The 121896-nt window shown below is 40.3% G+C and overlaps 4 protein-coding genes and 1 long non-coding RNA gene across 7 annotated transcripts in view; 3 read left to right on the top strand and 2 right to left on the bottom strand.

Annotated features, from left to right (window-relative positions):
• Window positions 1–15910: 15910 nt before the first annotated feature.
• On the top strand, window positions 15911–21935 carry LOC125879491 (uncharacterized). Its single transcript, XR_007447947.1, has 5 exons — window positions 15911–16067; window positions 16456–16610; window positions 19487–19589; window positions 21386–21528; window positions 21748–21935. It is a non-coding gene; the product is annotated as an uncharacterized LOC125879491 (long non-coding RNA).
• On the bottom strand, window positions 20018–22093 carry calca (calcitonin/calcitonin-related polypeptide, alpha). 2 transcript variants are annotated; one of them, XM_049561401.1, is made up of 4 exons: window positions 22040–22093; window positions 21407–21498; window positions 20945–21070; window positions 20018–20380 (listed from the first exon to the last, which is right to left on the bottom strand). In XM_049561401.1, exons 2-4 carry the CDS (start codon window positions 21484–21486, stop codon window positions 20203–20205), a joined length of 384 nt encoding a protein of 127 aa, XP_049417358.1. In that variant the 5' UTR covers window positions 21487–21498; window positions 22040–22093; the 3' UTR covers window positions 20018–20202. The 2 variants fall into 2 exon arrangements, with proteins under 2 accessions (XP_049417358.1, XP_049417350.1); XM_049561393.1 differs by having other exon boundaries at window positions 20022–20380; window positions 20945–21073.
• A 12788-nt stretch (window positions 22094–34881) lies between these two features.
• Window positions 34882–41150, top strand: LOC125901428 (vitamin D 25-hydroxylase). The gene is made up of 5 exons (XM_049597143.1): window positions 34882–35187; window positions 35751–35892; window positions 35988–36620; window positions 36757–37086; window positions 37709–41150. The coding sequence occupies exons 1-5, from the start codon at window positions 34951–34953 to the stop codon at window positions 37924–37926; spliced, it is 1560 nt and encodes a 519-aa protein (XP_049453100.1). The 5' UTR covers window positions 34882–34950; the 3' UTR covers window positions 37927–41150.
• Window positions 41151–41798: 648 nt separating this feature from the next.
• Window positions 41799–103861, bottom strand: pde3b (phosphodiesterase 3B). 2 transcript variants are annotated; one of them, XM_049597121.1, is made up of 16 exons: window positions 102859–103861; window positions 56847–56897; window positions 55343–55591; window positions 54713–54864; window positions 53256–53356; window positions 52918–53149; window positions 52713–52804; window positions 51464–51627; window positions 51152–51286; window positions 50703–50814; window positions 50458–50571; window positions 49535–49734; window positions 47617–47820; window positions 47205–47366; window positions 44832–45084; window positions 41799–44740 (listed from the first exon to the last, which is right to left on the bottom strand). In XM_049597121.1, exons 1-16 carry the CDS (start codon window positions 103744–103746, stop codon window positions 44514–44516), a joined length of 3336 nt encoding a protein of 1111 aa, XP_049453078.1. In that variant the 5' UTR covers window positions 103747–103861; the 3' UTR covers window positions 41799–44513. The 2 variants fall into 2 exon arrangements, with proteins under 2 accessions (XP_049453078.1, XP_049453088.1); XM_049597131.1 differs by having other exon boundaries at window positions 51464–51624.
• Window positions 103862–111080: 7219 nt separating this feature from the next.
• copb1 (COPI coat complex subunit beta 1) overlaps window positions 111081–121896 on the top strand; it is an 11876-nt gene continuing 1060 nt past the window's right edge. The window contains exons 1-20 of the mRNA XM_049602529.1: window positions 111081–111212; window positions 114515–114667; window positions 115188–115417; window positions 115747–115916; window positions 116005–116119; window positions 116222–116314; window positions 116426–116563; window positions 116710–116829; window positions 117061–117168; window positions 117280–117426; window positions 117572–117717; window positions 118128–118224; window positions 118334–118494; window positions 118601–118721; window positions 118838–119065; window positions 119453–119632; window positions 120159–120303; window positions 120401–120520; window positions 120621–120766; window positions 120977–121066. Coding sequence (XP_049458486.1) covers window positions 114577–114667; window positions 115188–115417; window positions 115747–115916; window positions 116005–116119; window positions 116222–116314; window positions 116426–116563; window positions 116710–116829; window positions 117061–117168; window positions 117280–117426; window positions 117572–117717; window positions 118128–118224; window positions 118334–118494; window positions 118601–118721; window positions 118838–119065; window positions 119453–119632; window positions 120159–120303; window positions 120401–120520; window positions 120621–120766; window positions 120977–121066 — 2646 coding nt within the window. The 5' untranslated portion in view covers window positions 111081–111212; window positions 114515–114576. The remainder of the gene's footprint in view (window positions 111213–114514; window positions 114668–115187; window positions 115418–115746; window positions 115917–116004; window positions 116120–116221; window positions 116315–116425; window positions 116564–116709; window positions 116830–117060; window positions 117169–117279; window positions 117427–117571; window positions 117718–118127; window positions 118225–118333; window positions 118495–118600; window positions 118722–118837; window positions 119066–119452; window positions 119633–120158; window positions 120304–120400; window positions 120521–120620; window positions 120767–120976; window positions 121067–121896) is intronic.

The following is a 121896-nucleotide window of genomic DNA, read 5'->3' as shown; positions in this document are numbered from 1 at the left end:
TCCCACTGATGGTACTGCCACGCCTTTGTAGGATACGAGTGCTTTAACTTAGATGTAAATCAAGAGATGATAATGGCGATGCCTCTAACCCTTTTTACTGCCCTTGTTTCCCATTTGAAAAATGATAATACAACAGGGAGACGCTTATTTAGAATTGTACCACAGTCATGTAAAAATTAGAAGTTTATTTGCCTTAAAACATTTATAATGCACAGTATCCCCAGAGATTCTTCCCCAAATGAGTAAATAAATACCATTGTAATGCAGTGCAGCCCTGCCCCCGATTTGAGGCAAATCCCCTATTAGGAGTATAAATCTGCAAGGCTTTGTGGGTAATTAGCGAACATGCTCGGGAATGTTAGCAGGGCTTGGCAGGTGCGTTTGATCAGTGGCAAGAGGCAAAATCACTGTTGACAGAGAGAGATGGCAGGAGGATGGAGATAGGAGGGCAAGTGGGTGGGGGAGCGAGAAGTGTGAGGGCTGGGGGGCAGGTTTTACTAAACCTCTCTTTTTTTAATTTACCACAGACACGCTCTACAAAGACGAAGTGGTGCCTTTATATGAGATAATTTACTGGACGCCTGAAAGAAATCAAGTTATTTGTAGTGCTATGTCCGATTTCTATGTGACAGACCTCAAAGAAATGTCATATATTGTAATGATCGACTAATGAGATGATGATGATAAAGCCCCATCTAATTTAAAAATATAAAACATAGGGTTTGGGTAAAATGAGTCCGACCTAAAAGGATCTGGGCTTTAGAACACAAAGCAGTCGTCTTTTTCATAATGAGAATTTCTTGAAAGCCCTGTGAAAGCTATTAAAATACCCCCCATTTTAATATTCATGATCACCTCATCATTTGATTTTGTTCTGTCCTAAGATTATAGTTTTACTAAATTGTAAAGGTGATGTGTATCAGATATATACAATGCAAATAAAATGCACTCTAATGACTCCTCTTAAATACGTCTTATGCTGCTGAATTATTAATATTATTGTGTGTGGGTTACCATGGGTTCAATGAGGCCTAATTAGAGGAGATACACTAAAGCTAATTTGCAGATGCCAGAAGCATAGTTTATATATAAGAGCTAATATTTGAAAGTCAAATTTAAGTTGAAAAGGCCTGTAATAACTGTTAATTAACTCTGGTTTTGTTTTTTCTTTTGACAAACTTGAATTGAGTACAATATTCACAGGGCTAGTGCTTCGCACTTCTGACCACAAAGATACATTTCAAAGCTTTTAATTATTCGTTTGATGTGGGTATTCTCTGTAGATTAGATATTATTTTAAGATCTCTTTGTTCAAAAATTCATTTTTATTATCGCTGCATGAAATGCATGGCAATTCCCCACATAACTAACCATTGGTGCAATTTACATCTTCGATCGAGTTCATATTCCTGATAATTTATACAGACTATGCACCTCCCCTGTGATCGCTTGCAGGGTTTGACTCTTCTGCAGCTCCCTTGCATTTACAGAATCAGCTTCACACTGATGAAAATGGAAAGTGAAACTTTAATGAACAGGACTTTTAATGAACAGGACTTGACTGTCACAATAATAAAGACTTTGAAACAACACTGAGGCCAGTTCAACAAGCAAGCCGACAGCAGCACCAGTGTAGTGACATCAAACCAATTAAGACTGACGATAAATATTAACAGGAGTGGGTATTAACAGAACATGACTGGGAAGCCGAGCTGTAAACAAGTGCTGGATGGCTGATCATTAAAACTGTGTCACACAGTGCTGCGCAGCAATGGAGAGATGGAGATTGTAACACTAGAGCGGGTCTTTCTTTGGAGCTGAATGAAGCATCAAGTAGATTACCTTAAACAGAATAGAAACTAATTCATACTGTAGGTAGCATACACACCATCGAGTCATGACACAATTTATCATTGCAATGGAGTAATCACTGGTCTCAATGAATCAGTTTTGGGGAATTTCTACACTATGAGGAAAGTATTAGTATTTGCATGAATGTCCACAAGAAAACAAAATCAAAGGTGAAATGTCACAAAAAAAAAAAACAGTGTCTTTGAAATGAAAAATGACAATCCATCCCAATCTTCATGACATTGTGGCAACATCCCAAAGAAACATCACATAAATAACTGTGTATATTAGATACAACACTTTCTTTAATAACTGTGTGTACATGCACGCACATACCCACACACCTAAAGAGAATCATGTGATTTCAATGGCTACTTCAAGGAAGTAGACCAAAACTGCAAAGCTTGAGCGTAGTGACAAAAATTCAGCTTCACACCAAATATTGAAAGCATTATCCAGACAGGGCAGGCTTAATGAAAGCATTATCAAGGTGCATTATGGGAGATAGGATCCAATGTAAAATTGGAAAGCAACTTTTTCCACCAATCTTAACCGGTAGACTAAAGCTGTGCAGTATGAGTATGTCTTTTTTTTAATTCTAGTGTTCAACATCACGGGTGCACCAGAAAATAGGTTAGTAAACAGTAGAGAGCAGCATGAAGGCCAGTGAAAATATTATGTTGGTTACTTGTTTTTTACAACTGTTATGTCTTTGGTCTCTCTCTCAAACTCGGTGCCAACTAATTTTGAAAGATGTTTAAGCGCTGCTTGGACAGAGACAAACGGTATTTTGTGGCAGCGCGTCATTGTATCGCGCCGGAAAAGGGGTGAGAATTAGAGCATTCACCTGGTTGTCATATTTCTATCACTTCTAATTGGAGCAGACCTAAGCTGGAGCTGATAACACCCATGACTATTGTAGAGTCGTTTGTCCCACGAGTGAATGCCAACTGTAGCCTTTCATATTAAATACTACTGGGAATCACCAGAGGCCCCACAATACGATACTATCACGATACATAAGTCACAATACAATATTATTGCCATTTAAACACGTTGTGATATATTGAGTATTGCAATAAAATATAGTGTGATATATTGCAATGTATTACCTTTTTTCAGTGGCAAATTATGTCCCCAAAGGAAAACTTTGTCAACATCAACAGTTTTACTGAATAAAATAGTCCGTTCATCTCACTTCAATTAAAAATATTTTTCAATAGAAGAAGGAGTGAACATCCAACGTCAGAGTTAATTACTAACGAGCAGAACCTTACGGCCGGGCTCCACTGGCTGCAAACGTAACAGCCGGGTTCCACCAGCTGCAAAAGTAAGCGTCCCGTCAGCGTAGCGTCGCGGCGTATTCATTTGGGCTCCACTGACTGCGTGGAAGCGACACATAGAGAAGCCAGCGGGGTTGTTTACCGTTTGCTGAGCCATGAAATGTTAAAGCATTTTCCACCTAAGTTATTACATATATTTGAGTTATCTACAAGTTTACTGTAGTGATTGTCATCTTCTCGCTTTCAAATGTCCGCCACAGACATTTACACAATGTCACGGATAAACATGGGTAAATGCATGAAAAAAAATCATCATATATCACCTCTGATAATGGTTTATTCATTTAAAAACACATTGTGCTCGTTTAGCACACTATTTCATGTAGTTTTTATCTGCTGGAGGGTCGCGTAGGGCAGCATAGCGCGACAAAAATAGAAGAGCCACGTAAAATAGAGAGTTGTCGCGCGACAGGCGGTGGTTGTCGCGCCGCTCCCGTTGCAGCCACTGTAATTGATTAACGGGGGCTAGCTGCTACGGGACTCACGCTGCAGTTAACACTACTAACAGCGTGAGTTAATGTCTCTGCACATGTTGAGCTTCCAGCTATGTTAATACAGACACAGGCTAATATAACATGATGAGTTAGAGTTGTTCGAACCACTTTTGGACTTCTTTGCCCACATATTTGTACCGAGAGGTGTTTGGATCCGTTCTGCTACTACGTCTGCTTCTTGTTCTTCTTCTTCTGGTGAACCAGGTGTGTTAAGTGCGTCTTTACGATGCATACTGCCACCTATTGCACTGGAATTGTAACGACAAGCTACATTCACAGACAGTGAGTCCCATTATAATGTGTTTATGAGCGAGGTCGAACAGGTAGCACCAAAAGCATAAAAATCTATATGTGGCAGAGATAATTTATTCGTGGCGCACCGCCACAGATAAATGAATGTATGGGAAACACTGTGTTGGGTGTTCGTTGTCTTTTTGTGTAGTGGTAAAGTCAGTGAAGATTTAAGATAGTTAAGCTATTGCTGGGTTCTTTTAATTTTACACCCCAAACAGAATCAAAATATGGAAAAGTTAATTAAAAAAATCTGATGAGCACTGTCCCAGCTCTTCACTGTTGCCTTTGTTGACTATGGATGTATAGTTTGGTGTTGTATTACTGTAAATGTGCTGACATCAAAAATGTCATAATTTTTCTTTATCACAATCCATTTTGCATTGAGAATTAAACCTATCTATTTATGCCTGGCTCAGTGGGTTACCATTTTCTACTATGAATATCATGACCTTTTGGAACAGAAAAGGCCTCATCAGACTCCCATCCCATCACTGGTACAACAGTGAGCTCTCCATTACTTTAATATGGTTTAAAAGAACAGTTAAAACAGTCTGACTGCCTATAAACCAGATAAGCGTTACAATAACAAAATCTGCCTGCATCTGAACCAAAGTTAAGCCCACTTCCTTCAACTATACAAAGGCTGAAAATGGGAAACTTTGAGTACTGGTGGATGTCACAGTTGCTAATAAATAGGCAGGATTAACGCATACCTTTTAATATTCGCGCTGCTTAATGGGCTGACAGTGTTGAATTATCTATAGGTCTCAGTGATTCAAAAAGGACCATCAAACCCAAACTTGAGAGCAGTGTCTTGTAATTGAATAATACATTACATGTGGCAATTATTTCTGTTAGAAGCAGACTGAGAAATCAATAACCAAGGGATCAAATCAAGGACTGTGAAGCTCTTGTTTCTATTCCCCTTGTGACCAATTACATCACCACAGTTTAAACACCTGCAGTGTCACAGCTCACTGTGACACTTTCTTGCACACTCTCGCACTCTCTGTCTCTCTCTCTCTCACACACACGTACACACACACACACACACACACACACACACAAATTGTGTTAGACAGATGCTGAAGACTTTGATAAGAGAAAGGTGCTTATATTAAGATCTCATTTGAATGTGTGCTGATAGACTAATAACCAATTTTAAGATTTTAACGCTCCGAAATCTTGTCTGGAGGATTATTGCACTATTGTGTGCTAAATGAGCTGCGCATCAAGACGTAATTGTAAATATGGAATGATGGGAGAGTAATGCATCTTTGTTGAGATAATATGCACTCATTGCACAGCCTGACCTGGAGTTATAAATTATGCACCAGTTTTTAGCTCCAGGCAGTATCCTCCCATGACATATGTGGTGCTGATTAAGAGAGAGTGAAATGGGCCTGTTTTAATGAACATATCCCATTACACAAAAGGCATAGCTCCAGTATATCACTTAGAACACACAGGTGACAATGAACCTCTGACCACCCTGCGGTCTGTTGGTATTGGTGAATACAATTTGCTTTTATCTGAAATATTCACAGCTCCTAAAAAGGCTGATATCAGGTCTCATTAAATGTTGATGCTCTGGGTGAGTAAAGAGAATACTGGCTACATCAAAGGCCTTGTTATGTCCAGTGAATACTAACTAATCCTGAGCTTCTCTTCAGGAGCATCTAAAGCCCTGTAAGACCAGCAGTGTCTCGTTCGCTGCTGGGACCCTGCCTGGTCCTTACAGTTCCAACGGGCGGCTTCTAAATATCACAAGGAAGACGAGGGAGAAAACGCAGATTGAGTGAAGATGATTTTTTTATTTTTCTGTAATTACCGGCTCTAGCATGTGCGGCCTTGTGTTTCATCTGCCCTTTGTGATGCTTGGTGCACTGACATGCTTCCTCTCATCTGAGAATGGATCATCAAAACTGAAACAGTCAATACCATACAACACTCATAGGCTCACCCGAGCAATAATAGCCTGGAGTCAAAGGATACGTGTTCCACGCTTGATTGATTATTAGTCCCATTTGTATTATTTTGTTTGTTTGAGGGAGACAGAGTGAGAGTGTGTGTGTGTGTGAGTGTGTGTGTGTGTGTGTGTGTGTGTGTGTGTGTGTGCAAGCAAATGTTACCAACAAAGCAAGATGTTTCTTTTAAAGTGTGATGCCTTTTACTTATTTCACTGAAGAACATTACTTATCCAAAATTGCCTTTTATTATCAAAAAAGGCAGCGAACTTTGCCCAAGGCGCAACAGTCAACATAACACAACTGAGGCCATCAAAACATTGTGTGGGAAAACAGAACCAGCAAAAACACCCGAGATATTAATAGCTGAATAGGCCTCATTACGGAAAGTTAGTGTCCACAGTCATAACAGGGTAGTGAAATGCTATGGTGGGCACTCATAAACCTTGGCAAAAAAGAAACACAGCGTTCATGAAATAAAAATCACGGGCAGAAGTGCAGATCCACGTTACTCTGCTGTGGAGAGGGAGAGTGCAGTGCTGGAGCAAGTTTTACAGAAGGTTAAAACATCCACAGGCTAGTTGAATGAAGACATGCACAACCAAAGGACTTAACATCAAAAGAACCTGTGTTTTCAGCTATTCTCTGTGGTGGGCTTGCTTTGCATATTTCATGGCAGTGGATTTCATATCTATGCCCACCTTTCTATTGATATGTGCAAAGCCCTTTCTGTCTTTCAATTAAAATGTCTTTTCTTGCCAAATGTAATCGGTTGTTTTGATTTGGAGTTCAGTCTCAATTGTTGTTCTGCACTGTAGCAGGGAGCCATGCTAACAAGTGGAAGCCTTCACCCCTGCGCAGCTCTTCCCCTAAAGTGAAGAGCAAGAATAAGAACACAACGTTTGTTTTTCGGCACATAAAAGCCTCCAGGTGACCTATGGTTCCAGCCAGACCTTTAAAGAAATGGAGGACAATCAAAAGGACAAATGTGACGGGCCTCCTGTGTGAGGTACAAGATGAATGCGAAACAGCGCGTCGGTTCTGTGATGTCTTTGACCTGATAGTTCAAAGCTGCTCCTGGACTCTGGACCCCCGTTCAGTGTGTGAGCACCTCAGACAAAGGCTTTGTTCATAATAAAGTAAATCCACCACATTGTTCCTTTGAGCTGAACACAACCAGTTCAACAGGGAGGACGCTTTCCTGACCTGAGAGAAGCATCAATGTGCCTACAAACACATCACACACATGCAGACACATCTTAAAATCTTGAAGAAATTCTCTTTTTCATCGATTTTAGAACCATGTGCTTGATGTTCCCTTTCAAAGTTACACAATTCAACTCCTCCAGTCTCTTTTTCTGATACACAAATGTATTATTATTATTACACGTGGCAGGACTCTCATTAAGAAATCCATACTGAGCCATCCTGGTCAAACACACCTTGGTACACATGTTACCTATGCTTTTCATTATACATACTGTTCTCCACAAGTGTAGCCTTGTAACGTGGCGCATAATGCACCTCTGTTTCACAGGGACAGGTTATGCAGTGGCAAGGCACAAGGCAGCGTGCTGTCGAGCTACAGGACACAACTCTCCTCCCCCCCCCTCACTCTGGTATTAGGAGGCATGGGGAGGTGCTCCAGCCCGCGGTCATAGTTAACCATGGCAAAGCAGCAAAGACTGCCTGCTATGGTACCTCCATTCCTCCTGAGACACAAGGGTGAGCGGGGCTTTGAAGTTAAAAGTGTGGCTGGGAGACAATATGAGCAGCGTGTGAGCATCTATCTGTGGCGTGTGATATAAGGGCAAAGGTGGGACGTGTGATGGTGTCCTCCGAACTGCACAATAGTTGTGAAAGAAGGAATTCTCTGTGTAGGGTGACCATGAGGTTACAGTTTACAGCTGCATCATAGGAATTGGACTGCAAAGGCTGGCTATGGAGTTTGTAGGTCAAACAGTCCAGGCTTTACATACAAGGTTGTGTTTCTGTAGTCTAAGACAACCACTTAGGAACACATGCCAGTAATTACAAAGATTTTTAATTGTTAAATCACGCATACAACAGCATTCTTTTTGTGTATGCAAAATAGAGTAAAGCAGATTAATGTGAGGTCTGTATGTGTCCATGTATAATGATGATAATAGTGTCAGAAACTTTTTCCAAGACTAGGAATAATGAGACATTTAAGTGCACATTAATACTGTCCATCACTTCCATGATTTAATTTTTTATTTCACATTTTGAAGCTTGATAAAAAGTAATAAAATCCATAACGACAAGTAGCAAAATGCTGGCTCATGTCCATAATTCAACTGTCAACAGCATAATAATTCATTAAGCTATTTACAAATCTGTAAATTATTTAAAATGACGCATATTTTTCTGTTTCCTGAGTCTTGATTCTCCAAATGTTTGATAGCCACTGAACTGTGTATAAAAGGAGTCTGTACATCAAAATGAGCTGCGAGCAATACTATAGCCAGTTGTGCTGTAAGATTATGAATGCAGCTTCTATATATGCATGTATGATCAGAAGACACATAAGACGAGATGAACGCCATAGCATAACAGCTATTTCATTATCTCGCAAGGTCCCATGGCGCTGCCCTAATGAGAAATCCAACAATTAGGACTGCATGTTGTATGTGTCTCCTTTAGAGAGTATCGGACAGGCATCTTTATCAAGCACAGTATTTTATAAATCCCTCTGTCATTTACAATTAAACAGATCAGTAGCTGCGTGCATGCATATATGAATAGAGGGCCCGCTTTACATTTCAGAGTACGCACGGGGCATTCCTACAGTATGCCTACAAAGGGGCCTTCAGAGAAAACGAGAGGGAGAGAGGCGAGGTCTGCAAGGAGCTAAATCTTTGACAGAGCACAACGCAGGCTGTGCAATGTCTGTTTAATGTTGACTAGAAATATCTGCTTCACATGGTAAATAAGCCTTAGTGAAAGTGACCGAAAGGGCTGTGACGGCTTGCGTTTGGTAACCACGGTGCCAAGGAAGCTGTAGTTAAACAGAGAAGCGAAGGCCTCTTACTCTCAAGTATGATAAGAATAACAGCATTCATGATGATTTTTCTTAAACTCGATCAATAGCGCTGCCACAATGCATTAAGTCGATATTAAAAAGGACAGTGAATTGACTTCTTGACATTATTCTGATTTAGCTGTCAAAATTGCTAAAATAATTAGTGTAATAAAACTAAGGTGGAGTGGTTAACATTATCGACAACCTGGCTGCATATACACATCAGTGCATAGCACATGGAGATATTGACATACTCACAGACACAGGCCAGCTCTGGAGTAATAGAGAAACCTGATCACTTTGGATGAGACAACATACTGCCATTTAGTGTTCAATACGTTCATTGTGGACACTGAGACACCATCAATTATCCCCACCTCATACACAAATTAATTTAGTTATCGCCACACTATAAAACATTCCGTGAATTTTCTCTTGCTGGAATAATTTGTTTGATTAGACGGATTTACAACTGGAGAGGAAAGGCCTCTACATTAATTATGTACTGCATAAATCTGGCACAGAAGAAAAGAAAACAGCAAAACAGTTTTTTAGTGGACTTCATAAATAGAAAATTGATTAACGGAGTAGTGGCGTTGTATGGCTCTTTGCTGCCATCTTGAGTATCTGAAAAGACATTACACCACTTAAGATACAACGTTTTACTTTTCTTTTTAATAAATCAATAGAGCCATAAGTTTTTATGAAGTTTGTGGCATTTGCTTCTGGTATGCACTCAGGCTGATGGTCAGCAGGATGTATAATAAGCAATTATGAGAGTAACATTTACATTAAAGTAGAGACTAGTAAATGTTAATGTATGATAAACCTTGACAGATCTTGGACAGCCTATACTCCTTTCACCACATGTTAAAATCCTATTTTTTCCCTTTGCGTAATTAAAAAATTGATTTCATTTCAGAAGTCAAAATCTCGCAGTTACGATTTCTCTAATATCATTTTGATAATTAAGTGAATCAATGTTTAGTTCTGAGTAAAAATCTGTAGTATCCCAAGCCAACTGCTTTTGGAAAATAGGTTGTGCCAAAGTCAGTATTGTTATTTCTGTGTGCAAATTAGATATCTTCTGCTGCTATGTATTCATTTATTTATTTATTTTTACCAACTGATCATATGTGGCACAAAAGTTCTCCTTATTAGCTACAATTTGTCCACATGAATGCGGCTGCCCCTCCAAACTGTTTCTGTCTCCTCAACCTACAGATTTTTATAGTTACTCATAATTTTAGTAACTTATAAAAAGCTGAACATTAAATATACATAGTTTCACTAAGAGCTCTGAAAGGATTAAGATTAAATAAGCAGATTTTGAAGCTGGATTCAGACGGGATAAAATGCAAGAAGCCCAACCCAGATTTAAGGTGTTTGCCCCTGCGTCTTATGCATACTGTGTGATTAATGTTAAATGTTTTTTTAAATAATTATTGTGGTCCCTAATTTTAGTAAAGACAGAAATTTACAGTGCTCCAAAAAAGTAAATATGAGAGTAGAGCCCTGCTGGTTTTTATCTTTGTCTTTGAATTTAATGCTATGCACAAAGTTCATCTTGAAATCTTGCCTTTGCGAAAAGCCAAATGGAGGGTATCTAGATCAAATACAAAAGTTTCATTATCACTGACATGTAGGAAGCCAAATTAGGCCCTGAAATTACATTAAATTAAACCCAGCAGACTTGGGTGCAGTGTTCACCGTAGCGCATTATGAATATAATATGAAAGCGTTGTATTATTGAAAAGGCTCTTCAAGTCGGCAGAATGTGTTTTTGAGAACTGAGAATCCTTATTGGTGTCGAGACCGCATTAGCATAGACAGCCTCACTGAGAGAATGAACGGTTTAAATCAGCACAATGTGTCAATGATTACTGTATGGACAGTTACACTGGTGTTTAAAAAGAAAAAAAAAAAAACAAAAACAAATATGCGTAAAGGTTCAAGGAACAAGGTTGAAAACAAACTGGTAGTGGAGTAAATTAGGGCCAATGGAAATCTGTATTCTTATGATATCTAACTATACCCACCTTGATGCAGGTGAAAACAACAATTTAGTATCAATCAAAGCTGCAAGATATACAAAAAAAACCCATCATACTGTGATTCGACGGATATTGTGATTGTGATATGAGGCACGATTTTAGTCAAAATAGTAATTTTTGCATTTCATTTTACAAACAAACAAACAAACAAACAAACAATGGTGATGTAATTTTTGCTGGAGTCTCTACCACACAAGCATGCTCTAGAATATGATTTGTAGACTTGGGCATCTCTGTAGCACCACAATGTTTCATATATAATGGTATGATGCATTCATTCATTTTCTGTAGCCGCCTATCCAGTTGGGGGTTGTGGGGGGGCCAGCTGACATTGAGCGAATGAGGATACACCCTGGACAGGTCACCAGACTATCGCAGGGCTGACACATAGAGACAGACAACCACTTATGCTCACATTTACAATTTAGGGTCACCAATTAACCTAACCTGCATGTCTCTGGATTGTAGAAGGAAGCCGGAGAAGCCCCACGCAGGGAGGGCATGCAAACCAGGAACCCTCTAACCACTGCACCACACCTTTATAAAATAAAAATAAAAATTGCTGCCCCTGCGATTTGGATATTGCTCTTGCCCATATTGCCAATTCGGTAATATCTTGATTAAATGTTTAGCCATAGTAGGAATGTTTACATCTAACATCTGTTAAATACTGTGTTAACATACATTATTTTATATCTCAGCATTAGCCTTAAGGTAAGACAGATCTAGGTATGAGTGTATTGGCTGATGCTCAATTAACAGTGGTAATTCTTTACATAAAGAGTGTTGTTTTGTCCTTTGGCAAAGCAGAACTGATTCCCAGTACCATAACAGAGCACAAGCACAGGGACAGGAACATTACTCCCTCTGTTGGTGGACACCATGCAGGTTAACATCAGTATGTTGGAAGCTGCTGTTGTAAACTTAATTTTTTCTTCTTACCAATGACCAATTGCCATCACTGGCACTGTTTGTGTTCAAATACAGTTATCTTGACTTTCAGGCAATGGCACTGACAATACAAAAAATGACCTTCTCTCACTAGACCAACTCAAACGATCTTTACTCTCTTATCTCTGACAATTCTTTATGTAACCCACATGCAACACAACACATCTTTGCATGCTATCACATCTTTAGCCACAGGGTGGCACTGGAGCGCAAAGAGAAACAGAGTGGGTTTTCATGCACTTGCACCTCTTTTAACAACTTGTGCATTTGGCCACACATTTCCCCGAGGTTTGAAATTCACTTCCATTCTGTTATAAATGCAGAAACACTACATACATTACACATTACGAGAAATTAAATGGAAATATTCAAATGGCTTAGTTTAGCCATATTTAACATGTGAAGTGATGGAAAGTGGTGAGTGCATTTTTGAAACGAGAGGGATTCAAATTTGAAGACTGGACTGGCAGAATAAATCCGGGTGAAGAGAACGAATGAGTAGAGCTTGCCAGTTCCTCACATAGGTGCCCTTGAGCAAGGCTCTTAAACACCATATCCTCCAGTGGAGCTGTTTACTGACAATAAGGCAAGACTGCTGGTAGCTTCCAGGAGTGAATGTTGGTTAAGTGTGAAACAGGATGTCTGCATCTGATTTTTTCATAAAGGATAAGAGGTACATTATTGAGATGGGCTGTTTGGACATTTTGGAGAAGCATCAATCAAAAATAGAACTGCATGAGAAAAGTCAGCATCTGATACGAACATTCATTGGACAGTTGCTTGTCACCATATTCCACTTTAATCATTCTGGCGATGTACTGCATTAGGACCTGCTGTTGCCTTTTCTCCCTGTGATGGAAGCTAAATAGAAAAGTTTTGTACAAAACACCCACAGAAAGTCTGTGCTCCTGTGCTTAACAAGAAAAGTAAGACATTGTCACTCTGACTGACTCACAGTTTGTCATCCAGATGGTGATGAGGCGAAAGTGACAGATGCTCGTCCCCAGACGCTCAAGAGATCTGGCATCTCCAACAGCTCCTCTGAGGCTCTGAACTAACTCTAACAGCAGCCCTCGTCTCCTTCATTAGCTCCGTTTGGGAGTTTGCACATGGCTACTCACATCTAAGAGTAGCCCCATTCTCATCTGTCTAATCAACTGAGATATGTGTTGTTGGTCAACACTCAGGGGAGAGAGCTGCAAATTTCATACACACCCTTCTTTTGAATGAGTTTCAGCCACCACAGACATGATAAAGTTTGTTTTTCAACATTCACAACTTCTTTTAGACTGGACATAAAAAGTATGTTAGAGTTACTGTTATGTCCATTCTTTGTTGAACTTAAAACATATTTTGTATAGTATAGGTACATTTCTTATAGGACAAGTGCACAGATATTTATAATTGCTAAAATCTTAATCTTGGTGTTTACCAAGTAAGTTTAAAGAAGGAAACTGCAAAAACAAAGGCTCCAAAAATAGCAGAAACTAAGCTATATACTGAAACCTAAGATCTGTATCTACCAGGCCTGACACAGGTCTGCAGATAGACGATACTGTCTGTCGTTGGGACTAAATACTCCACACCGTCATATTGTCCAGCTGACACACAAGACATTTTTAAAATGGCTACCAGATGTCTAAACCTCCAAACTATACGAACATGTCAGAAGTCAAACTGTCAGGCACTTGCAAAATGACTACAAATACTACGGTTTGTGGCCAAACTTTCAAGTCTGATGTGAAAATCCTATGTTGGTAAATACAGATCCAACTAACATCTACACTAGTGAGTTTATATGACTTCTCTATAGGGATCCTAACAAGTCATTTAGGTGTCTCATCATCTCGACAACCCTCTTTACCATTTCTCCACAGTTTGGGTCAACATCTGATTTAGAAACAAACAGAAACTAATGTCCATTTTTTTTTTACATCGCTACAATTAACACAACACAATGTATTTGTTCATGACATAATAATCCAAGTTTAAAAAAGCATATTCTCCCCAAAGAGACAAAGTCAAACTACTACTATAACAAGCATGTCAATTAGGAAAGACTAGCAGCCGTGAAGCTCAGGGTCTGTTACACAGGAACCCTAGAGAAATAGTGACAGCACTCGAGGGGGCTGTTAGGCCTGTAACACCATAGTTCCTGGGGACATCCTTTGCTCCGCCGAAAAAGGTCAGACTGACTGTTACTATAACAGAACATTTGCAAAAGTGGAGGACCCAACATCCGACAGCTGTTGCTAAGAAAAGGAAAAACTCTTTACATATTTATTTCACAGGCTGTTTATGATACACTTACATGGCCGCAAACTCAGTCAAAGTTGTTAAACCACTTAGTGACCAACTATTCATATGTTAAACCTACACAGTTTAGCTGGCTTCTCAAATCAGTAACCAATGTGACAACATAGTTTGATGTTATCCTTATTTCTTTTTTAAAGCTGAGTTAAGCACTAATCTGTAAGACACTAGAAACTCAATTTACAATGACTTGCAGTTTACATGTACCCTCACTGGCCACTTTATTACATACACCTTGCTAGTACCGGGTACCTTTTGCCTTCAAAACTGCCTTAATACTTGATGGCATAGATTCAACAAGGTGCTGGAAACATTCTTCAAAGATTTTGGTCCATACTGACATGCTGCTGGAAATAGCCATCAGAAGATGAGTAAACTGTGGTCATAAAGGGATGGACACGGTCAGCAACAATACTCAGGTAGGCTGTGGTGATTAAACAATGCTCAGTTGGTACTAAGGGGCCCAAAGTGTGCCAAGAAAATATCCCCCACACCATTACACCACCACCAGCCTGAACGATCGATATAAGGCAGGATGGATTCATGCTTTCATGTTGTTTACACCAAATTCTGACCCCACCATCTGAATGTGGCAGCAGAAATCCAGACTCATTAGACCAGACAACATTTTTCCAATCTTCTATTGTCCACTTTTGGTGAGCCTGTGTGAATTGTAGCCTCAGTTTCCTGTTGTTAGCTGACAGGAGTGGCACCAGGTGTGGTCTTACTGCTGTAGCCTGCTTCAATGTTCAACATGTTGCTCATTCAGAGATGGTCTTCAGCATAACTTGGTTGTAACGAGTGGTTATTTGAGTTACTGGTGCCTTTCTATCATCTTGAACCAGTCTGGCCATTCTCCTCTGACCTCTGGCATCAACAAGGCATTTTCACCCAGAGAACTGTCACTCGCTGGATATTTTCTCTTTTCCAAACCATCCTCTGTAAACACTAGAGATGGCTGTGCATTAAAAAATCCCAGTAGATCAGCAGTTTCTGAAATACTCAGACCAGCCACCAACAACCATGCCGTTCAATGTCACTTAAATCACCCTACTTCCCCATTGTGATGCTCAGTTTGAACTTCAGCAGGTCGTCTTGACCATGTCTACATGACTAAATTCATTGAGGTTGCTGCCACATCATTGGCTGATTAGCTATATGTCTTAACACGCAATTGTGTACCTAATAAAGTGGCTCGTGTGTGTGTATTTGTAGGCTACTTAGCACAGATACCATCCCCTCCTTGCATTAGGGAATGTGGCAATGCATGATTTTACTTAACAACCAGCAACATCAGCAATGCACTGATTGTTGGAAGTGCAAAATGGGAAATATCAATGCGATCCCAGTTGAAGGAAGAGGCTCAGGTAAACAGGATGAGCTGATGACCCTCCACAGTCAGCCATTAGCCTCATGAGCTCAACATCATAAAACACACCTTTAAAGTTTAGCCTGTCCATCAACGTTGATAAACAATGCCAAGACGTTGCAAACGCCACATACAGGGCCAAGCTAACAAACCAGCAATAACAACATGTTTTATAGCAAAGCAATGTCTAAAACAAATAAACAAATAAGGTTACTTACTTCGAGTTGAAGCACCACTTCCTCAGGTCAGGTGAACTCTTGAGCTGTGGCCAGACTGCCCTGCACCTTCTCCGGCGTCTCCATAGTAACCTCTGCGCTCTCCATCGTCTCCACGCAGTTTGCCGTTGCTCCGGTAAAAGTGCGCCATTCCTCTGATAGTCGCAGCCGTTGTAAGTTCATTATTGATAACTTTATAACTGTTAAGGTTAGGCAAACTTTGTGTCCATAGCTGTCATCGCTGAAAACCACGGCAAGCCACTTTTTTTCCTTGTCCAAGGAAATTAACGTTGTCTCTCTGTAGACAAACTGCCAACTTAGCTAGCATTAGCATAGCACCTAGCTAGCTTAGCTGTCCGGTGATAGCGGCATGCTAACGTACTCCCTCTCGGTTTAAAGCGTCAGGCGTTGGTGTACCGTTGTTTCTTTGCTATTCACGACAATTTCGGGGGACTTGGTTGCATTTTTGTCCACTGAGCCATTTCTAATTTATTACCACTGTAAAAACAAAAAATAAGTGTGACCACTGTATCACCAATTAAATTATTTTCTTTGCCACAGACTGCCTGGGTAACACAATAGAGGAAAACACTCGCTGGGCCTGATCTTTCCTAATTGGGGCAACACAGACCCAACGTCCCGCCCCCTATCCAATCAAGCCTCAGTTACAGTTAAAGGGGAGCTCCGCTATTTTTCACTACCACACCTGTTTACAGGTAAGCTACTCCAGTGTACTGCATATGTGGAAAAAATGGCATAAAGCTTTATTGGGCTCCAGAAAGCACTGTGTGAAATCTGATAAATGGCCTTAAGTGACATCACTTGAGTAACTGTTGGTTGGGATTGAGGTTTGAACACTAGTTTGGAAAGTGGTGGATCTTTTTGAAAGTAGTTTGCCTTCACTTTATCAAATACTTTTTCTTTTTCTTTTTTTAACAAATATTTGACTAATGTTAAATTAGCATTTTCTAAAATGTCCCTGCATGGCTCCAGAACTTGTTGCTGGTACTGTCTGCATCTGTTTCATTACTAACTACCAGACTAAGCTAAATTTGCTGCTTCAACAACTGTGTTGAATATACCCCCAGAACAAAAGAGGATTGTGCTTGTCATCAGTGGTACATCTTCCATCACCTACCGACAAAGAGCAATATGATACCCCCGATACTGTATCACAATAATACCACATTGTCCTGTATTACAAAATAAAATGCACTGCCTCTTACTGAATCAATACAGGACAGGGTTTTTCCCATATTTTCATGCACCCACTGCTCTAACTTGGGGTGACGTAAGAAATATTAACACCAAAAGAGTTTGAAGAGCAGAGAAGTACCAAATCAGAATTTGCGTAACAAAAAGACACCTAGAATGACAGGTCTGTCACTCACCGTAAGTACATGATTTCTGTCTCTCCCTGTCTGACTGCATTGTCAACCTACATTAGAAAATTGCCCTTTATAAATTAAATTCAGCAGGATACCATGTATTATATGTTGAGTAATCTAGGTTTAGAATGTGTTATTGATATACTGTAGGCTACCTCTTTCATAACATAAAATTAATGCCTAATGTCATTTATTTTACTACCACTTTATATTACTAATGTTACTGAAGTCAGCTGCTAAATTCAGCATTATGTTGAGATGACATAAATTTGTCAGCTATCAGAGATTTTATCACATCTCTCTTGGTGTATTAGACAGAGTTGTTGGAAATGTTATTGAGTAGGCCTGGATTATGGCTATAATAACATTTTTTAAATAATTTTACAAAAATATGCAAAGATTCATATTCAGTTTGGTGGATTTGCAAAAAACACACCTCCCCATCTGGATATACCCATAAAAAATCCTGTATTACAGGGTGTCCAATAGGCCAGTGGGTAGAGCACGTGTCCCGTGTACACAGATACTGTCCTTGCTGAGGCCTTGCAGAGGCCGTGGGTTCCCTTCAAGCTCACTGCCCTTTGCTGTATGTCAACCCCTGTCTGTCTCCCCCTTTCACTGCTGGTCTGTCCTATCTGATAGAAGCATAAAAGGCCAGAAAATTAATCTTTAAAAAAATTACTATATCACAACATTTATATCAGTATCATAGTATAAAGTTGCATTTACCTTAAGCAACTTCCTGCCAAGATGCCCAAAGATAGTATGGTTAAGGTTGCCGTATTGTTCCATGGTGCATGATTGTTGAGTCTTCTAGTATGGAATTTTTGTAAAATAACACCCAGCCCTTCTACTTTTGTCAGTAAGAAGCTCTAGAAACGGCACTGAACCATTTCCAATAGTATGAAACAACATAAAAACGTTGCAAGAACATATATAGTGATGTGATGCTGCATGAGAAGCTAAACATTCCCCTCATTTAAGGCATTTATTCTTGAGAGGCTCCATATCCAGTGACAGTAACATATTATAACCACTGGAGGGCAAAATGAGCTAGGTGTAGAAAAATAAAACACATGGGTTCAAATGTCTGTGATATGCATATCATTGTATCTTGTAACAAAAAATATCAATTAACAAAAATGTTTTTATTTCAGAAATATTCTTTCAAGATGGTCCAATTATGTATTTGTAGGGAATTCAGTATGTCCTCTCTAATTCCATGAAAATGTGAATGTCATGTATGGTTTGATGTTGCTTTGTTTTTCATACCGCATAACGTGAACCTGAAATGAATAGATAGTGCTGCTGGAAATCTCAGTGTGGTTTACAGCTCATATCACCCAGTCAAACAAAAGCACAGTAAGACACGAAAGCCTAATGTAGCTAAAATACAATTTATTCCTGCTTTCATTTCACGATTATTACAATATTCAGAATCATAAGTACATTTTTCACACTTGCATTGTGCACTACAATGAAATCTAATGACATGTTTTACAACAAGGCACAAGACAGCCACAGTTGTTGAAGGTTTTGTTGGTAGTGTAGACATTCAGTATGAGACTTCCAGTTCAACACACTGTATACTGCAGATACAGTCACAACCCAAGACAGAGAGGAAATCCTTTCTCATCCCTCTTAGCAAAAGATAATATCTTCTCAGTTACCTTTCCATGATGACAATGACACCAATGCTAGTTATTTCTCTGTTTTAAGTACAGATTAACAGTGATAACTTTGTGGTGGTAGTCTGACAGCAAGAGATCAGTCCATGTTTTTGGTGAATATTTTATGCTCTTGTTTCCAGGTGATGGCAGGTAGATGATGATGGAGTTTTGTCACTCAAAGGAGGCACTTGGTCCTAGAGAGCCAAAGAGAGGATAGAAAACAGAGAAATTAGTTCAACTTCTAAAAAGATTCATATTCAGAATATTTTTTTTGTGCAACATTTGGCTTTATTTCATACCAATTTGACAATAGTATGTTTTAAAGTTTCCTTTGATGGATGTGTAAAAGTGTGTAAAAGACTACCATGCACTTATGTAACACCAAAAATCTAAAATCCAAGTATATTTTGTGTTTAAAAGAATTCAAGTAAGAGGCCTTTTTACTGACTGTAAGTCTGTTTGGCTCTCCTGTACTTACATAGTAAGCTTCAGTGAGCACTAACATACCATGTATCTGCTTGTGTGCTCACACAGGGCCGTGCCGCTTCCGTCTGCCAAACGCCTGGGCACCCACGTTGGTGGGAACGAAGTTGCTGTGTCCCAGTCCTCCTGACCGACTCAGGAAGTCAGCCAGACGGTGGGTTACACAGGTGGCTGTGTTGCATGCCCGCTTCTGTGCTGTTGTATTACTTTTAACAATGGAGAAGAAAGTGAACACAATTTATTATTATACTCAAGATTAGGTCAGAAATCTTCATGATAGACATTAAACAGTATGATGTAGCTTCATCAGCAACAAATTAATCACCATGGAAGTACGTAGAGGAAAATATTGCAATAATAGTGTGTGTACAGTCATGCTTACCCTTTTCTCCTTTTATTTATTAATTCAGTGAGTATTGTATGTTTTCAATCTCAAATAAAAAACAGCTTTCATGTCGAAGATGAAGTTATTAAACTAGAAACATCGTCACTATGAAGTGAAAAATCACATCAGAAAGGTTTTTAAGTTGTGTCTGTATTTTATTGCACAAAACTGTCAAAGTAACATCACTTCTATAACTAACTAAGTTTTCAAGTCTCTATTAATATCTAAAGTCTGCCAGGGGGGAAATTAAAGCAAGGACGTTTCTGTGAAGTTAGTCAGGAAGATAGGATCCACATGCATCAGCAGTCTTGTGAGTGGAGAGAGCCGGGCGAACAAGCAAAAGTTAACTCAGACAGACGGGATGGGCTAGAAAGGGAGAGTTTCAGTTGTATGAGTTGATGTAGCTTTCAAATTGCTCAGATAGACTTCGCTTCTTGCCGGGCGTCCCTGCTCCCACGTCGGTGCGGGGATAGGTTTGTAGTTTGTGAATGTCCTGGGAGAGTTTGCCCAGCACACACGTGCTTAAGCCGGTGCAGCGCTTAGACATGGGTCTATCCAAGCTGTTAGAGACGGAGACAAACATGCAGAAACAGGCTTACAGTAACCGTGGCATGCAGATAAATGTTAATAACTACATGCATGATGTTTTTCTAAAATGTCATGCGTTAAATGAATGCTTCTAATGCATGCTAACATATCCAACAGGCATACAAAGTTATTATAATTAAGTTGTCATGCTATTGTTCAATGTCATTCTCTGTAGTAACGTCTATCATGCATGTTCTCTCATGTTCTGCGATGTCATGATATCATGCACTCCTCAGTTTTCTGACCAAGGACACTGTCTTGCAGGCACATCATTCAATACTGATTAAATAGATGGATGAATGAATGAATAAGAGCAGTCCATGCATTGTGGGATTATGACAGAGAGCAGATGTTACAATAAGTTCACTAAATACCTTAATAATTACTAAACACCAACAAGTCGGAGCTGTTGGGCTCATAAATAAAAGTGTTATATGGTGCTGAACTGGTGGCGGATTAGGTAAATAAATTGATTATTTATTATAGACAAGGTGAACTATACTATGATGATACATAAAAATATTAAAAAAGTATACCTGTTTCCATCAGCTGTTTGTTGGTCTTGCTCATCTGAAGTTATCTGCATGAACTCCTTAATAGCTCTGAGTAACCTCTGGGCGTCATCATTGGATAGTGTGACTCCATCTGACTCCATCTTACTACTTCTGAAAATGCACATTTAATTAGACAGATCTCTGTGGTTCTGGTTCCACATCAGTGCTGGTTTAAAAGCTGTGTAACTCGTCCACATAAATACAACAGTTGTTCTTTTTAAAACACAAAGTTAAATGGCATTTTTAATATATATAAGCATGCAAACTGATCTTAAGAATTTTGAGGAAATTCAATTTATAAAAACTATTTGATTAGCTGTGATAAACAAGGAAATTATTCTGCAGAAATATTCTTAAACATATCAAAAGATATCAGACACAGTGACAATGTTTTTACAAAGCATTTTTTTTGTACACTTTTAGGAATAATGTCACAACTCTCACCTGGAAGGAGCTGCCTGCGAGACATACATCTGACAGATGATCAGCGCAGAGGCAAAAAGGAGAGTCCAGAGTTTCAGCATTATTCTGATTCCCTGTGGAAAACACATACAATACCAAACAAGGTAAAGAAAATTGTTGCAAAGAGAAGTTTTTTAAAGGATTTTGTGTGATCTGTGTCTGCAATATTTCACTCCATTAAACGTGTTTTGTTTAGTACAGGATTTCTCATCTACTGCATACATTCACAGGTATATGAATCCTCTCTCTCTCTCTCTCTCTCTCTCTCTCTCTCTCTCTCTCTCTCTCTGTCCCTCTCTGTGACTCCCTCACTGTTAGAGCAGGTGAAGTTGCAGAGGCAGATAGAAGAGTTATTAGTGATATAGTGACACTGGAGGCTTTGCCAGCAGCTCTGTCCATTAGCTGAATTAGCTGTAGCCTTACATAGATAGTATAACGTCATCACACCAACAAAGCTGCATCTCCCTTCTTATAGCAACCAGTATCCACCAGTGGCTATCCAGTCCACTCAGTTCCCACCTTCTCCCAAAAACATATCATCATATCTGCTATTTAGTATCAACAGTATAATTTGCACAATTAACTTAGCTAAAGCAGTCTTTTATCTATACTCACTGTAAGATGATAGATCTTCTGGTGATGGAGAATCAAATGACAGCCTCACTTGTGAATCTGCTGAGCACTCCCCACAGTGCAGGGTTTTTATATATGTTCCCCGAAGGTTCCTATATTAAGTGAGTGAGCACTTGATCATAGTCTATTGGCCAGTCAGATGTTTTACCTCAAACTGTTGGCCAATCAGAAGTCCTACGTCACTTACAGCAAGCCAATGGAAGAGCTTGCACACAAATGACATCAATGTATAGTCATTACTGTGGTTAATTCACAAAATGCTGCCAGGTATTTGAATCAGTCCAGTCAGGAGCATCATTTGTAGTTGTCATTCTTTAAGCAGGGTGAGTAGGAAACCATTGAGAAAGGAAAATCTCACTGTTATAGTCAGTGTCTCTTGTTCTTGAGGACTAATATGCTATGTGCATGTGGACCAGCCAACTGTAAATCCCCTGATACATACAGTGTGTATAATTATAATGGTCAGAAAATTTAAAGATGCACTATGCAGCAGTGAAGTGGAGGGTATATGCAGGTATATGGGGTACACCCACCTCTTTTTCTGGCACTTAATAGTATACCCACCTATGAGCCAAAAAGCCATTTGAAAATATAGGATAGTATACCCACTTTCTCCCTGGTACCCTTCCCACCTATCAAGCAGTACACCCACCTCATCATCTACCACTACACCACTGCTATGCAGGGCTTTCCTAAAAAACAATGTATAGACTCATACAGAAATTAACTCTCAAATATCAATTATGACCCACTAGAAGTGTGTGGCGATGTCTGTATCTGCAGAGACTCTCCTTCTGCCTGTATGCTCCAAGCGGCAACCTCCGGCGCTGTAAAAGGAAGCCGACGTCAAGTTCTGTGATGGCCACTTGAGGCTGGCTCCAGAAGCCAGTCAGTTCCCACACAACTGCATGTTGAAATGCCCAGATTTACAGCAGAAATAAATACATTTACAGCCTGGTTCAAAAATGGTTTAATTTCCCCCTTCATGACAAATGTACAGTGGATGCATTTTTGTATAACTCACCTGTTTGAATTTTATTAAGGGTTAAAGTTACACATTATTAAGGATGGGCCACTTTGACTGACAGGCTATCTGTGAGGAGTCACTACAGTCTGTGAGTCAGATCCACTCCTGGCTCCACAGCTTCACCCTCTCATCCATATATGGTCACTTCTGGCTCCACAAACCAAGATGGCAACAGCTGAAATGCCGAACTTGTGGCTTTAGAACGAGAGGCCACAAACCAATAGGTGACTTCATAGTAGCTACATCCATTATTTTATACAGTCTGTGGTATATTCTTATTTTTTTCTCATTTTCTGTGTTCGGGACCTTTAAGGGCATGTAACCCACTGCTCTCAGGTGAGGTGGGGAGTTTATATAAAGGTAGCGACCACAGCCAAATGAGAGGGGAATCTGGGGTTGGCTTTTACTTTCACATGCACTGGTGAGCGTGTTTACAAATGGTTATCAACAATCCTGCATAGTATACCTTTAAACATAATTCACCAGTGCCTCTGTTATTAAAATATTTCAATATGATTTTTAATGTGGTGTGATTTCATCTTTAAGTAGTTAGGATGACCAGGGCTAAGGCCAATGAGAGACATGGCTTCCAAAGGTGTGCAATACCTACTTTCACCCATAAAGAGTGGACAAAAAATTGGCAGTACCACAAGATTTCATTACATTTACAAAGATACAAGTGAGTCATATTTCAGTACATATTACCAGATAGCAATGTGTTAAACTAACAAAAAGGGGGAAAAAAAATTGACAGCCTTTATTGCAGTCACTCACTCACGTTGCATTTTTAGTGTGGTAAGAGGAACAGGGTCAAAGGCCAAGTGCAGACAAAGTTTGCCATGGACAAACAGCTGTTACTACAAGAGACACTTCACAGAAAGTTGCTTAATAACACAAAACAACAGCCTCAAATAATCCAGAACTGAATCAACAATAGTGTTACTATAAAATACAGTGGTGGAAAAAAGTTTTCGGACACCCTTAAAATTTTACACAATCTCAAATGTTATCATGAAATATTTGTGGAAAAATCTTTTTTGTGTTTCAAAAGGTGTGGCTGCATTAGACAGATACAAACAAATACAAATTATATTTTTTTGTTTATTGTTTACAAGAAAAACTAACAAAACTAAATTCTTGACAGTTTCAATATGTCAGTTCTCAACATTGTCGGTATCAAAGTCAACAAATAACAGAGAATGTGTTCAAAACTGAACAAAAAATAAATAAACCATCACATCATCAAATTAATATTTAGTAGTCCTGCCATTGGCACGTAGTAGAGCTCTAATCCTGGCTGGCATGTTTCCCACGAGCCTTTCACACTGTTGAGGGGTAATCTTGTCCCATTCTTCTTGAATTACTGCTTTTAATTCTTCTAAATTCTTTGGTTTATGCTTTGAAACAGACCTTTTGATAATCCACCACAGATTTTCAATGGGGCTCATGTCCGGGGATTGAGCTGGCCACTCTAAGACCTGGATACTGTGCTCCTGCAGCCAAGTTCTGCTGGCCTTGGATGTGTGGCAAGGGGCATTATCTTGTTGAAACATCCAGTTTTTACCTCGACGGAACAGTGCACGCGCAGAAGGGAGCACATGGGTTTCGAGAATGGTACAATACTTGGTAGAGTTCAATGTGCCATCACAGACAGTGAGATGACCAACACCAGCAGCACTCATGCATCCCCAAACCATGATACTGCCTCCACCATGCTTGACAGTAGGTACTGTACGTGCTGGAGATAATGCTTCACCTGGCCTTCTCATGCACCTCACATTAGTAGGAGGAAGATAAAGCTGGAAACTGGACTCATCTGACCACAAAATCTTCTTCCAATTCCTGGCTGTCCAGTTCTTGTGTGCCTGGGCCCAACGATGGCTAACCTCTGTCTCTCATTGATCAGGGGCTTCTTGATAGCCTTGTAGGACCTTAAGCCATGATCTAAAAGTCGGCCACGTACAGTGCGGGTGGAACACTGGACACCAGTTTGGTTTGACCACTGCTGCTGAAGCTCCTGTGATGTCATTCAGTGGTTTTGCCTGCACGTGCGGATCAGGATGCGGTCATTTCTTGCTGAAGAAACCCTTGGACGCCCAGATCTTGGTTTGTCTTCCAAGCTGTTGGTTCGTCTGTATTTCTGCAGAGTGTATCCAACTGCTGAAGGACTGCATCTGCACTTCCTGGCTATCTGGCGGCAGCTGTACCCTTCCTGGCTGAGAATCTTTATCTTCAGGCGTGTTTCCTGCGTTAGGTTCCTTGTTTTAGCCATTTTTGTGTCTGAAGAACTTTCAAATGTGCTGGCTTTATGTAGACACAAAGCTTGGCAACAAAAATTGTGTCTTTTAATAAAAAGAAAGATCTTCATCACTGGTACCAAAATGACCCTATACTCAAAATTTCTTATGTGTTTTTATGGAACCAATCAATTTTAAGTTTTTAATGGCTTTTTTAGGATTTATTTAGTATTTTGGCTGTGACTGTGCTAAAAGAAATTGCACTTGAAGACCTAAAAGTAATTCTTAATGCAATATTTCACAAATGCATGGGGTGTCCGAAAACTTTTTTCCACCACTGTATGTTTGTCAGTATGCCATCAGGTCCAGTTGTACCCTGCTGCTCCCTCACGTTTCTATATAATACTGCCTCACTAAACACTGAGGAACAATTTTAAGTGTAATCAAAATTGTAATTTAGTAATTTTTAAAGTAATTTTTAAGTAATTTTAAGTCCCGCCCCAGACACAGGCTGGCCAATCATAATGTAGCATCAGGCCGGCTCAGACCAGGGTCCAACAACAACACAGCTGTGTTCCACTGACTCTAATGCAATCATTTAAGATTTCCTTCATTTTCAGGCTGGTTTTGTGGATTTGGAGCTAAATGTTGTGCCTGGGGCACGTCATGTATTAATGATACTCGTTACCTGGAGAGGTTGGAAAAATGATATACGTTATTCTTTTCTGTTCCAAAACCAAAATCAAATCCCAAAAAGTGTAGGGTTAGCTAGCTAGTTACTGAAGATATAGCCTACTGAATGAAAAAAGACCAAGCCTGCTGTATAGGAACCAGTCAAGGGAAGCAGGGAAAGTTTGCTGATATTCATCCAGCTGTGGGTCATTGCATTGTGCGCAGATTAAAGTTGTTTGACTTCCCCTGGAGATATCTGCCTATCCAGTGGCAAATTGGGCAAAGCCATAAACCATTCATCTGCACACACTGCGATGCTGCACAGCTGGTTTGATATCAGCAAAGTTTCCCTTTATATTCATTGTCTTCTGTGGCGATCACCAGTGATGTGGTGGTTCACTTTTTCACTGTGATCTGTAGCCTATAGTTGAGCTTTATCTTCTAACTATCTTTGTCTTTTAAATCTGTTGTTGCTGCTGAGTCAGTTTGACATCCTGGATATATCCTTCAGTCTGTAGACCCCTCTGTCTGCTTCTCTCTGGAATCACTACTATGTGATAATATTTCTTCAGGGAGTGCAGTTAGTTACAGTGTGGCCTCCATGCTTACTCCCACAGCTTGTCGGACCATCATAAAGGGGTGGGGCTTAGCAAAAGGTCAATTGGTGGCAATTTCTGAAGTGTACAGAATACAAAGTAGATTTGATCTTCCTATGCTTCTGCAAGAAGTTTTATCCCTGACTTAACCTAAAGAACCATTTTCATCCTGCTCATTATATACGGTTGGATAAAATAATGCCTTTCTTGTTTGGGAATAGCATCACAGTGAGGTGTCCTTGGACAAACTAAACTTTCCCACAGAATTCAGTAGTGTCCGTCCGGTTTCTCCAAGCTAATTACTGGCCACTTGGTCTCAGGCCAGCTTGTAATTCCCCTTATGTAACAATATTGGATGATGTGTCATAAAGCACCCTGCCTCCCAGTTAGATTTTGCATCACAAGGAAACTCATTAGCGTGAATGAGCCTTTTAGTACTATTGAGCAGACCTGCAGGCTCTATACCAGAGGCACTAAATTAGTCCTCAGCAGCTCCACATGATGCCAGAAACTGCTCATGGAAGACTAAAGACTTTTGAGCAAGAGTTCCCAGCTAATACACACACAATGATTATTGTCTTGATGTCTCTTCTTCCATGACAAGTGACACCTTTAACAAGTCAACAGCCTCTCTACACCAGTCTGTGTAAAAGTAAATACTCTCCACACTGTTTAGCAGTCAATCTGCTCGCAGGCCTTTATTCACCGCCGCCTGCTCTGACCAGGGAGCTGAGGCAGAGAAATTACATTCCAAGGGGAAAAGTGTATTGTCAAGAATGCAATTATCTCACACTGTTCACATTCCCTAATGTTAGCCATGAATTGGCCTGGAAAATTAATTGCAACACAGGAGAGCATTCATGACAGAGAGGACAGTATTATGCTCAGTGCAGTGCTCATCAGTGACAGTCTCAGCTGAGTCAGTGTGAATGTCTCCTCTCTCAAAAAGAAGCAGCACCATTATTGGCTGAGAATAAAAAGACAGTTTCCCACACAGCTCTCTCATATCAACACCTTGCATTATTGGAATAGGCAGCAAGAGTCAATAATCAGCCTGACTGACCCCACAGTCATATATTAAATATTAAAGTTAGCACGTGAGGATTGTGGAAATTTAAGAGTTGAATGGATCATTGTAAGGTGAAATGTACATCAGTCCTGTGCAAAGTTTTTTCCCCCTTCTGAGGCTTCAAGCGCGTGTTGAATCTAAAAGGGCAAGCTGACTGAACAGAAGCCATTAGCACCTGCAGAGGGGACCTTGAATAAGTCTTGACATTACAGGCAATTATCAGGTCAGCTAGAGTTTAAAAAAAAAATGCTCCTTGTCCAAGACTGGACAGATCCTTAATAAAAATGGAAGTGAAACCTAGAGAATTTGTATTAGGAGATAACGTCCTCTTTTTGTAAAACTTAATGTGTTGGGAAAGGATAAGTCTAAGCAGGCAGAGACATAGTGCAGTTTCACATAAAAATGAGTACCAACATTGCACTGTGCTACCCTCTCTGCATGAATACCGTAGCATGGACACTCAACTCACCACAACGTAACAGATTCATGTGGGACCAAAAACGTATAGAACTGGAAATGTGGCTCCATTTGCACTCCTGTAAGCTTTTGACATGAAGGTTGTAAGACAGAATTGCATCTTTTCCACGATATGAGGACACAGGTTCTAAAACCCTGCAATCCTGACAGAGGCAGTGGTTTATAGACACAAATAGGATAGTTGTTCTGGGGATGAGTAATCTGGTCCGGTCCTAAAGGAGCAAGCTTTTAAGAGTGAGAACAGAATAATTGTCATAGGATGGTGCTGGCAGCTGGATGACCTCTGAATCTACACCGGTATCAAAAGAATGGAGAAAGCAGGCGAACGTCCAGTTAGTTAAAAGTTTAGTATGAAGGATTATTGGCATCTAGTGATGCAGTCACAGAACTGAAACTTCTCCTGTGTGCCAAGCATGTAAGAGAACTATGGTGGCCAGTGTGAAAACACGAACGGCCATATTAGAGCCAGTGTTTGATTTGTCTGTCCTGGGATACTGTAGAACAACATGGTGGACTCCATGAGGGGAATGATGAGAAAAAAGTGACCTCTAATGGATGTGAAGTACCTAAAAAAGGTTTACTGATCACTTTCTGTACTTCCAACAGAACGTTAAGTTACAGTTGAGGTTCATGGAATTATAAACATGAAGTGAAGTATCCATTAGCAAAGAGACTTACACCTGTTGCTCTCCATTAGAAAGTTGAACAAATCTAACCTAACATTTAAACACCTGGCCAGTAGTTGCAGAGGGATTACGAGACCTCTTGATCTTCCTGCCTCTGCCATTATGTTGTTGGAAAGAAGAGGTTCTGGACAGCATTAGTATTACCAGGGAAGGTTGGAAATTAGATTTTCCCCATGCACTTGATAATTCCAGTCATCCGGATGGTAAATAATTTACTGTACAGCTGCAGTAGTCAAGGGACCCACCCAACTGAACATGCCACACATGCCCCATAGTATAGCAAAGCAGGAAGAACTCTCTGCAAATGGCTTTATAATGTAAAGACAGATGCTGTTGTACCACACATGCGGTAACTGCATATATTGATCAGGACAGGATTAAATTAACCCCAGGATACTGTCAGGTTGGGGATATGATAGTATATACTGTACACCGTAGGACAGTCCATACCCTTTCTATGGCAGTAGCTATTTTTTTAATACTTTTGGCATAGGTCATTGTGAAATAAAAACACTTTGGATCTTTGCATCAGTGTGATAAAATACCTTATTTTTGGGGGTATTTGTTTTACTTGCAACTGACGTTAAAAGAAGAATGGTAAAAATAGATGCAACAGAGGCCAAGATATCCTGACTTTCAGTCCTTGTAGGTCAAGCTCCAAAAACTCAGGATCCTACATTTCCATCCATTCAATCCATTTTATGCCACTTATCCAACATTTTCTGGCTCCTAACAGGATTATCTTGAGGCGTTTCCAAGCTACATGACTTGTCCAGCATGTTCTGGATCTGTCCTCGGGTTCTCCTACCAGTTGGACATTCCAGGAAAACCACCAAAGGAGGTGCCCAGGAGGATTCTGATTAGATGCCGAAACCACATAAACTGGCTCTTTTCGTCACAAAGAAGCATCCAAGCTCCCTCCACATGTCTGAACTTTTGACCCTGTCTCTAAGGGTGAGCCCAGACACCCTCCAGAGCTGATTGTAGCTACGATTTTTCATTCATTCAGACACACCCAAAGTTCGGCTATGGGTGAGGGCTGGAACATAGATCAGCTGGTAAACTGAAAGCTTTGCTCAGCTCACTCTTCACCACCATGGTCTGTACAAAACCAGCATTGCTGCTGACGCTGAGATACAGGTCCCTGAGATACTGCGATGCCAGGCGGCAGCACACCTAGACCCTCACCTTTGCCTTTTAACGTTGTAACGTTAATGCTAGCAGCAGTAACATTAGCAGACTTGGTGCACAAACTGCTGCTCTCTGCGTAATCTTCACTGCTGAGTCATATTCGCGTTCTCATTTCAAAAGCCTGAAAAATGCTCAGCTGTTTTCGTTTGCTCATTTCGAACTACTTTTGTTTGCTAACACACAAGATAAGTAACACAGTATTGCTAGCATCACAATTTAGCACCAGAAATGTTTATCATACACTGACCTCCGGCCCTTGACACATGCACCAATCATTGGCATCCAAATGTATTTGCATCATAGTAAGTGGACACAGCCAAAAAGTGCATCTCAGGCACATTCATCACAATTGTATTTTCATGATATGAAGATAAATCTTTTTTTTTTTTTTTTAAATGTATGCACAGTGCGTATGGGATTATGGCTGCTGGCACTCCTCTTTGTGCATACCAACCTGTATCCAAGTCTTTCCTAATGTCTAAAAGTAAGTGTGTTTCTCCTTCCGCCCAGATATGTGGGCTTTTTTTCTGGGCATGCATCTCTACCCCAGCCCTGCAAACTGGTGGTTTGTACAACGCAAAGAGCTGAGTGTCAACAAGCAAGAAGCCCCAACTGAGATGCGTATTCTGAATGTGCTGTATATGCATCCTAACAATGCTCCTAAAACCCGAATAATACCATCAAATCCCATGTCTTCATCACAAAAATGCTACATTCGGAAAAAGGCCTAATTTGTATTATCCACTGGAATATGATGTTTACATGACTGTATCAAATTCTGCATATTGTCATATTAGTGTGCATGTAAACATGGTTAATGTAACATTATACACATGACAAAAAATGACGAAAAGCAGAATGGGTCCGCTTTAATCCAGCCACTGACAGTGAAAAGATGTTTATTTGATTAAATCTGACAGATGTGTTTAACACTTCCAGGATAGCTTTTGAGTCTGTGGAGCTGGCAGGAAGCAATGAAGTAATTTGCAAGAATGTCCTCATTAGGTAGCCCTAACAAATCTGAATGATTGGGAGAGGTCTGTAGAGGCCATTTGAGGCATCACAGGGAAAAAAAAAAAAAAAGCTTACCAGCTGCCTCAGCAGGAAGGAACGGCTGGATAAACAACTTCATGTCTAATGAGAAGCCAGTCATGATGAAGTGATCACACAGCAAAGTGAGGAGCATGGTTTTACAAAAGTGCAAATAGTTTATAGTTTAAAACCCCATTAATGAAATGAGATTTACCTGTGTTACCCCCTGTAAGCTCTGTCCATTCTCCACTTCCGTCTACACCATAAAGGAAAACTGTTTAGGCAAAAAATAAATGAATGAATAAACAATTGTAGAGTGAGTTAAAAGGATTATGTTAAAAATTGGTAGATGTGTTTTTTAACAGTCATGTTTTTATTTGGCTACAACCTCAATACTGTCCTGCAGTCTTAAGAATCTACACTCATTTTTAAAACATCCACACACAGTCTTGTGCTGACTTCAGGTTTTAGCCACTAAGCTTGAAAAAAATCTCACACAACTATGCAAGTTTGGAATGTTGTGCCTGCCTTAACCTTTGACCTCTAAACTTAGTGCATGACCTAACCTTTAGGTGTTTGGGTGAAGGAAACTGAGCAGCTTACTGGGGCAAAGTTTATTTGCTTCATGACAAAACAGAGTTACACAAAAACGTGCTTACTCCTTAGTTACCTCAGTGAATGGATTGGATTTTTAAAAACTATCTTCCTGCATTTGATGCGTCCCTCTCCAAGATTTGTTTGATCATTTTGTGAGTATATTTTTATATATTTTTGCTGATTTGGGGTCCGATGAATTTTTCAGTAATGTGTGTGTTCACTCTGTTTCCATGTTGTTTTTTCCAAAAGTTGTTGGTATGAATTAAAGCTGCATGGGCAGGATTGCCAGCGGGCCCATTTATATAAGGAGTTGAATGAGATGTCAAGTAATAACAGAAATTAGGGGGCAGCACACCATAAAAGTCACACACTCACACTGCAGTTCATCAAACCCTCTATTAAACTTGTAAAAATGCCAAGGCATTACAGTTACAATGTTCTTCTAAAATATTGTTTGGCTCACAGTGGAAACCAGCACTCTGATCCATGAGCACATGCACATGCAGTCATTGACATCAGACAGTTTTTGTCAGTATGAATTAAATTGGGCAGGATTGGCAACAGGCCAGTTTCTTTAAGAAGGGGTGAAACTGATGTCAAGGAATAATAGGAAAAAAATGTAACAAGACAAGAAAGTGGGCGAACGTGCAGTGAGAATGATACAGAAAACAAAAATAGACTATGAAATTGTTGTGCTCACTAACTTATAATCACATTTTCATTCTGCTTCTGTTAAATTGTCAGTACTTCCTTGTCTTAATTCATCTGCATATATTGAAAAAGAAAAGCTGTTTGTGGCAGTGGTTCATTTTGTGTTATGTTTAAACCCTTCAAGGATCCTTCAAGCACTTATATTTTGTTAATGATATAGGCAGAGGTTAATTCATTTGCTTAGACTGCACAAAATGTAGTGCTATGATGTTGGATGTTACAGGTACTGTGATAAATAGAAATGCTGATTCCACTGTTCTGATTGTCTGAAAAAGTTTTACTCACTTTATGCTTATGCTTGAGTGTTCTTTATACTATGAAAGTTTTCCTAGAATTACATTTTTTTGAAAATCACAATTTATCACCTTGCTTACAGTATCATAATATATCACGATATATTGAATCGTAACCCCTTTATCATGATACGTATTGTATTGCCAAAATTCTAGCCAATACACAGCCCTATTCACATTTTTTTCTCTCAGTGTTTGTTGGATCACTTAGAAATTGTCAATTAATTCAGGAACACAATAATTACAAGCTGAAAAAACGTTGCAGCGTTGTATAGTATTGTTTTCACTTCGTGGGTCTGTGTGTGTCGCCATGGCAAAATGTGGTCCTGGTGACACCAACTGTAGCGGAATCTACAACAGAAGCTGTTTTTTTGCCAGGTGTTAATATGTCTGTCTGTCTATCAGTGGGCAGCACGCTGATGCAGTGGTTAGCATTGTTGCCTCACAGCAAGAGGGTTCCTGGCTCTAACCCTGTGCAGAGTTTGCATGTTTTCCCTGTGTCAGTGTGGGTTTTCTCTGGGTACCCCGGCTTCCTCCCACAGTCCAAAGACAAGGTTAATTGATAGGTGTGAACGAGAGTGTGAATGGTTATCTGTCTCTATGTGTCAGCCCTGTGATAGTCTGGCAACCTTTCCAGGGTGTATTCCGCCTCTCGTCCAATGACAGCTGGGATAGGCTCCAGCCCCCCGCAACCCCCAATAGGATAAGTGGTTACGAAAATACATGAATGTGCAGGTTTTGTCAACACAAAAGCGTCACAACCCTGCAAGATGCAGTCACAAAACTTTACAGGTGTGTAATTGAGATTAAAATATAGGTCAAGTTGATGATAGGTGTGGGACAGAAGTAGGAGGGTAGGAAATAGGGAAGGGGCCATTTTTCAACTATTGTCCCTCTAACTTTATGCCACTTTATGCCCCTGGCCCACACGTGTTTTAAGTCACATGTTGCAGATCGCTGTATTAGTCTGAAGTGATCTCCCACATTGTGACAATTCTGCTGACAGGCTCCTCTAGCCTCTTCTGCAGAACCATGGTGGGTGGAGTCGGGTTATCAGGGAGGCTCTGCTCACCTGGGCAGTGACCCCGTGCGACACTTGCTCTGACTGCCTGTGACCTTATCAGCAGTCAGTCTGCCTCCCCGCAGACTGGCTCCCACCACCTTTGGTTTGTGTGCTTATCTGGTTTATCTTTAGCTCACCAGTTCTGAAAATTAGCTTAGACAGTTTATCTAAAAGATAACCTGACCTGCAGCTGCAGTAGTCACTTTGACCACGATTGAGATTCAGCACATTCAGCTGAAATTACAATTACATTTGACACTTTAGTCATTGCTACTTAGTGTAAAAAAAATGAAGATTTAACTAAGTTAATTAACCATCTCACTGACCCTCTTAAACCTTCCAATACTTTGTTTCTTTTCCATTTTTTATATACCAATCCAGTAAAAAATACCAACAAACCTTGATTGCTTTCATCATGAGAATTATATTTATTTTGACAAAGCATCTTTTTTATCATTGCATGTGAGTGCTTTTGCTTTGCTTAAACAGCTGAACCCCACACTGGAGATCTTAAACATTACCCTATCTACTTTAATTTTAACTGTCCTGTAATTCCAAGTCTTTGGGGGGGCAAAGATTATTTTTAGGGTCCTAGAATCACATTTCACTCATTTCAAAATTCTCCAAACCTGTTGTTGAGCTGCAGCAGCAGCATGTTCCTCTCACCTCCCTACTGAGAAAGCTGCTTCCAGACTGTGTGAGCATGTTTTGTCTGTTTTCCTTGAAACAATGGGTTGCTCTGTGCCCATCTGTTTAATACACCCCCAGCTTCCCCCTCCGTAATATGATATATTGAAATCATATTTAGGCCTATATAATTTTCTGATGTCAATTAGGCTACTGCTCGTGCAAGTGTTATTTATGCATCTAAGAGCTGCTCTGCACGTTTGTTTCAGCCAACAACTTTCATGTCTCAGAGTTTTTACAACTTTAATAATGGGCTTTGATGAAGTGCAGAGAGACTTTGTGAGTTTGGTGTGTTGCCCCCTCTGTAGATTCATTAAAAGCAGCCAAAAATCTCCACCCAATAAGCACCAAAAAAATGATCCGGGTTATTGATCAAGAGCAGAACAAAGTTCACACACAGTTGACTCTCTTTTTTTCTGGCCAATCTTAGCCTTAGAGGCGGGGGATAGAAAATGTGCAAGATGATACATATGTGCTTCAGTTCCTCTGAGGAGAAGCCGAAGTCAGCAGAAGTGGGTTAGCAGTGAGAGAGAGACTTTTTTTTGTGTGGGAAAGATGGTTTCAATTAAATCGCCGTCTCTGGTGCCGGTGTCCTGCGCGCAGGCTCTGCTCGGTGTGGGCTGCTTGGCTTTCGCCCTCCTCGCCTTCCTGCTGGTTCGCCAGCTCGTCAAGCAGAGACGACCCCCAGGCTTTCCTCCTGGTCCTTCTCCCATCCCTGTGATAGGAAACATCATGTCTCTGGCCACCGAGCCGCACGTCTTCCTCAAGAAGCAGAGCGAAGTTCATGGACAGGTAAATGACTCGGGCTCAGCCTGCAACGCTTTTTTTTTCATATAAACTGCAGCTTTTTAATCGAGTGCACTGCAAACTGCAGTGCATGAACTTATGAAAGAGGTTTCACACTTACATGACACACACATGCACATGCACGCACACGCGCGCGCACACACACTGGGAACGTGTTATGAAAGGAACAAAAGAGGCTCGCCCTAACATTTGGCTGTCTGCAGCATCTGGGCTCCCCTAAATTAAAGCCTCCTGCCAAAAAAAATACAGACTTGCTTTTGGTGGCACATTTTGCTTTTTAAAGTTGTGCAGAGCTTGATGTGCCTGTAAAATGAGAGAGAACCTTAAAAGAGGGTCATTCACTCAAGCAATCAAGTTCAACTCATCCTCAGTTTTCTGCATGAAAGCACATTTTGGAGACTATTGCCTATTAAGAGGAGCAAAATGTTTCAGCATGCCTTCAATTGTGGTATAAAGCTCACATTCCTTGACAGGCATTCATGTGCATGAATGTGTGTGCAAAAAAAATTGCACAGTTCAGTGCTCATGTTGTAATTTGTACCATGCAGATCTTCAGTCTCGATCTGGGAGGCATCTTGACAGTGGTCTTAAACGGATATGACTGTGTCAGGGAGTGCCTTTACCATCAGAGCGAGGTGTTTGCTGATCGTCCATCGCTGCCTTTATTCAAGAAAATGACCAAAATGGGTGGTAAGATGATTAATTACAAGATTGTAAAGCATGCAACAGTTGCTGAATAACTGAACTTGACTTGATAAATGATAAAACTCTTGTGTTTTCCAAAGGACTCCTCAATTGTAAATATGGCAAAGGCTGGATTGAACACCGGAAACTGGCTTGCAACTCTTTCCGTTACTTTGGCAGTGGACAGAGGCTGTTTGAGAGGAAGATCTCAGAGGAGTGCATGTTCTTTGTGGATGCCATAGATGAGCACAAGGGAAAGCCCTTCAACCCCAAACACCTGGTGACCAACGCTGTGTCCAACATCACCAACCTCATCATCTTCGGACAGCGTTTCACTTACGACGACCGCAACTTCCAGCACATGATCGAAATATTCAGTGAGAACGTGGAGTTAGCAGTGAGCGGCTGGGCCCTCCTCTACAACGCCTTCCCCTGGATTGAGTATGTGCCCTTTGGGAAACACCAGAAGCTGTTCCACAATGCTGCTGAGGTGTATGACTTCTTACTGCAGGTGATAAAGGGTTTCTCACAGGGCAGGGTGCCACAGGCACCTCGCCACTATGTGGATGCCTATTTGGATGAGTTGGAGCAGAACGCGGGTTCCCCCAGCTCCTCTTTTTCCTACGAGAACCTCATCTACTCAGTGGGAGAGCTCATCATTGCCGGCACAGAGACCACAACTAACACACTGCGCTGGGCCATGCTGTACATGGCTCTCTACCCAAACATACAAGGTCAGTTATAGTCAAAGCATCATCACAGTATGAGAACATTTTACTTCTTATGTGAGATTTGATACTCTAAATTTAATGATTATATAGTGTTCTGCATGAATAAATGCATGATGGTGTCTGTTTTTTCCCTGCAAAGAGAGGGTGCACAGGGAGATCGACAGCGTGCTGTACAACGGGAGGGCTCCCACTCTGGAGGACAAACAGAAGATGCCATACGTGGAAGCTGTCCTGCACGAAGTCCTTCGCTTCTGCAACATTGTCCCACTTGGTATTTTCCGTGCCACCTCCCAGGACGCAAAAGTCAAGGGTTACACGATTCCCAAAGGCACCATGGTGATCACGAACCTCTACTCTGTGCACTTCGATGAGAAGTACTGGATCGACCCGGGGGTGTTCTCACCACAGAGGTTTCTGGACAGCAATGGCAACTTTGTGAGGCGTGAGGCCTTCCTGCCATTCTCCCTGGGTTAGTCTCTTTACGTTTAACGTACTTAATGAAAATAATTGTGGCTGTGAGACATATATCAAACTTAAAAATCTAGAGAATTGACTTGATTGCTTTGGGTTCTTAGATTAGTGAAACTGGCACGTAATTACATAGTCAGATGCTGCCAAGCCATCAACACAAACAGAAAACTCAACCAACACCTAGTACCAACAACTAACCCCTTTAGATTATCTGCATACATACATCATATTTACATAGAAAACAAAGCCATCTTTGGATTTTAAGGAGAAGTACCATTTTAATTTTCCATATAATCCATTTTGATCTCAGTTTACTGGTGGTAGCATCCATAATATCCTTAAATTCAAAACAAATGTGTGTACAAATTAGATGATAAATGTGTGTGCTTCAGCTGTAGCATATGATTTTCATTTTGGTTAAGTTCCTGTTCTCATAAACTATCAATCACAGGACATTTCCACAGAGCATACAGAAGAGCTCCCACAATCCTCAGTTAAACCCGTTTTTCCTCATCTGTAGCCTTTTTGTGTTTCTGAGGACTTGAATGAATCAGCCAGATGTTGTCCCTGTGTGTGTATGAGAGAATCTAAATTAAATATTTTTTCTTTTTTCTTTTCAGGGAGGCGTTGCTGCCTGGGCGAGCAGCTGGCCAGGATGGAGATGTTCCTCTTTTTCACCACTTTGCTACAGAGGTTTCATCTTCAGTTCCCCCCAGGAGCCGTTCCCACCGTCACTCCCAAACTGGGCATGACCTTACAGCCCAAACCGTACTCCATCTGTGCCGTCCGCAGGCAGCAGAGAAGTCCCTGCTTTGGAGACACTCCTTATCACAAGTAGGCGAGCAGGAATTTATTACAGCTTGTTCAAGTGTTCAAGCCAGAATTTTACTATTTTGCACAGCAATGCAATCACATGATACAGGTGCATAAGAGTGCATCACTCTTGATTGTAGCGTCATAGTTTTTCCAAAGGACTTTAAGTGACAAAAGAAGCTCTCTGCATGTGGACACGTGTTCCAGTTTATTCAGTTACTATCGTTTACTTTTACTGAGCAATATGCATGTTTGCACAATACTTTTATGCAGCAGGGGAGGTGTCAAAGACTTGGTGCTGAAAGGACATTCTGGGAACACTCGGGTGGCTATTGATTTAGTTCTCAGTAGTTCAGAGTTGCGCGGAGCCCAGAAAATGAAATGTCTGTGAACCTTGGTGCGGTGGGATGGGTTACGTCTACGTCAATGATTGATAGGAAGTACAGCTATGGTGGTTCATAGCCCTGCCTACTCAGGACAGCTTCAGGTCAGACAAATGACGCCACTAATTTGGACGTGTGGGGCGAAATAGGGCTTTCCAAGAAGGTTCTGGACGCTGTGTGTTGGAGCTGGATGTGGGCCAAGATTTACATCATCTGGACTGACTCTGCCGCCTCCTCCAGGGATAGCGCTTTGTGGAAAATGTGTCTCTCAGAAGACAAATGCAACCCTGGTGGATTTCTAGAAACTGACTATGCAACACTGATTTCTGCTAAATGGTGCTTATCAGTACTAACACAGTACTGCTTTTATGTGTAAGGTTAAAGTTTGTCCTTTTTTTGCAATACTGGTGATATGAGTTTTTTTGTGTATTCATAAAGTATTTCTTATATTTAAAACTTGCCCTGTCATCTTTTAGATGCTGCTGAATCACTAAACCTGAACTCTGAAATGTGTAAAGATGTCATATTTATTACTTCCACACATTTGTACCCAGAATGTCTCATCCAGTACTTGCAGAATAATTCCAATAGGATACAGCTTTTTGATTCTGTGTCTCAAGTCTCAGGACACCAAACGTTAGTTATCACAAGCTGTAAAACCTGTGTGCTCAGAAAGGTAAAAATCAGCTGTGTCACTCATGTTCTGAGTTTACCTCCCCCACCTTTGCACTGGGAAGTGCAATGGGAATTCAATACATGATGTGCTTTATCTTCTTTTTGTGTCCACATGGGGGCAGAGCAACAAGCTGTAAGCACACTGACATAGAATAACCATGATATGGCCATGGTGTTAACAAATAGTGGCCTATTCACACATTGGGGCGACACAGAAAACAGCATCCATTTGGAGTCATGTTTAAGGTGACCTGGTGAAGTTTGATAATCACTCTCATTTTATCTCAGTTTACCAATTAACCTGAGGGGAATATCTGGGACCGGCTACCCAAAACACCTTAAGTTAGGATTTTCCTCAAAATAACATTGGTTGCACAAAACACCCTTAAACCTTTCTTTACATGTTCACATAAGTATTCAAGGCTTTCTCCTTTTCTTAGTCCTATACTTAAGGGATCCCTAAACCATTGCACAAAAGTCTTCAGCAACTAAAGTAAGGCAACTAGGTTCTACTAAAGTTCTGCAACTAGGAGAAGCCAATAGATTTGCTTTTGATTTTACACTGTGGATTTGACTGAATTAATTTTCATCACAGGTTTCCTCCCACAATCACAAATAAACCAAATAAACCCATGCTAATAATCTCTTTGAATGCAGTAGATGCCTTATTGTTATTCCTTAACTAAGAAAACATAGGGACGACAGATGGAAATTAGCCATGAGCTACAATCTGGCATATTTACATGTACTACTGTACTATGTTTATTAATATGTACTGTCCCTACCTTAAATAAATAAATTGTAATTGTAACTATAATATTAAGGGAATCTGTGCAACATCCTTAAATAAGTCCCTCGGCTAAGGAGGAATTCTGCCCTAAGTGTCATACTTAAAGAGATAATTTGAGGTGTTTTGTGCAACCAGTCTCTGGCTCTTTAGCTGCTAAATACTCCACTTCGTTCATAACTGTGTTTGTCTGTCTGCTGTCTGATGTTGGGGAGGCAGTACACTCTATCTTTTAAGAACTTCACCAAAAACAGACTCCTGCTTCAACCCAAAGTGACACTGATGACCAAAATAATATGCTGAAAGATGCTCCAAGGGGAACTGTATTAATAATCAATTAATAATAATAATCACCTGAGAATGACAGTGTTGTGTTTTCATCACCGTAGAATGAGCCATTTATATCAACACATGGAGCAGGTCCTCTTCCATGGAGTCCGCCATGCTGTTTCTACAGTAGCCCAGAACAGACAAGCCAGTCTCCAGATGGTGCCATTTATGTTTTCATGTCAGCTACCATAGTTCTCCTACACACTTGGCACATGGGAGAAGTTTCAGTTGTGCAACCTCACCGCTAGATGCCACTAAATCTTACACACTGGACCTTTAGTGTAAAAACATTTATTATAGCAGCTATAATAATTCATTAATATGGCTGAGTACATCTCTGCTCAGGTTAAGGTGGATGGAGTTATCCAGGGTATCATGCCAATATATGGCATCCCATTATATCAAGTGCAATCTTGACAGTTTCTCTACACCCGCACTGTCCTAATGGGAGGTGTCATCAGGCTTGTAAGAGGAAACACCTGTGTTAAGATACATTTTGTGTGTTAAGGGCAGTGAACTTATGGCCTGTGGGCCAAACCTGACCCATGATAGGGTGCTGGGTGGCCCACTGACCATTTTTCAAATTCACAATAAAAATATATTGATTCACACTGAGATTTTTTTTCTTGTACTTTGACTGTAAATAGGGTGCCATAGTACATTTAAAAAAGCATCAAAGCAGAGCTTGTTTATAAAAAAAAAACCAAAAAAAAACATAAGGTGCTAGTGGAGGATTCCCCAGATCTCCCGACATCAGTCTGGGCTAAACCATGAAATGTCCTCAAATCCAAGACCCCTGCTTGCTGCTACTGGATTTGCCATTTGGCAAAGGCTCGTGAGGCCATCACGTCAAAAGGTTTTATATACTAATCAATTGTTTTGTTTGGTTCTGGCCTCCTGTCATTTTGCATAAGTGGCCCCCGGGCAAAACATTCTGAGTATCCCTGGTTTTGGGTCTTTAATGTTATTCTTCTTAGGTTGTTTGGGGTGGCACGAACACAAAAAGAAAGCAGTGATACATACACCAATCAGCCAAAACATTAAAACCACTGGCTGGTTAAGTAAATAACATTCATCATCTTGCTACAGTGCAATGTTCTGCTGGGAAACCTTTGGTCCTGGCATTCATGTGGATGCTACTTGACACGCTCCACCTCTCGAAAGAGCTCAGGGCATCGACTTTGCCTCCAAATACCCCAGATCCCAACCTGATTGAACATTTGAGGGACGTGCTGGTACCCAAGAGGTACCCCCGATCCACAGTGGGTCCTTCCTGGACTGGACCTGGCTCTGACCTGTCAAGGCATGGACACAGGACCTCTGGAGGGTGTCCTTTGGCACCTGTCATCGGGGCGTTACCATCAGGTCTTTTGAGTCCTGTGGGTTGTGAGGTAGGGTACAAGTACATCCCACAGATGTTTGATCAGATTGGGATCTGGGGTATTTGGAGGCCAGGTTGACTACTTGAGCTCTTTGTCACATTCCTCAGGTCACTGCTGATCAGTTTTAGTGGTGTGGCATGGTGCACTGTCCTGCTGGGGGGTCCACTGCTAGAACCCACAGAACCCAAGGTCTCCCAGCAGAACATTGCACTGTAACAACACCATCAATGCTGTTCACATCACCGGTCAGTGGTTTTAATGTTTTGGCTGATTGGTGTATACAGTACATTTAAAGTTCACACAGACACACACACCAATAAAAATCAATGAGAACTTGTGATACTTTAGGGATGGTGTTTTATGACAGCTATAAATAACAACAAAAATCAGTTGCCCCCAGAATGTAGATAAGGGTGAATGGTTACATTAGACAAACGTACATATATTGATGCTACATAAGGGTAACAACCATTCATAGATGTATTTATGGCACAATCATCAGAGGACACTGTGGTTTGAAAGACTGCACAGTGAGAAGCCAACAAACTTTTACAACTTAATGAGCCGGAACATGTCGGGTCAGGAGCTACCGAGGCTTTATGATCCAGCACGGGTCCATGTGAACGAAAAAACAAAACAAAAACCAGACGACAGAGTTGTCAGAATGTGTATGGCTCTGACCTGAGTCCGACTCTGACTCCTGCCACTGTCACTGCCACTTTGAGCCCGCGTGGAACATTTGACTCGAGGTGTTTCTCTTGCATGAACAGTACTGGAGCCCAGAGAGATTGTGCCGATCAGCGAATCACAGCCCACAAAACTACTGTATGTAGGTAAAGTTTGGCACTAGTTGGGTCGACAGAGAGAGAGAGAGATCGTGAAGAATACAAGAGTGGTTATGATACAGAACAGGGAGAGGCTGAAACCAAGTGACAAAAAAAAAAAAAAAAAAAATCAAAAACACCAAACCCCACAGTTCCACATCTGTAAATAGAAGTAGATAAAAACTCTGGAAACACAATGGTTATTACAGGATCTCAATGTACAATATGTCAGCTGCGTGTAGAAAACAGATGCATTCATTTGATTATTTAAAAAATATATATTTATATGCACATACTCTTTTGTACAGCGGCTAAACACTTGTTTGGTATTAAAATGTGCACACTTTTATCTATTTTTTTTGTCTTTAAATATTACTATCTTGATTTACACTGCTTACTTAACATTTTCTCCAGAGATTATGATTTAATAAGGTGATAAAGGAGCTACAGGCAACAACTGTGCCTTCCCTTTCATAAAACATCTTATTCTAGTGGAATGCCAAGAGTTCTTAGAGACAAAAATAGAAAACTAGTAGTTTTTTTTTTTAACCTGCCTCGTGGCACGTCATGAACAAAACCAAAGTGAAATGAACCCTGGATCCCTTCTTTACACACTGGCCGAGTTATGGGTTTGGCAAAAACAAAACAAAAAAATGAGGAAAAAGAGAGTTGGGTGAGCTTTAAATGTGTCTAAACATCAGTGTTTGCCTGCTGACTGAAACACAGATGAGCAGACGTACTGTTTGTTTAAAAACAAAGATTGTACATTGAATTTTAAAAAAGATATTACCTAATGTACTGTTGCAGAGCTACAAAACTGTGTCATTTGCAGTCTGCTGACAATCAAGATAAGCTTTTTCTCCAGTGAGGTTGTAAAAAGGTTATGCAAACAGTGTATGAATCGCAGAGAGACAGCATATACTGTATGCTCCTCCGACGCAGAGGATTTCAATTGCTTGAATTTGTTTGTAGTCAAGTTGTTCATTAAAGAGATTACAAACTGCTTCAGTCACCCAGATTTGTGTGTTTCATATCAATGACATAAATTCTTGCAAAATAATTATTCAACTTTGCGTGAATCCTGAGTAACCTTTAAAAAAGAAAATACTTGCTAAAAGGAAAATGAAGAATCCATTCATCGAAATAACACTCCTGATCTCAATGTTAAAACACCAGAGGACATTTCACTGATTAGAAACCAGCCATTGCTGAAAGGACACACAAACATACACACAAATAACATACTAAAATAATTAAAAATGTGCTCTCTTTCTCCCTACTCATTCTCTCTTATCACATTCCCGCCAAAAATATTCACACACTCAGACAAAATGAAGCAAGGAGAGTTAAAGAATCCAAAAAAAAACAAAGAAAAAAAAAGACGGGTGGTGCACATGAGTAAAAGCATCAAACATGATGCAGATATAATGCTATTAATCAGTCAACATCTCAATATAATGTCTCTGTGACTGAGTCTGATACAGTGTTTCGTGTCGCCAGCAAGGAGAGAGAACTACACAAGCCGAGGCTCTGGGCCAGTATGGACTCAGTAAAGGTTCAGACAGGCACATTTGATATATATATATGTATATATATAATTCAAAAATATACCTGACATTGAGGCTGAAACAGTCTCAGTCTCTTGTCTTTTCCGTGTTTGAACTGTTCACTTTGGTAAAGGGTATCGATCGCTTCATGATGTCGCTTGCTTCATTATTTTTCCTCTACCTTAACTTTTTTTTTTTTTTAAATAGACAGGAATTGTTTTGTACCTAAGGGAGGTGTAAGCGCTTTTGCATTCAAGGCAGCATCACAGCCGGGTCACCATGGAGGGCAAGTTAATGCTGGACCCCCAGTCCGCACTCTTCTTCTTCTTCTGTTGCACCGTTTTTTTTAACCAAGTCTGGGTGCACTCGACTCTCCATGGGGTGAAAGTGCATAGGAGTTGGGCTCCCACCATTGCAGCAAGGATCCGCTCACAGTAGTAAGGCCTTTTTGTTTCTCCAAAAACAATTTGACTGCTTAAGCATCTGAGTGTCTGCACAGTGAATCTTTCAATGTGTGTGTGTGTGTGTCAGAGAGAGAGGGAGCAAAGTGTGTATTATGTGCATTTGTCTGTGTTTCTCATGTCTGTTTGTGTTGGTGAAAGGCAGTTGGTTGAGGGACTCGCGTCCTCGCACTGCCTCTCCTCTTCTTTTACACGCATTTCTGCTCTTTCCTTCGTCCTCCTGCTACTGACGCTCCTCCCCCTCCTCCTCCTCCTGGATGACCTGTATGTCGTCTGACGGGGAGGTGGGCAGGCTGGCTGGCAGGCTGGGGAGGAGGCCGTCGGGCTGCTGCTGCATGCCGAGCTCTTTGCTCTTGTCCTCCTCCTCGATGGTCTTCTTCCACACCTTGTGGTTCTCCGTCAGGTGCTGCATGATGCTGCAGAACAACCTGCGGCGGCTCTTCCTCCTTTCTGCGAAGACGAAAACACAAAGAAATGTTTCAGAGAATCTAGTATGGCTAACTTTTATCGTTTAAACTTGACGGTGCTGCTGGTGTCTTACTTGGTGCCAGCTCATCTTCTAGCTCATCATCCTCATCTTCATCTGTGTCTGTGTCAACCTGGCCCTCGTCTTCGTCTTCATCTGATCCCTCTTCATTAATCCAGTAGCCAGGAAGTAGGCCAGCAGCGTCATAGGAGTTACAAAGTGGTCCTACAATATGAGTGATGAAGGACTCCTGAAGCTTTGCCAGCTGCGGAGAGGAGCGGTCCATGAAGGGGCTGATGGGTAATCCCAAACTCGCCTCCTCATCACCCTGCAGATTAACAACAAAGATTATGGTTAAAAACATCTCAGGGACACAGGTCTTTGGGGACGAGCCTTGATACAATAGCAGAAGGAGCAGAATGCTACTGATGTCACACTTTATGACCAATTTATTTCTTTTATCATGAAGAGAGTCATATTTCCTGTGCAGGAAAATAAAGACTGAACTGTCCTGCTCAGATTTTAAATATTCTACTTTTCCTTGTTTTCTGTCACATATATTACCGGTGTGTTACATTGTTGGATTTTCATATTAAACGTGGCCAAAGTTTCAAATAATGGGGTAAACTTGTGTAAAAGTAATCCCTGTGAACAAAAACCTCAGGCCTCAGACTGATCGGAATACTCTGTTTAAAACTTTTTTTTCCTACTTTCAAGACAAGCTGACACTAGCTCAAACAGATTTCTTCATAAGCTTGTCTACTCCAGGCACACTACTGCAATAGTTTACATGATGTAGCCTACACTGCTACATGTAGCTACACACTGATGTCAACTGTACTGTAATAACAGTGCAGAGACACCAAAAGAGGGAAGACTCAGAAACACTAACCAATCAGAGCAGACTGGGCTTTTTCAGGAGGGGCTTAAAGAGACAGGTGCTAAATCAGAGCATCTCAGACAGAGGGTGAATACAGGTGTTTCAGCACACAGTATAAGGAAACTGTTTTTTGAATATTAAAGCATATAAACATGTGCTAGTAGAAGCCCAAAATACACGTATAGACCTCTAAATGAGCATAACAGATCCCCTTTAAAAGACCTTTTCCCAGTCTTTTAAAGGCTCTCTAAGTCTTCACAAGCTTGGGAAGTTTTTGTCACATATAGCAAATATCTCCTCACGATCCGCTAGCTACATGTCCTCTGAATATGCCCAGGGCTCCGCAAATGGCAACAAAAACATTTGGGTCCAGGCTGCACCAATCAGCCAGCGTGAGACCAGCGAAAGCAAGCACACACATGAAGACGGTGCCCATGTCTCACGGTCTTGCGCAAGCGCGCACACGTCAACGTGGTGCACAGACAGGCAGTTAGAGCTACAGGCTACAATGAGGCTAAAAACAGAGTTCAAATGACGTTTTTCCAAACAACTTTTTATGTCGGGGCTTCAGGACACTTGGATCACTACGGACGAGCAGTATGGAGATATTTTGTGGTTTCAGTTATGTGTTTTTGGACGTTTGAACCTGGGGCGCTGTAAGCCTCCATTAGGTGGAGTTGTGTTGCTACCCCCTCTCCCCTTGGATCTCCACAAGTGTTGCGAGGACTCTAAAACTTCACCTGAGCCTCCATCGGCATATGGGTGAGTAGATAATGGGTGGATTTTCATGTTGGGTGCACTATCCCTTGAACAGGTGTGTAAATCCAGGGTTGGAGCGAGCTACGAGCTAGCTACGTTGCGTCTGATAACATTGTTGAACGTAAACAGAAGTGACACCCAACGGTGCTTAGCATGCCTTTAACTGATATACCTTTTTTTAAAGGCGCTGTATGTAAGAATGTGGCCAAAACGGTTACTGCACTCAAATTCAAAATACTGCCACGAGCCGTGTCTGCTCTACTGACTGCGTGACTGGTAGACAGCGGTGAGTGGCGCAACAGGCCAAAACACAAATTCAAAACATAAACAGGAATTGCGGACTGTAAAATATTTTTTTAAATGCGAATATTCTGGCTGTACTATTGTTGTCGGTGAGATCAGTATGTTATATGAACATTATTCCTTAGTCTCTGTGACATATTAGGAGGATTTTACGACTATTTGCTTTAGATTTCTTACATATAGCTCCTTTAAGTTTGCATCTCTGGGATATGCTACAGAAGGATTATTAGAGCTCACTAAATTTATTAATCTCTGCTTTTTCGTCCCTTTTTCTTTCCCTTAATGTTTCTTTTTTTCATGTATGTCCTTGTTTATTGGACGTGTAACCTTGATGTTTTGATATAAATGTGTCAGTCATGTATTCCCTCTGAAGGCGTTTGTAGTGGGAATTACGTTAGGTTTTTTTTTTTTTTTAAACTTAAATTTAAAAAAATAAATTCCAAAGACAGAATGAAAGGGTCTGTGTTTACTGAACACACTCTGCAGCATTAGTATGCAGTCCGTACCTGCTCATAAAACTCATTGACGATGCCTTCTGTCCACTTGAGGTGCAGGTCACGGACTTTGGCCGGCCCATTGATGTCTGCCAGTTTGATACACACTTGGCACACCAGCAGTCTGTCGTTCTCATTGGTCCAATCAATTCCTGGACTGTTCACATCATTAACCTGTTAACAAACAAAGGTGGATGACTAATCACAACTAGTTTATGCTGCACACATTATCCAGCATTCTGCTCAACTAAACTTAAAAGGAAGTGGTTCCCAACTGCTCCTTAGTCATTAGGTCAAGGTCCACAAAGTTAAATATATTCAGCGTCAATCAATATTTTGCCAGAAATGAAAGGACCAATCAATCAATAATCATCTATTCTGATCATATAACTCAGTAATCTGTTCAGATCTCTCCATCTCAGACCTTGGAATTGAACTCAGCCAGGAAGTCAAAGTGCTTCTTGAGGTCTGTGGCCAGTATAGCCTCGATGACGAGGAAGCGAAAACGCTTGAACTCCACGTGATCCAGGTTGACCAGGAAGTTGAACTCAGGCCTGGACAGGTAGAGGCTCCAGGCGGACGCAGCGTGGTGATTCTCCAGCACCGACCTGTCATTGTACAGCACCGCCTACACCACACAGGAAGAAGAGCCAAGTGGTGAGAGAGGGGGGAAAGATGACACGCTCAGAAGATTCCTACAATTTCCTCGAAAATGTCAGTAATAAATTTGCTTACATAACACGTCTGCATATGTGTTACACAATTTGTAATGGCTTTAAAAATAGCAAGCACTCAATAAAATGAGATAAAAAGGACATGAGGGTATTTGGTTATGAAAGTAGAAATGCAACAGGGCTCAAGTGCGAGTATAGCTGAGGGGAGAGGCAGGTTTAAAGCAGTTACGGGGACATTAGATACCACGAAAGGCTTAAAAGATCCTTTTAACAGACAACTGTCAACATCATTAGCAATCAATAGGTTCAGGGTTTTCCTCTCTTTTCGCTTAACCCAATTTCTAGGTACAAAAGCCAGACAGTGCCATCGCTATCACTGGTCATGTTGAGAAAATACAATATTTGAACTGGGGCACACAGTTAACCTTTTCACCCCTCATTTACTCGACTGACCACAGTGAGAGAGCACAATGGGATTAACTGGCCATGTGGTGTGGAGTTCATCTTGTGTATGATTTCCACTTGAGACAGAGTTTGTAGAGATCATTTTAACTTTGTGTTAATCTTGTATATTTGCCTCCATTGAGCAGATACATTGCATCAGTTATACAGTGTGTATGTTGGCTTTGCATTATGACGTATGGAGGGAAAATTCATCTGAGGGAAATGCTGACTGTGAAGTTAAACATTAACTGGAAAACTGGAAACGTAGGGTTTCTGTAGGATACTCATGGCACAGGAAGACAAACGATCAGTTCAAGTGAACTGTTTCTAATTCCGCAAATGCAACATGAGGCAGCCAAACTGACACAGAGGCACGTGGAAAAAAAAAAAAAAAAAAGATTACGTAATGATTCAAAGAAAAAGCACTGGATATGCAGGCAGTCTATTTTGTGTGCCTCAGTGCATGTGCGTTCAAGACTATTTGTGTTGAGTGGCAGTTTTCCACGCAGCATCCACCAGGAGCCACTCTGAGAGACTTTGTCGCTGCCGCCGCGAGACAGCCATGTGATTTTGTGTTTGTACACAGGGCTTGTCTCGGGGACAAGACGTCAGCGGTGACATGTGCCCTTGATATTTGTCTTCCTGTTAGGGCAAGTTGCAAACCTGTTGCAAACAATGTCTCTCACTGTACTAGAGGGGAAAGTACAGACAAAAGGATAAATGCTGACACTGCAGCAAATGCAGGATCCATAATGTTATAGTACTTTATTATTATCCATGGAAACACTGTGTGTACTTGTGTAGTTGTATGTACAGCTTGGAAAATGCGCATGTATGTAATGTACAGGTGTGATAGAGACGGTGATATCCACCAGTGTGTGATATATTTAGACCAGGATTGCCCTGATGTACAGAGCAGGACCAATGTTCATGGTGTCATCACCCTACTGGGTGTACATGCTGTTTGGCAGGGGTCACAGGAACAGTGCCAGATTGTGTGAGAGGAAGTTAATCTCACTCATTTACTTACTTGAGTCAATGCTCCGTGGTCTGACACAGCAACAACAGTTGTGGTGAAATGTCATTTTGCATAAACCCATATTTTGAACATGTGATCCTCTGTTTCTGTAAACACCAGTGTGTTTAGGTGTTCCACTGAGCTAAAACAAGTTTGTCAATTCAATCTACAACACTTCAAAGTACCAATAAAAGCTGCAAGTGTACCTGAGCTGCATTAGTGGCTACTAGAAAGGCATTTGTGCGACCGGGATGGTCATAATCGTGCATTGCAGCTGCTACATAAAGGGCCATGAGCTCCAGGGCAGGTATGTTCCAGGCCAAGCAGCCATAGCTGTCATCTGAAATGGAGGAGCTTTTGGAGGAGGCGTAGGCTATCCTGCCTGGAGAGATCCCGCTGTCGGAATCTGGAACATGACAACAAACAAGATGCATGTCAGTGGAGGTCACAGTGATGAAAAATAAGATGCACATCCACACAGTCATTGTAAAATCAGCAAAACCTAATGAATGCAAAACCGGTGAATCTACGCACACAGACCCTGCTCTGTTCTCTGCTCTACCCAATTTCCTTTCACTGCCATTTCCTCATCCCCTTCTCTCTGACCCCTCTTATCAAATGACAGCTGTTCTGGCAGCCTCAGTGTTGGACGTCAGTGGATAAGCCTCAGGTAATTTCTAATGGAGCTAAAATATCATCAGCAGAGACGAGCCTGGCAACCTCTGCGTTTTGAACCAAACCATCTGCGTGCTGTAGACTGTAGGCCACATCCTATAAGAGAGGAAACTACTAAAAGCCACAACAAAATCCGTCAGAATTATCACTGTATTTCTGACATCAGAGCGCGCCAAATAATGGTCTGTCTGCAACACGCAACACGCCAGCCACGTTTAGAAGGTTTTATTTTTTAGAAACTATCCATTGATACGATCAGACAAGACAGTTCCTGTGAGCAGGCCTCAGACAACTCAAAATGTGCGACACTGGCTGACATCTGTAACACACACAAGAGATTACATAATGTAATCATGCATTCAGCCTAAAATGACAGTTTTACAGCCGGATTATAACCCCACAAACTGTAACAACCATCTATAACTGATGAGTTTATGCGCCCACTCATGTTTACCTGTGTCACTTCCTGTCACATGCTCGCTGTGAATCTGCTGGAACCCAGGGATTGGTCGAGTGGTCAGGTACCAGACAGCGTGGAGCACATCAGTAGCATGGACCCTGTTATGATCTGGAAGCACAATAGTTTAGATCAGTCTATTTTACCATGTACAATACATTAGCACTCATTTGTAATATCACATACACATGCTGGGACAACACATTAAAAAGTATATATATGAACGTGTGTGTAATACTCACAGGGAATGTCCCTGTAGCCACTTTCCAGAGCACAGAAGTATGACATGAACTCCCTCACAGGGATCTTGAAAATTTCAAACAGACACGTATCCTGGAAAAGGGTGTATGTCACCTGAGGAGACACAAACCAGGGTTACAGAAACACACTTCTAGTGGCTCAGAAATGATGATTGAGAGGGATAACTTCTGTATGAGTCTACACATTGTTTTTCAAGAAAATCCTTCACAGTATATCTTTAAAAATACTTAACACAGTCAGACTTGGGCATGTTTAATTTAGACTAAATGGCTGTAAGTGCTGCTAACAGGCCATGAAGACTGCAATAACCATTACATCCCACTTGAAATTACAGTTTTCTTTTCTCAATAGATTCATTAGGTGTGGGCAGCACGACCAATTAAAACATACTACCGCAGGAGATGATCGGTTATGTGTGTGTTGTACTAACATAGCTGAGTATCCTCCCGTTCTTCCCTCCTGTTTTGTCCACCAGGTCAAAGATCTGGAAGTTCCAGGTGTTCATCCTCTCCATGAGAGCCTCATGGTCCTCCAGCATAGGATCTATTCTGAACTCCTGCTCACCCTGGAGACAATCAGAAATTGTCACAGAGATTAGCACAGGTATGATTTTCCATTGACAAAATTGGCGAAAACCTGAATCCGTACATGCTTAATCACTCAGAGCAACACTAGGTAAACTATGTCCCTATGTAAAAACCCTGAACCCAGAATCAGTGCGAGGCCCCTTGACTGAGCACACCTCTGATTCCTGAGTCTGCTGGTCTGTGCTCGACTTTTTCTCCTTCTCCTCCTCTGCCTGCACCTGGTTCCCTGCAACGTCTGGCCTCCCGTCCCCAGACACGTCCACCTCCACGCTCTCCTCCCTGATCAGAGGCTCTCCTGTGAACTCCAGCGCTTCACCTGCTGCGAACACAGAGCAGAGTGAACGGAGAGCCACACACAGACACTACATGTCAACACTTTAGTTTTTTACTTTGCATTACTAGGTTACTTTCAGGTATCTGAATTTTAAAGTGAATTCGAATAATTTTTAAAAATATTTTTCAATATACTGTCGAGATGAAAAGAAAATTTAATTTATGAAAATAAAACTGATTTGCCTAAAACAGGTAACAAGTAAAATGTATGGTCCATAGTGATTGTAGGTGACCATTGAGAAAACAAAGTTTATTTCAAAACTAGAAGTCTAGGTGTTCAACAAAATTTACAAAATTTACATTCACAAATTTTAATTTTCTAAATACAACCCTTACTTGGAATATAACAGGGAAAATTTGTGAAACAATGTGAAGTGTTCATTCTTTCACATGTGCATCAACTTGCATTATATTTGGAGTCCAGCAGAGGGCAGCATTAACCCCCTAAACTGCTTACAGAAGTGTTTATCTTTCAATCTCAAACACTGTCTGACTGGTCTGCCACCACCCCATTACACCATATAATGTGCATTAAATCAGCGTTGTAGTGTTGTATCAAGATCGTCTCGGACTCAATCGCATTATTCAATCTTGTCTCAGCCTCAGACAGAAAGGACTTTATCTTAAGACCATAACTTCATGGATATGACTAAACTGCCTGTGCAAAAGAAGGGCGTTAAATAAAGATGGTTGTATTCAGCTCCTTATAGTGTTTGTCTGTATTTGTATGCTCACAGAAAACAAAGGAAAATTCCCACACAAAAAAATTCACCACTGCTCTACCCTTTAATCATTTTATCTAGACATTTCTCGTGGTGCACTTACACATGTATGTATACAGTATGGCAATGAAAGAGAAATTTCATTTTTTCATTAATTTCATTTTCATTTGTTTTGTGGGTATTTTGGGAATGTAGATCTTTCAGATCACTCTGAAGAATGCCCATGGTTTGCATGTCCCACATTTTATCATATGTGTGTCATGCAGTGTGGGACTCATACCAGTCTGGTCTTGGTCTTGATTTGGTTTCTGTTTAGGTGGTCTTAACTAGAACATCTTAATGTACCTACCTGATCGGCCACGTTGAGCCTCACTTGTAAATGGCTGATAGGAGTCCCCTGTGTCACCGCTGGAACCTCCCTTGAGCATCTGACGACCACAGCTTGAATGCACAGACACGACAATCACAGATATGACCAGCTGCAGTATATCTTTTGCTATAATTGCAAACATGAAAGACACAGTAACGTAACACTTCAGCGCTGCAGGTCTCACCTGGTGCAGAGAGGCAAGGTGGAGCTACGGAAGGCCTGCTGGAAATCTGGCGAGCTGAGGGTGTAGCCCAAGGGCTTGTGCAGGTTCAGACTGACACTCGGCTTTGTCAGGAAGTCAGCCGTGTCTGGGAACTCCACAGGTGATCGAGTGACGAGGGACGATGAAGAACCCACACCTATTGGCAGAGGACTGTGGCTTGGTGACGTGACTGGGCTGAGGCTCGGAGATGCGCCTGGAGAGGACAAAGGGAAAAAACGAGAGAGGCATGAGATTCAGTCAGAACTTGAGCTATGAACTCACATGTAGTGTCAGTGGGAGGTTTTGTGGTGAAGCCTCACCGGTTCTCCTGGGCCCTGCGTGGTAGGTGAGGGTGACAGAGGAAGACCTCTGCTTGGGAATCGTGAGCAGGTTTGGATTGGGCCCGTTAGACAGACCTGAGCTGGAGCACAGAACATAGTCGTCAGGCGTTTTGCCTCATCATGTGCACAAAGAACTATCCTCTGTCAAGTCAGTCATCTAGCACTCTGTAACAAAAAGAACCTGATCATCTTAAACTCAAAGAAGCACAGCTGCATCATACATAGCTGGTCTCTACTGCCATCATGTGGAGACATATATACACTACACACCACTGTCCACACCAAGTTTATTGTTGGAGAAAATTGATCTCTGCGTGATGGATTTGTTTACAGTCACTTAACTGCATGTAAACAGTGGGTGCCATTACTATAATCCGCTTATACTCATTCCTTAAATGTTTTAAATGCAGATCTTTCTTTGCTTTTAGTCATAGACGAGACGAGACAATACGAACACAGACACTATGACGTGTTAACAACTCCTGCTTTTGGTTTCTCTGTGCAAGCTCAAACTCACACAGGACTCACAGGTGCATGTTGATGTCTAAGTATGCAATGAGAGAAAGCGATTGATCACAGGTTCTCACAGTTTCTTGCTTGTGGGTGAAAGAGTGCTACAAATCAAACTCCGAGGCACAGTCGGTTTCGGCAATTGGGACAATATCCATTTTACATGTATGAACATTTTCTATCGTTTTATTAATAAAATGTTAATGTATCTGCATTCTCTTTGTTTCTCAGTTGATAATAGCAGGGTTTGTGGGTTAGCTTGCTAACTTTGAGCTTCTTAGTCTCACACAAACATCTGCAAACCACAACAAAGGCTGCAAACCAAACCTGCAAGCGGCTGTGTTTTGTTTTGTTTGGAGTTTGCAGTTTGGACAAAGACGACAAGTAATAATAAGAGAGTGACATGTTTACAAAGCCCAGAATACCTTTGTAATAGTTTAGCGTAACTAATCCAACATATATTGAATGACTCTGGCACTTAAAGTAACACTGAAACACAGGATGCAAAAGTAAACTCTGAGAAAAAACATTCACAGTTTTAAATCAAATCTGGTTTGTGATCTACATTTCTCACCTGGTCCTCTGAACACAGATGTTTATAACACAGCTGACCTGGTTTCTCTGAAGTGCACTATTTCTGTTTTAATAATGAAGATGATTCCTTGAGACCCATTCATAACTTTTTTCAGGCTGACAAAAAATAAAAATAAAAATCACCCTTTATTTCAGAGTGCACAGGTGCTGCTGAGCCACCTGAGGACGATCACGGCTCCACTACAGTCACATTATTCACACCGTGCAGGACTCGCCATTAATCTAACCGAAAGCCGGGCAGAATCAGGGTACAGCCCAGATGACGTGTGTGAGCACTTCTGAAGTCGGTGTGTGTGTTTCTGGAAGGTGGTGAGGCGTGTTTGTGTTGATACCTGGTCAAGTTGAGGTCAGGGTGGGGTCTCTTGCCGTTGTTGCGCTCCCAGCGTAAAGAGGCGGCGTCAAGAGGAGGGAGTGTGGAGCACGAGGAGGAGGTGGAGCTCCGCCTGGGCTGAGGGGTGGGGAGGCTGTTTCTGCTGCTCAGACCCTGATGCGGAAAAGGAAGTCTCCAGTATAGATACGTGTTTTATACACAAACTGAAGATGCTGGCTGGGTTACATAAACATGAACACACCAAACAGATAGGAGCGTTTGTGAACTCGGGCCACGTTCAGACAGACACACGCACAGCGTCTAAAGATGACGAAGCCAACAGAAGGCTGGTTTGGGCAATATGTTTAAACTGACTCAACTCTACCACAAGGCAGGGCAACATTATCTGGCAACGTACTATGTGGTCAAGTATGCGAATGGCATATATCTGTTATCTACCTTGTGATCATCAAGATAAAATGATGCCACTCTGACAGCTTTGCAAAGCTGTAAAATTCTTTCTCACGGTATGAGAAACTGCTGCTGTGTGTTACGTTGTCATATCAGGACTTCTTCAGTACCAAGACTGGCCTGTTGCTCATCTGGATACATGTTCATACTACGTTGGTGCAGTGGTAACGCTTCTGCCCACCTTAATGCTTTTCCTGTCGCTCCTCTCTACAGAGTCCTCCACCTCGTCGCAGGGGTAGAAACCTGGGAAGGGGGTGAAGGGGTTAACCCTGGGGCGGCACGAGCCTGAAAATGTCCCCATCAGGCTCGAGATGCTGCGCAGGGCTGAGATGGTGTGTGGCGACAGAGACGAGTCCATCAGCAGGTCTGACACCAGGTTCCTGGCCTCGTTGATGACTGAAAGATCCACGCCGTTGCCGCTCACAGCACCCTGCCATACGCATGCGCGCACGCACACACACACACACACAGATTAGAGAACAGGGCAGCAAATACACTGCAGTAGTGTTGTTTTCAAAATGTTTGTGGTACAGTTTTGTTAACATGTGACCTATATATATATATATATAAAAGAGCCCTAGTTTCCGCTTATGGTCTGAAACAGTGTTGACTAGTTGCCTCCTACGCTGTGCTGCTGCCGGACAAGCCACTGAATGAGTTCCCTCTGAGCGGCATCTCGCTAAAAGAGTCTGAGACGTCCGGGGCTGGTCATAAAACATTCAGGACGCCATAGTTTATTACACGCTGCTGAAGCTGCTCCTCTTTCTGGAACCACCGCAGAGTCTGGAATAATTTCGCTTTCAGCCATGCTTGTTGTTGCCGTATGACATCAATGTCAACAAGTCGAAATATTGCGAGTATCACCCTATGAATTTTACATATATTAAAAACTGTACCAGTGTTATCGTGAACAAGATGATATGGCACCCCCCTAGCGGACACAATAAAAATGGAGGATCTCAGAACTATGAAAATGCTTATGGACAGCAGACAGCGTGAAAATCTACTGATTCCTGCTGCTAACTCAAAAGGATGTTTTGGTTAATGGCGTTGCGGTAGGAACAAAAACAGTGAGAACAACTACAGCACCGTTGCCATAAGAGCGGCCATGAGTGTCACAGGAATTAGGCTCTTTTATCAATGCTAGTGCTATTAGCTAACGTTAGCGATTTTGGTGGACAGCTTGCGACATACAGTATATGCTGGCTCCCTAAATATGCACTCAGTCATCAAAACTTTGAGCACCCCTGAACTACAGTAAAGTGGGAGGAAAATTCACTATATATCCAGAGTGCTATGTTTATATCTGAAGTTAAATAAAATGTAAGAGCAGTGTGGCACAGAATAGGCTGTGTAGCACCTTAGGGCAGTTCTCATAAGGGAAAATGTCCCTGCTGGCTCGGCTCCGTCTATCAGGAACAAATAATGATTCTGTGTCTGTGGGAGCTAAATTCTTTGACAGATTACGCAAATAGTTCAAACAAGACAAAGAATGTCTGTGTAAGATAAAATGTGGCATGCCAACAATGCCAAGGTCACTGTATGCCAGGTTTTACACAATGTGGATTTTGCCTCACCAAAAAAAATGTAAGCGAAAGAGCTGCATGTCCCAGAGGTGACAGCTTCTGCAGGTGGGCCTGAATACACCTGTGAGTTACCTGGATGAACCATGCACATGTACTGACCTGATACTGTGGTTTGTACCAGTGTTTCAGATCCCAGTCCCACAGGATCATCTGAAAAACAAAACAGAGACACACAAACTGTCAGTCAAATGTCATCATTGTATGTGTTTGTGCCATAGAGAATATGAGGTGTATACACACAGGAAGAGCACAGGCTTTGACTTATACTCCACATTGTGCTTTATGACTTCAGAGTGAGGGCACTGGCAGGTCAGCAACGGAGCGACAGAGCTCCTGCTCGTCTATTCTGCCCGTTATCTAAACACACGGTGTAGTAACAGTTTACATTAAGGATTTCCTGCACCACACGATGCACTTTCCACTACAGGTATGCTAACGCACGCTGCCTGCGCGAGAGCAGACGGAGGCCCTTCACTGAAAGCAAAAGAAGAAAAGCTAACCACTAAAACCACCGTGGTGCGTCTACAATGGAGCTGTGAGATCTTATCTGGCTCCAACTACGTCAATCGGCAGCATTTCCACGCTATCTGTCGGTAACCAAACAGGAGCTCTCACACGTTACAGTCAAAGCTGCAGCAGGTTGTGTAACACTAAGTTGCTGGACCTGAAATAAGTGTTAAGTGTAAATACAGAAATATAGTCGAGAGAGCAGCTAACTTTAGACTGTTTACACAGTCAAATTATACTGTTGCACATTCACCGATTTTACTAACATGCATTTCAGTTAAAGCACTCAAATCTTTTACTTTTCACAGCATAACAACTGGAAACATCTGCTACTATTTGAAGAGAATCTGACTCCAAATCATGCAGCGACAACAGGACGTGATTTCAGGTCCACCTTCATGTTTTCATGCGTAGAAATATACCAAGTTTCTGTGTGAAATCCAACAGATCAGCGAACATTTCTTGTGAGCAGCCCGCCTGCACTCTCACCCCCACACCACAAGGGGGAGAGACACTGAGGATTAGGCCTCGTTTTGAAAAGCACCTCCACAAACAGCAGCAGCCTCAGCTTAACATGTAAACACATTTCTCCTCCCCTGTCACATCTGAGCCAGTCATCATGATGTCAGGAATAATCACAGCATGTCACAGATTATACAACAGATTAATATCAGAAACTTAAGACATTATACTATATTATTATTTAGTAAAATGACTAAATCCACATTATTTCAGGGCACTGGTCCCCAACCTGGGGGTACTCTCAGGGGTCACGAGGCCTATAAATATATATATATATATATATATATATATATATATAAATATATATATAGATAGATATATAGATATATATAGATATAGATATAGATATGAATGAATGACTTTATTTCGCACCAAAAATGAAAAGAACATCATAAAAAACAAAGAAGACAAAGATAAGTGTCCAAAAAGGAGTAGGTAGAAGTAAAACCTTTATGTCTCTACCCCTTTCTTACATTTCTTCTTTTAACTCATGTATCATTTCAACAAATTCCCAAATTTATTACAACTAATATTCAACTATCTCCAGTCTATTCACCACCTAATTAAATAAATAAGTAATAAACCCAGTTTATTTACGGCCCATGTACCACCCAGCGTTACAAAATAAATATGCACTCCACTAACACAACCCTTGCTCATCTATATACCTGCCAAAAACATATTTTTTGGAGTAGTTTTTTAATTGATTTATATTTGTGTAAGACTCCTCTTAGTTGTACTTGATTTGTTCTTAGTTGTACAAATACATTGTTTTTTAAAATTAAATACGCATTTTGGTCATTTCTGTGAAGAAAATTGAAATTATTTGAAGCTTAGATTATTATTCAAGATATAAAATTGAACCTGTAAAATCTCACAGGATAAGGTGACACAGTGAAGACCTGAACACAAGCTATATTGAATATAATATTAAAAATCCATCACATATGTCACTTAGTCAGGGGTCTTCGGTTTACTCAATGATATAAAATGGGTCACATAATGAAAAGGCTGAGTCTTAGAGCATAGGTTTAAAAAATTTTTTTACAGCTTTCTGCAGTATTATTCATGTTACACAGACATGTTCCTTCCTGCATGTGATCCATGCACAATGCATGAACAGCTATAACTAAGGTTGTTAAATAGATCAGTGGCCTCATCCCATCTCCTCTAATCAGCGACTGTTTCACTGATCAAAGTGGGATGTTGGGTGTTTGTCATCAGCATCTGTACAATGCTGCCAAACATTTAATATGGCAAATAAGCCCTGCCATGGCAACCCGACATAGAGGCCAGCAAACAATGCTCCATACACCATGGCAACACGATGGCGGGAGACGGCCGGAGGACAGAGTTGTTGGCCTTCTGCTTGTTTACGGAGAGACGCAGAAGGGCTGAAACAGACAGGGAGATGGGTAAAAGCTGAAGGAGAGGATGCCATTAAGGAGGGGACAGAGAGTTAAGGACAGAGAAGCACAGACAGAAATGCGGACCCAAATGCAGGCCTCCATTTAACTCAACCTAAATATGTTTCGTTTCATTTTCTATTCACCCTATCGATCACACACACAGTGACACACTCAGAGGTCTTAAGTGTGTCACACAATATAGCACTGTGTGTGTACAGTCCATCTGCATCACACCATTTCCATATGCCTTTGCATAACCTGTGCACAATGCACAAAAACATGGATGTCCTCTCCACCTCTTGCACAGCACAGAAACAGGAAAATCTGGCTGAATAGGTGCTACCACTGCCACCACCATCACAGCGTGTGCTAAGCCACAACGTACAGTGAGGGCCTCCTGCGAGTGGCGAGATTAAAATCTTTCAATGAACAAGAGACATTTTCTTTAGTGATGTTATGAAAACATGACATGGGTGCAGACGTGGAGACGGAGACACACAACTCAGCTGCTGACACTTAAGACTGTACACATGCAGACACACGCACACACACAAACAGAGACACACAGGCACACTGCAAAACACATCTTGTTATTTCTCACCTCTGAAGCATTGCGGTGTAATTGTGAAACATAAATAAAGTACGCTGAGGCACAGGCACTTTGCAGTCTGAGATTTTCTTTTTTTGTGCTACTTTATACTTCAATTCAACATTTCAAAAGGGATATATTGTAGTTTTTACTTGTATACAAGTGCATATACGTATGAATCATGTGACCATCTTAGAAAAACATGATGCATAGCTACCCAAGAGCATGTAACATAGATAAAATTACCATTACAAGGCATTGAAATGATAATCTATTTGAAATAATAGTCTAATATATAAAAAAATCTACCTTTACCAAGGTAAAGTATAAAAATGTACTATTAATATTAACAGCTATTAACTTACAACAATTTGTAACTGAGTATTTTTGCATTGTGTGACTTTTACTGATGTACATCCTCCATCACTAGCTTTAGGGTTGGGGACCCTGAGAAAGAGAAAAAAATATAAATGTCAGTAAATCATGCTATAAGCTAGGACTGGGTAAAATAGCCTATGAATAATACTGCAATATTTTTAGGCTACAACACAATATAGGATATACATTTCGAAATTTAAAATCTCCTCTGAACTACTGTAGACTACAAGATGCTCGAATACTAAATAAACTACCGTTACAGTTCAATTAAATAAAATGTTGCTAAAATAAAGTTAAATAAAGTACTGTTCTGCTTAAGTTAAATGAAGTACAGTTTAAATCAAGTACTGTTATAGTAAATTTCAATAAAGTACAGTTGTAATAAATTTAAAATAAATTTAAGTAAAGTATTAAAATAAAGTTAAATAAAGCACTGTTAGTAAAGTTTAATTAAGTACTGTTATAATAAAGTTAAATAAAGCACTGTTAGTAAAGTTTAATTAAGTACTGTTATAATAAAGTTAAATAAAGCACTGTTATCATCAAGTCAAAGTAGTTACAATAAAGTTAAATGAAGCACTGCTATAGTTAGGGCAAATTAAGTATTGTTAAAATAAAGGTAAATAAATCACTGTTATGACAAAGTTACATAAAGTATTGTTATAAAACATAAATCAAAGCGGGGCCACTGTTGCTTTTATTCTGAAGCACCTGGCTCATCTCGGGCCGGAGGTGTTAATGTTTTTGCTGTGAACTTGTAGCTTCCGGTCAACATTTAGCTGTTAGCAGTTAGTGGGATGTTAAACAGTAACAGCCACATGGTTAAACATGAGGATTTATTCACTGTGAGCAGGAAACAAACTAACAGCTCTCCAATTCATATACTAATAATATTTGCAAGTGGCATTGGTGCTCCATGGTTACAAAATGTGACTTAATAGTTGTGGTCTGGAGCCCTGCAGATACAGAAATTCACCTCGCCTCACACACTATCATGTTTGTCACAGTGGCAAAAAAAACAAAAACAAAACAGAGTGACAATTTATGTTTGATAAAGTGATTTTAAACATCTCATATGAAACAAGTTGTGATACTTCAAGTAAAATTGACACATCCGCCAGCCCTTATATAAACCAAAACTACTTTTTAAAATGAAGAATTCAAGTCTGATTTTGCAGGGACATTGGTGCAAATGGTAACACCAGACTGCCTACTTTGTAAACGTTTGTTTGTACAACTCATATATTTCACTGCTTTTTATTTTGGCTAGCTTTTAAACACACAGTCACAGACGGGGTTTGGGACTTGTACAATTGTCCATATTCAGCCTATCTGTCATTCCGAGTAACACAACAAGATTATTTATGGTGCAGGTATTTCTAAAAGGGAAAATAACTGCACTATATTTATACCTTCATGAATGTACAGATACAATGCAAACAGGGAGAGACCCACACAGAGAAAACAGACACAATCAAACATGCTCACAAACACACAGGGGAAACACAGCACACATCAAAATAACCCTTCACACACACACACACACACACACACACACACACAGTTATTTAACATGAGACAAGTCGTAAATATTTCCTAACAGGAGTCAATAAACCTGTGCGAGCTATTAGACCGTCAGTTTGTTACACCTGCGTGTCATATTAGCTCGGCTCTGTGCTGTGAGAGGTGCTAGAACTGATAAAAACACGCTAATAAGACTGTGGGGGGCAGAGGAAAGGTATCAATGGCAGGCAGGCATTTGTATGGAGAGAAGCAGGGCACTGCTGACGTCAGTCTGCGGCGACACACACACACAGCGTCAGCAGCCCTCTGCACATGCACACACCAATAATGAGGACTGGGCTCTGGCTGTCAAGACACGCACAGGAAGAAAAGATGATACGGAGAGAGGAAAAGAAAGCACAGAGTGGCTTGATTCTTTTAAGCCTGTTCAGGAAAGGGAGCTGACCAGATGAGAGCTCTGTGTGTGTGTGTGTGTGTGTGTGTGTGTGTGTGTGTGTGTGTGTGTGTGTGTGTGTCTGTGTCTCTCAGTGTGTGTGTCTCCTATTGCTCGGACATAGCCTGAACTGCCAGGATATGGCTGGGCCTGTAGCAGAGTGCCAAAGCTCTGGCAGGTTAGCTGACGGTAGGCCAGCAGCTGAGGCGACTGAAGGAAGGAGCAGACTGGGATTAAAAAAACAGTCTCTGAACTTTTGACCCAGACTGACTCACTACAAAGATGTTTCCTACACTCAAACACACACTCTCCAACACACAAAACTGACACATGAGAAAATATATATTATATATATACTGTAAAATACACTAGAGATGCAGCATTTTCTTATATCTACAAAATGCATTTTGTGTTAAGTATTAACAGAACATTAAATTCAACTATCTCAGTAAGGCATTTTAAGAATACAAGGAAAGAAAATGAGTGTAACTGTGAACTTACATTAACCCCGTTTACCAAAGATGAGGAAGTTACTGACAAATTCAGTTTAACAACCCCAATTAAAAAAAAGTGGTGTAAGATAATCTTCAGAGTGACGAGGGAGCTCTGACAAAAGTGCAAATGCAAATGCAAAATGTGCCTTGTGCAAACAAGGACAGGAAGCACAACTAAAAGGTACTTTTTGTGTAAATGGACAGAGAGTGTGAGATTTTGGGTCAAACAGTGATTGTAAGCCCACGAGCAGCGTTCAACAGGCCAATCTTTGACATTTAGCAGCATCACTAGAGCTCAACCCACACAAGAAGCTAATGTGTCCTGGGTTCATGGCTAGTGCCCCTTGTAAATTATGGCTTGACTTGCAATGAGGACATAAGACAGCTTTTTTTTTTGGCCACATAATGTCTCTGAGCAAAGTGGGCACAGAAAAATTTAACAGCGCTAGACGCTCCGTACAAACCAACAACTGTATGTGAAGTTGGACATGACAGCTCCCCAAAAGCGAAGCCTCAATCCCCCTCGGTGTCTGGCTGCAGTATAGGTCATAAACTCCACCCCCTCCATGTTAGCAGATGGGACATGAGCCAAACTAAAATCTTAAAGTAAGTAGTCAGTATATTGCTGAACTTCTCTGCCCCTACTCCAACTCCCAATCTCTTAGATCCTCAGAACAATGTCTTTTAACTGGCCCACCTTTAAGGCTGGTGGGTAAGAGAGATAATGCCTTTGCAGTAACTGCTCCAAAGCTTTGGAATAATCTTCCACTCTCATTTTTAAGACAAATCTTAAAACATACACGTGTTCAATGGCCTTTGGTTGTTTAATATTTTAGTATTTTATAATCTTTTTTATGTATGTAATAGTTCTTAGTTACTGGTGTTTTTCTGTTTCATATTTGTGTACATTTCACATTGCTATTTATTTGTATGTCATTAATTTATTTTGCACAGCACTTTGGTCAACTGCAATTGTTTTTAAATGTGCTATGCAAGTGCAAGAGTTCTTTTTTTCCTAATAGGTTTGGTTACAATTAGTCATTTGATGCTATAAAAAAGGGGGCTTGACGTCATGATCAACTCACGATTTAGTTGGGTGGGACCAATCCCTGTACGCTACTACGCAGACTCTGGTTTCAAAAAACATCATGAGGGCAAGATGGCAGCAGCTGTAAATCCCGAATATTTTGGCCTCATTTTTTTAACGTGGGAGAAATCTTTATGCAGCACAGTGGTGTGGTGGTTAGCACTGTTGCCTCACAGCAAGAGGGTTGCCGGTTCGATCCCGGGCGTGGGAGCCCTTCTGTGCGGAGTTTGCATGTTCTCCCCGTGTCAGCGTGGGTTCTCTCCGTGCACTCCGACTAGGTTAATTGATAACTCTAAATTGTCCGTAGGTGTGAATGTGAGCGTGAATGGTTGTTTGTCTCTATGTGTCAGCCGTGCGATAGTCTGGAGACCTGTCCAGGGTGTACCCTGCCTCTCGCCCGATGTCAGCTGGGATAGGCTCCAGCCCCCCCGCGACCCTCAAGAGGATGAAGCGGTTAGAAGATGAATGAATGAATGAATGAATGAATGAATGAATGAATGAATGAATGAGAAATCTTTTATGAGTCAATTCAAAAGCAACACTAACATCAGCATAGTTTTAATTTTTTATATTTTCACATAATTTGATTTATAGAATTTCTCAAGATCACATTTATTTTAATTTTTGTAGGATTTAAATGGCATTAAAAACTTATCTTGACAAAATCAACAACAAGAGAAATGGACAGATTTTTGTAATTAAAATAAAATAAAAGTTATGAAAAAAATATAAAAATCATAAATAAAAATATCAGCAACACTGCATTAGATAGACTGATTTTCTAACTGATATATTATGAATTGCTCTATGTGTGACAAAGATCGGACACTGTCTCAATATACCTTTTTTACCCCCACATCTTTGGTCAGTTGCTTTACAAAGTCACCATTAATGCTCAGTGCAATCTGTTACTCTCTGATGAGTGCTTTAAAGAATGTATCACACTGAAGTTGCTTGATGACAAAAGTGTAAGTGACTAAGCAGTTGCCTGTGAGAGGTCTGCACAGATGAAGTACTTCCTCTCAGTGTAACCAGCCAGACAATCTACAGGACCAAAGACTTGTAAAAATCTTTTTGCATCTGTGCTGCTTGGCTCGCCACCAGCCTACAGGTCAACAGGGCCAACGGGAAAACTCACGGTACTCCAGATGGCTAGTCCGCCTGTGGCTGTCACCAGTGTTGTCAGGGCAACCTGGCAGGACCATGGAAAATTCTTTGACTAGGGAAAGGAGCTCGTGCAAAATGTCATCCCTCTCTTTCACACTCATCTACCACTTCACTGGACTGGTGTTGTTCAGCGTCTGCCCTGCAAAGCCAGAGTCTATTGATGTCATGTAGAGTATTTTTAAGTCCATAAGTATGATAAGATATTGTCCTGTTTGTCACCAATCAAGTGGGGGAAAAGGACAAACTAGCTAATGAGAAGTCTTCTTGGAAATGGTTTAAAAATTTCAATCATCCAAAGCATGAACAAGTTAACAGTTACAGGTCTTGTTAGTCTGGTCTGAGGAACAGCTTCAAATACACTGTTTGCTACTATTACATCTGTTAAAGGAGACATTTTCATTATTATCTCTTGGCATTTTTCATAACAATGACGTTTATTAGCTGTTGCAGTCTTTTTCATTTTGATGTTCATTTCATTTTATGTTGCCAAATGCCCTCTGAAAAGCCCCTCACCACTTCCAGAGTGTGAACCACTGCCTTCTAAGTTTCTTATCTCAAGCTTGGAGGGGTGGAGCTACACAAACTAAACCCTAAAGTACATGACGTGTTTATTTCACCTCGCAAAGACGCATTCTTTAAATGGCACCCAAGAATTTCACTGTGGAAAACTTAATGGGTATTTATAGAAGCCAGAGTGCGCTCAACGGGGAGACACCCAGGCTAATGAAGAGCATGAAACAGGCTTCGGAATTAACGCCACGTCACGCTGCATCTTTAGGACACTTCAGGGGCTCATCTGCCACATTTGTCTATATCCTCTGCTCTACATGTAAACAAACACTAGTGGCCTGACGCTTCTTAAAGGGCACCATAGAACTGCCACTGAAAAACATACAGTGAACAATCAGAAGTAGATGCAGCATTCACAGCAAGTTCGATGCTTCTTATATTCAAGTTTATAAGAATACCATAACAGTAGATTCTGTACAATGTTTGCCTCTGGCAGGGTGGAACTTAAATTGCCAGAATTTGAAAGGAGTTTTGTGACTTCCTGCCTGTCCAAAGAGGAACGTTGGGGTTTATTATCATATTGAACAATGATGCCTTTTTGTCTTCTGTTATAAATTTTTACCTAAAACATAATCTAATTTAGATAAACGTAGTTATCAAGTAAAACTGACCACCTATTAAGGCTTTAAAGATCCCATGTCATTCTCATTTTCAGCTACACACATGTATTTTGGGTTTCTACTACAACATGTTTACACATTTTAATGTTTAAAAAACACTTCATATTTTTCATACTGTTTGCCTGAATATACCTGTGTTCACTCTCAGTCTGAAACGCTCTGTTTTATCGGCTGTCTCTTTAAAGCGGGATTTATACTTCTGAATCAAATGAACACCGTAGCGTAATGCAAATGTAACTAACTACATGTCGCGGTGACGCAGACCTCCTGGAAGCTTTTATTTACTTTCATCTCATAGATAAGGAACAATAGATTGTGAAGACAATAAAGGCTCGAGAAAATAGCATTTTAAGTCTTGTGTGTGATTTATCCTGGCTTCATATGAGTACAGGAAATCGCCACTGGTCGCCAGGCTAATTTCTACAATGTAAAATGCCATAGGCTTGAGGTAATAACTTTAGCATGTTGTATGTCTTTGGAAAACATGTTTAGTATAGGACAGTTGTTTTGTCAGTGGAGCTTGTGAGCTGAAATTTTGTACCGTTACCTTTGCTAAATATTGCTGTTGTCCCTGGCTTCATTTGAGCAGAGGAAATGTGTACTAGCCACGAAGCTAATTTATGCAATGTAAAATGCCATAGGCTTGTGCTAATAATGTTAGCATGTTGTATTTCTTTATAAAACGTGACAAGTATAAGACAGTGGTTTTGTCAGTGAACCCTGTGAGTTGTAACAGAGCCGAATTTCTTAACATTACCTTTGTTAAATATTCCTGTTGTCCCTGGCTTCATAGGAGTAGAGGAAATGTCCGCTAGCTGCTCAGCTAATTTATACAATGTAAACTGCCATAGGCTCGTGCTAAAAACATTAGCATGTTGTATTTCTGGGGAAAATGTGTCCAGCAAAAGACACGTGTTTTGTCTGAGTCTTACGAGTTATAATAAAGCCGATTTGTGTAATTGTGTTTGTAACTGTTGCTATTAAGCCATGTTTAATGTGTGTTTTGAATCAACTAAACTTTACAGCACTTCACAGAAACCCCACCACCAGCTAGGAGTTTGGAGGTGTACGGTAGAGTGACAAATACAGACCACCACACAAGTATAAGTGCTCACAGGCCATGTGCTTAGGCTATTCTGTTCAGATTGGCCGGTGTTTCTGGGTCTTCCACATCTCCCAGCGTCTCTTCACTGTCATCGCAGCTGGGGAATGACTGAAACAGCACTGTAGCAGCCCTTTCTACTTTTATACTGTATAGATGTGACATCACAACTTCAGGGAAGTCCTGCTGGCTCATTTAAACACAAAGGTTTCTCAATACAGACTGTGTGCATTTCTCTGTGGATTGAGCCTTTTGATGCTTTCACAGTTTTTATATAGCACCTATACCTGCTTTATGATAAAAAAAAAAACACATGAAAATCAGATTTTTTAAAATACAGGACCTTTAAAGCTCATTCTCAAGATCAACCCATACAAGCTACCTCCACCTCCTATACAACTGAATCACCTGCTCCAAGTATTACCTGCCATGTGACACTGAAGATAAACTGATCTAAAGCACATTGTAGTACAGGTTACTAGCCAGGCAACGATCCAACAAGAGTGCAGTGTCTGTGTGGCATTAGGTTACTCGACACCATGTTCTCATGTGCTACAGGACGATAACAAGGTAACAACACTGAATTAATGGCACATGACCCCGGCACAGGGGGAATGCTACTATAAATCAACAAAGTTGTTTGGATGTTTGGCTGAAAAGAGCGTTGAAACAACATGAAACAGGAGAACAGATGAGCACAACAATTAAAACTTTCAATATTTCGCTCAACATGGTGTCCTTACTGATATGTCGCACACACGTTATTCAAATGTTTCATCAAATCATCCTAAAAGTTGAACACCCAAAATTTTTTTTTACCTAATTTGCTGGTATATAACATGACTGCTCTATCATTTCAGGACGGTATTCTCATCATCAACCTGTCAACTTAACTAATATTTTTATTTTTTAAACTATTTGTTTCCGATTTCATGAATGATTATGTGTCTGTTTTTTACTTGCTTGTTTAAGTGACTAGTTGGCACCTGATCAGATGTAGCGCTCCTAATCGCGTTGTATATTCTTTGTACAAGGACAATAAAGACTTCCTATTCTGTTCTATGACTGCTGTCTTGTAATACAGTACAATACAATACAGTAAGCTCTGAGAACTGTACATCTCCATGCATTCATCCACACAGTCGACACACCCACATGGAGGTCGTAGGCCTGACCTTTGTCACAATGCGAGATACAGTGAAACAACTTTCCTAATCCTCCCCAGCCTTTGTCTCTCTGCAGACAGCCATAGTTCTCTGAGGATTATGCTACATCAATTCTACTTTCCGTCTTGAGTTACAGATGCTTTTTCATATTTGCACCCAATGGCCTCAAGTGTAAGAAATCACAAGTGTTCACAAGTTTGTATGGAACTGTGTTTCACATGGGACATCTTTGACTCCGCTGTACCACCTACTCAAGATATCATCAGTTTGTGATGTTTAGTACATTCCAACAAGCATTTTGTGGTCAAGTGTTGTAATTTTAGTGGAAGATGATCTGTGTTCAGGGTCTCCTGTGCTGTGTAAATGTAGATAATACTTTTTCAGTAGTTGGATAGTTAAGAGGCGGTGGGGTTCCGGCTGCTACGTGGCTGCTGGAGCTGATTGCAGCCACTCTAAACAATGCACATGGCACAGCGGAGCCCAGTGGAATTGTCCCTCCCTGCTTCCTTGAGCTCAAGATGGTGGCAAAGATAAACAATAACGGTATCTGAAATCGTGCCTAATTTAAGTGGATTGTAACGTAGCTGGAATGGGATTAACATGCAGATACTCCAGTTCAACATGAAACCAAACTTCAATTTCTGAGCCACAATGAAGGCCAAATGTGCCTTCAACAGACTCGGTAAGGCTAGTCTTTTTGAGCCTAGCCAAAAAACTTACTGGCTGGGTAAGAGAAGTGAGGAGTCAGCTGTCATTAAAAGAGGTTTTTCAACAATTGAAACGAGAGATCCTTGAGCATACAGTCATAAATGTGCACAAGAAATATTATTAGGCTGATTGGTCCAGTAGTATGTACATACACAATGCACACATTCACACACAACCAAATGCACAACTCCCTGCAGGCTTACGCCTGGCGGAGACAACCAACCAGTTCTCAGCCTGTCTGGTTTACGTCAAAGGTCGGAGTTTGTTGCAGCAGAACGAGTAGCCCACACAGCTCTCTCATCTTCTATCTCTGGGGCACAGCATGTGGTTTTACTATGGCGTTTTGTTTACATGAGTCAGAAGACGTACAGTGCACGGCCTATAGACACACACCCACTAATTTCTTTGAAGAGAGGAAGACAGCAGTCTCTGTCTGCTTCCTGGTTGTTGTGAATTTGGTCAGCCTGCTGTGTCTCCAGAAAAAAGCAGATGGAGCAGAAAAACTGAGATGAAGAGTTGCAACTGAGCACCATGAGCTATTTGGGGAATAAAAAATAAAATTCTTTGTGCTAAACCAAGTTGGATGGTGCTCCTTCCCAATACTGTTATTTCATCAAGGCCACAAGACTGGACGAGTCCATGGGACATGGAAGGGACGTGGTGTTTTATCAGACATCCAGTATGGCAGTCATGGCTGGTGTCCACAAGGCTATTAAATGAAGGCTGGGTCTTTGACCTCATGGGAGCTACGTGGTATGAAACATGTACAATGTAACTGGAGCTGCGATATTAGACGGTTTAAGCAGATGGCGCTAAAATAAATAATTGGATGATGCTCAGGTTCTCTTTAGATGTGCTCTTTTAGCCTCCTTGGGTACGCTAGGCCTGACTGCACTTTTTGGGTACACTTGAATGGATGGTGACCGTTGTGCAATATAACCTTTTGAAATAGAAAGCATTTGTTTATGGTCTTTTATTTAAGACTTTCTGGATATTTGCAGAATTGAAATTCTTAATTTGGAGTGCTCAGGAAGGGACAGCAAGACTAGATATCCCTCAGGCTGCAGGTGTGTCCTCGTTTCAAGCGAAAGCCTCGGGAGATACTTAAGGGTCCCAGCAGACCTTGCACAGTGTGAGATTTACGGCATCTCTCATTTGATCTTGGATCAATTTAGCATCCTCCAGAAAGAGATGCAGGAAGGACAAGAATATAGACAGATGACTGCCTCGGTAAGAGCTACATTGGTCAACCAAAGATTATTAAATAGCGATTATTTTTTCACTTTAGCTTTGATTCTTTTTTTAAATTTTTGCACCTTTCAAAGCCTTTTTACACCCTACAGAGTCAGATGGTGTTCATCTATATCTACTTAAAGTCCACGGGAAGTTTTGTGCTGGCAGTAACACAGAGCTTCAGAATATCTGCATTTCCCAATATATTCAGTCAGTGTGACGCACAAGAAGTGAGCCTTTTATCCTCATCAATTCATTTTACTTAACCTATTGTGTTCACTTGAGATTCTAAGCATGAATAGGCCGTTACCATAATACAGTGTTTTATCTTTAGTGCGGTGCATTGTGTTGTAAAAAATGCTTTAAGAGATCATCACGTGGAGCGAGCAACAAGATTAAGCAATAAGATTGTCAGCACCTTCTGTTAAAGCTGTGTAAAAGGAAAGCATTGTTAAAGGAAGAAAAAAACCCTGCCACAACAAAAGTTCGGGACGTCATGCACTGCAAGATGGTTATCAACGCAGATGATGACTAAAAGGATTCTTGAGCCCATCCCGGACTGACCTGGATGTCTGTCAGCAAAGCACTCTTATTAACAATGAGTTTACAGATGCACACGCAGGAGAAGAATGTATCACCACTGCATTTTGAAAAACTTTCTCTGCATGAAATCAATTAAGGTGTGCTGGTAGTGAATGAAGATGATTCAGGGCTCGCCAGTACCAACCTGCAAGTTAAAGCAAGACTGTGTGACTTTTGAAAGAAGAAAAAGCCCAGTATGAAATGAAAAGTTATAATTATAAGCAAAATAAAGACAACCTTTGTCAATTAAATACATTCAGTGGTTTTACTGCTACGTGCTTACATGGTGTGGTATGACCAGCAACTTAGGGTAGAAAATAATGATGTCAGTTTGAGTATATTTTGCTTTCGGAAGTCCAACAGCCATTAACTGGTAACTAATTTAATTTTTAAAACAACAAGACAGGAAAGAGAGTCACTTTCTTTATACTCCGGCATTTCATTGACTCAATGAACTTTCACACCGCATTTCAAAGTGCTTTCTATTCAAAGCCAGGTAAACCTTAATGTTTTGGGTTGTAAATGTCTTGCCTTGTTGGCTACATTGTCGACAGACAGGTGGCTAGCCGCATTAAATTACAGACGCATGATGCCAACTAGCCAACCTCTAGTTTTCACTGGTTAGCTTGCTAGCAGTGCCTTTAATTCGGCAATAAGAGCTGGTAACATTATCCCAAACCATGGTGGCAGGATTACCGTGTTACCAGCAGTAATCGCAGAATGAGCGGTGCTGCCAGCTAGCTCTCATCCAATATGGGTGGTTCGCAGTGCAGAGCGGCCAAGGCTAGCTAAGCACTGTAGCATTAATACCTTATTAGCTTTGTTGGTGCCACATTTCAAAGCACTATCCATTTTAAGCTGGTTAAACCTTAACGTTCTTGGTTGTAACTGTCTTGCCTTGTTGGCTTTGTTGACAGACAGGTGGCTAGCCGCGTTAGCATGCAGAAACATGGTGCCCACTGGCCACCCTCCAGTCTTCACTGGTTAGCGAGCTAGCAGTGTTGCTTATTCTGCCACAGGAGCTGATAACGGCATCCCAAGCCATGGTGGCAGGATTACCGTTTTACCAGCAGTTACAGCCAAACAAGCGGTAGCTAGCTAGATCCCATCCAACATGGGTGGTTTGCAGTGCAGAGTGGCCAAGGCTAGCTAACCGCTGTAGCATGAATACTTTATTAATGTGGTACAGTAGAGTGCAAGTACTACTACTAAACTGAAGAGTAATAATATTAACCTATAGACCGACATGCATACCCGGTCAAAAATATTCTCAGTGGATAACCGGTTATCAGTTAACCAGTGACACCCCTGAATGCAAATGTCAGCAAACTTTAGATAGATAATGGTGTGTAACCAACATTACTGAGTCAGTTAGTTAATTCTATGTGTGCAACCATATAGCACTATTAAGTAAATGCCACTTGGCTATATTATCAAACCATTTTATCAGAGCTTACAATCTTAATTTATTTTGATAAAAAAATCAATTCATTGTTCAGAGAAGAAGAAAAACGTTACGTTTTTTGACAGCTGGGTCACATCGCACTGCCAGCTTTGTCAATGCCAGGTTTCAGATTAGCACTGCTTCACACTAAGTCTCAACTGTAAAGTAAAAACTGAAAACAGAAATGGAATCAGTAACAGTCCCCAAAAAAAGTTACAACAGAGAGCGCAGAGCCTCATACATGTACACCAGTGGGAGGAAAGCCAAAGAGGTCATGATGGAGCCTTTTTTAAGGAAATGGGGCAGCAGCTGCTTGGTGTCTGCCGAGCTTCATGTCGAAAAGAAGCCACAAAAATGGCAGATAAAACCAGTCAGGTGCAAATAAGTCTGAACTGACAAACATGCTGCATAGACATGTTCATTTTTATTAGGACATTATCTATTCTACTTTTTTCTAATTTATTCTAATTTAATTATATTTAATTAAAAAACACACAATGTGAGAAATGTGTGAGCAATCTAATCAATTCTTAAACTTACTGATGGTAAAAATGTTTAATGTTCATTATAAGTCATCCTGTTTGTTTCTAAACATTTTCTTTAACTCTTGACATTATTTGTTTTAAGGAAAAAATATATCAGGATTGTACAAAATGTTACTGATAGAATTATACAGCAATAATAATAATAATAATAATAATAATAATAAAAATGTCCAAAGTTTGTCACTAGAGAGGTGTTTTCACATTCCTCTACTGAGGGAGGGCAACGGCTCTGCACTTCCCTAAAATCTGAGATTCAAATCAGGCAAGCTACAGAAGGGTATGTCCCAAATATGAAAGCCAGTCGCTGCCTAATATGCAAATACCAGAAAAGAAACCTGAAAATTCCAGGGCTGAGTGTACCTATTACACGTAATACAAAAACCTCAGCCAGACAGAATGTATTTTTCTGCAACCTTTGATTAGACCACTGATATATATGCAACAAAGTGAACACACTGGAACACCATAGAAGATATTACTGTATGTTTTACAACCACTGCACAAATACAAGATGCTATACAACACATGAACAAATACAAGATGCTAACTACACTTACCAATGTGACATCTGCTAGTCATCTATTTTGCACAACAGCCTCCTAGTTCAGTCTGGGTCTGACTAAGGCTCAAACATGTAAGGCTGAACCACTCTGACATTTCCTCTAATGCTAACACTCAATCTTGATGCACGCTACTCTTTCAGCAGTCAACCAAGCACTAGTCTTCCACATTGTTGGGCGTATAGAGCAGGTGCACTACAGACTTTCACAGACCAAGTGGCGAACTTCTGTCGCCCAAGCAGCTAACTTTCAGTTTAGCACTTCACTAACTTGAGTGGACGTAAAATGATTTAAGAATGCTGCTCCTCTAAGTTTCCAAAATATTACTGGACCAGCCATCCATCCATTTTCATCCCCTTATCCAGGGCTGGGTCGCAGGGGCAGCAGGCCAAGCAAAGCACCCTAGACATCCCTCTCCCCAGCAATGCTTTCCAGCTCCTTCTGGGCTTCTCTACCTCAAGGCGTTCCCAGGCTAGATGAGATATGTAATTCCTCCAACGGGAGGGGCATCCTGATCAAATGCCTGAACCACCTCAACTGACCCCTTTCGACGCGAAGGAGCAGCGGCTCTACTCCAAGCTCCCTCTGGATTTGTCCAAGCTCCTTACCCTATCTCTAAGGCTGAAACTCATTTCAGCCGCTTGTGGCCGCAATCTCATTCTTTTGACCACTACCCAGAGCTCATGACCATAGGTGAGGGTTACTGTACCGAATGGATCAAATCCCGATATTGAAACGAAGCATATTGTGGGGGTTGTGATTCTTAAAAATATTTAATCCACTGATTTACAGACGTGTCTTTCACAATGCAAGTCCATGGGAAAAAAATCTTTTTGGGCCTAATGGCATCATGGGACAGACCCAGAAGTTGTAATTCAACTGTTTGGCCACTACAAAAATTAAAAGCCTGGGGGCCTGATTTCCACACTTGGTTTTAGCGCTGTGCCAATGCTGGAGAACACAGAAAGCAAAACCTACCACAAGCAGCGGTTTTGGACGGACCAAAGGTCAGATTCAGAATTTCTCAATAAGAAAGAGTAGATGTAACTCCAGCCCCTTTTCAGAGTTTTTTTCTTATGCGGGAAAACATACAAAAACTTAATATTAACCATAGCAGAGTATTTTTACTTTAAATATGTAAAGTTATTGTCATACTGATTGATAAAACGACAATAATGTGTTGAGTCTGCTGTTACACCCTCGTGATTTCAGAGAACTTTAGATAATGAGGTGAATGACACGGTGTCTTATAGAGACAAGAAATTTGTATTTTCACAAAAGACAAAAATCTCTTATGTTTAACTGTCAGCATTGACTCACACAGACAAAGTGTGAGTCAATGCCAACGCCACAATGTGAATAAGGTCAACCCCTAGTACGTCAGAGATGAACTTTTTCCCACAATGGTGTGTTTTATGATCAAACGACCCGTAACTTTTTGATTGTACTCAACACCCAAACTCAGTAAGCAGCTACCAGTGCTGGCAAAATAAAGTCTGCACACCATGTGTAGAGTTTTTAAGACCTCCAAAACCGTAAAAAGAAAAACAGATGAAGCTGTGTTTGGATCTTACCGACAACATGCATCTTTTCTTTTTCATCTAACCCCAGTGTGTGCCATCTACGGTAGTAAATAAAAAATGACAAAAAAATCTAAAACATATAATGTTATAATCTGTCAGATGATAGGCTGCAGTTACAGAGGATTTGTTTGGACGTAGTTTTTGAACTGTGTCGCTCATTCACAGCTCATCTGCTGGTCAGATATACTGCAGGTGTTCAGTTAAGACACAATACACTCTACACTGCACACAAATATGTATTCATTAACAGAATCCAGCTTGTTAAAAGTGATTCAAGCAATAAATTACACCTGTTTAACTCAAGCTGGTGACTGCAAACAGACCGGCCTGAAACTGAACTTCAAATCCGTTTTACACAACAAAACATACTCCACATAAAGAGATTTAATCTATGCATGACTTTAGCCCCACATTTACTGGAAACCATTCAGTAAATCATGCTCCTATAAATAGTCGCACGCAGTCCGCAGTGCAGGCTGTGTATGCAGGTTACATTTTATCTGAGCTTAAGTTTTCTGTTGACCTGGAACGCGGCAATTCATCGCTATCACAAGAGATTGGCAAGAATATAGGCATGTATGACCTTTGGAGAGTGGTGGCAGAGAGCCCGAGTGTAAATACTCTGAATAGTACTTCTCAAAGTCCTTTCTGCTGACATTGATTTGCTGATCTGCAGGTTCATATAAATATATCAGGTTCACCCAGTGTTAACACATGTAATTATTAAAAGGACCATTGACCTTGTCACACACAGAGCGTACAGTCGGAGCCTGATGAGGGCTTCAAATATCATCAAAAAACATTAAACCAGCTCTTTATGAGAGTGAAAAGAGTAACCATCTCTGACCAGCCTCTCTGTTTTGTTTCCCTTTACTTACACCTGTATTTCCCTCTACAAATTTGGGTTTCTAACAAGCTGTTTGAAGATAGAATTATCCAAAAATGAGATACAAAGGAGATGTCAGTGCCAGTGTTTTCTGTTAAAACAGTGCCCAGGCAGCTCTGGACCAGACAGCTTTACTGTCTCCGACATCCTGCACACATGGAGGTGTTAAAATATTTGGTTGTTTTTTACACGTTTTAAATACGTTTCTGTTCAGAGGTATGAAACACAGATTTTAATGCCCACTAAAGCTGTGGAGAAAAGAAATTAGCACTCAAGTACTCAATAAATTGGAGGCACATGGGATGTTGTGTTGATCTGATCGACATTTTTTTTCTCCCCAAATGCTTAAACCTCTAAAACCTTGTTCTGAGCAACAATAGCGCGTCGTCTGAAACACCAACCTCCTCATTAATTTCAATGAGGCGGTTCTGGGTTCTGGCACAGACACACAGCGTAGCCCGGTAAAATACGTTGAACCTGGCTCAACTCTTACAACAATGTAAAACAGCGTCATACAGCAACACACTTAACTTGCAAATCAAATAAGTGCAAGTGCGCATTCCAGGTAGATTACTTTGTGATGTGAGCAGCATAGTTCGAGCACGTACGTCACAATTGTCAGAACCTGACATGAGATTAAATGATGCCATTGTGATAACTTTCTGGAGTTGTAAAATTCTTTCTCATGGTATTATCACCTCACGTCTGGTGTTTTGGCATCTGACAGGCCTTTCGTAGGTTAACATGGCTCAGATCTGATAACACAGCAACACATCACGTCCCGGTTTGGAAAGTTTAAGTGTGCTAACCGGTCATGGCAGCTGCACCACAAGTTGTACTGAGCCTTCATTGTAAAAGACAGGCAGGGACATTTTGAACATGTAGACAGGCTACACATGAAGCTATTCATTCCTATATGAATCAGCGCTGATGTGATTACTGGATTAAGAGTAAATTAATGGGCAACAATTCTGAAAATTGACTGATTGGTTAAGTCATTTATCAAGCAAAAATGCCCCACACTCTGTGGCTCTGATTTCAACTGTGAAACTAAGCTATACTTTCCTTGTTTAAGTATCAGTGTAAATTAATAAATCGCTAAGTCACAGAAAAACACACAAACTGTGCTGGGTTTTTTTTGCCGTCTTTAGTTAGTAATTCATTGTAATGTTTCTTTTCTGCTGGGTGAAAACAAATATTCTCAGTATATTCCAACTCTGTTTCTCGCTATCAAAGTGCAAACATGTCATGTATGTCCTTCACACGCAACCTTTTTTGACCACTGTGGAGTCCAAGACCCAGCTATAGTTTGGAGGCTGAGAGGCCTGAGTACAACAGGAAGGTTATACCTGATATGGACATGAGAGCTAGATGAGGGAGGCTCGAAGCCTTGTAAGGGAACATCTGGTTTTATCATGGAATCAGTGCAGGCTCCTCTCATAAACACAACCTAACGCCTGAGCCCTGGAGCTCTGGCCAATAACAAGCATGTGAACACAAACGCCATCCATCAGAGCCGAGCAGCGGGAGGAGGAGTTAACAGGGAAGTAGGGAGAGCGAGACAGACAAGAAGAACAGCGAGAAGAGACGCCACAACAGAAATTGTGTGTTAAGTAAATCATTTACAAGCAAGTGGCCGACGTTGGCTGTAGGCGGCTTCTTATTTCCACTTTTCGGATCACATTCTCAAAGCTGCTGTTAGGGCTGGGGGGGGTGAATTTTAAAAAAAAAAAAAAAAAAAAAAGCTTAAGAAGCTTACAGTTGTACACTTGTCAAGTTAAAGGTCAAAATCAATACGGAACAGGCCGCTCTGGATCGCCTCAACATCTGTCAGTCTACTTGTTGTTAAAGTTATTTGAGAACACACTCAAACAACTTATGGTTATTCAGTGTGAGGGTCATTTTTACCAAATTCATTACACTCTTCTAGGTAAATTCATAGTGAGAGTCTGTTTGTGAGCTCCATAGCAACAAAGGGCATGTTGCAGCCTGTCCTTTCCTGCTCTCCTGATGGTGGTGTGAAGGCCTGGGTTGGATCACAGAGGTAAAGGTCAGCATCATACAGGGGTCCTGCATGTACTTTTCAAAATGCCTCACAGCTACAAAGGGTTTTGTTGTCCGGTAATTGTGGCTGGATGTTGTTTTTACAAGGTGCAATTGCCTACAGAAACTTTGCTGAGTGATATAAGACCATAAAATACGTAGCTGTAAATCAATATACTAACACACAAGCCTAGAGAGAATTATTACTAAGCTCTGCAACTCTATGGAGCCTGATAACCTTTTTTAGGACAATGTGTTGGTGTTAAAGCCCAGACACAACAAATCGTTGCCTGTGTCTCGGCTATAAAGTTGCACTGAGCACACCGTGAAGACAATAGTCAACAGCCAGCTAGCACGTATGTTCTGCACCTGCGTAAGAGAAAATAACTTCCCATAGCAGAAGGCGACAGTAGTTTGTATTGATTATTTAAAAGGAGAAACCAGAAGACCGACAGGACGGATTCAAGATGCTAGTTTGCCACTTATATTAACAACACCCAATGTCGAAAGTACAAAGTATATTTACTGTGCGCTAGCGAACAATAACACAAAAAAAAAATAGAAACGGTTTGTGCTAAAGAGCTCAATGGCTAAAAACATGATCTCATCAAACATAAGAAGTTTGTTTCGATCTCCTGCCCTCTTGACTTTGCTCTGCAAACAAATGGCGAAAAACAAGCCAGCTAGTGCCAATGGTGCATGACACACTGCATAAACTAGGGCGACAGAGGCTCATCAACTGCCCAAAATTGGCCATAGGTTGACTGTTGCCTTGGTGTTTCAGGGCCCGTACAACTGCGTATTTACTGTGTGGTTTGGCCCGTACAGTTTACCGATCTCATCAATTCCCCATTTCTGGCAGCAGCAGAAAACTTTTTACAGCCAAAAAGCTGTGACTAAAACTGCTGAACGTTACCTGCCCACCAGCAGACAGGCAAAGTGAGCGACTAGCTGTTGAAGAAAGTAAAACAAGTGCAGGAGACCAAATCAAAGATAAAAGGAAAGTGAATTTCGGACTGACACTCATCAGATGGCAGAAACATGACCCAAATAAGATGATGATGTTGCTCTTAATCTGCTGGGTGTGTAAGTAGGCAACTATTTGTCAATATATTAACCATTATGAGACCATATTATTTTGAAGATGTGTGTCTGTAAGCTGGTGTTGGATATTTTCTGTCCTTTAGTGGCCAGAAAGCCAAGAATGCAGCTTTAAAGTCTGTCTTTAAGGGTGCTTTAACACCTGCCCTGTTTGGTTCGGTTCAATCACACTCAAGTTTGTTTGCCCCCTAAGTGCGGTTCGTTTGGGCAGGTGTTAGTCTCGCCACCAGACAATGAGAAATCTCCGCCTTCTGGGGACACTCCTTTCTAAAGTGTGTTTAACACACCGGAGAAAACGGCCAGCAACAAAGCAACGCCTCTTGCATTTTTTAAAAGGACACGCCCTCCCGGAAATGTGCGCTCCCCCTTTTCTCGTCCGCAAGGAAACAAACACACAGAGAGCTTGAAAATGGATGCCGAGAGATTTAACTCTGTTTTATCAAACGTGTGCTCAGTCCACAAGATTGTGGGAATGAAGGACTTACAGCAACTTTGTTTAAAACTTTTAACGCAGTCGGACTATATTTACGAGCACAAGAGTTCAGCGAGCCACCGAAGGACCGCCCTGCGGATTTACTATTGGTTCTGCAACGTAGGGAGTTTTTTTAAACTCTGAAATTGTATCCGCCCATCTAAACACAAAATCAGGGAGAAAGACATCACTCTTTAGTTAAGCAAAGCGTCTAAAGACTGACTTGTGAGTCTAGGCAGGTGTGAACACAGAAATTGCACTCAGGTGTGCTCCAAAACAACCGGACCGAGACCTTCTTGAAGAGGTGGTCTCAGTCTGGTTACACATGAACTCTGGTGCAGTTCATTTGTGGTAAGAACCTGTTCTGACCTCAATCCGAACCAACTGCAGTCGCATTACGCATTGTTTGGGTTAAACATGAGCATGTTACAGTCCTGGAGGATTATTAATGTGCACCTCCTCCTGTACTGCCTTAATATGCACATTCAACACATCCAATGCATCAAAACATTGTTTTCTAGTTGGAGCTGCACCATTTTCATACCCATGTAGTTGTCCCTCCATTGTGACACTAGAACGTGTTGCATTTATCTTGCAAGTGTACTCTTCTTCAACATTTTGTTTACTTCCTGGATTTTTCCCGCATGGAAATTCTGACCAATCAAGAGCAGCTTTCTTGGGCAAGGCATTTAATCTGGTCTGCTTGTAATTGCTGCCGTGAGAACACGAACCAACTCTCGGCAATTATGCAACTTTTTAACAAAATCAGTCCCTGATTCGGACCAAAGCAAGACAACTCTAGGTCTGAAAGCACCCTTAAAACCACTGGGTCTGCCTTTTCATGCTATGTTTGTTTGTTTTCTCATAGATCTCTATTCAAATAATTCTGAAAATTAATTTTTCATACATTTCTGGATATTCTGAGTATTTCTGAATGATCGAATGGCAATGGCCATACTCCAGTACTGTCATTCTATATGACACAGATGTTTCAGGCAAAGCGCTCATCTTCAGCATGAGGCAATTACCCACAGGTGTGCAACAAGGCACTTCCCTTGGTATGGTCAGACAACAGACAACTGAATACTCTCTACTACAATGTATGGGCACACAGCAACCCCATAGTTTGCAACACTGTAACTCATCAGGGACATTATCCCTGTCTTTTGTTGCAACATCTGAGAGCAATACGTTGATGTTTCACAAGAATAATCCAGCCTGGCTTGGTAAAGAGGTGGATGGTTTGGTGTTTCCCTGACATGTAGCGCTCAAATAATTAAGTGAGACTGTCACCAATTTTTATGAATCAAAGGAGCAAAGTAAGGAAGACCAGAAGATTTTAAGAAGTACAGACACTCTATAACATAAAATCACACAAAATAGAGACACAAAGAAACACACTTTCCTTTCTGATTTAAAAATAATTTCATCAACACTATTTGAATTGAATAGATATTTCTGCCAATTAGCACAGAGGCATCCCAGGGAGGCTGGTTGGGGGTGACCTTCATCGCAGGATGCAACCGTCACATGACTCCAATTTCAACAACTGAGCACAGGATATCTTATTCATTTGTAGATACTTATCTTCTGCTATTTATGCCTTCAACAAACAGAAATCCCTGAGCCAGCACTGCCCATTAAAACTAAGTGAACAAAATGCATCCTAAACGACTGCTAAAAACTAATCTAACAAACAAAGGCAGGGAGAAATAAAATAAAGTTGACTAATATGTAAGTGCATTCTTTTTAAGTGACAAATCTACACTTAAGGCAAGAGAGGCTGCTCTCACAGTGACGGGGGTCTTCAGTTACTCTTTCCCTCGGTATCCCATCTTACGAAGGAGCAGACTCAGCAGACTCAGCAGGCAGCGCTGACAGAGTGCGGGTCAGAACATAATGCTGGAACCACCAGAGATCAGCATTTTACATCTGTAAGTATAAACTCAGAGCTCGGCAAGCTCTGCCTACATCACCTGAGACAGATGCCACATGGCATAAATACTGGAACACTGGCCGACTGTCAGATGAGTCAGAGTCATACAAACAAACCCTGATGTAGGTTTACTAAACAGAGTTAAAGAGAGCAAAGGTGAGGCCTACATGTACCCACTTAACCGAGGTTTGTGTAGTATACAATCATTATTTTTTTGGACAGAACTTTAAATTTCTAGGTATAAAGAGGGTGCGGCATTACTGAAAAAGAGCACTCCCATTCAAAAAGGGCAAGACTTCTGTTAGAATATTGGCCACAGAGCAAAATGGTGAGGGTCAAGTGGAAGAATAAAGTAAAAGAGACATGTAACACAATATATTTGTCTCAGATCTCATTCCACTTTGTGAGATAACAATCTGCATGGGGGTATTTACATCATATAAGTTACTGTCATGACGCATCGGACACACTGGACAGTATCATGATTTATAATATCAACAAAACATTTCACTGCAGTTTGTTTTGGAGAGCAGCGTTGCCCGAATGTGACCTTTAGCTTGTTTCTCTCGCTGCTCTGTCGCTCCATGACATGCAACCAGTTAACTTACTGCACTATCTGCATGAACCGCCTATTAATGTGTCCAAAACATGATCAATGATCTCCACTGTATACATAGCTGAACAGACTACCTCTATGATACTTTTAACCCTTAGGTAGGGTTGCACAGTTTGTGTTGTAGCTTCAGCAATCTTTTCTTTGACAAGGAATTTAAGCAGAATAGTTATGATACTGATGCTTTACCCCGTGCCTGGTGCATGAGATGGAGCACTTTAACAGGTGAAATATATGATGATTGTCAGTGTTCTTTGAAGCATACCGCAGATTATTTGGCCTCTGTTCCCTAACGTGGCTGTGTCAGGAGGCAAAGCATTTTTAACTGCATGTAGGGCTGCACAGTTAATCGAAATAGCAATATGGCTGAGTTCAATATCTAAATCGAGGACATGGAATTTTTTGGTGAAGGCAAAATGCGTCACAACATCTTATAAATAAAGCACTGTGGTGCAACAGAGATGCGCCGGACTACAAATCATATTTCAGATATAAGGGAACATGCTTGTTTGGCACAGATGTCAGAAAATAATCACAATGCAAAAATTTACATTCCCACTAAAATTGCGACTCATATCGCAATCAGTCCAAATAGCTGCAAAATTATTTATTCATTTCTTTAATTTCTTTTTTAAATATTGTGCAGCCATAACTGCACATGACCATAAATTATTTCTATTTGTTGCGTGCTATTTGGTGTCATTACTGCCTCCGAGTCTGGCTTTACTGTATCAGTATTCCTTTACATTTGAGCATTTGTACTTCTTTCAGCTCAAATACTTGCAATACAACTATAACTGCATATAACCACTTATTTTGTTCGACAGAAGAGTGAAAAAATGGCATAAATTACCTAAATATTTGGCATAAAGTTGGTGATTTAGCTAGTCTTAGTAACATTTGTATTAATCTTTTTTTGTGAAGGAAACCAACCAGCTAGCTTACAAAAATGTCAAATGCATGTTTTATTTTTAATTTGCTTCAACCCTGTTTCTGCCACTTGTCCAGCCAAACCAAAAGCATGTGGGTTTTTTAATCACTTAGCAACAGTAACACAAACCTTTCTATACGACCACTATGGCCGGTAGAGTTCACCTTATGACGCAAATGCTGCATCTTTAATCCATGCCTAACCCCCCCCCCTGTAGCCAACTACTGCTGAGTGCAGCCGAGCACCCGGTGCCTAATGCCCCGTGTCTGTGGTTCCATGCCAGGGTGCCTGCTGTTGATATGTGGCATCAGGTCCACTGTTGATCCAGTTGATCCTTTGATGCAGGGTCGGGACACATAAGGACAAAGGAGGGTCAAACTACAGCAGCCATTCTGGCGCATTGCAGAATAAATAAGGAAAAGGAAGAGACAACTTTTGAAAGCTTTTATAGTGTATGAATACATGAACACAGTGTAATCTTGTGTCACTCCATAGCACCAGGTGTGCCAGGAAGCTGAGGAGGATTCAGTGTCTTGATAAATAACACTTTTAAAAGTTTCATTAGTGCAGGGCTGTAACAAATTTTTTTTTTTTTTTTTAACATTTGAAGCTTCTATTGAGACTATCAAATAAAGATTAAAATTTCTGTCATCATATTTGAAAATTAAATAAAAAAATCAAACTAAATTTTTAAAATAATCGCAACTTCAAAAATTGCTATAATAGTGCAAGAGCCTAAATTAATTTTTAATTATTGTGAGATATATTTGTTATTTTTGGCGCTGTTAGATCGCTGCTGGATGGCCCCGTCAATACAGGTGTGTGCCTCCCTGCACGTGCGGCAAGCTGGAGAGCAGACTGTTATTGTTATCACAATGAAAATGTTATTTTTGAAAGGCTAAATGCCGACAAATATGGGCTGAAGCAGAATATTTCATCAGATAAAAGCATGTTGTGAATTTTGGGAATGACTGCATCTTCCTTGCTTCAATAAATTCTACAAATAGTACAATATTAATAATGTTAGTGTAGGCTTTGTCTAGAGCTGAGTATATATAAATAAGGTCTAAACATAATGAATATACTTACAAAATAAACAAAGCTATGAATTAATCAGTACAGCCTTACACTGGCATGAACTCGTCTCCTATTTGAAGGGAAGTCTCTTTGGCCACTAACCCGCTGCCCATCAGGCCTCCATCCCTGAACATCACTCTTTAAATATTCTCATGAGCCCATCATGTCAAGGCCTTACCAGGGAGCAATAACAGTTTGGGGCGGGCCACAGCTCTGACTGTATCTGAACGGCACAGTGTGCATCAGCTGCAGAGGGGGTGTGCGATTAAAACCCCGTGCCCTCCGCTCGCTCCCTCTGCCATCAGCGGGCTCCATATGACTGCTGCGACCACCTATCTCTGCCCATAGACCCTCCCAGTCTCTGCCGGCGCTGGTTTATCTCCAGCAGCAGCCTGCATCAGCCATAATAAGTTACATCACACTCTTCAGAGCACAGATACAGCCGACGTCTTCTACTGTATATAGCCTGGCAAATTACTGCGTCATTGATCTCTAACTTCTCTCACATAGAAAACAAGGACAGTATCTGCTGTGTGTGTGTCGAGCGGTGTTGTTGCTTTACAGACGAAACACTTATCACAAAAGAAAGATGCTGAATTCTTGCAAAGTGATGAGTTAAAACAATCTAACTGAGCAGAGGAAGCATGCTGTTATTTCAAAGTGAAATGTAGACAAGCTTTTTGTTTGGTCCACTCTAACAGGTCACATTTCGTGTGCTGTCATCGGAGAGAAAGAGAGAGAGAGAGAGAGAGAGAGAGAGAGAGAGAGAGGCATTGGGGGGGGGTGATACCGGTCCCTGGGAATTGATTACACTGAACAATAGCGAGCAGATCAAGAGCAACCTTGGCCGGATGGGGGAGATATCACACTGAAACTCAGAGTCAGAGACTTTCGTCAGACACAAAATCTATCTACAAAATCTCACTTACATTATGTGAGGGGAAGGGGAGGGGGGGGGTCTGGCATTTGAGCCTGTGTGTGTGTGTGTGTGTGTGTGTGTGTGTGTGTGTGTGTGTGTGTGTGCGCTTGCGTGTTGGGGGAGGGGCGAACGGGGGTTAAAGTGAGAAAGAAAAGGAGACAGCGACAGACTAAAGAAAAAGTGAAGAAAAGGGGGTGGGGATTGGCCAGGAGCAGTTTCTCCAAATTTTTTTTTTTTTTTTTTTTTTGCCTAAACCTCACCATTCCACTTTGAAAGATTTACTTTTACCATAAGTCACCCCGAATAAATTGTGCACAGTTATTGGAAATGGCGATCCTGTTGGTTGAAGTTCGGGTTTTTCATTGCAGTGACTAATAGTGCTTCTCAGTTTTGCCCTTTTCAGTGGGATCTGCCCTCAGCTGCTAAACACACACAAGCCCTCCTCTGTAGCTGCGGCTGACGTCAACCGTCACTTAGCAACAGCCTTTTGGTGTAAAAGCAGCAGTGCTGACACCGTTTTCAAAAGAGGCGCACAGAGAAAGACAGAAAGAAATTCAGAGAGAATGAGAGACAGACGTAGAGAGAGAATAAAAACGAGGGGGGAGAAAAGTAGCGGGAGAAAGTGAGCTCAGTTTTGGTGATAATGCTGTGTAATGTTTAAAAGAGAATGCGATGCAAAAATGAGAATTGTGAACATTTCCAGTGCCACAAAAGGCTATTTTCTGACCATCTCTTCAAATCATCACGTAAAGCTTTAAGAATATTGAAGGAAAATATTATGTTATATCAATAAAGTAGTCTGGAGGCGATTAACAGTCAGTAAAACCTATGGTATGTACTCGCCTAAACAAAATGCACATTTACAACATCCCTCACCTCGTGCTTAAATTCCCACAGCAACAATTTACGCATGGGCTCGCACCATCTATGTCACAACAGTCTAATTTAACCAGACCTATCCGAGCTCTCCTCGCCTCTACTCTACCCCGTCACTGACTGGACTGAACAAACAGTCAACACATGCAAGGTTCAACAACCTCATCCTGAACTTAAAAGCTCAGCCATCTGAAATGTTTGCATTGTTGGGAACCTTGTGGTGTAATCAGAAATCCTTTGAGACGAGCTGTGCAGAAAAAAAACACTAAAAAGCTTGATTGCAAATGAAGCCAGCAGCATGGGGGAACATTTTGTCATTATTTATCTGTATTTTCATGTAGTGCAAACAATAGTTGTAGGTTTAATTAGCCCAAACTTGGTTGATGGCAGTCGTCAGCAACCCCCCCTCTCCAGTCCAGCATTCTGGGCCTAAACAATACGCAAACTCAGCCACGGATAAGCTTTGTGCAGACAATAATACAAGCAGATAGACGAGGTCAGGACATCACATCAAGGCTCATTAGAGAAAAATAAGAAAGAGGGGACACGCTGCACAGCTCTTTACGCAGCACAAAACAGAGCATCAAACAAGCCGTAACCCTAACTGTGTCCTCAAATAATAACAATAACGTTAAAGGAAAGACCCAAAAATCAAACAGTCCGTGAATATTCTGTCAGCCCTCTTTTGACGGTGACTCTTCAGACACCAGAGTCATTAGGCTAAGCTCTGGTAGACCTATCATGAAAACTAAAGAGCTGCAAGCTAATTGCTGGTGATCATGACGCAAACCGTTTCCAGGGTAACCCGAGTTTTGGAGTACCCGCTCCAGCATTTCCTCATCTGTTTGCACTCACACCAGCAGGCTGACAATGCAGCCGCTGCATCCTGTTTCACTCTGCAGTCAGCCAAACACACAGTACCTCGCTCAACTTAACCCTTTCTGCCGGTCCCGCTGCTGCCGATGAGAAATTAAAAGCAGCTATGCAAACTAGTCCTGACGTTAGAGAAAGCAGGATAAAAAATAAATATATATATTCCACAGCAGCCAATTCAGATCAAACAACAACAAACTCAATCAACTAAAATCAGCACAATTTCCAGCAATAATACAATTATACACATTTCAATCACCTGTAAAGCTCCATTATACATTTAGGCAACATTCATAAATGCTGATTCAGCCCTTGATTTGACGTTCAGAAAATGTTTACCTACTATCAAAGCTACCTGTGGCATCAGTGGAGAGTTGCTAAGCAATGAATTAGGACATCTTGGTCTTGATATCACAACCGTTACACAAGCTCCTAAACGCGGAGGCTAACTTGACACGTCACTCTCCTTCAGTCAAACAACAGCTCGGCTTCACATTTCATCAAATGCAATTCATTTATAATAATTAGCTCAAATAGTATTCACAGATAACCATATTTTCAAACTTGTATACAACCTGTATCATGGATTAAACTGCACGTGCCACATAAGACTTAATGCTTTCAAGCTGTTTTATTTGGGCTGAGAGAAACTGTTCACAACACTGATAGTATCAAGATTTAAGTTTCCTTACAAACCCATACACAAGCATAACCTTTAATTGCAGATAACATTTAATTGCCTTTTTTAAAAGGTAATGCACATTTTCTCTATTCCAACTAACGTTATATAAAATGTACACACTAAAAATTATGTAGCGCTTAATTAATCATGTGTATATTTAAGTAAGTGCATAAAGAATCTGAGCAACAACGCAAAATTTGTAGTGTTCACTAAATGTGGATGACACATTCTGAGCATGTAAGAGGTCCAGGGTGGCCCAACGAGCTTTAATTTGATTATCCTTTATGTGTTTAATTGTTTAAAGCAAGATATTTGTATATGCCATAACCAGCATGTGAAGGATTTACTATATAGTGGAAATAAAACCGTTTATTTCAGCACACACCTTGAATTTTAACACACCTTGTTCAGACAGTGATTTAGTTTTGATAACAGTAAACCAAAAGGTAAAGGAGATGGTTTTTACTAAATGCACAGAGCCTTTAATCTCCACTGACACTACACATAAAGAAGCTGAGGATGCAAATGTTGGGCGTAACATAATTTGGATTTTTTTCCTTATAAGGCCACTTATAAAAAATAACTCTATTACTATTTTTTCAAACCACAAATCTACTATTAGATTTGACAGCAATTACTTTGTATTTCTCTAATAGTGATGAAGGGGGATTTGTTCAATCAAGTAAACATTACATAACTAGTTTAATACACTTACACCGCTGTGCTAATAGTGTCAGCCTTAAACTGCTGCACACATTCAGCAACAAAATTACAAAACAGGGAAATACATATTATTTTGAAATATTTAAAAAGCCTCCAGCTTTGTACGGATTTCTGCATGAATGAGCTGAGTGGTTTCTCCGTGGTAACTTCGTCCTCCTAAAGACTCTTTCTATTGCACACCGTCTGAAGACGCACAATTTCTCCCTTTCTCATCACTGCTGGAGGCAGACACTATATTCTACAGGGCGATTAATAAGACTTGGCATTTTTTTTTTTCTTCTTCTTTGCAATCACCCTGTGGTACGTCACTGGGTTGTGACGTCAATGTTATATCATTCCACATGGCTTTACAGCAAGCGAACGTGACAGCTGAGAGCTGCTCTGCGTTTTCACTGCTCTCCCTCGCAACCTTTTCTCTCTGCAGCCTGCTTCTCTGTTCTCGTCTGGATGGGGGGTTAGTTAAGTGTATTATTTACCCCTGCCTGCCCCCGTGGAGTGGTAACCACACAAAAAAAGGGGCCTTCACGCTGAATTGTACATTGCGCTGCCAGCACTGCTTCTAAGGTCTTACTCATGAAGTAGAGCTTTTAGATTTCTGCCATGAAAGCCCAAATACAATAATCCTACTTAAAAAATATTATCTCCACTTTATCTACTTCATCTAAAAAAAAAACCCTACGAGGTCTAAGGGACACATGCTGACATAAATTTGGGAGAGAACAGGCTGCCATTCAGGTTGGATGATAAAATCATTTTGTTTTGGATTTTGGATTTGAAATAGGACCCACACCCAAATATGCAGCAGAGATTATTCCTCACTCGCAAATTCTGGGTCTCAGCGTGTGACCGCTGTGACAACGACACAGTTTCAAAGTGCAAGACACAATTACAGGATTCACTGACGTATTTAGGTCTCTTTTTGTAGAAGATTCACGCACAACAGAGGGACACTGTTAATGTAGTAAATCCAGGATTCAGTGAGCCTAACCCCTGGCACATGCAGTCAATCCATAAAGTTTTGGTTGTGCAAGAGGTTTTAAGTTGCTGTGCCAAAACACAAAGACTTGAAATTATCGGAGCATAAATGAATATCAACTGAAGCTGCAACAGGCTAAATAAGACAATCTTCAACACTGCATAAAAGATTTATGGTGTTTATGGTGTCCATAATTGTCATGTTTGCACCTTCACAGAGACAGAAACCTTTGTCCTGTTCCATGATTTCCACTGAGCAGTCTAAACATTGTGTGCATAACAGAGAAGACTCTAAGATGGAAGCAGCTATGAAGGGTTTTCATTCCTTGTCAGTCTGACACATTTAAGGATCGCACCTCCAATGAAAAGATGTGCTCAGTCACAGAGAACGTCGCCGAACTCTAACACAACACTGCGTGCGTGAACTGAGAAGTTGACCTTTAAGAAAAATTAAATTATGTTTTGACTCATAATGTGACCATAACATGACATTATAATGAGTGTGTCTGTAAATCAGCACTCATTCTCATTTTTGTTTGGTTGTTGCCTCGTTGTTCATGTGCTAACAGTATAGTTCTCGTTACGGTAAGCAAACAACAAAGGGCCGAATTCACAAAGAATGAACTGCGGCCGCTGATAGCACCTTGAATTGCACTTCACTTGCACCCGCAGTTTGCTCCGTCTTAATGTCCTATTCACAAAGGATATTGCGCTAATGATATACCAGCGCAAACACGCCCACAAAGTTTGGCAGCTGAGTGCCGTTTGCCCCTGATTTGCCCCTGATTGCAATTAGCCACATGGCATGACATGGTAAGTGTTTGGCAAAGTACTGAATACTGTATACCCTCATGTAGTGATGTCTGCTGGCGAGTCAGTCTAACAGTGCTGGATGGGCTGAGGCTGTGGATTGACCAAGTTTGACCACTTTATCACTATTCCCTCTCACTTGTAGCTGTTTTTTTGTTATCTTTGAATTTAATATGAATTATGGAACCGTTTTTGTTCACGTTTGTTTCCCCCGTTTCGTAAAATAAATTATTGAAAGTTGCTTTTGAAGTGCGTGACAGAAGTGCGTTTTGAGAACGACCACAGACTGTCACCTGTTCAACGCATCAGTATCTTCGGATGCCATTAAAGTAATAATGATCATAAGTATAATAATAATGTCAAAATATTATTTACAGACTGATTTAACAGACGATCACTGCTGCCACGATCACTGGAAAGTCTGGGCGAGAGGCTTCCACAGAGGAGTGCCCAGTTTGCACCAGCTTACTAAAGACGTTATTTACTTCACTCAAACTGCGTGTGGCTATTAGCGCTGGTGTTAGTGAATTAGACATTGTTATCAATGAGGCTCATTTGCATAGAAAGGGACAATTTTTCAGCCAAATATATGCATATTACCTCATTTAAATACGTGCAAATAACACCGGAGCACCGAGACGCAATCTGCTTGGCAGCGCAGTTGGTGGAGCATTTAACCCTCTGCACGTGCTTGTGAATTAGACGGTTTCTGTTTGCTCCATTTTTACCAGTTTAGCAGCCGCAAAAGCCACGCAATCCTTTTGTGAATCTGGCCCAAAGTTTGGTGTTGTAAAATTAAAAAAAACGTCAATTTAAAGCCAAGTTGACAGGGCGTCAAAGAAAATATTTTATGACCTACTGTTTGACCACGCCACAGTGGTCACGCCACAAATAATTCTATAAGCTTGTCCCAATTAATACATTATTTAGAGGTTCAGAGTGCAGGATTTAGGGATAACTACTGTATAATATTCAACATCACCACTAGAGGCCACTAAATCCTTCACACTGGACCTTTAAAAAAAGATAACTGTAAGTAATAAGAAATATTTGCTCAAGTTGTATATGCGACTCTAACAGTGTCATAGTGACATCATCTTGGTGTTAAATATTTAAAGGATGACTGGTATCAATGTGTTGAAACTGTTTACAGACTAGTATCTGGGGAAATCTGTGCCATCAGATGGCTGAATTCAATGCGGTGATCAATGTTTCTGTACAGTGTGTTGGTACTCATTTAACATGCAACACTCATTTGTAAACATGAGCTCTTGGCATTATACAGGTAATCAAAAACTGTAGTAACCTGCTGAAAAAGAAAACTGGCTATGGAAGCTTTAATGGGCCAGAGGAAAAAATTCCTGGTAGATCCAAATATGTGCTTGTCAGTACCATTACATATTAAACTCTGTATGTTTTTCTGTCATTTAGTTTAAGGAGGATGTTTAGTTTTAGAACTTTAACATCTTCTTCTCGAGCCAAGCTAGCAACACAAATGTTCTAAAAACATTCAAAGAAGGGGCTAAATTTGTTTAGCACAGTGGTCCCCAACTGGTCCGGCCACTCATCTGTTCAAGGTCCACACTGTTTAATACATTCAGCGGACATGTCTTCGAGCTAGTTTGCTGTCTCTCTCAAGTAGCTGTCTGTTATTTATTCACTCTACAGCAGGAAAGAGCACTTCAAAATAAAAGCTGTATGCCGGAAATTCATTGTACTTAGACATAAAGTGTGTTTTTTACAAACTTGGCACGTTTGAGAGTCACTTGCGTCCCATTCAGGATGGACCTACCACCCCACTTTTGGACCAGGACCAGGACCCACCAGTGGGACTCACTGGTTCAGCAGATATTTTTGGCATGCAAGTGCAGCCTCAGGAGCATGAGGTTAGAGCAAATGACTGTATATAAACATGGACAAAGCTTTTCCACTTCCTCCCACTGTACAAAAATGAAGCCAAAATATCCCGGACACGACCGCTGCCATCTTGCACTGGTAATGTTCCTGCTCATACACCCATCCAACCAATTGCAAGCAGTACCATAGATTGCAAGCACACTGACAAGCACACACAGTTGTTGATCATGACGTATAACCGTCCCTTTTTGTTAGCATCAAATAACTAAGTCAAACAAAACTTACAAGAAAAATGAACACTTGAATATACATCTGTACTAGAACTACCTAAAATGACAGAAAACATCTTTAGGAAAAAATTATTTGACATATAATTTGATTTTTTACTTTGACTAATATTCCATCCGCTGAGGGGGCGATCAAGATGTTTTGACTTCACTTCTGGGGAGCTGCCATGTCATCCATCTTTATTACGTAGACTGTGGTTAGAACACAGAGGAAACAATACAAAAACTTGCTCATCACAGTGTTGCTCTACAGTGCCACTAGTGGCCAAAAAATCCTTGGTTTACCTTGAACTACACCAACAGCAGCAGCATTTGTTGAAACATAGGAGAGATGCTGAGCCTTATGCTGTGTTTTACTTTATCGTTCTGTCCACACAGTGAACCCTGTAGTAATACACAATTAACAACTAATAATTAACTTCTGGTGTTGTAATACCAGATACTACCTTTAGATGGCCCTTTAAAAGCTTTCTGTGAGCAGTTACTTCAAGTCGGTGAAGAAATATTTGTGACAAAACAACAGAGACCTTGAATATCTTAAAAAAAAAAAAATAAATAATAATAATAATAATAATAATAATATCAAACCTGTGTCCCCAATTTGAACTCACAAAATGGATCTACTAAATAGAAAAAAAGGACAGGCTACAAACTATTCTGAGATTTTTGTATTTTTAGGTGCAAGTATCTCAGCTATTGCAGCTTCTTACAAGCACTGTGGCAGCTCTTTAATTCCCTCATGTACATGACAAACGACAAGCTCGGCATATACAACCTCAGGTGTCTGGTGGAACAGCTCTCGCCCTGCTGTCTCTCAGGTCACGGGGCACATAGTCCAAAGCAGCACTATGAATTTGAATATTCATGATGGGGATTTGCAAAAAGTGTGCACCTACGTAGTGTTTATGAAGAACACATCACATGGTTCACACACTTGATAGAGTCAACAAACTCAACACAATTTTGCTTTTGTCAATGATTTAAAAAAATTTTTACCACAGAGTAGTATGAAATCGTCATTACCGCAAATGTCTTCCGTTGTGTAAGTGTTAAAGAACTATCATAATCAATGTTGGGATTAATGCATACTGTAACTCCACTACTTCTGGTGGTAACTAGACATGTAACTAATTACTTTGAATAAGTAACGCAAGTACAATTACTGAAATTTAAATGGGCTCGTTACTACATTTGTCTTGATGAGCCAACAAACGCAGCCTATTCCGCAGATTTTTTTCCTAGTTGATCTAACGTCTGCTGTAGTTAATACGAGTTCAGTCTCTTCATCTTGTGTGTGTGTGTGTGTGTGTGTGTTTGGGGAGTGCAAAACAAGCTGTTAGGTGGACTATTGCATGCAATGTTTCTGTAAGTTATTAATAACATTATTCAGAACACCACGGGGCCCATCGGTCGACCAGCGCATCAATGGACTGTCACCCGACCTTACAACGGCGCAATAAATGGCATCAATCAATCCATTAATCAATCAGCATTAGACTGTCACTGAACACAATGGCCGACAGTTCAGGTAATCGGAGCTTGTTTTCCTGGAAATATGGACATTATTTCTCCTGTGTTGCGATCAAGGACAAATTAGGCCTATAGTCATGAGTTATGACTAGAGTTATGTCTATGTGCAGGATTTGAATTACTGTTCGTACATTTGTGTTTTTGTAAATAACTTTTAGCATTTATTTCATTAGGCCTTTTGTGTTAAAAATTTTCTGTGAAATGTCCAAGAAACGATTGCGATTTCATTTTACTCTGCCAAAACACTATCAAAAACTAACTTGTGTTGCTCAATTTGAAGGCCTGTCAGGGCTACAATAAATACGCCGATTAAATCATATCTATTTTTGTTTTATCTTCCAACTACTTCCTTTTCATCATAGTGATAATGCATGCAATCATACAAAACATCTGACTTGTCTTACACTGTGCCACAGCAGCACTAAAATACCATGTTTTCCTTTATAAGAGACCTGAAGCAGATTTTTAAAAATAACACATTATTTTCCCTAGAAACTGTTAACTTGCAGTAATTTGTAAAGTACAATTACTTTTGAGAGAAGTAACTAGTAGTTGTCACTAAATAAATCCTAATTTTCAGTAACTTGCATTAACAGTGGTCATAATATATAAAATTAAAGGGGCTGTCCCTTCAAAGTGGGAGATTCGAATCATCAGTCAGAGACCCCTCTGTCAACTGAGACTGCTTCAAGTCGAGTCATTTTTTTTATTTTTTTATTTTTTTTGCTAGTCAGGTTGCTGTGCAGTGTCCCTCTGGGAACATTTTGGTCCCAAGATTTTGCTGCGGAGTGAGCACTATTGACTTTTGCACTACTCTTTTGTACAGACAGCTGCAGATGTGAAGCAGCAGCACAGAGGAGGAGAAACTTTGCACCGTAAGGCTCCGAGATAACATTATCTTCTCTCTTCTGCTTGGAAGTGGTGAATCTACAGCTCACAGATACTTAATACGACATAGCCTCTGGCTTTTGTTTGATATCTAGTGTCAGCAAAAAATCTTGTGCCACATTTCCGATCCATCACTAGCACAGTTAGCTTGTTTACTATACTACATGTATCCTGCTGTCACAGTGAACCTCATGCTGAGCCCAATTCAAACTTTAAAACTTTATATGGAAAACAAAAACACAAAGCTGGGCTGGGTACAGCCCTAAAAATTGTTAGGTAAAGTTGTGGCAAAGAACTTTACAATGTAAAGCGTCAACTGGCATTTCAATTATGTTTCATATCAGGACACCTCAGTGTACTGCCATGGTCATTTACCACAGTAGGAAAGGAGAGGCGCATGGGGATTTTTCTGCATAAAGAATTACAAGATGGCCACCTCCATCATTGTGCCGCTTCCAGCTCTTGACAAAGCTCTTATGGAAGTCTTCATGGAAAACAGTATGCACTCTAACAAGTATGCACTTAGTGGATTTCTGTCACTTGCAACTGCGTTTGCGACATTCCGCCAATGTAGCATTGCTGTATCATGAACAGCACTGTGCTGCCAAAACTGCCAAAGACGGAGTAAAAGAGCTGTCTATTTCTGGCTGGCCCACAGCAAAGTGGGGACAAGCGTGGTAAACACGAAAGTCTGTCACTGACTGACTGAAGTGATGAAATTACACCACTGGCTGGCTGGTTGAGTATTGGTGTTTCCCCAGTGGCCATCGCACTTTCAAAATGAGTTCGTACCACATTGATCCCTCTGATAACGTCCTTTCCACCAAAGCAAAACAAGCAAAACAAATTTGAAGCTAAATCTCAAAATATTTGTGATTTGTGTAACATTATTTTGCCAGCAGACACAACATGTTTTCCAAGACATTTAGTGTATCAGTATTTGTCATCATATTCTCAGTCTCTTGTTGACCATGTCATGTTACAGGCCTGCGCTACTTGAGTACACTTCAGGAACAAATATTACTGGAACCATTATAGATAATTGCAGATGAATATTTTTATTAGGGGTGTAACAGTACACAAAAATCTCGGTACGTACCTCGGTACACAAGTCACGGTTTGGTTTTTTTTCGGTACAGTAATGAAAAAAATAGACAACTATTAAATATCTTTTACTTATTGGTAACCTTATTAAAACATACCGCCACAGCAGTTAACTCTTTTTACACAATTTTTGAATGACACAAACATATATAAAATCCTGCTTTTTCACATTGTTTGAATGAAAATAGAAATATAAAAGTGAAAAATAAAATCCTGCTGTTTTTTTAACACATTTTTTGAATGAAAAATATAAATATACATTTCTGCTTCAACAGTTTTACTCAAATAAAAAGTATAGTGCAGCTGGTCAGCTTTAAAGCCTGCTCAGATTCAGTTTTACTAGGAACTTACTTAGCTTTCCCACTTTGTTAAAGTGCAGTAAACAAAACATGCTTATATCTAAAGTGCAGCTTAAACAATTTTACTCAACTCCAATGGCGTTGGTTATTTCTTTAGTACGATGGTCAGGGAAACGCTCTTTCTTTTTAAACAACGACAATATCGTAGTTTGCACCAGATTGCTTTTTCTAGTCGTGCCGGTTAACGTTCAAACTCGGGTGGTGTCGCTTTAGATGCGTTAGCATGTTAGACGTGTTTAAACAAAACAAGTACATACCCGACCGCTGTTCTGCAGTGTCGGCACACTGATTTTGTCTTGTCAACTTGTTTATTTCCATCTTCGTATTTTACCCTGAAACCAAAGTGTTCCCAAATGGAGGACTTAAGGTTTGCGGGTGGGTCTTCAGATTCGTCAGGCTCACTTGCCATGTTGTCAAAATGCGAGAATGCGCTGCACAAAGTGAAAGCGGAGATTTACGGTCGGACTCGGTCTGTCGACACAAATACATGTACTGTTACGGCCCTAATTTTTATATTTGGAAAGTTTAGCAGATTGACTGCACAGTCAAGCCACATACCAGGTTTCAACCTAGTCTGGTTTCGCTACAGCAGGAGTGTGTCTCGCATTTTGTGGCTGTTCAAACAGGTGAGTATTGTTCTGGTTTTTTTCGCATCCAAGCAGGTCTAGTCTCTCAAAAAGGTTCAGTAAATTAACATTACATCCCATCAGTATAATGTTTTCATCTTCGCAGATATGACTCTTAGAAACAGCGGTTACTTTACAAGGCGAGTTTGCGAGGAGGAGAATCATCAGGGCAGGTGAAACAGTGTGGACATTATCTGATTATTACAGGCAGTTAAAAAGTAATAATTCATGTTACTGATGAGATGCAGCACTATGACAAGAATTTTCTAAAAATAAAGTATGCTTTAGTGTTATGCTTTGTCATTTTCTTCAGTCATACAATTATCAGAACTCCCTAAAATGCGCTGCTTGTAAAAAAGAGTTTGCTTAGGGCCAGTTGAAGGCACACATGCACGTGTGAACATGATCAGGATGATACCACTTGTGCGTCATTTTGAGCCAGGAACAACTCTGCTGTGGTTAACCGCAGTGTAGTACATAATCTATATGATTTACAGTCCACATTAAATGAAAAATACTGGCCCTGTTAATTGATCATTTATCTCGTCATATGCCACATGTGTTAAAAAATCAGTATCAGAGTATTTTTACATCCCTGTCTTCACTCTGTCTGTGAAACCAGTTGAAACACTTTCATGAATGATGACTCATCCTGCACACAGGGGTGTTTACACAAAGTTCATCCAATGAAATGAGACTTTAGGCGACTAGCTAGCCACACCGGTCACATAAAACTGCATCTTACTGTTTGTGGGTTGTAGTCACTAACAGAGCAGTATCGAGAGACATGAAGCTATGTGTGTAGGGACATCAGTGGGCAAAGACTTGTTTTCATTTTTGAAATAATGAAGCGGAGGTCTAAGTCATTCATCTCTCCCTCAGGCGTCTCCTGATCTAACGGTAAGAGAGGTGTGTATGGAGCTTTCAGTTCGCTCCGCTGTACTGCACTAAGCCTGCCCACTTTTGAGGATCCCGACCAAATGTGAAGGACTTGATTTAAATACCTCTTGTAACTGTTCACTGCTCAAATACTCTGTTTTACTGGGAAATATCTCACAGTACAGGGGCTAAAGACGCTCTAACTTCCGTTTCACTGGGACGTTAAAGGGATATTTTGCCGATTTTTAATCAGGCTTTGTATTATAACAGTGAAGGTAATATCTTACCAGAGCCCTGGGGTCTCATTTATAAAACAGTGCATATGATCCATACTAAAAATGGACGTACCAACAAAAATTTTCAACAGTTTCTACAATCAGGCTTCCACCTCCCATCTCCAAAATGATCGTAAGCATCCGTCAGTTTCTCCCATCAAGTCTGTTTTTATAGATGACAACTTTTCCGTGGTAGGTGCTCACCTCTTGCAGGCCTCATTTTGTGTGTACACAATGTTTAATTAATTAAGCAGATTTTTTCTGGCTCTAGGACTGTTGCTCGTAAGGATGGACAGCACAAGCAAAAACACTATTCGAAAATCATGGCAACTATTCAACGATTTTTCGAAAAAAAAAAAAAAATCATCACATATCACCTCTGATAATGGTTTATTCATTATCAGAGGTGCATGTACTGTGCACGTTTAGCTCACTATTTCATGTAGTTTGTATCTGCTGGAGGGTCGCATAGGGGAGCATAGTAACCATAATAGTCACCTGCCCTGTGATACGCAAGCTTTGCCTCACAGAGTTTGCACTGCACCTCATTTTCGTTTATTTTGTCGAAGTTGTTCCACACGGAACTTTTTGATGACTGTAGTAGTCTCTGCATGTTTCTCCTGTTTGTAAAAGAGCATCAAACTAGCTGGTAGCCCATCTCACACCGCTGTAGTAAACCTAGACTGCCCTCGTGCGGTTAGGAGCTGAATTGCATGTCAAATAAAGGGTGGAAATAAGACGGCGAATAGTAATAGTCGCATTAAAAAATTGATTTTTCAAAATAAAACGACTATTCGAAAATTCGAAAATTGTGACCCATCCCTAGTTGCTCGAACTTCAGATTGTACTTTTGCATTTTCGTGTGCCCACCACTACCGACAAAAAAAGTCTAGAAATGGATCAAGAGACAGACCACGCCATCTCTCGCTCTCAAACACAGACCAAACTCCGATCAAACGGTAAAATTAGGCAGCGGATATAAACCAAGACTCTGTTACTGTGTTGCCTATTTCTTGCCTAAAATGTCTTCAGAAAAATGTTTTAGTTCACTGTTTGGCTGTAATGAGAGAATCTGCGAACAGGAAGTGAGCGCCATATTGTTTCCTGTTTGTAAGAATGGAAGCTGAAAAAACTGAGATCAAACGGTAAAACTAAGCAGTGCTGATCAAATATGGACAAAGATTCTGTTACTGTGTGGCCTATTTCAACATTTCAGAGACATATTTTAGCTCAACGTTTAACTGTAATTCAAGATTGTTTATTACCAGCTAGTGGCCATATTGTTTCCTGTGGAAAAACAGCCAACCCTGCTTTACGTCATCGAACAACAGGAATGTTTCAGTGCGGAGCAGTGCATTCTGGTAGTTGTAGGTCTTCTATCTCTTAAACAAAAGCAACCACAGCCCTGTTTCCCTGTTTTCTCTGGTCATGTAGCACTAATTTCAAAAGTATTTGTCTCTTGACAGCATAGACAGCCCAGTTTTATGAATCAGGCACACTGGTTAAACTGTTGACAGTAAATTTGTTTGGTGTGTGTCGAACTGGCACATGACATGTTCCACAGCCACGGTGATAATAACATGATAATTACCAAAAAGTGGAGGATGATCCAATCATTGTGACAGTGATTTCAAGTTTTGCTATAAAAGCGACTTTTTCTTAATAGTTTACTTAGTTTCAATTCATTCAATTATTCACACGTTCACCGACATGACGTCGAAACTTGACACAAACATTTTTCCAAGGTGATGATAAGATGGTGTATAGAAAACCATGTGTTATAGCAAACACCAAAACAAAACCTATACAGCTCTCAGATAACAGAGGGGAGGGGGGGTGTGACTGTTTGGTGTACAAAATACGTGTGAAGATGGAGAACATGTGTGACATCACCAGTGAACCCTGAGTGACTCCTTTCGAGGTCTGCCTCTGACGCAGAAACTGTCTTATTGATACAGACACATTACCTTGTATCACAAAAGATTATTTCTGAAGCTCAGTTTAAACTTCTTCACTGATTATATTTCCTAGTGATCAAATCCAGGAAAGAAAAATCTTGGTGCAGATAATATTGTAGGTCATCACACAGTGTGCACAACACCTCAGACAGGTTGCCAGTAAGCTGCATCAAAAGGCTAACACCTACAGACAGACACACTCGCCCAATATTCACAACTTTGACATAAAGTTTTCTGGCAGAGAGGATGCCAAATCCAAGTTTTTGTTTTCAGACATTTTCCAAATTTTTGTCTACAATTTATATATGCAGTTTTTACACTATAAAAAAGAGGTTTAAGATTGGTTTGGGGATGTGGGGGAGGAAAAACGACAGGTTGACTGAACCAGACGATTAATGGCGCAATTTAAAAAATGACTACCAAGTAAAAATAAATGGTTTGTTCAATAAGAAACAAAAATATTGTCCTGTTTTAACTTTCTAACTAATAAATGACAAGGTGTAGTGCTTCACGTGTAACACCTGCTGCTCAGTTTTACTCGAGACATCAGTCAGTTTCAAATTTTGGAAATCCGGTCCCTGAATATGTCAACACTGAAATAATACAATGGATGTCAATGGAGTCAAATATAACACCTATAACTATATAAGTTTAAAATATAGATGTGAAATGGGAATACTCTGATTAAGAATTTTACTAGTATACATTTCCACGTACCTTATATTTTTTTTCAATTTATGCTTATATCTTTTGTCATATATCCTTTTATATATTTATATAATGTATTTAAATCACAAATTTTCTGCAAATAATGTTAAAGCAGCATATTTTAGAGTTTCAAAAGCACCTACTTTTATGTTAAAATCAGTATCTTTCTCGTCCAAATGAAAAGGTTGGCAAATGCTGAAGCTAGTGTCAAAAATATCGATTTATCAATACATATTTATTCGGAATATTTGAAAAAGTTTCAACTCTCATTTTCCACATTATCAACACACTGCGCTTTTTCTCTCTCCCTCTTATTGATAATGTTTACTACAGTTATTGTCACACTCCAGCCTTATCGTATTGACCTTTTAATTTAAAAAAAAAAAATCTATTTTATGCCCTGGATGTAAATTTTCCCTGTGGTGTCAAAAATGGCAGTGAATACCGATATTTTTCAAGGTATTTTATCAAAGTTAGAAATTCCAGTATCATGACAAAACTAGTAGGAGCTGACCCCCATCACAACCTAACTTAAACAAAAAAAATGTGTATATATATATATATTTGCACCTTTTTATTTATCAGTAAAAATTAAGTGCATTCAGAGATCTAATGTTTCTGTGTGTCACAGGTTAAAGCAAAAGGTGAGATGGTGCATGGTGTTTATACAAGGTCTCGAATGATCCAACCTGTTTTTCTGTTTTAGTTTTCATGCACTGTTTAAGGCCTAACTCAATGTGACTGCTAATCTGCTAATAGCCTAAAACACAATGAAGTGGGAAAACAACTGCTGGAAATAGCACAACTGAGACAAACTGGACATACATTTTTAGTTCTCTTATCATTTCTGACAAAGCTTGAAGGACACAAAAACAATGCGTGTGAGCTGACGGCTTGGCATCCACGTAAGAACCGCATGTTTTGTTTTTAAGTACTGACAATAACGCTGGCATTTCTCCACACACGAGTTAAGGCGTCAGCTTGCGTCAGCTGTTTTGTCCACAACATACTGTCTGCAACATGATAGTCTTCATATAGAATGGATACCACTCCGAGTCCATGCACTGTGGGTGCATTGTTTTCCAAAACTAATGCAAAGCAGAGAAGGAGCATCACTTTGTGCAGTGGACCTGTTCGCTACTGTATGTAAATAGACTGGTTTTATGCAGCTTGTGCAGGCTTGTGTATACAAGCAAACAAAAAAGAAGATGAAACACACGCTTAATGTGGACTGTACACACTGAATAATCCCTGCCTGCGCTCACAGTCATTTTGTTTTGTTGACTGCTACAGTCAGATGGGACTGTGGACCACATCACTGGCTGTGCAGCTGGTTATGTTGTTGTTGTTACAGCATGATGCAGATGGACACACAAATGGAATTTATCATCTGCTGTTTTAACTTTTAAATGGATTTATTCACTATAAACTGTAGATAAACATGCATGGAAAGTGTTGTAGGCACAATAGCATGCTCATGTTGATATTTATTTATCAAGTAAATGGTACAGGAGCCATCACAACTCCAACACCTTAAAAGCTGTCCTACTTTTCATTCCCAGTCTTGCTGACATTACAAACATTGACATATGCTTCTTATTATTGCTTAGTATTTATTGCATTCTTATTTATTGCTGATGTTAGTGTAGTATCATGTGAGAAGCACAAAGATGAAACCACCCAACAGTGTACAAAGGTGTAAAATTAGCACAACCTCAAACATAAAACTACAGCTGTAAAATGCAACATACACACTAATGCAGCAATATTAATCCAAAAACATTACTGATAGGGACCATTTAAGTGCAGAATGAGCACTTGTCCTTTTGATATGCTACTTTAACAGCATTTTGCTTACTATAATCACATACTTTTAGTTAAGTAAGGTTTTGAATGCTTGTAGTGGAGTATTCTTGACAACATTTTACTTTAGTAAGGGATCTGAATACTATTATTTATTTTATTCAAATTTATTAAGATATTTGTCAGGGTTGTCACCTGTTTGTACCTTTTATCTTGCACTGTGTACAGATGTAGCTTCAAATAATTGAATTGCAGTGGTACAATGAGAATAAAGGACTTTTATTCTATTGTCAAAGGCTACAGACACGCTTTTTTATATAAGTGGCTGAAATGCTATGATTATAATTGAATGCAAATTGGGGCAAAGCTTTTCCTTGATGTGTGCAAGTGCAACACATGCAGGCCTGCATAATAACACTGCAATATATAATGTGGTGTGCAATAGCCTGGATCAGTCATTCACATCACAATGTTTTCTTTATTAACTTGTGCATGTATTTATTGCATTTTAATCATTTATAGTGACAATTTAACTGCTTTTTTTTGCACTATGAGGGATTTTTCTGATGGTCTGTAGTTTGTTTTGTGTGCTTTCTCCTCCTGTGATGCACATGTGCAGCTGTGGATGATCAGTGGGCCTACTTTTGAACAATAACAACAGACCGTGGTCCTGCAAGGGGGAGACCCACACACCTACCTGCTCTCTGGATATACAGGGTAACGACGGTCTGCGAGGCATTTTACAACTGCCATAATAGCTGGTCGACGTCTCCCCCAGTGAAACACAACTGGACCGTCTCCTAGGTCTGATCACGGGGACCTTTTCCTCCGCGGTGGAAATCCCACTCGGCGCTTCCCTCGACGGGTAGTAACGGTCAAAGCAGAGCCCCAACAGGGAGCCCGACACCCCGGCGAGGCAGGCGAGGAGCGGTCTGAGCAGAGCAGGCACACCGCTCAAACTTGTGAAAGACACCAGCCACACAACGCTGGCGAAAACCAGTATGAGAACACTGTGTTTGAGTTTGAGAGTGGGGATCAGGGTGAGCAGACCCACACATCCCAGCACGAATAACAACCTGCCCACCATTTGCATCTGGTGCTGGTCCTCTCCCCATTGCAAAAACCGCAAAACCAAAAAATCCCCGAGGTAACACGATGCTGGCAGTGACACGAGCCAACATTTGCTGCTCTCCTTCTTTTTCCTCCGCAGGTAAAACGTTAGAAAGAAGAAAGCACATCCTATGCTGAATAAAGGACTGATGGACTGGGAGAAGCCCGACAAAAAAGTCCGCAAATCCCACAGCGAGTCACTTTGCAAGCTCCTAGAAATGAGGAAAGAAACCGCGAAGATCACAAACGCGCCGACGTAGAGGGCAGAGACCTTCAGCAACTTTGAATTGAGAATGTCTTCGTTGCAAAACCTGCACACGTTAAACAAAAATCCCCTCTGATGGTCCTGTTTGAGAGGGGTGACGCAGCTCTTCACATAGCCGTTCCTGAAGCCCTCTGAGCTGTTTACACTTCCAGCTCCGTCGTGGTGCCTTATTTTACTGTGCAAAACCTCTCCTTCCTCGCGTGCAGCCATGGCTCGACTGTGGCGCCCTCGTATCCACGCGAAAGTCCCCCCTCTTCTGATATTCACGCCGTATTAACGCTGAACTACATGACAGCAAATGCACTCCATGGTCACTCAAACGTGCTCCAGCACTTGGACTAAAGAAAGAAGGTGAGATGTTGTTTTTACAGAAAAGGGGCTCTCTGTCGCCGCCTACAGGACACAACTCACACCGCAGGGCTCTGTGATGGGGAGCGCTGAGCCAATCCTGCTGGGCTGCATCATTGATACAACATGATCGATATACTCTGAGGTTACAGCTAATAACCAAACTTTAAATAAAACTCCCATTTAAAAAAAAAAAATCACTGAAACGGAAGGTTACTTTACATCCCCATAACAGTTTTACCTTCCCAACCTGTAGGCTCAAATTTAATAGTTACAGGTGCATTCCTTATTTGCAGAGCAGTCTTTATTATTCATTTGAAATATATCATGTGTATTTAGACCTGATTTCATGTGGAAAACTTTCAATATCACTTTGTCTAGATAAATAAATGAGTTAATTTAACCAAGTGATCCAGACTTTATTTCAACATCATTTGTTCTTGTCTTATTACATCCCATCCCCACCATGCTGTGAATTCACAAAATAAAGATTTGGTGAAGCAAACATTTAATGCACAATATTTAAATGTTGCTTATTTCATTATTCCCATGTCCACTATAGCAGAAAATACAAGATATGCAGCATATCGCATGTCTACACAATAAGCATTTTTGTCCCCCATGTTGTTGTTTATTTGCACATTCAATATTCACTTGCATTAAACATGTTCACTTTAATCCATTGCTCACTTTTGATCCACTGCTCATTGTTATCATTATTATTATTATTATTATTATTATTATTATTATTATTGCTGTTTCTTGTATTTTTTGTACTTTTTTTCTGCATGCCTAGTTTGTTTGTTTTTTAAGTTTTTTAAATATTGAAATCTTTAATTTGACTCTTTACCCTTGACTGCTGTAACACTGGAATTTCTCAATTGTGGGATCAATAAAGGTGTATCTTATCTTATCTTATCTTATCTTATCTTATCTTATCTTATCTCTTACTTCCCACAAGTAGAATTAGATAGATAGATAGATAGATAGATAGATAGATAGATAGATAGATAGATAGATAGATAGATAGAAAATAATAGATAATATAATGATATAAAACAATAAAACAATAATAATAAAAAATAAAAATAATAATAATACAAAAATAAGTGGTACTAAAAGGAAAAAAGAAGAAGAGCAATTATACACAACACAGTGAGAAATGAGGCAGACGTTGTAAAAAAAAAATGTGCAAATAGCTAACAAGGGTGCAATTAGTTATGAATACTTCCCATGACTGAGTTTCTCACCTATGAAGCACAGGGCTGATAGTTAGGCTTGGCCATAGTTGAATTATCAGCAATGGTGGAATGTAACTACTGTAAAACTTCAATTAATAGCCTGGGCTATTATTTGTTTAAACCACTGAAATCAACAGGCCTATATTTGGGATAGGTGTCTATATGGGACAGGCCTTTAATTCCTTTCACACAAAACTATTAATCAGCAAAGATGGGAAATACAATCAAGTTGTTTGTTTGCATCCAAAGAACATCTATAAAACAAATGAACTGCTTGGCATCCAGAGCAGGTGTCTAATTGAGACAGGTGTTTATTTGTCAAAATGTGTAGCTACACCAGGCGAGTAAAAGGGCTGGGCATTTAATTGGGACTATAGGCTTTTAATTGACATTTTATGGTAAATAATTTACTCAAGTACTTTACTTAAGTACAAATGTAAATGTTTTTAACAATTCTACTCCACTACAAACATGTAAACATTACAGCTTTTGACAGCTGACAGCTTTTGTCCTTTCTAGAATACAACTTGTAAACCCCTGCTGTCCAGTAAAAACCATACATCTCTAAAATTTGGCGATTTTTCATTTGTATTTTTTTTCCTCAACTAAATGGAAATGAGTTGAGAAAATTGTAGAACTGTTAGACAAATAAATTATTTATAAACCTTTATATTACAAACCTTTTATTAACTGGAAAATGCATCATCAAAAAGCTGAAAACAGGGCTGTTTTTCTAAGCTCATGAAAAGTTGACCTGTTGTGTGGTTCTTTCCGGACAGTACACTAACTTATATAGCTGTAGATGTAACTACAGTACTACAGTATATAAAGGAGTAAAATTAGCACAAGGTTAAACATATAGGTCGGGGCACACCTGTTAAATGTAACATACACACTAATGTAGCAGTATTAATCCTAAAACTTTGTATTGTAAAACGTTGATAGGAAACATTTAAGAGTAGAATGAGTATCTTTCCCTTTAAAAGGCCACCTCAAGGACAGTTTGCTTGTTATGATTACATGCTTTCACTTAAGTAAGGTTTTGAATGCAGGACTTGTACTTGTAGTGGAGTATTATCACTGTGTGGTATTTGTATTTTACTAAGTAAGGTATTTAAATACTTCTTCCACCACAAATTAATTTAAATTATTAAAGTTATACTTTCCGTCTTTTTATTATTTAATTTAATTTAATTTAATTTAATTTTATTTTATTTTATTTTATTTTATTTTATTTTATTTTATTTTATTTATAAATGTGGCCAGGCCTTGCTGCGCCACTGTGTGTCGCTGCATCATGTTGCTCTGGGATCGTTTGCTTCGCCTGCCTTCAGCCTGATAGGACGATTGACGATTAAACTGATCAGAATAACACAACAACACCGGCTTCAAATGCCGGCTTATATCCATAAATATATATCGTCTAACATCTTTTGCGAGATAAATGATATACAGTCAAAGCTACTGTTCTTGACTGACATAAAAAAAGCCTCACTGGATGCTGTAGCTAGCTAAATACATGAAGGCTGTCCACAAACTAAAGCTAATGTTAGCTTGTTTACATCCTAAACATAGGCTACTGTCAGTATGACAGACTTGATTGAAGATAAAATGTTGGATATGAATGAAGATAAATGTGGGTGATTTGAGACATTTTCTGGTAGCAAGAGAATCATCTAAAACTCTGAATACTACCTTAAATGTTACTTTTAGAACTTGTTATAGCTCTGCTAGGCTATATTTCTACAAAGAAAATATGTTGTTAAGTAAAAATATTTTAGAAACTTTTGAACTTTAAACACATCAAAAACCTCACTCCATTGACATGTTCAGGTAAAATGGAACAGTCATGTTTGTTTTTTTAAACGGCTAAATCTATTTATCAGTTCAGTCATTGATTTATTATATCATTCATGTAACCTGTGGATATTCGTTAAAAACGTTTATCTAACTTTTTGCCTTGCTTTCCATGTTTTTTAGTTGCCTCTTTCCTTGGTGCCACATTGTCTACAATGGCTGTCTGCGTGTGTTTGCATTTGTGTATTAATGATGGTGAATTCAGGACTATTGTGGCTAACATGGACTCACTGCATCATCTTCAATATTTTTTAAGTGACACAAATATGAATATCTGTAATATTGCAGGATGGCACACAATCACATAATCCTTGGTTTGTTGCACCTGGTAGCCTAAAAATATGCTGGTTTCACTTCAGAAAAATGTCCCATGTGAGCTTAATTTTTTTTTTGTCTCATTTTACCCCGATGATTTAACTAGTCACTCAAAACCCTTTCCCATAGCTAAATACAACTAATTTCACTATTGTGAAAATATTTTGATCATAAGTCACTCATTTAATAAAATGCAACATCCTAGAACCATTTTTTGTATTATACCCTGGACATGCCACATGGCTTACATTAGAAGTTCTGGGACCAGTGGATTTTTGACTCTTTGCTAGCACATTTGTATTAACAATGCAAATACATATAGGGTGACTGGCTGCTTATATTTAAAGAGCCCAAGATGTAAAACCCTGATTGTCACATTCTACCTAATGTCCCAATTACCTGACATCCCCTATTGATCTGTGAGAGCTGCCAACTTTAACAAGTTCTTGCCCTAAAATGAAAAGCCCCTCCTTAATTTACGTAATGTTATTTTTATTGTCCAGTCATATCAACTTCAACAAGATACATAAGCAGAAAAGAAACTGAGTGAGGTCATTACAGACTGATCTTAGAGCTGCCACAGACCTTTTTAACAGCACAAATTTTGACCTGTCACAGCAGGATATACTAACAATGACTGCACAGCATTTAGTTTTGCCCATTCCAGAGCCCTTGCATTGTGCATGCTGACCTACAGGAGAACAGAACTATCGTTTATGTAATAACTTACATGTGTCTCTGCTGCCATGACAGGTCAAAATGTCTGCTGTGAAAAAGGTCTATGGAAATGCAAGGCAGGCTTATTGATACGGCGCATTGCATTTATGGTAAACCTTGTGCATGCATATAACATCAAAGGACAACAACCTCCCCCACAAGAAAACAGCAAATCCTGCATCCATTCCACAGAAACAAACCACAACACAGACAAGACAGACAAGTCTTTCACTTTGCTGAACTTGGGCTTGTCTCAGGTCATAAAAAACACTGTGAGTGTACCACATGGATTGCACATCCTCTGACAGATGGTAGGCCTATTTGAATTCATTAAAAGCTAGCTTAGATGTGTCTAAGATAAGACTGAAATGAGTCCACGTCGCTATATGTGTGTCACATAGACTGTAGGCTGTATGAAGCGATGTCACCTGACATGTCTCTGAAAAGCAAACATTTAATGTCATTATCGTTTGAAATGTTAATACACCCAGTCAGTGTTTACTCTTAGTTCAGTTCTGTTTGTCAGTGGGGCGAACAATGCTGCCGTTAAACACTAAATAAACACATGTAACTATGAGTGTCTTTTTTTTCTACTTAAGTTCCATGCCCAGTAGATTATGACAGTAATGTTAATGTTTGGAGACATATTGGCCAAAAACCAATGTTTAAATCCTGCATGCTACCATGGCAACTTTTAATTGGCTATCATTCTATGACTTTGTCCATCAATGCCATTTTATTTATTTATCTCTTTATGTTAAGCTAATCTGAACGATGTGGTACAATATGATCTTCCTGTTCTGAAAGAAACCACGCTCACAGAACAGGATCTTTTAACTAAGTTAAATCAGAATCCTGTAATAAACATTTTCAATAGAGTAGGTAGAAGCACATGTGTAACCATTGTTCTTTGGCCAACAAGGCTCTGTAATATAAACAAGTACTTTGCTCTTGACTGGAACCATAAACCCTTCTTATCATGAAAACTTCCATTTAAATATGTTTGCCTGTGTAAACACTCAGATGGAAATGGGTGTTAATCAGTGTGAGAGTGATTGTACTCTATTGTGGTGTTTGCAGCCGCACAATACTGTGCAAGCATTTAGTTGGTTTGTATAATGTATACAATTGAACAATTTTCTTGAAGACACCAAACCGTAATTATTAATTTAATCTGCTAATGAATTTTGTTTGTGTAGCGACAGACATATAACTCAATGGTTCTCCAATGACCTGCCTTCATTTCATGAACTGAAGAAGCTTCTTGGATGAGAGATGAAACATCTTCAAGAAACTCAAGCAAGTCCAGCTGCCTACGATATAGCATTTAGGATTACCATGACCTAAATGACTGGGAATTTTCACCAACATAACACAGAACATATCATTTCATTATTAAGAACATGGCCAGTGTCGTTTCTTCTTGCACAGACAATACTTAGTAATGTGATAAATTGATTTTTGCCAGATTAATGACTTATGAACTTATTGAGATTTTACATGAAAAATATAATCATCAAAACATTGTTTCTGTGCAGTTTGGAAACTTGAAATTCTGGAAGTGAAATATTTCATTTATATTGATGCTGTTTGCTTTGGGGCCTTTGGCTATGGGTTGTTGCATGACTGTTTATTGGTAAGTAAAGAGTGGAAGATAGTGACTGGATGAAAAATTTAAGACACTGACTTTCAGACTACGGTTCATTTAAGTCTGTGTCCACTGTGACACAAAGTCTAAGCTTCCACTGGAGGGTGCTGTTTACCATTAAAATCTGCTGAACTATTTTGTTGAAGCACTAAAGTAATTCAATTTTTGTTCAGCAATGTGTATTTTTTATTTATTTATTTTAAAAAAGACAGGATTATTACATTTTAAATTATTTGTGTGTGATAAAATGGTCATGTCTCAAGAAGACTGTACCAGACAGGCCTAGTAAACCAATACACCAAACTAGTGGCGCAAGGCAGTTATGATGGTGCATGCTTTTATGCACATATTGTGTTGTCACATGGTCAGAGACTTGACATTGAATAACATCAACATACATATTACCCAGCAATCATCTTTGTATGTCTGTACATAACTAAAATACCAAGGAAAATAAGAAATTATTAATTTAACAATTTGAATTGTTCATTTATAGTTACAGAACAGTTGTTTTATAGAATAATTGATTTATAGTAATAGAACAAGCATATTATGTTGTTGTAGATGCGATTGACTATTTTACAAAAGTAAAGAAAAAATAAACATAACAAAGACGGTTTAGCCTTTTTCAAAGGCATATATAGCAAATGGCACTGTTTTTAATTTAATGAGAATTCTACTGTGAACACGTATTTTTTCAAGGTGACTGTCAACCATTAGGGCCCGTCCTCCATTCAACACACTGTTGGAGGGCCCACTCTCTCTCTATATAGGTGCCCCACCTCACGGGCCCCCGTGCAACTGCACTGTCTGCAGTGTCTACATTTACACCCCTTCACTAAACTTAGAAATGAAAGCTGAGGAAAACTTAAAACTGAGACTGAATACTTGACAATACATGATTATGTCTAACATTGTATTTATTAGCTACACAGTCTTTGAACTGTTAACTAAATAAATAAATAAATATCCTACATAACTGCTGCAATGATCATTTTTCATTGATTTTTTAAAAATTAAATGGCTGTGAAGTAAAAGCTGTTAAGTGCTCAGATCACTGCAACATTTACTTAGTTTTAATCAGCTTTATTGAAAAAAAGTCTTTGAAACCATCTATGTTGTAACACAGCTGCCCAGATGTTCTTTCTTTTCCACTTTATCTTTTGGGGACTCAGAATCCAGAGAATTGAATCTCATAAATTTGACTGAGATCCTCAAATGGCATACGAGCTTCACATTTGCGTCTTACAACAAAATACAAATTTAAAGTACCCAATATAACAATAATAGCCGTAATAATAGTTTCTCGTGTCTCTTTTTGAATTGAAAGCTTGCCTGTCATCTCTTGCTTGGGATTTATGCTCTCGCGTTTGGACCTTCCGGCGCACGGTAGCAGTGATGTGGCTCAGAAAGTGATCTTCCACGTCACTAGGAAGTAGTGGAGAGCTAGAGACAGCTCGCCGAAGGGAGTTCCTGAAGATTTTTACAGATGTAATAATCCAAAACTGGATATAGACGGCCATTTCGGAGGATAATAGTCGTGCAGTTCGGTAGGTAATGTGAATTAGTTTTAACCAACACCAGTGACGCTCTATTTCCTGACCCGTAGTAACTGTTAACACAGCTAGCTAACGTTACTGTCCTCCATTTCATTGCTAGCCTGAGCAGAAGCTAACCTGGCGCTAGCTAACGTTCGCTAGTTAGTAGTAACCATACAATCATGTTAACCCAGTATAACCAACTGAATAGTCGACTAACTAACTAATATGTGTGTTTTATTGAGGTTTTGCTACACAGCTGTTGGTGTTGACACAGGTAACGCCATTAGCGGTTCAACTGTAGCTGCAGTGTTGTATGAGAGGGGTTAACGCTGCGTGTCACACTTACTGGACTTGAGCTCTAATAAGCTATCCTACCATTGTACCTTGAGATACTTTGCTGTCACAATGACAGCTCTTGCTTGTGTTTTTGTGATTGCAGCAGTACAGTTTTTACAGAAAAATGCAGCAGAAGATGTTAAAAAGTTATCTCAACCTTGTAAGCACGACCTACTGATAAGTACTTACCTATTACCTTAATTATATCTATTTAAAGGCAGCTCTGCAGTAATGATGCTCCCCATTTTGTTCTTATAATTAAAGCCGTGAAACGCTATGACATCTCAGTCAAGAAAAGCAATTGCCCATGTACCATATTTCTCCTCACAACTTTATATTTGGGTATTTTTTATATTACCATATCCAATTGAGATTGTTTTAATACTTCCAGGAGCATCACACAGACTTGTCTGTATTGTTTGGCCGCACAGGAAAATGCAGCATTCAGATAATCTACTGTTCTGCTGGTATTTTCAGTCATTTGATGGTGTGGTGGTGACTGCTACCAAAATAAGACAGATAACATGCTTACTTGCCAGATTACATTTGAGAAGTCATTCATACTAACGCCTTAAAGCAGACAGCTTTAAGTTTTATCTAATAACAAATTGATGCAACACAGATGCAGATATGATCCAATTGTGCAATGGAGTAAAATGATATATTAATAGATTTTTGCATTCATAAGTGTTCATACTACCAAATACTTTTTTAAAAAAAAAAAAAAAAAAAAAAGGTTTACACTGTGGTATTAAAGCAATATATTATTATGCATAAGCAGTGTAAAGAAAACTTTTAAGTTTACAGGATAGGTTCCCAAATGTTCAGATGTGTTTAAGACAACAGTCAGGTGCCCATATGTACATTGAAACAGGATGTTCTTGGTGTAATCATTAGGGGTGTAACGATACATCAGTCCACATCAATACATCGATTCATTGATTAACGATCCGATTATATCGATGCAAAATGAAAACATCGATCCATATCGTCATCTTAAAGATACACATTTATTTTGAAATTCACATAGCACGTCTGTGTCACCATTTCTGGGCAAGCGCGCCTCCGCTCAAACAACAAACAGAGCTCAGAAATAAAATGGTCAAATCATATTCTAGTTGTTTTTGTGAGTTGATGTAAATGATTGTGTTATATGGGCATATGATACCGCGTCGTACTGATTGCAGGCTCACGAATCGAATCGATTCAAAATCGTATCGTGATAGACTTTGTGATATCGGCAAACATCGTATCGTCATCCAAACAAATCAATATAATATCGTTTCGTGATGAAGCTGGTGGTTTACACCTCTAGTAATCATTCCTCCTGGTCATACTGGCTAATAAGAGGCTCCTTCTGACTGCACTTCCAGTGTGATGCCGGGACAAAGTTCACTGTCCTACTTCAGTGCAAAAGTTAAGTGAATCTGAGCAGTCTGAGTTTGGCAAATCTAGAGTACCTTCCAGAGTTACAGATTACATTTTCTTCACCACAGATCAACTTGGGAACACTATCTGGGCACAAGAAAGAGGAAATACTGTTCTGTAGAGACTGTAACTTTGGAAGTATGCACATGATTTGACTAATGCAAACTGCTGAAGCCTCGTATAAATGTTATGTAGTTATATTTTATTTATGTAGATTTTTTGCCCCCCGTTAATAATCATGTATTCATGTATTCATCATGTATTGGCCGGTGTGAAAAGCAGGAATTATTACAGCAGACAAAACCTGTTTCAATGTATATGGACACCTGACTATTGTTTGTTTGAAGACTATTTTAGAAAAAAATTGTGAGTCTATGAACTAATTAAATGATGAAGTTCATTTTAAACTCGACATTTTTATCACATTTAAATTAAGTTTTATGATCAGATGCTGCTATTTAGTGCAAAAAATGTGTTAAAACACAAACAGCACGTACTGTTGTGTTGTACTCATCATGTATTCTTTTATTTAAAGAACAAGTTACTCTATAGCACTGTCACATTTTCTTAAATATACTATACTATGGATACGTATTATGTTTTGAGGACATGCCAGCATTTCTCACATAGTAACATTTGGTTTCTTAATGAAAAGTTTCTCAAATTCTTCTTAATGTTTGTGATGTGAGGTGGACTCCAAGGTTTGTGTGTTTTATGTAACATCTTTTATCGGGCCTGTGATAACCCATTGTGTTTTAGGCTTTATATTGGATGATGGGGTCACCTGTTACTATTGTTTTTCTGAAAGAGTCTTACGGGGATGTACATAGTCACCTCTCAAACAAAGCTTCATCACTTTCAGTAATCACTTTATGGGCAACAATAATGACTCACAACATTGTGTAGCTCCTGTCTATCAGGTTCCTTGATCTACTTTTCCTAGCCAATGTTTTGTAGGAGCTAAAGCACATCTCAGCATGCCTTCAGTCAGAGGCAGACAATCACCCATAACAGGTCGCAAGTCTGTGGCAGGGCCAACACCAACATAATACATTCACAACTACTTAGAGTTTCCAATTCATCTGTTATTCATGTCTGTAGAGAGACACCAGAAGGGCCTCTATTCTGTGAGGCAACAGTACTAAATAAACAATGAGCTAATGTGCTGTTAACCTGCAGTTTAGTTCCAGTAAATAAGAAGTGAGGAATTTGGTAAGCCAGGGTCTTTAAACTCAATTAGTTGTATTTTTGACAGTCAAAGTAAGACCTCTTGGTTTAAAATGCTCATAAGAGGAATTGTCTGGTCCCATTTTATGACAGTTTGCCATGCTGCACCTGCTGCAAATTAAAAGAAATACAACTCTGCAGTGTTGCTGTACAGTAGATTTATCTTGTTTGTGTCTTTTGTTTATACAGATTATGTCCAGTCTATGGATGTCTTCATATCTTCATAGTTATATCCCACATTTGCTGCATTTATACTTATGCGTCTGCGTAAATGTCTTCCCCACCATTTACTAAATCTGTTGCTCTTCTGTTTCTCGCAGGTGTGATCCAGTGAGCGACATTCATTAGGTTTCTTCTAAAAGGACACAAGCCCAGCAGCAAAATGACGGCTGCAGAGAATGTTTGTTACACTCTCATCAATGTCTCATCAGACTCAGAGCCCCCCTCAGAAGTCAGCCTTAAAACTGATCTGGGTAACTATTCTTCATGTTTATTTGCAAAGCTCTATTACTAAACTTTAATAAAACATGCAGAGGGGAGACATTCATTTCTAACATTTCTGTCTCCACCTCAATACAAGGCAGGTGATTGGAATTTGATTTGTGGTACTCACAGCACTGAAAAAAAATACTTCAGAGAATGAAAAGCAAAACATTTCATTTCTGAAACAATGTTCTGGTTATTCTGGATAATCTGCACACCTCACTTTAAGCAGTTTTATAGGGCTTATTTCTTTAGTAGAAAAGTTGTTCCTGTGAAAACAGTTGACAATAATGTATGTGAGTTGTCCAGAAAAGCTTTAACCGTTTTACTCGACGAATGGCTGAGAAGAACAATCATCAAAAATCATTTAATATCCTCAGTAAAAACAAACAATTCGACCAGTTCTTTCAGAGAGGTTAAGGGTGAAAATCTGTAAAAATCACAAAGCTTGACGCCATGCTAATCACATTCGTGTTACTAATAATAATAATAATAATGATTTTTCTACAGAAAAGGGGGAGATCAAGGCAAAGACTGAAGCCCTGAAGAAGGTCATTATCATGATCCTGAATGGCGAGAAGTTGCCAGGACTGCTGATGACCATAATCCGCTTTGTGCTGCCACTTCAAGACCACACCATCAAAAAGCTGCTGCTGGTATTCTGGGAGATTGTTCCCAAAACAACCCCAGATGGCAAGCTGCTTCAGGAGATGATCCTGGTCTGTGACGCCTACAGGAAGGTAAGATTCATCAGCACGATCTGTGTGTATGTATCAGTATAGATCAGTGTAACAACAGGGAAAATAATGTTCATAACGGTAACTGTGTGAAAACAAAATGAGTTGGGCATATGAGATCTTCAACATCTGAATCCGAATCCACATCGTCTCCACCTGTACTTACTTTATCTATGAACCCTTTTCACCTGGTATAAACGTGCATCTTGGGTGATCTGAAAACATGTGGACAGCTTAGTATGACTATTGAAATAGTAACGTGGCTAGAATATGTTGTATGCTTTGTTTTTTGATATTTTTAAAAATCATGTGACATCCTTTTTCAATTTCAGGACCTGCAGCATCCCAACGAGTTCATCCGTGGCTCCACTCTGCGCTTCCTGTGCAAGCTGAAGGAGTCTGAGCTGCTTGAGCCTCTCATGCCAGCAATCCGGGCCTGCCTGGAGCACCGCCACAGTTATGTACGCCGCAATGCTGTCCTGGCCATTTACACCATCTATAGGTACAAACTGTTGAATATTTTTCCACATATAGATATTCTATACTCAGTTTATTTGTGAACAACAGCTGATGATATTTATTCTTTTTAGGAACTTTGAACATCTCATCCCAGATGCTCCAGAGCTGATCCATGATTTTCTTGTCAATGAGAAAGATGCCAGCTGTAAGAGAAATGCTTTCATGATGCTGATCCATGCCGATCAGGTCAGTTGCATGTTGTGCTTTTCTTACTGTTTCTACTGTTGTGTGTTATCAGACCTACTATATCTATCTGCCAGGCCTAACTTATATATTCACATCTCACAGGATCGAGCTCTGGATTATCTCAGCACATGTATTGACCAAGTTCACACATTTGGAGACATTCTTCAGCTGGTCATTGTGGAGCTGATTTACAAGGTGAGTCAAGGCCTTTATTAGTCTAATTTATGCGTTGTCGCACAATCGTATGCCACAAGAAGAGCTGCATTAATGTCTGAACTCTTGCTGTTTTTGTTTTCTGTCTGTTAGGTTTGCCATGCTAACCCCTCTGAGCGCGCCCGGTTCATCCGTTGCATCTACAACCTGCTCCAGTCCTCCAGTCCGGCTGTGAAGTATGAGGCTGCTGGCACCCTCGTAACCCTGTCCAGTGCTCCCACAGCCATTAAGGTACATCACCAAGGTGTTCTCAGTGGTCTTGTCTATGTCACATACTGTATATACGATACTGATGGTGCACTACATGTGACCCAGTAGCAGTAATGTCTTTGGTTTTGTACAGTTTCTTATGTGTTCTGTGCTCTGTTGGACTTCAGGCTGCTGCCCAGTGCTACATTGATTTGATAATCAAGGAGAGCGACAACAATGTGAAGCTGATTGTTCTTGATCGCCTGATTGAACTGAAGGAGCATCCCACTCATGAGCGTGTGCTCCAGGTACGCTGAATTATGACAGTTTTTTCTGCACTTAATCGCAAAGACCAGAGTTCTTTATCTCAAAAGATTCTTGTTAAAGAGAACATTTACTAAAATTTAAAAGGTTTCACCCTTCTGGCAAATATAGTTTTATTATGAGACACCACCAGTTTGCTGCACTACAGTGCTTCATCTTTATTAGACTTAATTCGGTTGTCACCAATGTTTTTTTTGTTTTTTTTTCTTGTCCAGGACCTTGTGATGGACATCCTGCGTGTTCTCAGCACTCCTGACCTGGAAGTCAGAAAGAAGACCTTGCAGCTGGCTCTGGACCTTGTTTCATCTCGCAATGTAGAAGAGGTCAGTGGTGTGCACATTATTCCCATGTTATTGTGGTTTTTATGTCCAAGCATGGACACAGAGAAAAAAAGGAATGTACTGCAGATATAGTGACGTCTGTTTGTTTTCCAGTTGGTGATTGTTTTGAAGAAAGAAGTGATCAAGACAAACAACGTAACGGAACATGAAGACACCGATAAGTACAGGCAGCTGTTGGTGCGCACTCTCCACTCATGCAGCGTGCGCTTCCCTGACATGGCGGCCAATGTCATACCTGTGGTGAGTTTCCCATCAAAATAAAAAACATGCTCTTGAAATTTGTTGTATTTTATAGTGGTGGTTTATATAGCCACCACTGGGTTATACTATTATATATGTGATAATGGTGCAGTAAGACTTTTCTTTGTGTTGATGTGATATACAGCTGATGGAATTCCTAAGTGACACTAATGAGGCAGCTGCTGCTGATGTGCTGGAGTTTGTAAGGGAGGCAATTCAGAGGTTTGACAACTTGAGACCACTCATCATCGAGAAGATGCTGGAAGTCTTTCACGCCATCAAAACTGTCAAGTAAGGCTTAATAAGCATACTGAGAGGAATATTATACATTGTCTTGGTTTTTGTCTCTCCCTTAATGGTCCTAAAAAGAAAGTAAAATGAATCATTATTATATAAGTATATCATTAATTGCTAGAGTAAACGTTGGCATTGTACATGTCTGCAAACCAGGGATATGTAACATCTGTACGTCATTATGCAGTGAATATGTTTTGATTTAAAACACTCCTACCTTACATGAGGAATGAAAATTGTGTGATTTTGGTCATTCTGGTCTGATAGTCATGTCCAGATTTTTCTCTGCAGTGACATTTGTCAACTGTTTTATAGACTTGGCTGAGTTTCATCATTAGGACTGGCTGGTATATTAATACAGGAGTATGTAACACTGAATGCTCATGACCTTTCTCACTTCATTTCAGGATCTACAGAGGAGCACTGTGGATCTTGGGAGAATACTGCAGCACCAAGGAAGACATCCAGAGTGTGATGACAGAAGTGCGCAGGTCCCTGGGAGAGGTATGTTTGTCCATTAGTTTCTGAATTTAATGTAACACAAGTTTACCAGACAGTCCCCCCTTACTTGAAATAGACACGAATACCTGACATCTGCCTCTTGCATGGACAGATCCCGATTGTAGAAAATGAGATAAAGAAAGAGACGGGAGAGGTGAAACCAGAGGATGAAGTGAGTGCAGCTCCAGCACAGAAGCTGGTGACAGAGATGGGCACCTACGTGACACAGAGCGCCCTCAGCTCCTCCAGGCCTTCGAAGAAAGAAGAAGACAGGTAAAATTACACATTGTGTGGGGATATGGTTAATTGTCTGTAATATTCCATTGATTGAGTTTGTTCAACCCAGCTTACACAATAAACACCGGCTTTGTTGTTCTAGACCTCCACTCAGAGGCTTCCTGATGGACGGAGACTTCTATGTGGCAGCTTCCCTGGCCACCACGCTGACCAAAGTGGCCTTGCGCTATGTTGCTATTGTTCAAGACAAAAAGAAACAAAATGTAAGTCGTCCTCGCTTCACATCCCCCGACAGACAACACCTTTGTAAAAAATCATTAAGTCATTAAATCATCAGATGCGTGTTCCTCTAATCCCTGCCGCCTTCCTGTCCCCTCAGTCCTTTGTTGCAGAGGCCATGCTGATCATGGTCACTGTGCTGCACCTGGGCAAGTCCTCTCTGCCCAAGAAGCCAATTACAGACGATGATGTGGACCGCATCTCGCTGTGCCTCAAGGTCCTGTCAGAGTGCTCGCCACTTATGAATGACATTTTCAACAAGGAGTGCCGCAGATCCCTGTCACATATGCTGACTGTCAGGCTGGAAGAAGAGAAGCTGTCACAGAAGGTAATGATCGTTGTCTCACAGGGCTGAACTCAATATTTAACCTCCTGACAGATGGGCACAGCTGAAGCATCAGCACGGATGCAGGAAGTGAACACGTTTTGTGCTAATTAGATATTTTTCGACCCAGCACAGTATTGAAACAATGCATTAATGTTTGTGGAACATGTGGTTATGTTTATAAGCAAATAAAGTTTTGTTTTTAAGAACGTATGGCCTTCTATGCAACATTAATAAATGTGGGACAGGGGCATCGTCACTGCAGTTTTGTGACTTGAGTTTATTTTCTATCTCTGTTACCCATTTGTTTTACATCTTGACTTACTGCTGTAGGTATTTATAGTGTGTTGCTTCTGTCGTAACCATATGTGTTTCCTATTCTGACCACAGAAAGAGTCCGAGAAACGTAACGTAACAGTGCAGGCAGACGACCCCATCTCCTTCATGCAGCTGACAGCCAAAAACGAAATGACTTCTAAGGAGGACCAGTTCCAGCTCAGTCTGCTGGCTGCTATGGGCAACACTCAGAGGAAGGAGGCCGCTGATCCTCTCGCTTCAAAACTCAACAAGGTACATCACAAGCCCTGCGGAAATCTTATCACACAACACAACTGGAACACTTCTGCGGGAGATGATTAATTTCGGCTGTGTCTTCTGTGCTTGGAGATTAGATTGATTCTTCTGTTTTGCAAACTTGCCCAATTATTGTTGCACTTATGATGCATAAACGTTTGAAGACGTCAGTGTGACATTTGCCTCAGAGGGAGATGCTGTTTTTGGTTGCACAGCAGGAAAGAGATCAGTTGTTCCTGTTTGTGTTTTGATTTTACAAATAGTCTGCTGTTTAGTTCTAGCACTATTTTATTTAAATTAGATTTTATTTGGCTGTTTATCATGCAAGGACACAGCTGCGAGTCATTATTTTCTTTTTCATCCCACTGCTGCTGAAGTCCTTGTCGTGCACATGCTCTGCTGTAAAAACCTTGTTAAAAATTTAATGAAAACAAAAAGTCTTAATTGCTAACTGTGAGGAAATATTTGTTTTTATTTGTATAATAATTGATTTTTAAATGTAATTGATTTTTGTCCACTCTAGGTGACCCAGCTGACAGGCTTCTCAGACCCAGTATACGCTGAAGCCTATGTTCATGTCAACCAGTATGACATTGTGTTGGACGTGCTGGTGGTCAACCAAACCAGTGATACTCTCCAGAACTGCACCCTTGAACTGGCCACTTTAGGTTAGTCTTGTTTATTTCCCACCTCACTGGACAGATGTGTAGGTTTGTTGCTGTGTTGTGTTATGTATACAGCTCACTAAATGTATCCATCCCACAGGTGATCTCAAGTTGGTTGAGAAGCCTTCACCTCTAACTCTGGCTCCTCATGATTTTGCTAACATCAAGGCCAATGTGAAGGTGGCTTCTACTGAGAATGGCATCATATTTGGCAACATTGGTAAGCATGTTGTGTCTGTGCGTCATGATTCAGCTTTGTCTCTTTCTGTAGCCAGAGGGTGTTTTCTTATTTGTGGGGATGTTTGATTCTTGTATTCCAGTCTATGATGTGTCAGGAGCTGCCAGCGACAGAAACTGCGTTGTCCTCAGCGACATCCACATTGACATCATGGACTACATCCAGCCAGCTTCCTGCACCGATGCAGAGTTCAGACAGATGTGGGCAGAGTTTGAGTGGGAAAACAAGGTAAGCTTTGCATTCAAACGAACTGGCTTCACAGAAATTGCTTATCATGAGTCTGACATGTTTATAAGGTTTGTTGTTCTGTAGTTTTCTGTACTTCCTTTTTTTAAGGGAAAACATTGCTTTACATTCAACAGGCCAATTACAATATTTAGGAAAATTAAAAAGTGTTAATATTGAAGATGTTCCCTAAGCAGCCTTTCTTTGTCGTAGGTGACGGTGAACACCAACATTACTGATCTCAACGAATATCTTCAACATATCCTCAAGTCCACCAACATGAAGTGTCTGACCCCAGAAAAGGTTGGTATGAGACAAATGCAGCGGAGCAAAGAGAAAGAACAAAAACAAATGAAATAGGTGCCACTTTTGGTGCATGATGAGAAGAATTCTAAAGCCCCGTTTCCATTGAGCAGTACGGTTCATTTCAGTTTGGTGCACTTTTTTTCTCCCCCGTTTCCACTGTGAAAAGTTGTGGATGGTACCAATGAAACCGTTACATACGGTCCCCATTTTTGGTCCCCTCCCTCTGTTGGGGTACCTAGCTCACAGATCTGGTACTAAAAGGTGGAGCTGTGAACACTGCAGTCTGTTGATTGGTCAGTAGAGGACGGTCACTCTGCTCAGGGTTGTGGCTGGTTTTGAGACTTATGTAACCACTGTTCGTATTGTGGAGGGTTTCATTAGTAGACTGAAGCTATAAAATGAAAGGATGGTTTGCTGCCTCTTGCAGCGGCTGGAGTCGGAGAGAAAAATAACTTAATTCACTGGGCCAACTGCCGGCAACTTTTTAGGTGGAACGTTTACTTGTAATCAATGCATTGGCTGACAAGGTGAATCCATCAACACACCTTAAATTTGTGATGTGACAACTTTGACCGTCACTCTAGTTTTTATATGACATACACTTTAAGTAATGAGTGGATCTTCAATTGTTTATATATATATTTATTTCGACTGGATTATGTGAACTGCATATATTCTAATCCTCACTTGGAGAAAAAAAATAAAGCGCCGTGGAGCGTCCTTCCTGTGGGCTACGGCAAAACTAAACCCCTGAGATTGCCCGAGAAGGACTTAATGCACAAACCTGCTATTTTTTTAATGCCTCATGGAGAGAGACTCTCACTGCA

The sequence above is a fragment of the Epinephelus fuscoguttatus genome, linkage group LG2, assembly GCF_011397635.1.
Source record: "Epinephelus fuscoguttatus linkage group LG2, E.fuscoguttatus.final_Chr_v1".
Classification (NCBI taxonomy): Eukaryota; Metazoa; Chordata; class Actinopteri; order Perciformes; family Serranidae; genus Epinephelus; species Epinephelus fuscoguttatus.
The sequence above is the reverse complement of the archived record's forward strand: the minus strand, read 5'-3'. Positions and strand labels throughout refer to the sequence as shown.

Coding starts and splice junctions, on each gene's coding strand:
- LOC125901428 (XM_049597143.1), top strand. CDS start 34,951: ATGGTTTCAATTAAATCGCCGTCTCTGGTGCCGGTGTCCTGCGCGCAG. Junction 36,621..36,756: donor TCTCTACCCAAACATACAAG/GTCAGTTATAGT, acceptor TTCCCTGCAAAG/AGAGGGTGCACAGGGAGATC. Junction 37,087..37,708: donor CTTCCTGCCATTCTCCCTGG/GTTAGTCTCTTT, acceptor TTTTCTTTTCAG/GGAGGCGTTGCTGCCTGGGC.
- pde3b (XM_049597121.1), bottom strand. CDS start 103,746: ATGGCTGCACGCGAGGAAGGAGAGGTTTTGCACAGTAAAATAAGGCAC. Junction 52,805..52,917: donor ACCTTGCCTCTCTGCACCAG/GTGAGACCTGCA, acceptor TGTGCATTCAAG/CTGTGGTCGTCAGATGCTCA. Junction 51,628..52,712: donor GGCTCAACGTGGCCGATCAG/GTAGGTACATTA, acceptor CTGTGTTCGCAG/CAGGTGAAGCGCTGGAGTTC.
- calca (XM_049561393.1), bottom strand. CDS start 21,486: ATGCTGAAACTCTGGACTCTCCTTTTTGCCTCTGCGCTGATCATCTGT. Junction 21,074..21,406: donor TCGCAGGCAGCTCCTTCCAG/GTGAGAGTTGTG, acceptor GTGCATTTTCAG/AAGTAGTAAGATGGAGTCAG. Junction 20,381..20,944: donor CAAACAGCTGATGGAAACAG/GTATACTTTTTT, acceptor CGTCTCTAACAG/CTTGGATAGACCCATGTCTA.